Source organism: Ascidiella aspersa, chromosome 6 (genome assembly GCF_963924565.1).
Source record: "Ascidiella aspersa chromosome 6, kaAscAspe10.2, whole genome shotgun sequence".
NCBI classification, from domain to species: domain Eukaryota; kingdom Metazoa; phylum Chordata; class Ascidiacea; order Phlebobranchia; family Ascidiidae; genus Ascidiella; species Ascidiella aspersa.
Window position 1 is genome coordinate 13,549,802 of NC_139452.1, and position 144,179 is coordinate 13,693,980.

At 37.0% G+C, this 144,179-nt stretch overlaps 5 protein-coding genes across 6 annotated transcripts in view; 1 reads left to right on the top strand and 4 right to left on the bottom strand.

Moving 5' to 3' along the window:
* Positions 1-10,786: 10,786 nt before the first annotated feature.
* Positions 10,787-16,420, bottom strand: LOC146139989 (lactosylceramide 1,3-N-acetyl-beta-D-glucosaminyltransferase-like). The gene is made up of 3 exons (XM_083392584.1): positions 16,327-16,420; positions 12,691-12,916; positions 10,787-11,406 (listed from the first exon to the last, which is right to left on the bottom strand). The coding sequence occupies exons 1-3, from the start codon at positions 16,418-16,420 to the stop codon at positions 10,827-10,829; spliced, it is 900 nt and encodes a 299-aa protein (XP_083248710.1). The 3' UTR covers positions 10,787-10,826.
* A 25,037-nt stretch (positions 16,421-41,457) lies between these two features.
* Positions 41,458-51,962, bottom strand: LOC146139990 (beta-1,4-mannosylglycolipid beta-1,3-N-acetylglucosaminyltransferase brn-like). The gene is made up of 4 exons (XM_083391899.1): positions 51,463-51,962; positions 45,766-45,890; positions 43,396-43,621; positions 41,458-42,995 (listed from the first exon to the last, which is right to left on the bottom strand). The coding sequence occupies exons 1-4, from the start codon at positions 51,585-51,587 to the stop codon at positions 42,425-42,427; spliced, it is 1,047 nt and encodes a 348-aa protein (XP_083248025.1). The 5' UTR covers positions 51,588-51,962; the 3' UTR covers positions 41,458-42,424.
* A 5,935-nt stretch (positions 51,963-57,897) lies between these two features.
* Positions 57,898-77,471, bottom strand: LOC146139991 (uncharacterized). Of its 2 annotated transcripts, XM_083391679.1 has the most exons (25): positions 77,344-77,471; positions 74,486-74,572; positions 74,036-74,175; positions 73,732-73,827; positions 73,311-73,409; positions 72,413-72,526; positions 71,796-71,918; positions 71,309-71,428; positions 70,381-70,503; positions 69,912-70,031; positions 69,263-69,388; positions 68,718-68,837; positions 67,793-67,888; positions 67,389-67,476; positions 66,492-66,619; positions 65,813-65,932; positions 65,369-65,536; positions 64,814-64,909; positions 63,536-63,626; positions 62,942-63,075; positions 62,306-62,428; positions 61,813-61,980; positions 61,163-61,357; positions 60,551-60,703; positions 57,898-58,252 (listed from the first exon to the last, which is right to left on the bottom strand). In XM_083391679.1, the coding sequence occupies exons 1-25, from the start codon at positions 77,409-77,411 to the stop codon at positions 58,206-58,208; spliced, it is 2,943 nt and encodes a 980-aa protein (XP_083247805.1). In that variant the 5' UTR covers positions 77,412-77,471; the 3' UTR covers positions 57,898-58,205. The 2 variants fall into 2 exon arrangements, with proteins under 2 accessions (XP_083247805.1, XP_083247806.1); XM_083391680.1 differs by lacking the exon at positions 65,369-65,536.
* Positions 77,472-88,618: 11,147 nt separating this feature from the next.
* On the bottom strand, positions 88,619-112,243 carry LOC146139992 (uncharacterized). Its single transcript, XM_083392585.1, has 28 exons — positions 112,116-112,243; positions 109,239-109,325; positions 108,789-108,928; positions 108,485-108,580; positions 108,064-108,162; positions 107,166-107,279; positions 106,549-106,671; positions 106,062-106,181; positions 105,137-105,259; positions 104,661-104,780; positions 104,019-104,144; positions 103,446-103,565; positions 99,934-100,029; positions 99,662-99,749; positions 99,110-99,237; positions 98,915-99,031; positions 98,362-98,481; positions 97,724-97,819; positions 96,910-96,997; positions 95,479-95,609; positions 94,697-94,813; positions 93,715-93,831; positions 93,295-93,414; positions 92,823-92,945; positions 92,334-92,501; positions 91,688-91,882; positions 91,052-91,204; positions 88,619-88,759 (listed from the first exon to the last, which is right to left on the bottom strand). Exons 1-28 carry the CDS (start codon positions 112,181-112,183, stop codon positions 88,713-88,715), a joined length of 3,240 nt encoding a protein of 1,079 aa, XP_083248711.1. The 5' UTR covers positions 112,184-112,243; the 3' UTR covers positions 88,619-88,712.
* Positions 112,244-142,839: 30,596 nt separating this feature from the next.
* LOC146139993 (uncharacterized) overlaps positions 142,840-144,179 on the top strand; it is a 3,760-nt gene continuing 2,420 nt past the window's right edge. Inside the window, exons 1-3 of the mRNA XM_083392905.1 lie at positions 142,840-143,004; positions 143,437-143,491; positions 143,758-143,826. Of these exons, the coding sequence (XP_083249031.1) occupies positions 142,852-143,004; positions 143,437-143,491; positions 143,758-143,826 (277 nt within the window). The 5' untranslated portion in view covers positions 142,840-142,851. The remainder of the gene's footprint in view (positions 143,005-143,436; positions 143,492-143,757; positions 143,827-144,179) is intronic.

Here is a 144,179-nt window from a genome sequence, read left to right on the forward strand (position 1 = left end):
TCGTTTATTGAAAGAAAACCCCGTGTTTGTTATTCCCGGGTTAAAAGGTCTGATTTGTTATAGGCTCCGCGCTACCGCCTTATAAGCATAGATGTGTACAAACAAATGCAAAATAAAACACATTCGATTTAGACATTTCACATAATGTTGCTATTCGCGGTTGCGACAATGCAACCAATAATGTGAAACTGTGCTGATCCAACTTGTTATCACTGTAGTAGAAGGTTAGGCGTAAATCTACTTAATACTGGTGGATCATTGCAATATCGATATTTTCACGAGGGCGCAACCCCGATTAGATGTTAAAAACTAGGGGTGGCTAAGTGCATTTAAGCTCGGTTAACTGAAAACACCGGTAAATCCCGTCCGTTGACTTTTTTTCTCTGGGGCTCAAATATCGAATTAAAATTTTCCTCCAACTTACAGGACTTGTGCGACAATCACTGATTGTTAGCTAAAATACTCTCCGTGAGGGTTTATGTTGGTAAAAAATTAGCGGGTTGATAGCATTCTAACATATAAGATTTCAAGCTTTTTAGCTGAAGTTACTCACAAAACCTTGCACAATAAGTAAAGGTTTACTTATACAAAAAGGTTCGACTGCAGACGTTGGATTGCTAGTCGGGCATATTGGGTGATAACAACAAATACATTTGCCAAATATGGTGCACAGACATTTCCTCGAATATTGGTTATTTTTGGACAGTTTCCGACAAGAGTCGTCCTTAATTACTCCCCAACGCCCAATCGCTGTCACGACAAATTACCAGCCGCGTCGACGTTCTCTGCAAGCGCCATTGAAAAAAAGAGCAGTGATATAGAGCTGCACGTGATCTAAGTTGGAATGACAATCCATAATATTGGCTGAGATTTGAAGATTGGACAATGGCGTATTTGCCTGGTCGTGAAAAAGGCAACGGGTTGTGCAGAAATACACGTAGTATGCTAAACGTTGTTGGAACATCGCTGTGACACTATAGCCATTTCCCCCACCGATTAAGCTCCCTAACAGGCACACGCATTAAGAGATTGTTACTAATTCAGATGGAGAAGTTATATAAGCGTGTGACTGTTTGTTTTTCAGTGACAAAAAAGAAACAAAAGACAGCATTTACTCGCGCCTGCAATATGCTTTGCTTCATATTTTCCTAGAAACTGAAGTCTTAATTTCTCGACTGACACTATTTCAACTAAAAGCCAAAACTATAAAAGGGTATTTACTAAACCATATTCGCGTCTGAATTGTTAGTGGAACTCACCCTACAAAATCAAGTAAACTTTTTTGCTGGAGTTTATACACTTTAATAAAAACAAAAAACTAAATATAGACGAATCTATCACTATATATAGAAATATAGTATTAAAATACCGGATGCACCCCCAAGGATTTGTTTGTACACGGCGTACTTGTGCAAGCGATGGATGGTTGTTGAAGTTATTTTTAAACCCTGCAGTGAACACAGCCATTTATATATGGTTTTACTAAAGTGGAATCGGTGCAGTAAAACTCTGACATCTTGTGTTTTACAGCCACACCCCCGTTTCGGTTGCATAACTGTACTACAGTTTCAATCCAAACCTTTGAGCTTGGATCGTAATATAAACTATATTGCTGGTAACCAGAAATAAAAGGTTACTGTGCATTCTGGGGTGATTCGAAATTTTACAGTAGCTATAGTTTGCACGGATTTTATTGATGTACTCTCAACCCCGTCATCAAAATATTTGAATGTTAGGTGTCTAGTCTAGACAATTGTGCGAATATTTCAGCCAATCTGATCTACAGCAGTGAAACAACACAAGCGGTAAAACAAGTCGTAGGACATATTGTGCGCAGAAGTAAATTAGCTTCAACCATATACAATGCGGGCTATGTTTCGAGCATTGTTTGGACTTTCAACTTAGCAAATCGATTAATACAACTCTAAAAATTGCAATGCGTTAAAATCGGTACAACAGGAAAGCTTTCCCGCAAAACAATCAATAGACTTTTCTTTCTTGATTCGAAAGGACATTCCACGGAAATCGCACTGACCAATCCATCCTAAACCATATCCAGATAGGTTTAATTAAAAAAGGAGTACAAAACGAATAATTACGTTATTAAAATATGAACAAATGACAAAACAAATTTGGCAGTCAATCTGTTATTGACCTAAACAAAATGATGCATTACAGCGCTGTTTCGTAATCCAAATCAAATCACTCGATTGCGTGAGCTTTGCTTTTCCAATCGACTGCGATCGGCGACATCCGGCCTTAAAACAACTTCTCGGGATTTTCCGCGCTGTGACGAAACGACACGATGACATCATCAACTCGAGTATTCGCGTCAATGTTTGGACACAAACATTGTTTCGGTTTTGAAATTGCTCGCAGAAAAAGATTCCCGATGCGGGACAACGGCGGGTGCATTCATTGTTCGACATGAAACCACTCGGAAGTGATGGGTCGTTGAGCAAACGTATTTGACCGCTCGGTGATTTCATTCGTCCTTAAAAGCGTCGATAAACAGCGAGGGCAGCTAGGCCACGTGATTCGCTGCACGGCCCGCCAGCGATCCCGTCGTCCCTACACGTGACTTGCTTTTCTCCTCTGAACTAAATGGCGGAATGGCGCTTGGATACACCGCGTGTTGATAACGTAGCCGTGGCTACTGCGGCATGTTAAGTGAGTCGATGCGTCGACATTGTTAAGAGCCTGGTATGTGATTCATCATTCGTAGCGTAGCAGGTTAATGCCAGATCTTTGCCAAGAGCCCCTGGTTCTCTTCCGCAACGGCCGCTGTCAGTTTGCGAAAAAGCCTGTTTAGATGGCTGTGTTTGTTTTGCGGGCCCGTACGTAGTGCAACGGGAAAAATGCATAAACACATGTAGCGTGACCAATGACACCCCAACATACCTTTGACGTCAGAACGCGGATGCACCTGAAAGCACAAAAACAACAAGCAAACAGGTGCTAACAAGAAACGGCAACGGCAAATGTTGCGTCACCTTGCATTAAACCCTTTAATTAGCACTTAAAACCGTTATAGCAATTAGCACTTAGCAGTTCCTAAGCATTTTTAAAGAACTCGATCGAAGACCCCCTGTAGCCATTCCTTTTTTTGTGATTTAACGGACCCATTATGACGTTCAATAAGATGGATTCACTTTGCTCTCGCTTTAGCTTATTTTTTACTTTTGGGTTTAGTTTGTAGAACAAAAATACATATATTTTGGCAGACTTGGGGAAAATTCTTTGCTGACAGCACTTCCACTGATCCAGAGAATAATAAACCGTCATTCTGGACTCGTAAGCTCCGTTAACTTGCCAATCCGTTACTGGGTACTATATTTACGACACTAACACAACTTGTGTCACATGTTGGTGACACACTTACATATCGGATATCGGTATTATACATATCGGATATCGGTGTTACTTTCCCATGAAAATGGACCGAAATTCCGATAATATCCAGGATTTCGCACGGCCGTGTGATTCCGGGAGGCCACGTGTTTTCTTGTTTCGTAAACAGGGACCTGATATTTTTATTTTGCGTTTTCGCGCCTCTTTGACACTGCGCATAAAGCGCGAACTCGTACAGGAGGGCTATTAGTCATAATATCGGGTTGCCGAATATCACCTGAAATAGGACAAGAAACGACAAAACGTTCGTGAACTATCACGACTTGACCTGCAAAGTTTTTTAGCTCGAAAGCGCGGTATTATTTTTTTTTTAAGTCTTGTTCGTAGAATTATTTATTGCGCAATCGCGTACATTTATCTCATAAGAACAGTTACTGTTGATTAAAGGCTTTGTAGCCAAGCATGGTGGTGCGTCCCTGACAATCGACGTGGTTAGGTTTTTACCCAGATTTTAAGAATTTGTGCGATCGAAAACTGGCATTTGATGTAAGGTTTATTATAGCAGAATATATTTTCTTATGTTCATAAACTTTATGATTTACAGAAAAACATCGTTAGATTTTAGCAGTAAAACAACTGAATATACATTTTTGCCAAACATACCCCTAAAACCGAGTATTGCTCATCCAACAGTTGTATTATAAACAATCGACGTTTCGACGTTCATTATTATGTTTTAGGGCGTATTTACCTAAAACATAATCATTAAAAAATATCACTCTTATACATTTTTTACATCCCAAAACCAGACATTTTAGGCAAACCGTGGTTGTTACCATTAACGTGATTAGCCTATTGGTTTGACTATAAAGCTCAGTGATATTTTCCATTTTTATGCAAAAAATCAGAAGAATTGAAGAATTAGTTATCATGGATTAATTATTGTTATTGGTTCAACATTGATTTTACAATATCTTTGGTTTTCAAATATGTACTTTTTTCTAGTAAAAACTCCGTTTCGATGTCTCATCGATAAATCATCCTGAACACTTAAGTATTTAAAAAATCGTAGAAATACATTCAAAAGTTTTAGGTGAAAATCAATTAGTTTTTTTTCTTTTCTATAATTTTTTCTGCATTTCTAAAAGAATTGTGTTGATTCCTCAGCTATCCGAGTAACACAGGTGACGTAAGTTTTAAATATATATAAAAATTTAGGTCAAAATATAGCGTGGGAATTTTAGCCTCAGGCAATCTTCACGTCCATTATCATGTTTTGGCTGGACTTTTTGTGTGCACGAACAAATCGAAACTTTTTATTTTTTATACGAGATATAAATACCTAAGAGCAGTCACGTTAGAAAAGCGTTAAGAAGTGTTACATTTTTCAAAAGTCTTTGAGGTTAAAAATAGTACGCTTTTACCTATAGTGTGCCTAAAGAGTAATTTTTTATGCTTCTTCAAAAAGGTCTCGACCAGGTCTTAATCTAATGTTAACATTCCTCTGTAAACATAACTGTAACGTAGATAGAACTTCCTTTAAACACAACAAGTAGCCCAAAGTCAGGGATAATTTTTTTACTAGAAATATATTTATGTACTGGAAAATCGCTCAACTAGTCCAATTTGATTACGGTCTTTTGGTAAAAAAAAATTTAGTATCAGATTTTTCAAAAATATCCCCTTCAAATATTGTAAAAAATGAAAGTGTCCAATGCCTTAATGTATTTAAACTTAATTTGTCTTAAAAACTAGTCAAGAGGTGACCCATTCGTTTGGTTAAATCGTATTTAGTAAAACATTTTTTCACTTTTCTATTTGTAAAGTGCCTTACTAGAACTAATTTAAAACTTTGTTCAAACATATAATTACATTAAAGTCAAAATAAAGAGTTGACCTGGTTTATATGGGTCGTTTAAAAAAAACTTATTTATCCAAGGCGTTTTGCTATAATTGGTTACCTAAACTTCGGTCTATCAACAAAAGGGCACGTTTCATAAATAATATAAGAAAAATGATTTGATAAACCACAGGCTAAAAATTTTACCAGCTTTGACTGCACGCAAAAATTCATAAAACTATTTATCGGTATTTTGCCGGAGGGTTTAAATCTTAGCAGGCACCAAAATTCTCATTGGCTCTTGGCAACAATGTTGGTCAGTAAACAATCCGGCAACAATAGCATGTTGTGCGCAAAACATCTTTAGCTATTTTCATGACGACTATAAGCATTGTAACTTTCCCACAACGGCAGTTTTCTTACATGATTTAAAATCTAAATCAATCGTCCGAAAATCAAAAATCCCAATCGACCGTATCTAGCAGCGATGTCAACAAAAAAAAATGATGCATTTTGAGAAAAAGATTTTAGATTCGCTGAACCAATAAATTTTGTTAATCGTTAAAACAAGTTTGAACATTGCCAACATTGAGTTTTATAGTTTGTGATTAAAACATCTTCGCTAATTGTCCAATTTTAAAAGCGACAAGTCGATGACCTTTGAGAAAGAAATTCACTTTCCCTCTTAGACTTAAAAAATATTTTTACTCAATTTGGGATTTGTTTTGCTGTGATGGCAATAAATGAAAAAAATATACTTTTAAGTGCTAAATAAATCAATACCATTGCTTGGTTGCTTTATCACTTGTTAGTCAGCACGGCGTTTATTTTGTGTTAACAACGATGGAAATACACCGTCTCCACCACTGTTGTCTTAGGAAATATGTGCCCTATGCTAACAACTGGTTCACTCACTTATCCATTGTTGGCGGTTAACTTATTGTTAATACGGGTATAATTAGATCTACACTAGGCAAGTTAGCCAGGAACCTGTTCTGCATTTTTTAGGAAGAGGTTCGCGCTAATCGGTTCGAACCAGTTTAAACCGATTGAATCCCATCATTTGTGGTGACCCCTTATTAACGGTTAGATTTTAACTTTTCTTCGCTGCCAAACAGTTAGGAGTCTAAAGTACAGTGCCCAATTTAATTTGCACTTTTTCAATTCTTATATTTAAATGCAAATCAAGATGTGTCAAAATTAAATTTACGCCCGACCGATAGACTTGCATGATGTTTTCAAACGATTCTAATGTAGGCTACATAAACCGGTTTACCGTTAAGGCTGTTTACTGGAAACACCTTTCGAACAGAATTTTACCGCGTTTACTTATGCGCTAAACCGACCGGAAAGTAAACACGAGATGATTCAAACCGTCCAAAGTCACTGTTTATTTAAATTAAAATACTGTGTGTTGCTGTTGCGGCAATTTCCCTGGATACTGGGAATTGGTCAAAGAGGCCACAGAAAATTTCCACCAATGGCACTTGGATTTGTATTTCGAGGAAATACCTTGCTAAAGGAAAAACAACTCCTAAATTACATTTGTGAAAGGAAAACAACAGCAAACGAAAGGTATTGGTCAGCAGATGATGGGAATATGTGTTTTGCGATCTTGAGCAGACTCCCGCCCCTAAAACGTGGTCTAGTTTTAACGTTGCGTTTCGGTCTGCTGTGAATAAATTTGCATTTAAATTGTCCTCGTTTGTAGTTTTTGTCGGTTTTAGGCATTTCTCGACCAAATTTGGAATGTTTTAGCGGAAACGGAACGTAATACAAACAACATAACGTTTTACTTAAATTGACAATAAGGGACCGAAAAAAGGAGATATTAAACGTCATTTGTTAACAAGTAACGCTTTAAGGGAAAAAGTCTTTGAAAGGACCGCAGTTCCTGTCAAACTCACATGCGTTATTAAAAAAATTCTTGAACATTCGAAAAAAACGTTTTCTAAGACGTTTCCGAAACGCGATTGACGTTAACCGCCAGCCAGTGTTTACTCCGACTATATACGCCCTGTCCAAGAAACAGAAAGCACATTTCGGGTTACCTGTGCGTCAATGTATTAGAAATATTGATCTTGGTATGTTTGCTGAATACACAGCGTTAGTGACAAGACGAGAGAGTTTATCACAACCTTGATAGCCGAACACCGGTGGAAACCGAATACTGATTACGTGCGCCAACGCCTGACGTGTGTTACGACAAAGCGCGTGAAACAACGCGACGTGATAAAAAGCGGCGCATCGATTAAATTGATAGCTTTGTTTCGTTTACCTTATGCCAAACGGAATGCAATATACAACACTGTCCACTTCGTAAGCATTTCACTTACTTCCTAATTTCGTCAAATGTCATTTCGCATTGTTTTTTTTTTTAATTTATCTTGATTTTACAGAAATTTAGTGTGAGACACACGTTTAAAATGGATGAAAAATTAACATTTGGAATTAGTCAATTCGGAACGTTTTTCAAACCAAACTTTAACACTCTAATTCTGTTCATAGATGTTTTGTAAAGTTTGTTTCCCGCTTTGTTCTTTATCAGGTTGTTTAGGGTAACCGTTAAAGTATATCGTAGCAAAGTTGAAACACGACATGTACAAAATAAAAATCCCAGTCGTGATTTGATGGGTACAGTCAGGGTTACCATCTGTTTAGAACAAAAAACAAGCTCGCTGATCGGTGATTACGTAGCATAGTTTGCCTCCAGTAATTATTATTAAATGCAAGCTTTTACGTAATTTTTGTGAGCGAGATTCTTCGGTAAAAACTTTTAAACTGTCCAAGTTGTGCTCAGTAATTATATTATCAAGATAAATAGTTAAAAACACTCTGATAGAAATAAAATTAAGATATATTAAGCTCAAAACCCCAAAATAAACTTGATTGTCAGAAGCACCGTAGCCGTAGTATTATCTAAGATGTTGCACTAAAACACAATTCTGGAAAATACCGTTAGTACAGAATTGGTATTCGTGGGTATAATAATGTTTATCAATATATACGAAATATATGCAAAGCTACAGAGCCTTACATTTTGCATTGTATTTTTATCTTAACGGCAATGTTACGTGGCTAATAAGTTGTATATACTGCGTTTTACTTTTGGACCTACAATTGCATAACGCAGTGCTTTTCAAACTTTAAAATTTCCATCCGCACTTTTTTATTTCGGAAATTTGCATTCGCACGAAACAAGCATAAGAAGTTTGCAACCTTTAGTTTTAATTGTGAAATACCAATGAAAGGGTTTGTGTATCAAAACCGTGTGTCTAATAAGCCTTGACCGATATAAAATAGATAGCTTAAGCTGCAATGAACCACAACGAGACCATATTACTGTACCTGTAACGCATAAATGGCCGCACCAGCTTATTTGATTACTGTATAACACATAATACACATTTATCCGCACGACGTTAGTCGTCCGCATTACAATTTTTTTATCCGCACAAGTGCGTATTCATCCAACGGGTTGAAAAGCACTGACATAACGTATTAATAATATTAGTATATGTCAAGTTTAGGGTTGTATTTGGATTCAAACAGTTGTAACATGGGTTTATTTCGCAAGGCGGGTTTATTCGTTAAGTAAACGCGTATATATTACTAAAAGTATCGTGGATTTACTGCGGGCACATAATTAACCGGAGCTATTTTTATTTTAATGTGAAACGTGGACTTAACATGCTACTAACAATAGCCGTTCGGTTTTAATTCAGGATTTCGAAATATTTGTTTCGGCAGTGTACTGAGAACAAACGTATTAAAATAGGTGGATAATATAGGACGCAGCTCTGGGTATTTCTCATGGTATGAATAATATGTCATGCAAAAGCCGTTTGCTATATACGTGAGTGTCAGCGTACTTTCCAAGTGTCGATAATAATTGACCGAAACATATCGATCCGTTCGACATATCTCTTTATAATCACACCAGAAAAGAACTCATAAGAACAATACGTGTTAATCACGACGCAATTCCTCCAACAAAACAACGTTATTCATTAACGAGGCAAAGATCTGCGGCCAAGGCGACGAAAACAAAATGGCAGAGTGGTCTAACAGCGCCAGGTGATATAAGCTGGTAAATTTATCTCCCGAAGCATTGAAATAGTGGCGCTGCGTTATAGCGTGCTTATTTAAAAAATTTACCGCCGCGGGAAACAGAATGAATCAATCGGTGAAGTTCAAAAACTTATTTCCAGCGTAAAAAGGCAACCACGAAAAACGATTTAATCACCGGTACGCGCAAGAGTTTGCGGTTTCTGTTTGGCACGAACGAAACCTTTAACTGCACTTCATAATCTGCAGGCAGCCAGGAAACACAACGTTGCACACAATTCTTCCCCGATGAAATCTCTTTGTAGTTATTAGGCATGTGTCGCTGCAAAATATAGGCGTGGAGTGTTCCCAGATAATATAAACTAAACTAACCGGGTTAAGACAAGAACTATAGGCGAAGAAATGCGAATCACACATTTAACTTAATTATGTGTTTTGGTATACTTACTTACAGGTCCCTCGGTCGTCCATGTTGGTTATATTTTTTTGTTGGCAATTTATGTCGGAAAATTATTTCAACAGAATTGAATAATTTTTTATGGTTGAAATATGCTGCGAAGAATCATGAATTTAATTGTCGCAACTTTACTGGTCTGAACTTTATGATATACAGCTGACCATCACCACCACGCGACCAAAAAAAAGTATCGACTCTCTTACAAAAAGGGGAACGTTACTAGAAAAAACGTTTAGGATATTTGAAGCATGTTATATTTAATGTTTCCTTGTTTCTTGGTCACATACTTAAATCTAGAAAATCTTTTTCAAGCAGTTTGAGAAAGATGCCTTGTTCACAAATGGCGAACCACGCTAAAAAAAAATAACACAGCTAAAATTTATTTCAAAATTCTAGTTTCGGAAAAATAAAAACTTTTTATTTTCAAATGCTTTATGTACAGCCAAGATGTGGAGTCGGTTTAAAACAAACCGTGTCGGACACCGGTCATTAGAAGATGAATCCCACTCCCAGCGATTCGTGGCCCACCACTTTATCTAAATTTGGACACAAACATTTTCTATGAAAATTGAACCTAAAAACAGCATCTCCAACACAGCAGCTAAAACCCATTGTTAGGAGACAATGACCTTTCTTGTTAAATAATTATTGTTTTTCAAAACAAAGCGCATAATATTTACACTATTACATGGATGGCCCACAGTTTGGGAACCACTGACCTAAACTAAGGCACATTAGCTGAATCCGTCATGTCCAGACTCGACTCCTCATCCCTGCTCTACAAATATTGTGCACTCCGATAATAAAATACGGCGGCGAAAAATATATAAAACATTTTTCGTAAAACGTGTTGTTATAGCTTTTTTAACTAGGTTTTCGCTGTCCTTTGTTTGTCTTTAAAATAATACTGTAAATTATTTTTTTTAATTGGAATTTAAACTTTTAAACGTTGAAGGTTTGCTTAATAAGTGTCTGCATTGATTGGATATATATGTATTTATTTTATTTTATTAAAGGTGTTTACTCAATTAAATTATAGTAATCACTTATTGTAGTCATTTTGTACTTTTAGCAAACCAGCGGTACAAATTTTGCTAGATACACGTAGGTTTATTCCGGACGCTTTTGTGACCAGAAACACGTCGTTTTGTTCGTCAGTTCTTTCAGCATCGTTGTAACTTCGTCGGACATGAAGTCTCGAATGTTCTTCGACTTCTTGCCAGAGTAACCGCTCGTGTGCGTCGCCACATGGCCTTCGGGCTTGATAACCATTTGGGCTGGCATTCCCATGTGCTCGCGCAGCACTCCGGTAACCCAGACGTCGTCCATCGGCAACGGTTTGTACCCTTTGGAAATGACCCACAACTGGTTGATGACGCTAACCGACGTGGTGTACATGGCCCCTAGGCACGAGCGCGGCCACACTTGCCACCGGTAGTCTTTTTCCGACACGAAGTACTTGCTGTTTACGTTTCTTTCCGGCGTGAATGGTTGCACGATTCTGTACATGCACAGAAGCGGGAACTCGGGCCACTTCTTCTCGGCGGCGGCCTTTAGAAAGTACGTCAAAATCTTGTGCATTTCAGCCAGGTTGATGAGCACATCGTCGTCGGCCGTCGTGTAGAAGTCGTCGGGTAACAGGTTTTCAGCCGCCCACTGCATTCCCGCCAATGTCTTGGAGACAATGTTCCTGCACACGGCGAATCAATGTTCACACAGTATTCTCAAAACAATGGAAAAGAGATTTACCTAACTAAAATCGAGCAAAGCCCCCCTCACTTACTTGCATTGGTTATATTTTCCCCAAGCCAAATCAGAAAACATTGTAGAAAAGTCTAAAAATATTAGATCCGGATGTATCGGCGGTGATCCGATATTAAATTTGTGCCATCTCAGTCATAGTATAGGAATAAAAAAGAACGATGTTTCGTTGGAAGTAAATTTATCAACCAAACACTCAGTTAACGATTGAGACCAAAATTTTTTTTAGCTTAATCTGTAAAAAAGCCATTTTACCAATTATTCAAAATATCGGACGTTTCTACCCACGTGTTCGCAAGAAATGGTTGCAAAAATAGTTCAAGAAGCTGCAACAAAGGTATTGAGAAGGAGACAAATACATTTTCTTTCAATTTTAAATAGATAGCAGTTGCATTAGGACTCCAGCCATAAGACCGAAAAAAGAACAACATCGACGTCGGAAATAAAACACAATTCGGAATTATACCAAAATAGAACTAATACCTATAATAGTCTTAAACCGTCTAAATCGGTTCTAAACCCGTTGGAATAAGACATAAATGGCCACTTAGGTTTTTTTACCTAACCCCAAACCCCAACATCACCAAGTCCCCTAATAGTTTCAACCCATTTTCTAATCCCTCCCATTACCCACCAACAGCCCAAACAGGGCCAAAAATCCGGTGACAAAACAATCTAGGGAGTCCAATTGCGTCGACACCAAAACGGCCGATGCCAATGGCCCCGATCGTCCCATACCCCCTCCGGTCCTCCCTACACTTTTAGGCGCCATTTAGGATTTATTCCGATTGAGACGGTTAAGTTCTTATTCTGTCGTGGATATAATTGGACATTTGACTTCATTGTTTCGTTGTTCTTAATACTATGGTTTTATAATTTTTTTGCTTCAGGAATATAGTGATGCTTTTTAGGTCTTATTGTGTGTTCACATATAAAAGTTTTGCATCACTTTTAATAAGCACATGAAAGACAAAACATTTATTAGAAAAAAAGATATAATTATCCTGTAACAATTAAAGCGTGAAACTTTAGTTTCCTCTTTTATACAGTTTTAGTATCGTGTGCCTTATTTACATTGATGATGGAGGTGTGGGTAACTGCCACAACTTTCAAAAGGGAAAATAAATTAATGACATAACTTAGATGTAAAACGTTTGTGTGACTTATCATAACTTTGTTTTCTATAGAAGAAATGTGGAATCAACATTACCACCTGTAAGTATCCGGTCCATCGTATTGTAAAATATCTTCATATCTTCGTGTTTCCTCGGCCAGAAGCATTCCGTTTTTTGCACTATTCGGCTTTCCAACGACGAACAACGTCTTAAGGAGGCCGTCTTCTAAGTAGCTCAGAGACCCCCACGCCCGGCGAATAAACTCTCGCCTGTGAAAGTTGCCGACGCTGGATTTCACGAAAATCACCATTCGCCATTTGATGTCTGCAGGCGGAAGTATTTATTTAAAAATTGATATATGAATGAAAGGGCCTGTGTTGTCAAAGATTCTAGGTCAGGGGCCGGCAACCTACGGCCCGCGTGTGAAAATCATCCGGCCGAGAGCTCATTTTCAAAGGATACACGGTCATGCGTCATATTTTTTTAAATATTTTAACCTTACGAATAATTTGGTGTCAATTTTTCTTTTGAAGGAATCTTCTCATACCAAAGGGCATTGCGCATAAAAAAACTGGTGGAAGCTATTCCTAGAATGGAACTCTCTAAAATGAAAGTTTTTTTTACAACCTAATCTGTATACTCTTTTCTCGGATGAATAACTAATATGTACATATTTAGTTTTGTGAGTGCGCAATGCGTTTCACAATTTAAACCAAACAAACGCATTTTTTTTCGCGCTTCGAGAGTTGCTACCTTTTTGTTTTAAATTAGACTTATTTTAATTGCATAAACATTTAGGTCCGAACCTTATTACGAGCGCTTAATAGCCACATGTTTCTATAACAAAATTGTTAGTGGAAATTTAATACGGCCCGCCAAAAACTTGCTATGTTTGGTTTGGCTAGGTTAAACTAACCCTAATGACAGTATTCTATTTGAATAAGGAACTGACGATATAGGCGAAATATATAATCCTTTAAAAAATGTCTGTTCCTATTTTTACTCACCTTTTTAATTTTTTGCTAAAAATGCATTCACACAACTATACAGTTGGTAAATAACATAGTCTCCAACTTTAGAAATTAAAACCAAACTTTATAGCTGATCGTTAACAATGTATTGAGAACCAGCGAATAATAACCACTGTTTTAAGTCAAATATTATAAATTTTCGAGAGTAAAACAAGTTATGTTTTAGCTTTATAAAGGTGTACGTCTACTGAGAAAGATATATCTGTACCTTTGTTAGTTAAACAAGATGCGTTCCCAATTTTATCAAACCCTAGCGACGGCTCAATAAGATATACCGCAATGTTTGACGTCGGGCTGGTGGCTTTCACATTTATGTTTGACAAACCCGTCGTTGTGAACATTGCTGCCTGACACAGCGGGGACTTCCAAACCTGTCTCACCCTTGATGAATTTCTGTAAACAAAGGGATAATATATGCGTTGCGTTAGCCACGATGCTTAGGTAACTCGAAAAGTGTGCTTTATGGCCTGGTAAGGTGACCAATATACGCCTAAAAACAGTATTGTAAAGAAGTCCTCAAAAATAAAAAGCTTTAGCCCCAGACAAGTCTTTTGTGAAATAACTGACGTCTAAGTACAGTTTTTCAAACAAATAACCAGTCATGTCCCAGTTTAAGTCATCAGTTGCCCAAGCCAAGTTTTAGTCAGTCATCACTGGTCAACACAAAATTGCCGGCTATGACTTAAAAAACTGATTGAGAGTAACTTTGGGGCGCTGATGTCAAATATGTAATTATTTTTTGTCTATCACGTCAGGATTTTAAAATAAGTCACATCCTCTAAAAAGAAAAATTAAACTTTTTGGTCTAAAAATGTAAACACATTTTCCATCCTACTAGACAACTATACCTATAGTTGATGACATATCTGTAAGTTGATGAGCGAATAGGTCTATTCACAAATACAATGTATGTATTTAAGTTAAAATAACACTCAAATGAAAGACGGAAACACTAAATCAGTCACAAAAATTCACAGACGAACAAAATTTATTTTCAATGATTTTTTGTTGTTTATGATGCTTTTTAAATATATCTTTTCAAACTCCAGCAATAGTCTGCCATCATGTGACAAGCCTGCTACCCTTGGTAGCGCTCTTCCATTGTTTTTAAATGTCCCGGTGACAACTTTTTTCCTGCTCCTCGACAACGCTGCCAAAGTTTTCGGGAAGTAATGCTCACATTGCAGCCAATAGCTTAAAAGCTGGAGAGAAACTCTTGTAACAGATCTTTGTAATGGTCAGTTTTCTTGTATCCAATAAGTTTGTAATAACTTTAACAAAAGCTTTCGAAACTCTAGCTTCCTTTGAAGACATAGATGACACTAAATTTAAGTCTTTTAGTAAATGTCGAATTTGAGGCCAATTGAATATTCCAGCTTTTAGTTTTTCTTAAGTTGACCCATGAACCTTTAAGCAGACACATTTAAAGCATTCGCGATGAAAATTGAGCTTTAACATATTTCTTCATGATCCCAAGTTTGTTATGCCAAGGCGGAAAAATAATCTTTTCTGCTGTCACCAGTAGTTCATGGATGATATGCGGTAAAACTATTTGTGTCAAGTGCAATGTTGCTGCTTGAATCCCAGTAGCAAAAGAAAATCCAAGTAGCAAAAAAAGCAGGAATACTTCGTGTATCCAGATTGTTGCCGAAGTAAAAATGTCACCATTTTCAAGTCGACACAGATTTGCCAACCATATTGCTCATATTTTATTTTGTTCAAAGTATGCTTAATGTTTTCAATTTTTATTTTTTATTTTAGACTTAGAGTAACTGAGTGCCCAATAGGAAGGGAGCCAAATCGGTTGCCATTTTGAAGTAACGCATACTGCGTTTTTGAGCTGTCTATGAAACTGTGCTTTTAGCTGTCGATAAAAGCCTCAATTCCTCAGAATGGTATCATTGCAATAAACCAATACATCGTATGAAATAAAGTATCATAAAAGCGTTTATTCTTTCTTTCTGTAAAATGTTACGCTGGCCTCAAGACGTTTTTCTGGTAAGCAACAATTCTGCAGACAGTTGAGAGAAATCCCGATCTCATGATACGAGCTGAATAAACAACCAAGTTGCCTGAAGCTTGAAAGTCTACATTTTCGTGTTCGTCTTGTGATAAATCTGACTAGGAGGTTGTGAATCAATTTGTGGCAGATGGATAAAAATAGGAAATGAAACTTGGTCACTATGAGCAATAGGTAAGGTAGCCTACCATAGGTATTTTGAATAGTAGCTGCGTCCTTTCCCTTCGATCCAACATCTTCAATTCGAATGCAAGAAACCGTGTGACCTTATGCCAGTAAAATGCTAACTTAGTTGGAATGAATGGTAGGCTACGCACGTGCGAAAATCTGTCAAGATTGCATTACAATTTGAAGTTGAACAGTTCCAAAGTGTGTCCTGTTTTCCAAATTGTTTAGGGAGTCTCTTTTTCGGCTTTGGTATGAAAACTGAAAACCATTGGTTTGAAAACTCTAAACCCTAATAGTTGACTTTGTTAAAACTTCATTCTTGAAAATGACTTTTGGTATTTGGACGTAACATTCTTTTAAAACAGTTCAAAATAGCAAGCAAATATCTTAAATTTTCACCTGGATAATTGCCTTTGGCCAAAATACCTGCCTTGGTGTACAATCTTTTGTGTTAATTCTACTTATTAAACATTTCTTAAATATACTAAAAAAAATCTGGTAACACCGCGTCAAACCTGACATTGCATTCTGGTTGCGGAGCATAGCGCTGATGCGCTTTTCTTTCTTGTTGTTAAATGTGAAAGTGTAATTGGTCAAGGGGTACTTCATTAAGAACGCAATTAAAAACTAGCCTGGATCAATTGAATAAAAGACGCATCCGTACACCAGAATTATTTTGAACCGTTGTCTTTTGTACATTTGCAAACCATAAAAACAGCGAATTTTGTTTTTCGATTTCTTGTATATATTATTGTTATTCGGTCCACGTATAAAAAACGTTAGGATTCGCTATATAGCGTCCCCAACTAAAATACGTTTGATATGCATATGTCAAGGTCACGGTCAAACTGTGTTGAACACACAACATTTAAACTGTTTTATCATTTTTACACAGAATTGTTAAACTTACCGAGAGCGTTAGCTCTGTAAAGCAAAATTTTTTAACAAGTGTAGGCTGAAAAAAGTCGGTTATTCACTTTACTGCACCGGTATAATACATGATTGAACATTTTCTTGTTTAATGTAAACAAACGAAACGTTTGCTTACTTGTTAGCATGGAGTATCCATCCGATGGTAAAAAGCATTGACATAACCGCCGTGAAAGCGATAAGCATTTTTTTGGGCCTATACATGGTTATTCAGATCCAAATTTAACTTGGCGTTATAAACAACATTCCTATAATTTCCATGTTCTGCAAAAAAATACCAACATGCAGAAGGTTTAACTCAGGGTTTCTCAACCGTGGCCCACGGCCCCCCTGGGGGGCCACGGAGCGGTCATTGGGGGGCCACAGGCATAACTCTCTAGCTAAACATTACGAAAACCAAAGTGTCACTATTTTTAAAATCTACCAGAACTTGATTTTGTGTTTTTTATTATGACTGTAAACCTTTCTTGTAACGTTTTGTAACACGTGCTTTGACCTGTCAGTTTCGGGATGTTTAAAAGTGGAATATTAGATCATTTTTAATCGTTTTATCGCGGAAAGTTACGCCTAATTGGTCGTTCGCGTGTGGCAAGTTTGGTTAAAGGCCTGTCGCAGTGGCGAAACAATTACTGTGCTGCTTTATACATAGCCATGCAGTGCGGCGTCAGCGTTTTTTCAGGCCGGCAATTATTACTTACCGTCTGCCGATACCCTTTTGCCTAATCATCAAGTGTCCGATAAATGCTGTTAGGCGTGCAAGTAGTGTGCAATGCCAGGTGCAACGGTTTCGCAATTTCTTTTAAGAGCGTTCAGTTGCAAAAGAAACATTCCATCGTAAAACGCCTAAAGTACGCTACAGGGTTATTCAAATATTCAAGGTCATTTTTAGGCCAACATTAAAATAGGCTAATAGTAACGCGTTAATCAAAGGAAAATCGAGAAATCTTCTCGACGAATGAAGTGACATCGCTTGGCTCACTACAAAACAGAGCCGAATATAAAAAATAACCAGGTAGCGTCGAAGAACAAGATTTGTAATGACTAACTAATTTAATTTAAATTAAAATTGTACAATTTTTAAAAGTAATTGCATTTACTCGTTGATTAATGGCTGTATTTGTTATTAACGTGTAGAAGTAAAACAATAAATACGTTCAATACAATGCTTGGTATTTTTAAGCAGGGGGGCACGAGGGTCGAGATCCTTTCAAATGGGGCCACGAAGCTTAAAAGGTTGAGAACCACTGGTTTAGGTGATAAACGTATGAAGCGCATCTTCGTGATCAGGTATATTATTGCTAACCAACTGGATAACGATTGTCTGCTAACTTCAACTGCTAAATTCAAGATTCTGAGTTTAGAAGGGTGACATATTGAAACTTTTTAGCTGCTTGCCTCCTTTGACATGTAAAATAATCCTTCTACGAGAGAATCTAACGAAGCTGATTTACAAACTGACTTTGGTTGTTTATTTTAGGTCGCATAATAAAAAAATACGTTTAAATGTACATTTCATCCGCACATATAGAAAGTCTGTTCGCTGCTTATAGATATTTGTCTAATATAAATCTGCTCGTAAATGACGAAGAATGCATTGCACAAAGCGGTCACGCAATTTCCTGGACTCAAGGAAATGCACCACAGATGGCAACATTTCAAACCGCTAGTTAATGCAAGTTGTGAGCACAGTTCTACTAAGGCTAGTTAAATAAAATACACTTTGCATAATTCTATAACGGAAGCCGTGCTTCGATTGGCTCATCAGCCTTTCAACCGCGTCACAGTGCGACGATGGTGCAGTAAGAGAAATTGCACTTTTGCTGAATAAATTTCTTTACAATGTTCTTCCATAATCACACCAAAGAAAGTGCTTTATGTTGCCACTGTTCTTGAAATGCATAAAAGCTGATAAAATCAGCAGGGTATAGTCGTTTACACTTTTCTTTTACAAATTTAACTCCAATGGTGAAGGCCGCTAAATCTATACCTGTCTTTTTTACTTCTTTAACTCTCGACTGAGTCACCTCGCTCAATTGATGTTTTTTGCTGAGTATACGGAATATTGACAGTTTAATCTCAATTCAGTCGATAACGTAATGCGTTGATTCGAACTGCTACATTAATGCCAAGCACAGTAAAATAGCATAAAGTACAATAATTTGCAAATCACGGAGACCGTTAGCTTTTGGTATTTGTCACACATCAGTGGACACCGGTCATGATGTGCATCAGGACGTCATATAATCAACGCTGTGTAGTGTAGTGCTACCTTTTGTGGTGCTACCTCAGTCCTTCACTTGTTTGCATTAAACGCATTTGTTTGCTTCTGAATTAAAATACTGTAATTAACAGAAGCAAATGATTAAATGGTACAAATATATCCTATGAAAATGCATCGTCGTTTATATACAAAAAACTCGTTTAAACTGATATTGATGGCGATAATCAACCGTTGTTATTTTTGTGAAAATAGTATGGAAATTAAAGTTCACTAACCAGCCAGCCTTGTTTTTTAATTATGTAATAAGGACACTTCAGTTAATATACAAGAGCTTATAGCAGGAACCTGTTTGGATATAAAGAAATTTCCTCAAGGGAGCTTACAGTCCCGAAAATATAAAAACGATTCGCGCGAAGCGCCAACAAATTTGCTATTACGTGTTTTATAAACGGAAAAAAATAGAGTTAGGAAAGCAGCCGCGGCTGCGTGCAGAATTTCCATTCAAATCATGCTAAGACATGATAGTTTGGATATATTTGCAAGAAAGATTCTTTGATAAAAAGAGCCACATGGTGTTACTAAAAGTACTATTGGTTCCTGACCAAACAACAACAGCAACAAAACACGCTAATACCGACAAATCGAAAATGACGTAACAGTACCAAATCGATGCGTCCAGCGACATTCGCTGAACAAATTAAGTGATTTATATAATTAATCAATTATTGATTTATAATAATTACCCTGAATAATGTGTTTATTTTATATGATAGCCTGATTGATTGACCACATCATACTTGGTGGTATTGCTACTATCTGGCGACGTTTGCTGTGCAATTTTTAAATCTCTACTTCAAATTCTTCCTCCTAATCCCAACCCTTTCACTAACCATTCCTCCGACTTTTTCAGCAAGACTGACTCCCGATCTTTCTCCAAAATAGAGCTCTAATCCCTAATAAGCATGTCAATACGGAGGTAGGTATCATTTTAAAAGTTTCGAATAACTCTTTACTAATTTTCCAACATGATGAGTATCGGTAAATATATAATCTCGAAACATTTCTTATTAATCTCCATCATGTGGAAAGCTTACTACAACGTCTACAATAAGACATTTTAAACTGTGCGCACATTTTTGCGCACAGTGTGCAAAACAACTCCACGTCCCCTAGCTGTTAAAATAGCGGTACAGCAACGGAGCCGTTCAAACTAGGGCGTTCAAACGCTTTTTTTTTCTAGACACTTTTTCTATACACTAAAACTTTATGACGTCATAGTTGTTCTTAGTAAATCGGTTGAAACGAATGTAGGTCCAAAACGTTATATTTAAAATAAATAAGCAACTTTTTTCCAGACTATTAAAGTTCAACACCTGTTTCGTCAAATCTGTACTTTTTAGTGTTGTTAATTACATTTGGTTTGTATGTTGTATTTAACAACGTTTTAACAAATTATTTAACCACGCTATTGATATTGGTGCAACGCAGGGGGCATACAAGGGGCAGTGGCCATGTTTAATATATAGCTCGTTCACGAAAAATAAAAACAGCTTTTCTTGCTTTCAGTCATTATGGTTGGTTTATGAAATTCATTAAAAAAAAACAGTATTGTTTTATTCATAACAACCAAACCTATCAATGTTTGACATTTTAGTGACCATGGTTTTAAAAACTTGCTGTGTTGTGGCCTGCGACCGAATAATTCGCGTACCTGGCCGTATGCAAGCAAGTAAGCACAAAATAAAACTAACAAACCGAAAAATTAAAAACTTTGCAGGCCGTATGTTGTGCAGGCCCACTGCAGACATCAGAAATTCCAAATGTTTTGCAATACACTGCTTTTCTGTTCTAGGAACCTTTTTATTTTCTGATGTCATGTCGCCGTGTCTAACCACTTCATAATGTAACGGAGACACTTTTGCAAATGAACGTCCGATCTAAATATTAAGTTATGACTTCTAGCCCGTGGCATATTTTTTTAATGAAGCAAAAATACGGTAGTTAATGAACAAAGTGTTTGTCAAATGCAAAAATATAAAACTTGATTTTTCCAAATTTATTATACATTCATAAGTTTACCCTTAAAAACAGCTAAACAAAAGAATAATATCCGTCCCGTGATCGTAAATCCTTATAGAAAACCCTTTTCTAGGCTAAGATTCTGCTCAGTAATGTGCAAGTCAATTTAAAAAAAAAATCTTCTGATTAAAAGCGCCAAACCAGAAAGACCCTGCTTGAACACAATAGGCCCTATTAGGTTTTAGAAGCGTTTTTACGATAACTGTAATCATGGATCCTTTATTATGCCAACTTACATTAAGGTTAAAGTTTAACCTTAAACCAACATCACAATATGTATGTTTAACAGTGAAACTCTAGCTATAAGGCAGAAATAAGAACAACATGAACGTCGGAATAAAACACAGTGCGGAATAAGACAAAAATAGTACTAACTAGACGGGGTTGCGGTTGTTGTATATTTTGATAGGGTATTTTTCAGGGTCTTATTTTCATGGGTGGAATAATTTTGTCATTATAAATAGGTTCTTTTACCAGGTTAAGTAATATTATATATTACACTTTGGTTTATTCGTTTAGCGGTTTATATTTTCAAGAATGTAAATGAACACCAAAAATCAAACTTAAATAAAGGAAGTTTACTTTTCATGTTTACAGTGTAGCTTGAAAACAATGTGAACAATATTTTTGTTAAATTATAATTTCCGTTAAAAAATCCTCTTGATGCAGTAAAGATATCTTGCAAATCTTAAGAGCAGGGTAATTTTATCTGTGGATGAGTGTTTTCAATTTGATTCTGCATTGACAATTTTAAACTATTCAAATGTTGGAATATGTCATTTAAATTTTTACCTTTGAATTCCAGAATTGACCAACGCCATAATAAAACCCAATACATTTTCGGTATAAGATCCAAGTGGCCTAAATAACATCCTCATCCGCAAGAAATGGATATAAAACGCCGCCTTATAAGGGCCATGTTTTTTTATACCGCTGTGTTTGTAGACGCTGTTTTGAAACCGGACTGTTGGTCCGATAGGGGCTTGGGTATGTTATCTATAGGTCCTTTATCGATCTTATTGCGAACTGTGCTTTATTCCGATGTTGATGTTATTCTAATTTTGGTCTTATTGCTGGAATCCACTTTTAGTCGCAAATTCTAAAATAATACAGAATTTTTGTAACATTTTTTCCCATTGTCTCGCGGCGCACCTGGCAACCTTCCGCGGCGCATCGGTTGAGAAACGCTGCGTTAATGAAAGGAAAATCGAGAAATCACCTCGACGAATGAAGTGACATCGCTTGGCTCACTACAACACAGAGCCGAATATAAAACATAACCAGGTATAGCGTCGAAGAACAAGATTTGTAATGACTAACTAATTTAATTTAAATTAAAATGCCTTATTTGTACAATTTTTAAAACTAAGTCCATTTACTCGTTGATTAATGGCTGTATTTGTTATTAACGTGTAGAAGTAAAACAATAAATACGTTAAACACAATGCTTGATATTTTTTAAGCAGGGGGCCGCGAGGGTCAAGATCCTTTCAAATAGGGCCACGAAGCTTAAAAGGTTGATAACCACTGGTTTAGGTGATAAACGTATGGAACGCATCTTCGTGATCAGGTATATTATTGCTAACCAACTGGATAACGATTGTTTGCTAACTCCAGCTGCCAAATTCAAGATTCTGAGTTTTGAAGGGTGACATATTGAAACTTTTTAGCTGCTTGCGTCCTTTGACATGTGAAATAATCCTTCAACGAGAGAATCTAACGAAGCTGATTTACCAACTGACTTTGGTTGTTTATTTTACGTCGCATAATAAAAAAATACGTTTAAATGTACATTTCATCCGCACATATAGAACGTCTGTTCGCTGCTTATAAATATTTGTCTAATATAAATCTGCTCGGAAATGACGAAGAATGCATTGCACAAAGCGGTCATCTAATTTCCTAGACTCAAGAAAAATGCACCACAGATAACAACATTTCAAACCGCTAGTTAATGCAAGTTGTGAGCACAATTCTAATTAAGGCTAGCTAAATAAAATACACTTTGCATAATTCTATAACGTAAGCCGTGCTTCGATTGGCTCATCAGCCTTTCAACCGCGTCACAGGGCGACGATGGTGCAGTAAGAGTAGTTGCACTTTTGCTGAATAAATTTCTTTACAATGTCCTTCCATAATAACACCAAAGAAAGGGCTTTATGTTGCCACTGTTCTTAAAATGCATAAAAGCTGATAAAATAAGCAGGGTATAGAAATTTAACTCCAATGGTGAAGGCCGCTAAACCTATACCTGTCCTTATTACTTCTTTAACTCTCGACTGAGTCACCTCGCTCAATTGATGTTTTTTGCTGAGTATACGGAATATTGACAGTTTAATCTCAATACAGCCGATAACTTAATGCGTTGATTCGAACCGCTATGATAATGCCAAGCACAGTAAAATAGCATAAAGTACAATAATTTGCAAATCACGGAGACCGTTAGCTTTTGGTATTTGTCACACATCAGTGGACACCGGTCATGATGTGCATCAGGACGTCATACTATAATCAACGCTGTGTAGTGTAGTGCTACCTTTTGTGGTGCTACCTCAGTCCTTCACTTGTTTGCATTAAACGCATTTGTTTGCTTCTGAATTAAAATACTGTAATTAACAGAAGCAAATGATTAAATGGTACAAATATATCCTATGAAAATGCATCGTCGTTTATATACCAAAAACTCGTTTAAACTGATATTGATGGCGATAATCAACCGTTGTTATTTTTGTGAAAATAGTATGGAAATTAAAGTTCACTAACCAGCCAGCCTTGTTTTTTAATTATGTAATAAGGACACTTCAGTTAATATACAAGAGCTTATAGCAGGAACCTGTTTGGATATAAAGAAATTTCCTCAAGGGAGCTTACAGTCCCGAAAATATAAAAACGATTCGCGCGAAGCGCCAACAAATTTGCTATTACGTGTTTTATAAACGGAAAAAAATAGAGTTAGGAAAGCAGCCGCGGCCGCGTGCAGAATTTCCATTCAAATCATGCTAAGACATGATAGTTTGGATATATTTGCAAGAAAGATTCTTTGATAAAAAGAGCCACATGGTGTTACTAAAAGTACTATTGGTTCCTGACCAAACAACAACAGCAACAAAACACGCTAATACTGACAAATCGAAAATGACGTAACAGTACCAAATCGATGCGTCCAGCGACATTCGCTGAACAAATTAAGTGATTTATATAATTAATCAAATAGCGACTTATTATTATTGATTTATAATAATTACCCTGAATAATGTGTTTATTTTATATGATAGCCTGATTGATTGACCACATCATACTTGGTATTGCTACTATCTGGCGACGTTTGCTGTGCAATTTTTAAATCTCTACTTCAAATTCTTCCTCCTAATCCCAACCCTTTCACCAACCATTCCTCCGACTTTTTCAGCAAGACTGACTCCCGATCTTTCTCCAAAATAGAGCTCTAATCCCTAATAAGCATGTCAATACGGAGGTAGGTATCATTTTAAAAGTTTCGAATAACTCTTTACTAATTTTCCAACATGATGAGTATCGGTAAATATATAATCTCGAAACATTTCTTATTAATCTCCATCATGTGGAAAGCTTACTACAACGTCTACAATAAGACATTTTATACTGTGCGCACATTTTTGCGCACAGTGTGCAAAACAACTCCACGTCCCCTAGCTGTTAAAATAGCGGTACAGCAACGGAGCCGTTCAAACTAGGGCGTTCAAACGCTTTTTTTTTCTAGACACTTTTTCTATACACTAAAACTTTATGACGTCATAGTTGTTCTTAGTAAATCGGTTGCAACGAATGTAGGTCCAAAACGTTATATTTAAAATAAATAAGCAACTATTTTCCAGACTATTAAAGTTCAACACCTGTTTCGTCAAATCTGTACTTTTTAGTGTTGTTAATTACATTAGGTTTGTATGTTGTATTTAACAACGTTTTAAGAAATTATTTAACCACGCTATTGATATTGGTGCAACGCAGGGGGCATACAAGGGGCCGTGGCCATGTTTAATATATAGCTCGTTCACGAAAAATAAAAACAGCTTTTCTTGCTTTCAGTCATTATGGTTGGTTTATGAAATTCATTAAAAAAAACAGTATTGTTTTATTCATAACAACCAAACCTATCAATGTTTGACATTTTAGTGACCATGGTTTTAAAAACTTGCTGTGTTGTGGCCTGCGACCGAATAATTCGCGTACCTGGCCGTATGCAAGCAAGTAAGCACAAAATAAAACTAACAAACCGAAAAATTAAAAACTTTGCAGGCCGTATGTTGTGCAGGCCCACTGCAGACATCAGAAATTCCAAATGTTTTGCAATACACTGCTTTTCTGTTCTAGGAACCTTTTTATTTTCTGATGTCATGTCGCCGTGTCTAACCACTTCATAATGTAACGGAGACACTTTTGCAAATGAACGTCCGATCTAAATATTAAGTTATGACTTCTAGCCCGTGGCATATTTTCTTAATGAAGCAAAAATACGGCAGTTAATGAACAAAGTGTTTGTCAAATGCAAAAATATAAAACTTGATTTTTCCAAATTTATTATACATTCATAAGTTTACCCTTAAAAACAGCTAAACAAAAGAATAATATCCGTCCCGTGATCGTAAATCCTTATAGAAAACCCTTTTCTAGGCTAAGATTCTGCTCAGTAATGTGCAAGTCAATTTAAAAAAAAATCTTCTGATTAAAAGCGCCAAACCAGAAAGACCCTGCTTGAACACAATAGGCCCTATTAGGTTTTTAGAAGCGTTTTTACGATAACTGTAATCATGGATCCTTTATTATGCCAACTTACATTAAGGTTAAACTTTAACCTTAAACCAACATCACAATATGTATGTTTAACAGTGAAACTCTAGCTATAAGGCAGAAATAAGAACAACATGAACGTCGGAATAAAACACAGTGCGGAATAAGACAAAAATAGTACTAACTAGACGGGGTTGCGGTTGTTGTATATTTTGATAGGGTATTTTTCAGGGTCTTATTTTCATGGGTGGAATAATTTTGTCATTATAAATAGGTTCTTTTACCAGGTTAAGTAATATTATATATTACACTTTGGTTTATTCGTTTAGCGGTTTATATTTTCAAGAATGTAAATGAACACAAAAAATCAAACTTAAATAAAGGAAGTTTACTTTTCATGTTTACAGTGTAGCTTGAAAACAATGTGAACAATATTTTTGTTAAATTATAATTTCCGTTAAAAAATCCTCTTGATGCAGTAAAGATATCTTGCAAATCTTAAGAGCAGGGTAATTTTATCTGTGGATGAGTGTTTTCAATTTGATTCTGCATTGACAATTTTAAACTATTCAAATGTTGGAATATGTCATTTAAATTTTTACCTTTGAATTCCAGAATTGACCAACGCCATAATAAAACCCAATACATTTTCGGTATAAGATCCAAGTGGCCTAAATAACATCCTCATCCGCAAGAAATGGATATAAAACGCCGCCTTATAAGGGCCATGTTTTTTTATACCGCTGTGTTTGTAGACGCTGTTTTGAAACTGGACTGTTGGTCCGATAGGGACTTGGGTATGTTATCTATAGGTCCTTTATCGATCTTATTGCGAACTGTGCTTTATTCCGATGTTGATGTTATTCTAATTTTGGTCTTATTGCTGGAATCCACTTTTAGTCGCAAATTCTAAAATAATACAGAATTTTTGTAACATTTTTTCCCATTGTCTCGCGGCGCACCTGGCAACCTTCCGCGGCGCATCGGTTGAGAAACGCTGCGTTAATGAAAGGAAAATCGAGAAATCACCTCGACGAATGAAGTGACATCGCTTGGCTCACTACAACACAGAGCCGAATATAAAACATAACCAGGTATAGCGTAGAAGAACAAGATTTGTAATGACTAACTAATTTAATTTAAATTAAAATGCCTTATTTGTACAATTTTTAAAACTAAGTCCATTTACTCGTTGATTAATGGCTGTATTTGTTATTAACGTGTAGAAGTAAAACAATAAATACGTTAAACACAATGCTTGATATTTTTAAGCAGGGGGCCGCGAAGGTCAAGATCCTTTCAAATAGGGCCACGAAGCTTAAAAGGTTGATAACCACTGGTTTAGGTGATAAACGTATGGAACGCATCTTCGTGATCAGGTATATTATTGCTAACCAACTGGATAACGATTGTTTGCTAACTCCAGCTGCCAAATTCAAGATTCTGAGTTTTGAAGGGTGACATATTGAAACTTTTTAGCTGCTTGCGTCCTTTGACATGTGAAATAATCCTTCAACGAGAGAATCTAACGAAGCTGATTTACCAACTGACTTTGGTTGTTTATTTTACGTCGCATAATAAAAAAATACGTTTAAATGTACATTTCATCCGCACATATAGAACGTCTGTTCGCTGCTTATAAATATTTGTCTAACATAAATCTGCTCGGAAATGACGAAGAATGCATTGCACAAAGCGGTCATCTAATTTCCTAGACTCAAGAAAAATGCACCACAGATAACAACATTTCAAACCGCTAGTTAATGCAAGTTGTGAGCACAATTCTAATTAAGGCTAGCTAAATAAAATACACTTTGCATAATTCTATAACGTAAGCCGTGCTTCGATTGGCTCATCAGCCTTTCAACCGCGTCACAGTGCGACGATGGTGCAGTAAGAGTAGTTGCACTTTTGCTGAATAAATTTCTTTACAATGTCCTTCCATAATAACACCAAAGAACGGGCTTTGTGTTGCCACTGTTCTTAAAATGCATAAAAGCTGATAAAATAAGCAGGGTATAGAAATTTAACTCCAATGGTGAAGGCCGCTAAACCTATACCTGTCCTTATTACTTCTTTAACTCTCGACTGAGTCACCTCGCTCAATTGATGTTTTTTGCTGAGTATACGGAATATTGACAGTTTAATCTCAATACAGCCGATAACTTAATGCGTTGATTCGAACCGCTACATTAATGCCAAGCACAGTAAAATAGCATAAAGTACAATAATTTGCAAATCACGGAGACCGTTAGCTTTTGGTATTTGTCACACATCAGTGGACACCGGTCATGATGTGCATCAGGACGTCATACTATAATCAACGCTGTGTAGTGTAGTGCTACCTTTTGTGGTGCTACCTCAGTCCTTCACTTGTTTGCATTAAACGCATTTGTTTGCTTCTGAATTAAAATACTGTAATTAACAGAAGCAAATGATTAAATGGTACAAATATATCCTATGAAAATGCATCGTCGTTTATATACCAAAAACTCGTTTAAACTGATCTTGATGGCGACAATCAACCGTTGTTATTTTTGTGAAAATAGTACGGAAATTAAAGTTCACTAACCAGCCAGCCTTGTTTTTTAATTATGTAATAAGGACACTTCAGTTAATATACAAGAGCTTATAGCAGGACTCGGAACCTGTTTAGCTAAGGGAGCCATAAAAGCCAAATATGCTTGGACCTTGTATTTCCATGAAAGCCATATAATATTTTTTAACATCTAGTTACAGGTTGGCAAAAATTGTAATTTGAAAAGGGTCGTTTAGTTTGTTCTGATTTAAAGACAGTACATACTAAGCGCGACCAAAATCAATTACCTAAGTCTACTAAGCTTTGATTACGGAGATCCATTGGACGAACAGGGCCTTTTGGATATAAAGAGATTCCCTCAAGCGAGCTAACAGTCCCGAAAATATAAAAACGATTCGCGCGAAGCGCCAACAAATTTGCTATTACGTGTTTTATAAACGGAAAAAATAGAGTTAGGAAAGCAGCCGTGGCCGCGTGCAGTATTTCTATTCAAATCATGCTAAGACCTGATAGTTTAGACAGGGGTTCTTAACCTTTTTTGTTTGTTTTACCCTTTTAACAAAGATGAATATCAGATTTGCCCCCCAATATATAACGTAGTGCTCATCTAAAAAACGAAATTAACACATTTTATTAGGTATAATCATTGCGACGGCCACCCTTTCTTTTTAGAACGAGTTTCGTTTTAGAACGAGAACATTCCAGTTTGGTCTAGGTTTTTTCATTTCAGACTGGACAGTTTTGACTCAAAAAACGCCAGTTTTTGTTCATAATAATTGGATGAGGATTTGTTAGGTGTTGTTTTAAAGGAGCAGGTTTCATTGGTACTGTTTAAAAATGTTTCCATGCTCAAAACACACTGAGGGACTTAAAAAACATTATACGATATGTAAATCCAAAATTCAAATATTTCTTCTGGTACTTTCCTTTCTTTTGGAACATGCCATTTTTAAGTTTAAATTATTTGTTACTTTTACACAATAATCAAAGTATTCTTTCGAATAGCAAAATCTGCCTGAATCCGAATAGTGAAAACAAACGATTCTGGTTGCACATCAATTGTAAAAATTAAACTAAGTACAAAACTTAGTAAATCGAAAATCGGTTTGTTTGTATGTTATAAAAAGATAAATATATTTCGCTATAAAGCATCATCAGTATCTTAATTCGAATGAATTCACAAAAAAACAAAAAACTTTTTTCGGTTTACTAAGTTTTGTACTTAGTTTAATCTTTTACACAATATATATTAATCAGTCAATGAGTTATTTTACCACTGAAACGCCTTAATCATTTGGCTAAAAAGATCAACAATAAACTAACTTGGCCAGTTAAGTCGTACCCAGTGAGAAAAAATAGGCAATCACATCCATAACCAGAACTGAAATTTCAAAAGCTGTACTAAACCTTACAGTTATCGCTACTAAATTAATAAAGCACTTGAAACCCTTAATAAAACACTGCACAAAAATTAAACTTAGTTCACACGTCTGCTCGCAGACACGTTACCACAATCCATGCCGTGACTGCCGAATAAGCTGATGAATTCAAACAGCAAATGACGTAACCATAAAGTAACTAAGAGATAAGGATATTGCCAATTAAAAAATCATTAATAATAATTAGCGAAGTACAACGTTACCGGCTCTAGACGACAAAAAATGAATAGGCAATACTAGGCTAGTTTTGAATTAGCAGTTAATCTGAACTAGGAAAAAAGTTACCAATACTTACAGCTGGCAAAATTTTTCTGTCCCGTCAGATGTTGTGGATATTATGAATGATAGTTAATTTACTCCCTAAAATGAAGAAATTTACCCCCAGGGGTAGAGTTACCACAGGTTAAGAAAGGTTGGTTTAGATATATTTGCAAGAAAGATACTTCGATCAAATGAGCCACATGGTGTCACCAAAAGTACTATTGGTTCCTGACCCCTTCCTTACAGTATAAACGAATAGCAAAATAATATAAAATCCATGAGAATCCCCAAACAATAATAAATATAAGGTTCTGGATTTAGTTTAGTTCCTGTTGATCTACATCAGTGCTCAGCGAACTGTGGGCCGCAGAGCCATTTTTAGTGGGCCGCGAGTTACTTTTGAATAGCTTAGTGTTAGCATGTACATTAGTTAATGGCTGAGTCATTGCCGTACATTCATTGCACTTTATTATAAAAGTTGGTGTGGCATAGAATTTCTAAATTGGCTTAGCTTGGAATGGCCCACGCACCAAATGAGGTCCTAAGAGCCTATCGAACTATATTTTTTGCCAAGTTTAACTACTGTATATGCAAACGAAAAATTGTTCGCGATTCGCGCGTATATTCTTCGTTTTATAGTATGTTTTACATACATTAAGATATGGCTGTGTTTTGGGCATCAAGGCGCCGTGTAATATGGTTTTGCGTCGTGGGCCTTCAATAGCTCTGGAAAACCTAAAGCTAACCAGCACACAAGGACAAAAATTTAACGACGAATTAAACATATTTATTCTAACTTTTTAGAAAAAAATTTTACCACAACAATACGAATAGTCATTATTTACAAAATTAAAAAAATATTGATATTCAATATAAATATTCGCCATAAAAAAATCATTTACACACAGAGAGACCTAAAAATTCGTAAAGCGCTTGGTCATACCTTTCCAACGATGCTACACATGACCTGGTGAAATTTGAGGATAACGGCTTTTATCGTCGATAACCGATACTTATATTCATAAACAATCGCAGTCATTTTTAAACGCCTATCACTTGCCCAATTCAATTCGCAATCGAGAGAAATTTTACCAAGACACTTCTGCAAACCTTATAATGCCATAGAAAGAAAAAAATATCAAATTTGAAAATATTTCATATTCAACATTTAATACGCGTATTGTCGCGAATTTTCATCCCACCAACATCCCACCAAAATAGAGTACTTTATGCCGCGACATAACAAGTTTGCCGACCAGTGATCTACATGATGGGTGCTATACTTAATAGACAACAACAACAGCAACAAAACACACTAATACTGACAAATCGAAAATGACGTAACGGTGCCAATGCGTTCAGCGTCGTTCGCTCAACAAATTAAACGATTTATATAATCAATCAAATTAAGCGACTTACAATTGATTTATAATAATTATCCTGATTAATTTGTTTATTTTATATGATAGCCTGATTGATTGACCATATGTAGCTAAAGCAACACGCCGTATCTTGATTTTGAGTCCTATGTTGTTTTTTGAGCTTTCAGACAAACCTATTTGAAAACGCTCTGATTTGTGGCCAGATATAATATCCTTGCAAAAAACTAATACGTGTGATATGGTTTTTCATCAAAATTTAAAAAAAAAACGAAATACACAGAATCAACATGTTTTGCATATTTGATGTTCCCAGGAGGCAGCGAAAGACCGTTAGCCTACCGTTCATCGAGTCAGTTGTCTCCTGATTAGTTTGCTACTTATAGTTTGTTACTTCTTGTTGCACGGGCATATCCAGGAAGCACAAGGCCATGACACATAAACTATAATGTTTGTCAGATTTTACTCAGTTATATTGTTACTTATCTTATTGCCATATTTTGATAGACTGTTATTCTGTTTTATGCCAAGAAAGCGCAAGAGCGACCCCGATCTTTGTTGTCCCTGCCTGGGGACAAGGGGGCCGTGGCCATGTTTAATATATAGCTCGTTCACGAACAATAAAAACAGCTTTCATTGCTTTCAGTCTTTATGGTTGGTTTATGAAATTCATTCAAAAAACAGTATTGTTTTATTCATAGAACCCAAACCTATCAATGTTGGCATTTTGGTGACAGTGGTTTTAAAAACTTGCTGTGTTGTGGCCTACGACCGAATAATCCGCGTACCTGGCCGTATGCAAGCAAGTAAGCACAAAATATAACTAATAAACCGCAAAATTAAAAACTTTGCGGGCCGTATGTTGTGCAGGCCCACTGCAGACATACGTAATTCCAAATGTTTTGTTTACACTGCTTTTCTGTTCTGGGTACCTTTTTTGGGTACATTTTTTTTTCTGATTTCCTGTCGCCATGTCTAACCACTTCATAATGTAACGGAGACACTTATGCAAATGAACGTCCGATCTAATTCTTAAGTTATGACTTCTAGCCCATGGCATATTTTCTTAATGAAGCAAAAATACGGCAGTTAATGAACAAAGTGTTTGTCAAATTCAAAAATAAAACTTGATTTTTCCAAGTTGAATATACATTCATAAGTTTACCCTTAAAAAACAGCTAAACAAAAGAATCATATCCGTCTCGTGATCGTAAATCCTGATAGACCACATTTTTCTAGGCTAAGATTCTGTTCTGTAATGTGCAAGTCAATTTAAAAAAATCTTCTGAATAGAATTGCCAAACCAGAATTACCCTGCTTAAACACAATTTGCTAGAACGTAAAATTACAATGTGCACCCTATGTCATATTACTTAATACAGCGTTCAATGTCAAATATGATTCCACGTCACACACTACGGAATCTGTGGATATTTTCTACTGGTATAGGTTGTAAGCCTTCTTTGTTTAAACACGTAATCGAGTAGGTATTCGGTTTTCAAAAACATTTTTACGACACTATAATAATGGATCCTTTATTATACCAACTTACGTTAAGGTTAAAGTTTAACCTTAAACCAACATCACAATACAATAGAGTTAGCTCCACCAGGCAACATATCAATAGATAGAAATCGCTCTTCTGGTGTAAACGAAGTATAAACCGACGTTTCGGCAGCATATACCAGCTGACCTCATCAGGGTTAATAATTAAAACGAGAGTACGTTAGCCATCTTATACTGCAGAAGTAAAAAATTAAAAAAACTGTGGATAAATTTTTTTTAGTAGTCATCCGGTGCAGGACTACGCCGTCGCACAACGAGCGATTATCAGCTATTGCGTTATAGCTAAAACGACGAATAGATTGCCGGATACCATGAATCCTTTTTGTTCATGGTTATAAAATTACCTGTGGAGGTTGTTCAGCAACATACATAGGGGAAACTAAACGTTCCTTTTATACCAGGAAACTGGAACATATGCGTGATGTCCGCCACGAAAGGGCATCCCGGTCAGCTTTGGCAGAGCATGCGGTTGAACTTCAACACGGAATTGATTGGGATAATTGTAAAATTCTAGACTGGGAACCACACTATTACAAAAGGCGGTTCATTGAATCATTCCTGATTGACAAATGCCCTAACACCATGAACAAAAAGGATTCATGGTATCCGGCAATCTATTCGTCGTTGTAGCTATAACGCAATAGCTGATAATCGCTCGTTGTCCGACGGCGCAGTCCTGCACCGGATGACTCCGGCGCGTCATAGCTTATCGCATACTTCAGCGACGTCTAAAATTATTTAAAAAAAATTATCCACAGATTTTTCAATGTTTTACTTCTGCAGTATAAGATGGCTAACACACTCTCGTTTTAATTATTAACCCTGATGAGGTCTGCTGGTATCTGCTGTCGAAACGTCGGTTTATACTTCGTTTACACCAGAAGAGCGATTTCTATCTATCACAATACAATGTTCAACAGTCGGACTCTAGCCTTAAGGCAGAAATAAGAACAACATCAACGTCGGAATAATACACAGTGCGGGATAAGACGAAAATAGTACAAACTAGACGGGTTTGCGGTTGTTGTATATTTTGTCAGGGGTATTTTTCAGGACCTTATTTTCATGAGTGGTTAAATAATTTTGTCATTATAAATAGGGTTTTTTACCAGGTTAAGTAATATTATATATTACACTTTGGTTTATTCGTTCAACGGTTTATATTAAGTTGTACTTTCTCTTGACTTGTTTCTGCAAGCAAAAACAGATATGGGTCGAAACATTTCTTGACTTCACCTTTGACTTTACAGATGCAAGAAAACGTTTGGTGGACATATCCCAAAACCTTTCTCTTGACTTGTTTCGGCAAGCAAAAACAGATATGGGCCGAAAATGTTTGCCTTCACTTCAAACGTAGATGCAATTATTTTTTTCCACAAAAAAATGCTTATTGTTTTAAACCCCTCTCTCCCCTCCCACTCAAACTTCCTCCCCCTTGTTAATAAAAAAACAATTTATTTTACCCCTATTATTAAAAAACCCACAAACAATTAAAAAAATATGTTTGGTGTGACCGAAACCATACAAACGATAAACAAACAAAAAACATTCTCAACCAGGGAGTAAATATTTCACAAAACAATATTTTTAAAATTTATTTGTTTAAACCCCCTTCAAAAAAATGCACCCCCAACCATTGGAACCAAAACACTAAAATCTACAACCTTCTTGATCATTTTTTTTATCTAAATTCGAATTAAGCACAACCAACCAGCAGTTTTCTTATAAATCAGCTTTTTGTATTAATTTGTCATAAAACCACCCGATTGCTGGGTTGTTCACCCCTGAAAAACAAACAGGGGATACGTATCATTCTTATGGTTTACTAGCAATTTGATTTACATAAATAGCATATTGGCGAACACTACATAAGGGAGATATATTGCTAGATACTATTGTCGCTAGGTGGGCGTAGAGAGCTTCAAAAAACCTAACGTCACACTATTTTATAGCGAAAAAATAGGACCTTGACATAATTTTAAACCTATAAACCAAATTAACATAATAAAAAAAGATTTTAAAGATGGGAGACGAATATGTTAAGTTTTAAAGCTTAACTTTATGAGTACAACACTATAGAAGTATAGATCCTCAAAACTGTTTGAGGCGCAATTAACAAGATCCTTTTTATATACGAACAATGAACATGATATAAAAACAATTAAAAACCACTTTGGCGCTTTGCGCAAAAACGCTTAACTTAAGCTGCTTGTTTGCGCAATGTTTCGCGTGACAACAGCAAGTTTCTTAAAAATTCAAAAACGTTGTGTTTCGGGCCTTTTTATGCCCCTTAAATCATCATATTGTTTATCAAAGATTATGTAAAAAATATGGCAACTCTAGTAAATAGTATTCCACGACAGGTTTTGTTTGGTTTACTTGTGGATATAAAATCATTTTATCATCATCATTATAATAATATAGATAATTGCTTTAACCATTATATTCAAAATATTTGGCGGAGTTTCAATAATCACATTTCCTTCTTAAAACTGGGAGATTTAAGTCTAGAATTCATTAGACTGTTTCTTATCGTATTCCGTATTTGTTTATTCAGATAAAAAATTAGATTGCGCACACAATTTCAAGATGACGTTATACATTTCGATGAACTGGTTATACTGCGAAATCTAGAGGCTTATGGAAACATATTAAACAGTTTTCATAGTTGAATATAACATCCGATGGCAAGGGAGACGTCTAGGTTTGTTTGTATTTGTTTGGCATACTGGCTTGGGGTTTTAAAACAATATACAACGCTTTGACGTAATCTGTTTTGTTTTCGCTGCAAGTGCCCCTTTGTCACTTATAAGCGCAAGACAGCCTCCACAATGTTTTTCCTTTTAACTTATAATGACTATCGAAATTATAGTCCAAAAATCTGTACACAATGTTAATATTGTACTATACACACTTATAATTGATATTGTCCAATATTCAACTTTTGACATAACTTATGTCAAGCTTTTGGGTTTTAAAGTGTTAATCCTGGTAATGGATATTGTCATGTTTCTTTAAAGTTTGTGTTTGGGCTAAAAGTGAAACTAGTTTGCTCTCTACATTTATAAAACATTTAGTGCATATTGCGGCAAACTCGTTTAGTTCTTTAAAAACAAGAGCACAGGCTTAACCCGTTAGATAGGTTCTGTTGCGTTAGGACTTGTCTATTACAGGGGCTGATATCCACCAGATTTCGTCGTTAAACCTGTTGTTGCTTAATGAAATTTCCAAGACCACAAAAAAGTGGCACAGTTTTTGTGTAATTCAATTTTCCAGGTGAAATTCAAAATTTTAGTATTTCATAATTCTTGCGAATAATTATATTTTCATGGTAATGTAACAATAAATAAACGTTGTTGTGTAATCGCAAGCGCGTAATAGGTTTCGCTTCCGATTAAGCTTAGCCCAATTCCTTTCGTTTAGTATTTTTCACTACTCATTACGTATTTTCGTTCCCCTGTGAGGTCACTAGAATCACATCACTGCAGTTTGTACGCGACAATAAACAAAAATCAGATTGCGTTACGCGGTGTCTGTTTGGGCGCCCTGGCATAAGTTTCAAGAAAATGCAGCCAAACAAAGATCATTTCATTTCGCAACAGAGCAGTAGAAACTACCCCAGACTGCAGCTGCGGTATAGACGTCAAACGGTTGTGACAATGGATGAACATTGCTGATCAATTGTACATTAAAATATTTTTCTACCTATTGCCATAATTAAACATTTCCAGTGGCGTATCCAGGGGGGTCGGCGTTCGGACCCCCCCTTTTTTTAAGTGACATTAGGATTTTTGTCAGGGTTTAACTCACCGTCCATAGCGGCAATGTTTTTATTGTAATGGAGTCACTCGTCTCGAGCTATTGCGAAACCAAAATTAAACGCTTAAAAACGTTTTTGTCTCTCGTTTGATCGACCGTAATCGCAAGATAGTTTTTCTCTTTTGCATTTCGTTATTCGTTTAGGTTGGCTGATTAGCAAGGGTATATTCGACCAACGACAACTCTAGCCATAGAAAATTGTCTACTGCGCAAATATTTTTTGTAGTGCGCAAGAATATTTTCAGGCTGCGCTGGCAGGGGCCGCGCCAAATCATTGTTTTTTGTATTGGGGCGAGGCGTGAAAATTTTTAAGATGACGTCACAAAGCGTGACGTTATGAAACATATTTTCAACAAACTTGCACTGCAACTGCAATCGAGTTAAATGTGTGCAAGGATATGCAACAAAGCGGTCGCGCGAAAAAATATACGAATATTTGTGTTAAATTGACAAAGTGTTTAATTTTCAAAAATAGGATGCGTGCTGCCTTTAGCGCACAATTAAGAATTACGAACTTTTGCTCATTTGCATTCATCAAGATGACTTTGTCAATTTTTGAGGTCCATTATTGAGCCCACTGCGATATTTTTAGGAAATCGTGTAAAAACTGCAATTGTGTTAAAGCTAAACATTTTCGTCCTAAAAGATGCACTTCGGTTTCATGATCCCGAATTATTTGTCAACCACTCCACTGCTGTGTTTGGCACTGTTCTAAATTTATTTTTTCTTTAATTTCCTGAGTAGACATTTAATTCGACGTGAGAAAAAAAAACATACACAGCCGATTAGACAAAGTAATTTATTACGTCACTATCGTCAATGCGGATTTGATTTGTTTACTTGCTTTTAGCTACAAATATCAACGAAAAAATGACCAATGCGAAATGCTCAAACTGTTGTGGCAAAAAAGTAAAGATATTTTAGTTTTAATTTGAGAATGATGTAAGTTCGCAAAAGCAAATTTTACTGCGCAATTTGTCTGGTTTGGCTGCGCAATTGCGCAGTTGCGCACCTTAGAGGGAACACTGACTCTAGCCTTCTAACTTTTTGATCGTGCTAAAAACGTCGAGTGAGTCTATAACTCTAATGTTTCTCGCTGTTCGCTGTCGCCGTTATAATATCCGATGTTGGTGTAACAACGGCATTTTCTTAACTTTGACTGTTTTAAAGTCGCATTTTTTATGTAATAATAGTTATCGCAAAATTATTCTCTATAAGCATAAAAGAGCACGTATTTAGTGTGCAATCGATTCTACCAAAATCAATCACACATGCTTCACCGTCTTGGTTTAGTTTTCCACCTGGTGTTAACGATCGCACACTGAGCAGTTTCGACGCACGTGTTTGCTTTTGCGTTTGACGTAAATTGCGTGCGTCTGATTATTTTTTTTATGACGTCATTATGCATTAACGTCAGATGGAAAGTAGGGGAATTCCCTAAGTTGAAAAGTCGGGACCCCCTTTTTGATATTCTGGATACGCCCCTCATTTAAACCAGAATGGGCAAGTTTGTTACAAAGGGCCGCATCAGATACAATGTTGAATTTTGTAAATCGTATAGAATTGCGCAACGGTTCCCTTAAAACGAGCTTAATCATAGGGCTACAAGGTTATATAATGTTATAGTGTAGAATACATAACATACCGTAGACGCTACATACCGTAGTACATGTTTTTCAGAGTGACGTGATACATAAAGAATTAATTATATTATGGTTTGCCTAATGCATTAATGATAAAAATAAAAATACACAATTCTAAAGGCCTATAAAGCATAATGGACCGTTTTTATAATTGCATATATCAGCCTAAGGCAGGGAAGATGTTTAGGTTTCGGCTGTATGTATATTACATACTTGTGTCTGGCGAAGTAGAATGTACTCCTTTGGCGGAATCTGTTTCGCTGCTTCAACAGTGCCCCTTCGTCGCGTATCGCGAAACAGTCTGTATAACCCAGCGGTTCTCAACCAGTGGGCCATGGCTCACTGGTGGGCCATAAGAACATTTTGAGGTGGGGCACAGACCAATTTAAAAAAGCTAGATTTAGTTTCATTTGTGTCACTATATGTAATTGTACAGGAATAATGGCTTGGGATAAATTAAAATATGTTCTGCTGTGTTTGGTTCTAAATCTTTTTTACAAATTTTTCTTTAATAAAAATTTCTTGGGCAACAGATTTTTTTGAAACGTGTATAGGCCACGAAAGAAAAAGGTTGAGAACCACTGGTATAACCGGTGTCGTTTTAACAATATCCTTTTTAGGAAATATTACTACCGCTAGGTAGGAGTACAGAGCCGAAATGAATTTGGCAATGACGTCATATTTTGTTTGCAATTTGTACCACCAGCTGAAGGCTCCCAGGTAAATACACTTCAAAACCCTTAAAACGTCATCTACATATAAGCCTCCATCGTGTCTGGATATTTAAAGTCTCTCCGAATAATAGTTTTACTAAAAAACTCCGGACAAAAAACGGTCTGGAACAAACCCCCAAAAAAACCATAAATAATTCGGGCTAAAACGAAATATTTCCGAACAAATATTTCGGCGCATATAATTCGAGCAAAAACGAGTTATGTCCACAAAATAAATTTTCGACCCATATAATACCATATAATAGTAGTCGTAATAACGTCCGAATCGGAAAGTCATAAACCCGTAAAAATAACACCTAAATGGTCAGAATCAGTCCTTATACATCCCTTTACCTAACCCTAAAACCCGAACCCTCAAGTACATTATCAACTCCCACAATAATAAGTGTTATACCATTTTCTAACTCCACCCATTAACCACCAATAACCCCAATACGAGCAAAATAATCCGGTTCTTAAACATTCCAACTAGGGCAGCAAACATCGAAATTATAACGGCCCATGCTAGACCTGTGACCCGCTATCGTCCCAAATCCTCTCTCTACAGCAGGGGTTCCCAACCTGTGTCCACTAGTGGTACGCGAGTAGCTTTCGTTTTTTTTCACAAAAAATGGATTCACAACTTTATACTTTGTCAACTGGTTTTGTTTACAAAAAAATAATGCCGAAGCCTATTCTAATTGTTACGTAACTATTTTTGTTGTTTCGTAACAATACGATCTTCAAAAAACAGGTCATATCAATTGGGCACAGTTGCTTTGAAACCCGTACAACGCTTTTTCCCAAGAGTTTAGGACTTATTTCGACAGGTTTATATCTTATTCAGACCATTCAGTTCTTATTCTGTTGTGGATAATAAGGCGTTTTTGGATCTTGTAGGTCTTAGTTTTATAGATTTTCCTGCTTGTTTTTTTTTTTATTTCTTTTTAGGTTTTATTGGGTGTTTCCTAACAGTCGATGTGTCAAACATTCAAAACCGTTATAGGTTTACAACATTTAACATTATTTACAGCGAATATATGCAGTATTAAAACTGTAGGGCAAATTAATGTTTTATATACTAATTTGCGATGTATAGCACTATAGGATATAAAATATATATGTGTGGTTGGTTCCTAAAACTTTAAAGCGTTTTCCGGTAAAATTCGGATGATCCTCCCCAAAAATTTCGCCTTATGCTAGTTAAAGTAGAACAATTATATTCAAGGTCTAGCTACGATCATTTATATAAATAAATATAATAGCACCTTTGTTTAAATTTGCAATATTTTTTCAGTCCTGATGGTATTTCGGGTTTAACGGATAATCGAATACTGGTTAAAAGTCCAAGTCGCATGGTTATAACATGATCACCTGAACTATGTTAATGAAATTCCTTCTGTTTAACTAAGACATCGACAAAAGGTGTCCAATTCATTAGGTGCATTGAAGATAACAACATTAGAAATTAATCCAACGCGAAATAACACAAGAGACTAGCAGGTAATCATGCTGGAAGAATGAGAAGTAACAGCTTTAAAATAAAACAAATCGCTGTTCTGCATTCTGTATAAAACAATACAGCGCGTTACCCTTCAAATTTAAACATGGTAAGGGAAAATGTATAGAAAACGTCCATTTATGTGAGCACTGCGAAAGCGAATTTCTGGCAAAAGATATGTATGGCAAGCACACTTTTGGTGAAGTAAATTAAAATTAATAAAAGTGAGATATTCCGTTAAAATACATTTCCGTAAAGAAGGAATAATATCAGCTCCTAACAGTAGTAACGCCGCATAAAAAAAATCAATTTTTCATACACGATCAAAGTACGAAAATACAACTCCGCATCTGGCGATACACCAAACAACAATCTAGAAGTGTTAGGTTGCCTCAAATGTGTAAATTCGTAATAGTGGCGATCAGGAATACCAGGTCTAACTGGAACAACTGGTTCCTCGTGGGCCTCGAACAAACATACGCTGTAACGTTCATTGGAACCTGGGCTGCGGAGTCGGGTAAAAACAATCCGAGTCCGACTCCGGCCAAATGTAAGATTTTGTCGAGTCTCGAGTCCAGCCATGACTCCATAGCCTGTATTTTACCCATTTACGGAACTAAATTAAGGTGCATTTTCTGTAATCCACTCATATTGGTGTCACAATTGAGCAACCCGCATTACATGGTTTAAAAATATTTCACATATGCTATTACACTTTTACAACTTACATTTTGCCGCCTTGACAGTTAAAAAATTTGATACTGCGCATGCGCACGTCGGACTCGGGACTCGGGTAGTTTTACGCGGTCTTACTCGAGTCCCGAGTCCGACTCCGGCAAAACAAACCGACTCCGTCGAGTCCCGAGTCCCAAGTCCGACTCCGACTCCGCAGCCCTGACTGATTGCAACCACGATAAATTCGAATAAGAGGTGTCGATGTTAAGTTAAGAAAAATGAAACCAACTGGCTAAAGGTCACTTTTAGTGAATAGATTTCGGGACACATGTTATTCAGGCCTGAGGCAGAAAACACCTCACGGGAAATACGAATGTAGGCTCTGCCGAAACACGAGATTTCAGATGAATTAAAAGCTATTTTTTAATGTTTGATTACCGATGGCAGTTAAAGCTCTTTGGAGTGTGTAGAGCACCAAAAACGGAATACATTTCATTTTCATGGTTAAAGCGCTTTGCGAAAAACGATGGCCGTAAAAAAATACGTGCAGTAAAGCACGACAGTCGAAAATAAATAACATGCGACATTAGAATAAAACCCTATTTTGTTCCAGAAAGCAAAAAGTTCTTCAATACAGGAATTGCAATATAAATGTAAAAAACACATCTTATGTATCATCACAGCCAGAGCGCAAAACGCTGATAAAATATATTGTTGAGGGACGATAAAAATAGATTTGATTTCGCTTTCTTGATCCAGAAAACCGAACTTTAACTATATCCGTTTGCGATGTAAAGGTAATTGACACATAGTTTATGGCAAGTCACGCGACAAAACGGATTTTCAGTTTCAGTCAAAAAAGGGTTAGGTAATAAGATTGTAACTTTCGACCATTTGGGGAAGGGGCAAATATGATTTGAAGACTTGCCACGAAACGGAAATGCAGCCATATTCTGGGGCTTTTTAAGGTGGCGATGTTCGAGCCATGAGGGACCACCTGCCTTACTAACCGCCGTTTGGTTTTCCTTCCACTTGGAAAGCAATTCTTTTCCGCTGATGCTGCATCCGCAGCCGGGGGGCATCACTTGCAAGTACACAGGGTCTTGTTCTCGGCGAGGCGCAGCGTATTGTTCCATTCTTTGGCCATCATAACGCCGGGAGACTCGTTCATGGTCTTGGGCGGAAAGCCTAAGTAGTGGGTGGCGATTGGCGGCTCAGGCAGGATAATCACCATGTGTGGCGGGATACCAAGCTTCTCTCGCAGAATGCCGGTTATCCACACGTCGTCCACACGCATCGGCCGGTGCGCCTTTGAGATCTCCCAGAGGCGGCGCATAACGCGCATAGAGGTCAAGTACATACCGCCCATGCAGAACTTTGGGTAAACCTCGCCGGGGTACTCGCTAAGCGTCACATACCACTTGCTGATGCGCTCGCGAAACGGTTTCGCGCCCTCGCGTCCGTCGAACAGACAAAGGATCGGGTAGTGCCCGGTGCCGTTCTTTACCGCCCACTCGCGGTGATAGTCGACGGTCTCTTGCAGCCGCGCGAGGTCGACGAGGAAGTCGTCGTCGCCGGTGGCGTAGAAGTAGTCGTCGGGCAGGTTCTCGTCAGCCCACTTCATACCTGTAAGCGTCTTGAACGCTACGTTCCTGCGAACGCACAATAACTTTGAATTAAAGTCGGCTATATATGTGCCTTCAACAAAAACATTGGTATAATGTGCCGGCGAATTGTAGCACACGGATATCAACTGACGATATACAGATAACAGACATACATACATCAATTAGATAAATTTAGATTAACAAAAATCAAAACGTGCGCCAATCTTGCTATGCAAAGGTCGTCAGTTATAAATCTCATTCTTACAAACTAATGACAAATCGTTAATGATTGATCAAATTTAATTAATAGCCGTTGCGTTGTTGTTGTAAAAAAAATTTGGCGTTTAGTGGTCTAAAAAATATGAATGGAAAGATATCCAGATACACTTTCAAGGGACAGTCTCTTCTATTCTCCTATACTTGTTGTTATAGTGTTCCTACTCACTTATAATCATCCGGACCGTCGTAGTGCAAAATGTCGTTATATCTGTTTTTCTCCTCTTCCAAAAGGGCATTGGCGGTCTGGCTTTGTGCCTTGCCAATAACGAAAACGGTCGTGAACCGTCCGCCGTCCACATAGCCCCATAGCGCCCACGTGCGGCGAAGGATTTCTCGATGTCGGGCGTTGCTGACGCTCGACTTGATAAAGACGACCAGGTTCCAAGTCACGTCTAAATAAGTGGTTGGTTACAAATCAACTTCCCAATTGAAGTATAGCTTTGTTTTTTCTCGATGAACCTTATTGAGGTTAGCCGTGAAAATCGAACTTGACTATATGGATTTGATATGGTTTAATAACAAATTTCGTGATATCAAAAGATTCCAACATGTTTATAATTTTATTTTATCCAGGAGCTAGAGTTATAGGCTTTTGTTTGACGTTAATTAATATCTCAAGCAATCACATGTAATACACAGGTCGAATATGTGTGTATTTAATTAAAACCACAAATTGTGAAACAGGTTTTTATCTTATGCTACATATTGAACCTCCTTAAACGTGATTCGATTTGAATGTCGGTACACAAATATTAAACTAATGCCACTTGGTTCCGATATTGCGCACCTTGTTTAGACATTTGAAGGGCTACTAGGTTTCCTGACAGTTGTGTAGGGCTAGGGATAAACGAATTATTACGATTTTCCCGAATTACTCGCTACCGTAGTTTTAAAGCGCGTCAGTAGTGGATTACGATATATAATGAACTTTTGGTCTAAATCATTTGATCTCAACCTTTCATGGGTTGTGATCTCCCATTTCTATTGGCTGAACATCTTGGGACGCCACTTTCGCGTTTCAGAAAAATTGCCATTTAAAGTCGCAAGGGAGGTCACCAGGATCGTAGCATGGGGGTGTTTGAAGTTTTGACGACACCCTTGAAATCCCAATAAATGATTATCACAAAAACCGTGATTGTTGCGATGTTGAACCGCGAACAGTTATGCCTGGCATTAAAAACCTGCCTGGCCTTATTGCCACATAATTACAGCACTTTGTGGCTGTGTTTCTTAGCACGTGACAGCAAACCACGTAATATTAAACAGGCCTGATTACAAAAGAAACATTATTGGTAAAACGACCGGTTAATAACATAGAAAACCAGCATGTAACACTTTTACAAAATTTATGTGTTTCTTTTTTTCAATAGCGCCAAGACGGCCAAGCGCTCTACATCGCAGGTGGCTATCTTAAACGTTTAAATTACCCTTATTCTCGAAAAGAAACGCTCGGCCTTCGCGGTTGTAACAGATGGTATCATTGCATTTACAACAAAACATTATTTAGCAGAACGTGGTAAGTTTTGAAACGATGGTATAAAGCAAATACATTGAAATTTACAGTGTTGCATGCGCAATTGAAATTTACGTGACAATCTGACGTTAATGCGCGTAAACGAACTGAAATGCTGTATTTTTTCGCGTCAAACAGACGATTTGCAAAGTCAAATTTAGGCGTTCTTAGCGTCAATAGTCCACGAAACTTGCAGATAAATTAGAACGATTTAGAAACGCTGCATGCTAAAGACTATATGTTAAACATAAGCCCTTTCACATAGCCTGATTTGCCAGATCGATGTGAAAACATTTACATAACCGAAAAAATTTAACTGGTTCAAAAAATGACTGGTTCAAAACATCAATTTACGTTGCTTTAAACAACTACAAAATGCAACTCGTAAATCTTCACCTGTGGGTCCACCTTTGTCGTGAAAAACGGTTTACAATCAACAGACCTGTACGCCGCATTTCAATAAAATGAGGATTTCCGAACGAACTTCATGGTAAGGTTTACGTGCTGAATTAAATTCGTTTGAACTCACGGGTGAACTCACAGTGGGAAGGAAACTATACAAAAATCCGCTTAAAGTTATCATGTAAAAAGGCGGTTGACGAAGAGACATTTCAAAGTGTGATATTATCACAACATGGTTGTTCGACTCGAAATAGGCGATGGTAAATTCACAACGTTTACCAATATTACACATTTGTTCTAATGGTAATTGGATATATAATGTTCATAGCAGTGGACAGAACAGGCCGCAAGGAATCATATTTAACAACGTGCTGTACATGAGTGTATTCTATGTATTGTTAAAAATAAAATATCGGGGTTTTCAAGATTTTAATTAGGCTATTTTAGAGCGCTTGTCTGTGTATGTGTTTTAACGGTAGAAAAACACGACGGTCCAGGACCTCTTCAGGAAACATTAAAATACGGGGAATCGTTACAAAGTCATAAACTGGAGAAAACAAACGCCAAGAGGATCTGTTCTGCGTTGGCGTGCTCGATTTACTTCAATATTTTGCCTCTTACTTTTTCCCTGCTCACAGGACTCGGACCAGCAGTTCCTGGTTAAGTTGACGTTGGGTTCGGTGATGTAGCTGATGTCCGTGGCGTTGATGTTTGCCAAACTTCGCGACTTGATCTCGGCGTCTTTTCTGGGTCAAGAGAATAAAAATAGGCTGTGGAAGAGTGGTTGCCAAACGGGGTGATGTTTGTACTAAAAGGTGACGAGAAATATTTTGGATTTTGTAACATAATTGTTGCTCGATTTGTCGCACATTGTTTCAGTTGGAAGAAACTGTAATTAGTTAAGATGTAATTTCCTACATTGATGACAGCTGAGGTGTGTTCTTTCGATTTCTTTTATTGTGATATACAGAACAATTACTTGGGGAAAACATAGTTGGGGTGCCTCAATCTATTAAGTTTTTGTGTAGTGTGCCATGAGCCGAAATGGACGAAAACTAATTAAATTATAAACTATAACCCATCTTGTTTTTTTTTTATCATAAAATTAGGTATTGCTCCTAACCGCAAAAACAATCATGGCTAAGCAAATTATTTGCAGGCCTTATTTTCAGGCAACACGCCCCACTATTAGTACCACTGCCTCAGATAGCCGTGTCGTGTGTAGGCGAAAGCCATAACCAGCGTACGTAAACGAGAACGCGTAACACCAGGCCTTTGTGACGTGCAAGAAATATATCGTTTTTATGTTGGGCTTCCTCTGCCCACGCGAGTCGCTGTCACTGAGGTTTGCCGAAATAGGAAGGGAGTGAAAAACAAGCGCTGGTTTCGTGCTGCAGATTGAAAAAAGGGCCTCGATTGCATGCGCGCAATTCATTGCGATACAAATGGGCCTGTCGGCATTTCCCTTGCTTGAATGCGTGCATATTCGTAAACGCTCTCACGTTTTAGTTTGCAATCGTTATCTATATAGCGACATTGCCGGGAAACTGTTCGTTTGCAGAAATTAAGAGAAATAAATCCTTCCTGCGCATGCTAGTTTTGCTTTTTCATTTCTATTTAATCCGTCAAACAATATTCTATCACAGTTTCGCAACTTTTGCGCGTGCTTTTCCGGTTTGGGAAATGTCATGCAGTGGTGGTATTACCATGTTTTGCATCTCGAAAGCACGTTTAAAACTATCTCCTGGGGCTGCGACCGATGCATTTTTGAATTTTAGTTATATATAATCATGTACGAAAGTGTACATGTTACCTTGGACTCTTTGTAGATTGAAAACCACAAATGATTTTACCCTCGATGAAAAGACTTCCCAGTTATAGCAGACTCCTATTACTCACGATACCCGTAAAAGTCATATGTCGATCACCGCCTGTTACCAATGGCCTCATTGACGCCGGTCGGTCGAAGCCCGGCCTACATAAAAGTCTAATTACTTCAGTTGGGCATCAAGTGTTCACCAAAAGAGAAAAATAACAAACAAGCGGCAACCGACTAAAGGAAAAATACCATAGTTTTAAAGAAAGTACCCGTTCGTAAACGTTACGTAAAACGCGGCTCGATAACCTATTTGCGGAATGTGCGTCCAAATATTAACACGAAGAAACTAACTCCGCCTCAAAACAAAAAAATATATATATAACGTCTGTTCTAAAAGCTAAAACACTTGTATGGAGAATCTAAAATAAACGTAAAAAAAGAGTGTTTTATGCAAAATACTTATACAAAGCATAGATTATTTCTTTATATTAACTAAACGTTCTTAAAAGGTATAGTCTTTATTTTTCCTTAACATAACCTATATAGCTGAGGGGTAAGGGTTCACAAGTTGGTAATGCACCACATTAAATTCCACATCGGATTTGCCAACTCTTGCTATAAAAAACACCGTGTCAGAACTAGAAGTGAACTACGTTTAACGACAGCCGAGTTTTTAACATGGAGAATTTTCCTATATTTTCGTCTTACGTTAATGAATAATGACGTCACAAAATAGTGATCGTATTTCTAATGAAATCATAAAAACTAATCAGAAACAGCCAATTAACGTCCAGGAAAAGCGAACCTAAGGCGCACAGCGAAAACATGCGACGTGCGTAGTCAACACTCCTGCCAGGCGCCAGCTGTGAAACCGCTTAGTTGGAGGACATTCGATAACTTCAGGCGAAAAACTAAACCAAGACGGTGAGAAATATGTGTGAGTGGCGTTTGTAGAATGTTAAATCGACTTTCAGCAGCGCAGTTTCCTAAGTTCCATTTAGGGGTCTAGTCTAAATTACAAGCACGCCTTTTGCCACCTGCAATATTGAACAAATATATTTTTTCTGGGTGTTATTACGCCACGATTGGCGCAATATCTGCGCCGAGCTGTGCGCCAAGTCAGCTGAAACACAAGATGCGGTTGAGAGAAAATAAGTTGTGTCAATTCAATTGGACACTCAACACGTGGTCTTAGGATATGCTTACAGAGAATAATTTTGCGTTAACTATCAAACTAAAAAATGGCGACTTTAAAACGTGCATGACAGTCACCATTAAACCACGGTTAAAGAATCTGCTTTAGTTAAAAAAACGCCATTGTTACACCAACACAGCGAATAGCAAGGAACATTTGCTGCGGCCATCTCGACGTTTTTTGCGAGAAAAAAGGAATAAGGTTTGACTTAGCCTTGTCATTCGTGGAATACACATTTGCTAATCAACCAACCTGAACGAATAACGAAAGAGAATATATATCTTGCGTTTACGGTCGACCAAACAAAATACGAAAAGCATAGTTTTGCGTTTAATCTCGGTTTCGCAACAGCAAACAGCGCACATGAAAACAAGTTATGAGGCAGTGACTGGATTTTATTGATTGATTAAGGCGTAGAAAGGCCTACTGCGTAGGGATTGCACGATCGAAAAAGCATGAAGGTTTTAAGAACAATTGGCTTTAAATATTTTATGACGTGGATGTTTGATAGAGGTTCTGTACAAACCCATACAAACTATATTTTGCAAACGCATTACTGAAGCAGTATTTTTTTTAAAGTTCAAACAGATTCAACAACATTTTTTGAAGATTTCCACTTTCGTTCTAAACTAAATTAAACACCTATTTATATCGCACACAACTGACAAATATCAGTGAGCCATTGTTTTCAATAGATGTTTTAAATACCTTATAATAAAATCTCCCAACACCGTATATACACAGTTTGTTTGGTGTGCATCGATTCCAGACTCACACCATTAAAATTACGAAAATACAACCTTGAAATAAAACTTTCTCGCATGAATTGACTCGAATTACAAGTAACGCGCTCATTGTCCTTGGCGCTAAGAAAAGCACACACAAACAAATCATGCTTGTTTGAGGTCCGTGAGAACCAGAGCTAAAAGCAATTCGACGTTTTTAACAGAAACTTTACCTGAAAGTACACTTAACAAGCGAAACAAAGAATATGCAACCTGGGACTTTTTTAATATGAAGAGATATCCTAAAATGATACAAAGTGACAATATTGATATATTAAAAGTTAGAAGACGGTTAAAGACCGAACAAACAGTATAGTGACGCTCACACACAAAAAGACTGACCTTAGAACTAAACCGGTGGTGAAAGCAAGCCAAATGTTCTTTTTTACGAGGCAATACCGCCACCCCCTTCAATGTATTTAAACTAAGCTTTAAGTTGCATATTTGTCCACGATTATGAACGATAATTAATTAATTGTTTCGTAAATTACTTGTTTCAGTCGTCCCGTTGTAACGTCAATTTGCAACATCATTAAAAAATTAGATACCCTTGGAAGACAATTCTTCTACTTTTCCAACATTGTTGGTAATAATCGCTCTACCCTTTCCAACGTGTTTCTAGCCCGGCACTTTTAAACATCCGGGTTCGTGGTAAGTTTAGTAAAACGGCCAATCGATATTATCAGTTATTGTTATACAGTAGGTTGCAGTTCGTTTTTAGAGACAATTTAATGCGTCTGTGATGTAACAGAAACATAAGACTATGTTATTTTAACTTGGTAAAAAACTATTACGAGTTCCTGAGGGAAAGACTTGCGGGTAATTCAAAGGAAGTCATTCATAAAATGACCGATCGGGGAGATTTTTTCGCTTTTCAATTTGGTGCCAGCATCGCCTTTTGTATGCAAAATAACATGTTGTACTATTTGGTGTTCTTCCTGTTGGATATTAAATTTCTTTCATAAAATATAGATTCGGCTCCCTGCTGCATACGGTGCTTGGATAATTACCAAAGAATGCTACATAAATGTTGCAACTTGCACTTTTGAATTTCGCAGAAAGAGTAGCTTATGCTTTACAATGCTTTTCAACCGTTATCAAAGTTTTAAACAAACCAAATTAAAAAACACCCAGTAGGGTATTTCTTTTTTCTTGGTAACCCACCGAGCGCAGGTCGTCGCGCTTCACAACAGTAATTTAAAAATATATATAAACAGCAGGTAAAACATGTATTGCATTTCAACCAAAGTCTAACTCTGTTTTTTAGGTTAGAACATTTGTTTTTTTATTTATGGGTATACTTCAGTAGAATGACAGACTAATGCAAAAATACTTAGATAAACTGTCTATTTATGTCGCAATTACCCACCCTACAAGGCACCATGAAAATTTCAGGTCACTTAAGAGTGAAGGAAAAAAACGAAAACGCCGGGTAAGAGAGGCGTGAATATACAATGCGTCTCCTTTCCATAGCAGCCTGTCACGAAAACGTTGTTTAGGGTTGGGCTAAGCTTGAGGGTTTAGCCACACTTTCGTGACTTGTGGGAGACGCCGTGTGCTACGCTCGGTTAATAAAACCAGCGAATTTTTATGCCTTTTCTTAGTTAGGTCCTGGCGGTGATAGACTAAACTTGGCAGTTCTATAATCGTTATAAAATTTGACCTAAGAATTTTGAGTTAATTCTCAAATTGTACCGAATTTGCGCAGAGCATTGCTGGAAAATGCAATCTCTCATGTTTGTAAAGGTCAGTATTATACTTAATGGTTCAAGTTGATGGATGGCAAAAATAAAATAAGAGATTCTGAGTGATAACAACAGGTGGACTGTGAATCATTGGCACTCGACACGAAACGTTACACGTCACTTCTGACATCACACGCGTCACAACATGCAGCCTACTGTTTGTATGCATAGGGTAGGTCATGCTACAACATGAAACCATTGCGAAAAACTGCACTGTGTACCAAATGCGCAACAACTAAAAAGGTTGTAAATCAGGGGTGTCCAACAAGCGGCACGCGACCTAATAAAAAATGGCACACAAGCCCCCCCAAAAAAATTGTTATTTAGCCAATTGTAAAAAAGCTCAATTTGTTATTCAGCGAATTGTCAAAGAATGTCCAATTTGTTATTCAGCCAATTGTCAAGAAATACTAAATTTGTTACAGAGCCAATTGTCATTGTTTGTTCACAATATAAAAGAATCATCACGAGTGGAGGCTAGCATTCACAGGCTAGCAGCTTGGTGTGAAGAAGCAAAAGTCTGCTCACCGACGGACACTTAATCGCAATAAAACGAATTCCTCCTAGTTTTCCATGTGTAAATAAATAAACGTTTTTATTATTGGTTAAAAATCGCTTTTAAGATTAAAAAGAATTAGTTACAAAACTTTGGCACGGGAAGAAGTTATAAGATAAAAATTGGCACGCCGGCATGTTTGAGTTGGACACCCCTGTTGTAAATAAACAATAATCTATTTTGTGTGTTAAACTATAGCATTCATATCATATATTTACCTTGCCTTGATGATCAATGAAATGAGAGACCAACTAAAGAATAATGAAGTTCCAGCCAATATCAGGTAAACTTTAAAGACTTGGCAATCAGACGGGTGGACCCTACGTCTGCGCACAGTACGCATCCCTAAGCTAAGTCATGAATTAAGATAAAATAAAATTTCTGACAAAAATAGTCGCGACTGTATTACAAAATGTGGGAATAAGTCTCATACACGCGAAAATGGCAAACCATAAACAAAGTTCGTCAAAGTGTGTGCTTTGTGCATGTACCACCCGATGTTACTTGGATTTAGGCGTTTATCATGTGTTTAAACATAGGTGAATAACACGTGTGCTGATTCCTCGCCCGCTCGTTGCGTGTGAACCCGTTAGATTTGTGCGGAAGAGTTATTGTTCAGGCACTACTAGGAAAGAAATAACGACCAATTTACGGCACTTCCCTGGCGATTTGTATAAATATTTATAATTTTAGAGCATGACATTCGTCATTAAGACACACATAAAACAAGCAGCAAAAATATTTGTGGTAATAAGAAACCTTCATAAAAACACTCCTAAAAAGTGCTTACAACGTTTACGTCTGGGCAGTGCACCAAAAACAGCAAATACAGTCATCGAACAGTGGCCGGCGTCTTATTGGACGCTGGAAACGACAATACTTCAGGGTTAAAGCAAGAATCCGGGGGCTTTTAACGAACACGAAAGCTGAACAATCAAACAAACATAATACGCTTGAAAATTACATAACAAAGGGAACATAAAGGGAAGCAATTGCCGCGTCAGGTGCGGTTAGTGCTAACACTGCGCCTTGAATGGTACTCCCTGTCGCCCCACAATCGGAGGAAAATCAATACCAGGGCGATTCCTGGCCTGGAATCTGCATATTGATTAATGGAACAGTGTTAACCGATTTCTCAAAGGCAACACTTGATTATAAAATCAGGTAGTGATGGCGGTAGTGAGGCTCACCAGAACCTTACATGGGCTTATCCTATTGGACGGTCATTGAAGTGCAAAACTAGCTAATCGTCATATATATAGAAATCGGTAAGGGAATGGCATCGATCTGGTCTTCTAAGACTGCTACTTTACCATTCTGCTTTGAGACGAAACAAATATATCCAGTCTTATTCCAATTACCCCGATATTTGATCATAAGAGTTATTTAACATGGCTTGGCTAAAAAAGTTTGTCTTTCGGTGAAACAATTTGGTGTATTAAATTAAGAATTATCAATTTTTTTGTAAAATTATACATAATATTTTTATTAACTTTGGGTAAATTAATCAACGAACCGCATTATGACAATACAAGGTCGTTCCAAGCAACAATAAATAATACAGCGGTAAATATAACCAAATGTTGCATCCAGTGTAAGTACCACCCACCAAAAAGCCTAAAAGTTCAAATCTGCGGTAGCTTAATTCTTTGTACCACTACGTTCACGAGACAAATAGCTGACAAAACATTGAATTTTATAATAAACCTACGTTGTTGGTCTAAAGTCAAACTTACAGCGACAACCAGAAACCAACAGATACGGACGAGCTAATCAGAGGGGTGTCATTATCTAACACCAACCCTACGTATCACCGTAGTTGGTCCTCAAAAAATCTATGTATTTAACCACTATGCATTCTGTATTTCAGTTAAGTGTCATGCTCGAAATTACTGTTTACACTAAAACTGGCCTGGCGGATGTACGTTTGAATCACACTTCCGAACTTAGTTATAGTATTTGGTTTAAAATGACGTTATATTCTACTATTGTCACCCTGCCACCGTACTACCAAGTATCAATGTTAACTGTTTTGGAACTGCATTCCGCCTTGCCTACGCAAACCTTGACATAAAACCAATGGCCTGTAACATGTAACTTGCCTTAAGAAAGCTCATACTGTGCGCAATACTCGAATTTCCTGTGACGCAATACGACGACGTCGATAAACAAAACGAGTTGGTTTTACAAATTGCAGTGTGTGCCTTTATATTATTAAAAGCGGACTATGTGTAATTTGCAAACGAATAGCATTAAAAAGCGAAAATTTACTGCATATAGGCGCTACAACAAACTTGACTACCATATTAAGTAACAATTTGCAAAGCTTTACTCTTTCTCGATGCTTTTAAAACAAAATGATCAAACGACAATGGTGTAGGACAGTATTGTTTTGGGCATCAGGTTTAATTTTTTGTATGTACAAGACCAACATCAGTGTTCACTCCACTAAGCCTACCTTAGTTTTCCCTAGTCTGCGTATTAAAACATACCCTGTTGAGCCATATAACACTTTAGGGCGTAACAAATATGCCAAACCATAAAGCTACACTAATTTAAGCTTAGTTTAGTTTGGCGGCACCTCTGCTTATCGCGAACTTGGCAGTCAAGCCTCAAGTGTGTATTGACAATGCGTCGCGAACAATGTTGACTCCCCCTGTTGGGGTGTTATAATTACACAGTTATGCCTTTCACAAATAAGCACGTCCAGCAGTTTCCGTTAGCTATTTGTAAAAAACAGATGGCTTTGTGGAAGTCTTTTTTCCAGAAAACAAACTTAGTCGGAAACAACAGCAACGCAATCTTTAACTAGTGTTTGTACCATATATAAAACGGTAATATGCTGATGTAGGTTACAAGACGCAACTATCCTGTACAAAATTAGTTTTTTAAATAGCCATCTGTATTATTGGCCGTAATGGTCACTGAGCACATGAGCTATCGCTGTATATAACCTAGCTTTCACGAGACACGTCCTGACAGGCAATATTAAAAAGTCTTATTGTTACCTCCTGATTTACCTCACCCTACAGCACGATTTTGCTATCTAATGTTGATGGAACCTTTCGCTCTGCTGCCTGAGCGTATTCCCCAACTGAAAATTCATCGCCACGCTCAGTTGCCTTTCGTTGAGCTGCTGCAGGGCGCGCGTAAACAGAAACAATACATGCTGGTGGTTTTGCCTGCTTTCAGCGTACAGTCAAGTATCGCGTTACCCCCTTCCCGGTTTCTCCCCGCCTCGCTAAATGGCTGATTAGTTCAATTCAGCTACAAGCCGCCTACTTTTGAACAATCAAAGCACTCGTGTGCCATGTGGCGATGATAATTAATAGAACCCAAATCGTGCACGATTTTAAACAAGTTGGACATGTGGGGCTGTGCGTTAATCACACGGCATTTATTAACGGTGACAGCATCCTCATAGCTTTTGTTGGTGACACGACATGTAAAGCGTAACAGGCCTACGTATTAACTGTACCTTACACCCACTACATTACTTCTGTTTTCTCATTCCCGCTATCATTGTTTTGTTGATTGAATACACCACAGTTAAGTGGAAAAAATAGTTACTATTGGTCACCGGAGCCTTGCGCAAAGTCCGTGTTTTTCAAATCTTTATTTCTTTCTTTGTTGTAGTGAAACAATGTATTGCAGGGTCACCTTTCAGTTACTCGGACAGCGTATTCAAAAATTATTTAAGCTATCGATTTTGGAAAGACGAAACTGTTCTCAAGGGTGACAATGACAGTACAGTAATCGAGTTTCATAGTCGAAACCAGTTCACAGGGGAATAGAGAGTGTTCGGCTAGAATGTCGCAGGTAGTCTGTATATTACAATACAAAAAAGGTTCAATTAAATATACCTGTTTGGATGAGCTTTGAATCACAACGAAATAGTAAAATGATACTCTGTTCTTCTTGAGTTAATACAGACTCTCTTATTTTGAAAAGACACATAACTGATCACAAGCCTATAGCAACAGTAACGATATTGTGACATCATTTCAACCGATAATAAAATAGACCAGCAAATTAGTAACACTACAATTAAAAGTATCAATCAACCTACTCTAAAACGACCTGTGGATCACATCCACGTACTTTATTTTTAACCGAAATAGGTTATCGTAATGCTGTTGCCGTCCTTAGAATTGAGTCATTTTCTTGGCTTCTAACAAAGCAAAAACACCTAATCTGTCTGTAAAAGAGGAATAACTTATTGTAATAACAGATAGCAGAAGATTGCAAGGCAAGCAGTTAATAGATCCGAAAATCAAGAATGTGCAGCATGAAGTAGTTCGTTAAGAACAAATCTGAAACGCGTTCAAAACACAGTTCTAAACAAGCTGTCTGGCTGACCAGCACAATGCTTACTGACTCCAGTAGTACTTCCGCACAGTTACTGAACCAGCAATCCAGCATGCTGCTTTAAGCGGGGGATTTTTCAGCCCGCGGGAATGCCTTGCTCACTCAAATCGCCACTTTGCATTCTTAGTTAATGTAGCATAATAATAAGGAAATGTTCTGCATTACGTGCAGGTGCACGTTTGCGAAAAATATTTAACTTAACAAAAAAAAAAGCATATTATCGAACTGTTCTAAAAGAGCTTTAGTGTTTGCAATTCTATAAAGCTCTGTGCTAATTTTATAATAACTGCAGTCGGTCAAACTATAGTTTAACCAAAATGATATGAAATCACTGTATAATTAGGTTTGTAGTTTCAATGACATCATGCACAAACCGTTTTTTATTTCGAGCTCCGCGTGAATTTTTATGTCGATTTGTAAGTTGACACAAATAGAGAAAATCTTGTCAGCCCATAAGCGCTTTTCGTAACTCTATAATATTTTTCACTTTCGCTAGAATCATGTTGTTGTATAGTAATTAACACCTCAACAACCTAAAAGTTAAAAAGATTGGGTATTATGCTTTTTGCCCTTGCAAACTTATACTATGTTTTTTCTGGAACCAGACAGCATTTACAATGACTTTACTTAAGTCACTGTTTTCAAATGACTTAATTTAACTTAGGTCATAGGGCAAAATGACGTTGCGTTTTTCTTATATTTTAGTTCAGTTATTGTTCACAATCGTACAAGTTTTAAAATTCTAATAGTTTAACATTTTATTTTTTGACAAGGACATGACTTGAAGTTAACTTGCTCTAATTATGACTTTACTGGGACTTGACTTGCGCAACTGATAAAGTTGTTTTACAAATGACTTGACTGGGAATTAAGTCATTTTAAAACGACTTGTTTACAACACTGGTACATAGCTCACAACTTATTTGTTATATGATAAGTATTGGTTTTCTGAATAAAAAGTCAAGTTAAGCCTAATGAGGTCTTTAGCGCGCAGGAGTTTGACCTAGAACAGCAGTTTCCTAAGGTTATACCTATTTTATGGTGTCACGTTATGCCGGTATTTCTGATGTCATCTTTTAATGTTTTTCTCGCCTTGAGCGATTCTATTTGTGACGTATAAGAAGTTATTAATAATTTGTTAAATTTATACAAAACCGAAAAATGTCGAAGTGATTTATTGATCCTTAACACTCTTGGCCTAAGTATTTTGCTAAGTTGACATCCAAGCTTGAACTATATTGATATGATCAATATGTCGCCAACAACGTTGTAAAACTCCATGTATAGGCCGTGTTTTAATCGCTGTTAAACAGAAGTGCATTCAGGAATTTTGTTTTGAAAAAGATGACAGACATGAAAACAGGCCATAAGAAACTTGATGTTCTCGGTTAAGCGAAAATGTGCAAACGAAATACAGTCTTACTAATCATCAACAATTAACCTTGTTTTATTGAAGAGGTGGTAACCACTGAACCATGTCAACGTTTTATTTATATTTGCGTTAACTTGATTTGACAGTTTGTGTTCTCGCGGCCCTAACTATATATACACATGGAAACATTTTATGATTCAAAAACCTTATAGGAAACGCCATACCTTTTATCGATTTAGTTGAAAAAAAAGAAGAATACGTTTAGATCTTTAAACTTAAATGGTATTCAAATAAACTAAGGTTGAAGAATACGTCAGTATGACATGTTGTATTTATGACCTCAGTAAAGCGATGTCTACTAACCCTGTGGTAACGGCAGTATGCTAAAGGTTGTGCAAAGTTTTACGATTTATTTCAAGGGAACACACCATAAGTCCTTTACAGCAACAATACTTTCAGGGTAAGACCTCAACCTGTCGGATTAAGTCCTCAAAATACCTAAATAACAAGTAAACCTGTAGGAGGTTGGTATTCAATGATTGGACCGTTTTGTTATTGCTGTTTGGGACTATTTGTCCTTATTTCTCTCACCTAAGTTAAAATGAACACTGTATTCATTTTGTTTACCTGCAAAGTTATTTGTTACCACCGGTAACTTGACTTTAAGATTAGCCTTTTTGATTGGACTTTGGTCTGAAGTGTTCAACACATTTTTGTCTACTCATGCGCCGAACAGTCAGTAGACGGAACTAAGTAACTCATTGTCGACATCTAGCGGAACTAGGCACTAAAATGGCATTGAAATATTTTTAAGGTCGTTAAAGAGTTAAACTTGAGTATTGCGTTGCGCGCATAAGCGCAATTTTACTTTGGTATTATATTGTAACAACTGCGACATTAAAACAGACGTACATATCTAGTTTTATTTTATTGGTAGCAATATTTCACACAATTCAGACCATGACCAAACTTACTAAATTATATTAATTATTCGTGGTATTGTTATTATTAATTAACGAAATAAAAATGCCTTGGTTATCCAACAAAAAGGTGTGTCATAAATTTTAAAAACCTACAGAGTACAATAAGTGCAATCTATGAGTATAACATTTACTGCTACGTTTGATTATATAGGAATTGGTACACTGGACTACATTCTACGAATCTACTGTTGAAATCGGTGCATCTACAGTACTACAGATCCATGTTGGCACATCACACTTAGGGCGAAGCAAACAGAAGCTCCTCTGGGTACTGGTCAACCAGGGCTGAAGAAAATGGAAAAAAAATGTTATGCTAGGCTGCTACAAAACACTAAACAACCATATAACTAAACGACATGTCGACATTGTTCTAAAAAAGTCCCTTGTGTGAGGAAAAAATAAATTGGGAAAAAGTTTTGCATATTTTTAGTCGTTTGCCTAAGATGTTCATGTTCTTCTAAAACAGTGCTTCTTAAACTTTTTTAGTTTCGTTTACCCCTAACATCTATCTTCCTATTTTATTCACCCTTGTTTTATGGTAAGATAAAACTGACTTGCGCCCCTACGAATAGCAATTCGGAATTTTTAATTAAATATCACTGAGACAATTTGAAAATAGAGAAGTTGGTTGTTGGTCGCGCGAAGCGCGAAAAAAATTGGGTTTACATGGTTGAATTGGCGTTAAACTGTAAAAGCAGGAGGCTTTCAGCAAAACATTCCGTCCCCCTGATGCTAGCCTCTTATCAATTATATAAAATATGGATAAAAAATAGATCGAACAAGGATGACTTTTATCGTTTATGTATAAGTTAGAAAAATTATAATTAAATAGGGTCGTTATATACCTTAGATGATATGAAAACATGCAATGGCACTCAAAGAGAATTTGTCCAATTTTTTTTGGCAGTTTTAATGTTAAAGTTGGCAAAAACAGAGTTTGTACAGCGCTGTAGGAGTGCTGTACAACCAAAACGAAACCATTAGAATCATAGCAAAAAATTTAAATATTAACTAAGAGCTTGCCACCCCCCTACGAATTGCTTGGAGCCCCCCTAGAACCTTTTTTAAACCAGCAATTCAGCATCTTTCATGGCTTAAGTATTTTTCGGAAATAAATGCAACGCCTTGCCTGAAAGTCTTGCTAAAAGTATTAGCAAATAACTCGAAGTGCGAAAAAAGAGGACATTTGGACATTTTTGAGCGTTCTCGGAGGACCATTCAGTTTTTTTAAAAAAAAAGGAACAAGTCCTCCTGAAATAAGACATATAGTAGGCCTAACTTATACACTCAGTGCAAACCAACTTAACTATTACAATAAGCAAAAAAAACACCAAAAAACAACAGTTCAGTATTCGATTTACTTCAGAAAGTGGTTTACTAGTGACTGTAGGATTCTCCTGAACTTTCGTTCACCCTTATTCACCCCTGTTGGTTGTTTCACCCCTGCAAAAATGTTATTCACCTTGGGGTGAACCATTCACCACTTTAAGAAACACTTTTCTAAAAAACACACTTAAAAATACTGTTAAAAATTGTTTTTTTAAATTGGAATAAAATCAGTAATCCCGGGATCAGACTTGGCCACCAAATTTATTTTAGATGTTTAAATCTTTGACTTGAACTATATACAGTTCCATTCAAAAAAATCAAATTAATTGAAAACGCAATTTATTCTATTTGTGTGCTAATTTTATAGGTCTAAGCATAGCCCGTGCTTTTCAAACAGTAAATTTCACCTTCGAGTCGTTACGACCAAAGAGTATTAATTCAAATTATTTGTTCTGACTCAAATGCTAAAAATGCCCTTGGACAAAGTAGCATTTTTGGCAAAATCCGAATCAAATTAGAACTAGGAGCAGAGCACACAAACAATTCAGTAGTTAAATAAAAATTAGCCGCATTTTGCTGTTATTCTTTAAATTAAGTATGGCCAATGTATTTTTTAGTCCAAAAGTGGAGCTGTTTTTTATATTGTGGCTATTTGCCCAATAAACTAGAAAAGAAAGAAATTAATCTCTTAAGTAGAAACTGTAATTGCCCGAAAGCGGACTTTGAAACGTCGTGTCATTACTTCAAAAGCCGGCGAATTTTTTTACAAAGTGAATGCTTTTTTGCAGAAATACTACTGATGCTCCGGATATGTCCCGATTGCATACCTTGCTTTTCCATTATATTTCATGCTATGTGCATAACCGACCAAAGTAGTGTTGTGTGAAACCTGGATTTTAGTTAAAGACCGCCTTGTTACGGCAGGGGTCGTATTTTTGAGCAGGGTGCACAACACCTAGTAAAACTAAAGAAATGACTGACACAAAGAAACAATTACGTTTTGTGCGACAGGGGTGGGGAACCGATGGACAGTTTATTGTATAACAAGCATCACTATTTTATATCAAAAAGTGTTTTGTTATAAACTATAAAAAGTAAAATCGAAAGTCAAAAATGCAAACTAAATTTAACAAATTAAAAAAATTAACAAAATAAAATCGTAAAATTAAAAAAAAAAGAAAATAATTTTTCCGTAATGCTGTATAATAACTGTAACTTTAAAAATGTTTCTGCTTTACGATCCTAGCTACTTACTGCAAGCTTCACCGCACTGTGTGCAGGTGTTTTTCTGACTAGAGGGGCAATGACATCCTCCCTCGACGCAGCAAGCGCACGTCATGCTGTCGTCATCGCGGCACTTGCACCCGGTTCTGCTCACAGTCCAGCCGTTGATGTTGTACAGAGGCTCTTTGATAACATAATAAAATTATGTAGATCACCTAATTTGTCAAAATACGCTGTACACATTGCAATGCGTTAATGCCCGTTTACACTACAGCTTCGCTGAGCTGAGCCGTAACTTGCCTTTAATTTCTATTGTGGCAAGAGTTTCACGCTTTGCTGAACTCAAGCCACTGTCATCGAGGCTTGAAAAGTGATTTAGCCTTGTTAATTGCAAAAACGCAACTTCACGCCAAGCTCGCAGCTGTAGTGTAAACGGGCCTTTAACGCTAGAATTTATCATTCCGATAAATGTAAACATAAAATGAGACAGTTCTGTTAACGACCGACTCGTATAACTTTCACGAGACTTTTTCCTATAAAAGGACTTGTTGTTTAAAACTTAATATTCTTTAATTTGAAAACACATAATATTCTTTAATTTGAAAACACAAGTAAAACAAAATCTCTTCTGCAGAAACTTACTGCAGACAAGGGAGTCCATGTCGGAAGACATTGTTTCCAGCATCTTCTCTCCTCGCGCGTTGACGCAGAAGCAATTGCCCGACTCGCATCTCTTGTTCCTGAATCTTCCTCTCACGTCGCACAAATCCTCCATCTTCTCCATCTGGAAGTCGTGCTTTCCCATGAAGAACTTGTGGAAGCAGGGAGCGGCCTCCTCTGCGTTATCGAGAAGAAACAGAACATGTGTGTTTACAATTGTGAATGTAGCAAGCTAACAAATAGAATATAGCAAGCATTGGCGTATGTTTCTTTCTCGAGTCGCTCCTCTCTGAGCCTGAGTAGCTCAGTTCGTAGAGCGACGGCCCCAGTATGACCGGAGGTCGTGAGTCCGAACCGAACTGCAGGCTGGTTGTTTTTCTAGCCTGTCTTGCTTGCCTCATTGATCGACAGATTTGGTGAGTCTGGAATGGCCTTCGGTGTGATAGAACTTATTTTAATTTACAAACACTTTCTTTATGTGAAATCACGTCGAAACAAACGTCACTGCTGCTTTGCACGCCGGCCCCTATAGGACCATGGATTGATTTTTAACCTTTGGTTGAATTTCATCCTTTTACACAGTGGTTAAATACATATATTTTACTAAACTGTTATCAATACGCAAAACTTACCAAACATCGTGCTTTTGCAACGCTTGCCGTATCCGCACTGAACGCACTTGTCCATGTACTTTTCCTCACACTGGCATCCTCCCTCAATACAGCAGGGGCAGTCGAAACGAGTCTCATCGAAGTAGCACTGGCAGCCACTCCTTTTGGTCGTCCACTCGTTAAGAATTTCTGTAGAGTAGTCATAAACCAGTTGTAAATTTTAGTGCCGATAAGTTGATCAGCTAGCGTGTAAATACAGTTATTTATAGGTTAAAATTCGATCGAAATTACTAATAGCAAACGCTTTAATTTTCTTATATAAGCGTTTCTCCGTTTTTGTGAAACCTCAATATTCCTGCCAGATAAAAAATGACACATTGCATTATCCCTACATTACAGCGCGCGGGTTTTAGCACCAATCTTAAATGTTTTTAAATACGGCATTTATTATGCAAAAGCAGTTGCGTGCATTACAAGTTGGAAGAGGCAAAATTATCCTTGAATCTAATTCTACCTCCACAAGTCTTTCCGTCCACTTTGAGATAGAATCCCTCGTTGCACTCGCATCCGTAAGCGCCCTCAGTGTTGGCGCATTCGTGATGGCAGCCGTGGTAGTCGCCTTCGCACTCGTTTATATCTGTTTAACACAGGAGAATGTCCATCACTCATTTGGTTGTATTTTCCGTAAACAAGAACCACATTGTCAAAGAGACAATGAGAAACCGGAGGTGGTTGACAGTTTTCCAAATTAAAATGACAAAAGTTTGGAGACGTTTAATTTTGCATAAATATAACTTGATAGGATAAGTTTTGCGGTGTTTCAACGGGATTATCCATATCAATAGGCGTGTCGTTATTTCCGTGTCAATGGTTGTTGTATTCAACCTTCTTGATGGGCCTGGGTAACTTCAGCGAAAGGCTATCATTGACATCACAGTGTTTTGGTGGGAACTAATGATACCGAACTTGATATTCCTAACTTTTTGGGCTAATGTTGGAGCCAAAAAAGTATAAAGTTTATTTGTTGTTTTATCAATTTCACGAAAACAGAGCAATCAACAACAAAAAGTTTACCAGCATAGTTCAGTTTTCCATTTTTTTTTCCTGACTCCGCCTAAAGCAACTCCTGTGCTAACTTTTAAACCCTTACCCGAGCAGCGGCTCCCATCTTCCCCGAGGGTGTATCCATCGTTGCACGCGCAGGTGAAGCTTCCTAGGCTGTTGTTACACTGGTGATCACACGGGCTCACGAACTGACTGCACTCGTCAAAGTCTTCGTCACAACTGAAAGCAAACAGGAATTTAATGATTACGTATAACTCAATTCAGTTTCAACCTTGACGAATGATTTTACAATTAAATCTACCTTTAAAATGCTGTTGCACAGTAAAGCAATTTATAAAATTTTATAAAAGCATGGCCAATGATTAAAAAAGATAAATATTTCACCCCCAAACAACTGGCCACGGTCCTCGCAAGCCTAAGTAGGCGACAGAAATATAATAATTTAGAAGAAGTATATTTGAAGTGATGATTGCTTAAAGGAGTATTTAAATTATTTCGACTCAATAATACTTTAAAAATAAATACAATTATTGCGGATATTACATACTAAATGATTCTTTGTTTAATATTATAGCTTGATATTGTTACAACGGAAGCGGCCCGGCCACGAAAACGGTTAGACACTTGAATCAAAGGTGTAATATTTTTGTCTTTAAGTTAGAAATATCCTAGGACTCACTTGTCGCCTTGGTATCCAGGGTCACACACGCACATGTTGTGATCAGTCATGGCCATGCACTCTCCATTGAGACATCCACCAACGCAGACAGCTGCAAACAAAACAATACGAATGTTTTGGTTTACCAATATGATTTGTTAGCAAAGTTTTGCTAAAAATAACATACGACATTGGAAAGAAATTCGTGGTCAGAAGACATGTTATGCGACGCAAATCAAGTGGTGAAAATTGATTTAACCTAATACTGGTCAATATGATTATAGAATCGAGCGGCGGCGGGCAAGTGGGCATGTGGTAGATTTAGGCTACATATCAGCAGCGGTTGCATTTAAGTAAATATTAGGAACAGAAGTCGTTCTTATTATATTTTCGCGACTTTCATATTTTCAGTGAACTATCTCTTTTTTGATGAATACTTCCTTGACGTATGAAAAAATGATTTTAATTAGACATTCTTTATGTGCCTTTTAATTATGCTGTATACCATAAGGTGTATTTCCTATATATTTGGGGCTGTTAAAACCAGGGCTGGGGAGCCGGAGCCGGAGCCGGAGCCGGAGCCGGAGCCCGGAGCCCGTAGCTAAGCATTTTCTCTGGAGCCAGAGCCGGAGCCGGAGCCATTGTTATTATTTTTGTGGAGCTGGAGCCGGAGCCGGAGCCATTTATATTATTTTTGTGGAGCTGGAGCCGGAGCCCTTTTTATTATTTTTGTGGAGCTGGAGCCATTTTTCAATTTGTGGTGCTAAAGCTAAGAAATTATATTTTGTTCCATCTCCAACGTTAGTTAGCCAAAAGCAATTTTTGAAACTTGCCATTGAATAAGTGACTGGTGGCACCGGAGCTGGAGCCGGAGTCATTGGGTGTGTGTTTGATGGCTCCGGAGCTGGAGCTGGAGCCAAAGGATATGAGTTTTACTACTCCGGAGCTGGAGCCGGAGCCAAAGGATTGAGTTTTACGACTCCGGAGCTGGAGCCGGAGCCATTTAATAATTGCCTGATGGCTCCGGAGCTGGAGCCGGAGCTAATGCTATTTTACGGAGGCTCCCCAGCCCTGGTTAAAACGACCTAATTGAAAATAATTACGAAACTGTCCTAAGCATATTTTGACTAATGCGCAATTTCTGTACAAATAGAACCTTATTCGTGAAACCTTTAGTTTCAAATAAAATTAAGGAAAGTCTCAAACCAAGGGTAAAATTATACCATTACAGAAAATATATTTCCTGCAAAATATTTCTTTGGTGGAAAACAATCATTTTATCCTGCATATTATACTTACGAATGCTGCAAACATCTCCCTCAAAAAGTTCGGTGCAGCTGCATGTGTCCGGCTCGCTGCACACTCCCCCATTCAAACAAGGTTCAGTACAAACAGCTGAAAACGTTAAGCAATCGGCATTATTTATTTGAGAGTGGTACAACTTGAAGGCTTGGTTTTCCGTTTAGCAGGCAAATAGCAAAATCATATTAAAAAAATCAAACAGGTTTGTTCACTCAAAGGTTCGGTCGCTTAACCTGCAAGTCTCATGATAAACCGTTACCGTACCCGATGTTAATGTTAATACTTATGTATCATTTAAAATAAGTCTCACATAACGTCAATATCTATGCTTTAAACAGGTATTTTTACTTTTGTAAAGTTTTTAGAAAACTATTTTGTTTTTGTTCTTTACCTAGGAAACAATTTTTAACTGTTGGCTCAGCCCTTGAAAACCCTGTAGACGGAAGAAACGCAAAACGACTGACTTATTAGGTGAAAGGTGAAAAACTTACACCAAATCAGAAAAATAACGAAAGAACACATTTTGTTGGGAGCAATACGAAAAACACTAACCATATGTAAGGAGTTTGCAATTTTCACCGAAACCGCACTGTACGCACTTGCCCTTGTACTTTTCTTCGCATTGACACCCACCCTCGATACAACAGGAACAGTCGTAACGGTTTTCATCGAAAAAACACCGGCACCCGGTCCTATTTAGCGTCCACTCGTTCAGAATCTCTGTGGTGACCGTTGCTTATATTTATATTTCTGTTAAATTTGCGTTTCGACACTATTGTTACCAAATTTTCAAATCCGTGTTATTAGCAATTTTCAATTATTGAGCAAAATATTTAAGGAGATATCAACATTAGAAAGTGTTGCATATTTACCCCCAATCAATGCCAAGCCAGTCAGTACGTGGACAAGTTCGTTTAATGTGGTTGCGACAAATATTAGGATCAATACTATGTCAGCGTGTTCTATTAACGAACGAAATGCCTAAATCCCACTTACCCATGCAAGTATACCCGTCGCCGGTGTAGCCAGCCATACACTCGCAAATGTGGGATCCTTCAGTGTTGGTGCAAGTTGCAAATGTATCGCAAGTCTCTTGCGAGGCACACTCGTCAACATCTAGGCAAAAACACATTGTTCGTCGATTTGTAAATACTGCGAGAAAAACGTTGTGGCCCGCTTTGTCAACTTTGAAATATTTAGATTGCAACAGTAAATTCTAACTTTATTTTTTCATTTTTCACAGTAAATTCTAACTTTGGTTCTTAGTCTCGAATTCTGAACGTAAGGACACTTGTAACGCCATCGCCATAACCTCAAATGGAGAATTTGTTTGCTGAAGTTTGTGGAAACTGGTTTGCTATTAGTTGTGCTTTTCAATTTTTTTTTAATTTTTTACTCGTTTGTATATGTGAATTTGCTGAATGGCAATATGATAAAAAAATTTATTGGCAATTTTTTTCTTTCTTTGATTTTTTTAGCAATTTTTTTTCTTTCTGTGATTTTCTAGGCAATTTTTTTGTGTTAGTTTGATCTCTTCTTAACATAACATATTTCACTTGGATTTTTTTGAAAAAATAAAATCCGAAGAGTTTATAAAAGCATTTAAATTTCCAAATTTGGCTTTAAAGAATCCTAACTGGCGACCTTTTTAAACCGTTTTGGTCGGACGACTTACCAACACACTCGTGCAGGGAATCGAGAAGCACGAATCCGTCGGGACACGAGCAGATGAAGCTTCCGTCTGTGTTCTCGCAGTTGTGGCTGCAGGCCGCCTGACTACATTCGTCAATGTCCTGGTCGCAACTGTTAAAATAAAATGTTTGTCTTTCCGACACGAAGACGATAATCTGTTTGTGTACGGGTACGCAAGCAATAGAATTGACTAAGTGAATGATCTAAATCGGTGTTTGATATAGCATATTGTGACATAAAAGAGACAGCATTTTAATGTTGATAATAAACAGTTTAAGTATGATGCGTCTGATTAAAACCTAATCGAAAGTATTTAACTAAAACTAGCCAAAGTGACACAAAGCTTATTTAGATCTGTTGACGACTCCTTGAAACCAATATAAAACATAGGCCTATATATGAACTACGGATGTCCGATGCTTCAAATTTTGTACCGATAACGATACCCGATATGTGGAAAAAACGATATTTGGCAAAAATACGGTCATTTTGGGGAAATACGGCCGTCCGATCAGATGCAAAGTATTCATTGTTTATTGACAATTAATTTCAATTTTGATAAAATCTAAATTTGCAAACGTAAACTTTGGTAGGATAAAACTTTCATTTAGTACTATCGTAAATTAGTTAACCATAATTGTAAAAGAAATTGAAAACAAGGAATTAGTTTGTTATCGTAATGGCACCTACATCACCCTGCGGTATCGGACGAATTCCGATACTACTTCGGATATCGCATGCGATCCGATATTATCGGACATCGATACAAATGGAAGTATAAACAAAAAGCGTTATACAGATTGAATAAAAATGAAATTGTTGGTTTAAACGAATTTACTATTTAGCTGTTTATGTTAAGAATATGTTCGAAAGTTCTTACGCTTCTCCCTGGTATCCGACAACGCAAGAGCAGATATTTTCGTTGATTTCGGCGACGCACTGTCCATGCACACAGCTGGCACAGAAAGCTGTAAAAGTAAAAACAAACAGCTTTCATCTGTAAATAGAGCATATAATTTAAAAACATTACATTTTTTGTATTTTAAAAGTATAGAATGACAGTACAATAAACGTAATCGAATCTAAGCCTTCATCTCAATTAAGAATGAAATTTATTTGTGCGCGTTACAATTTTTCCGTGGGTTAATTTAAAAAAAGAACATTTTTTTTTTAAATTGCTTTGTAATTCCGTCACATCTATTTAGAGCTTTCAGGTAAGCGGTTAGATGTTGTTAATAGTTCTCAAAAACTTTACTCTGTAAATTTAAACAAAATCAAGCTTACGCGTGAGACAGGTGGCTCCTCTAAAGAGAGAAGTACACGTGCAGGTGTTGGGTGCCGTGCAAGACCCTCCGTTCAAACAAGGCGAATCGCAAATGGCTGAAAAAACAATCAAAGCGCGTCAGATTTAATAAAAATTAAAATTTTGCAAAATGACCCGCACCCGGGATAATTTTGTGGCAGCGAATTTGGGGACGATTCGTCTGCTTATGTTCAGTGATTTAGCAGTCCGTCAAACCTTATGGCATATTTTTAGGGATAAGAAGGTTGTACCAATTCTAATGGTGTACACTGTACACAAGTAATTTTGAAATCGTAAGTCCAAGGCAAGTAATTGCACAATAACTTTCAAGTTTTCGCTTTATCAAGTCCAGAACCCAGTCCAGGTTATACTGTAGCAAATCAGTCACAAGTCAAGTTATTGGCGTTCTGCAACAATTTAAATTGCATAAATGATGATTTCGTTCCGTTTCTAGCACTATTACACGTGAAGCACCAACACAAAAAAATACCAAGACAACTGCTTCACCTAAAAAAGTGAAGTATATACTCCACTTTACCAAAATTGTTTTAAATCAAGCATTTTATTTAACTCTATTTTAGCAAACTGACTCCAGTCCAAGTCAAGACATTAGGACCAAAGATCTACGTCACGTCAAGTAATTTTACCTGCAGTATACCTAAATCAGGTTAAGTCATTTCAAAACAATAAATAAAATGCACACAAGTTAAAAGTCATTCATAAAAGTCACTGACCGATTAAAAGATTCGAAATAACCAAATTAGAATTTTCCACAAAAACAGTTTGAAGTCAAATTAATAGCTTGCCGGGTTATTCGAAACATTCTCTGGCAAAAAGTATTCAAAGGTAAAATGGATCGGCCAGCGCTAAAACAGCGCGTGATGTGAGCCGCCACATTGAACCTACGGAAGCAGGTTTGTCCGTTTCCAGTGTATCCGGACTGGCAGGAGCACGAGTAGGAGCCGGGCAGATTAGTACAATCGGCGTTGACGTCGCAGGTTCCCGAGTTTGCGCACTCATTCACGTCTAAAGAAACACAAGAAGTTGTTCGTCAAAGAAGGCGCTCAGCCATGTGGCGAAAAAAAACAGACCGAGTGCCGACCGTTTAAAATAAAAGGGGCTGCCAACACGCGGTATTATTTCTAATGCCAAACTAATGTTCAACAAAATGACCATGAGACCCTTGTTTTAATCTTTCGTCGTTTGCGTTATATGACTTTCTGCAAACTGTGCTTTACTTTTTAACACTTGGTTTGTGAAATATTTACGAAATATGGCGTTTATTCTTAGGGGGAAATCAACTTTTTGTATTATTGGGGTGAAATCAACGCCGATCCTTCGAACATTCGCATTTCTTTCTTCTCGCGAAATTAAAGAAAGGTTTGTGGTATTGTTAATAACATCCACAAGTATAATACCTTCTTTAAAAAAACAGAATGTGTCTAATTTACCGTCGCAGGATTTTCCATTGTCGTTCAGAAGGTATCCTTCGTTGCACATACAGTCAAAAGATCCAGCCGTGTTGACGCAAGTGTGGTCACATTGGTTCGTGTCCAGCACCAAACACTCGTCGAAATCTGCCAAGAAGGAGCTTGAAATTAATATTGCGCTTACGTCCGATTAGCTAAGCGAGAAGAACGGATGTGTGTTTGCCACCTTTTTCTAGACGCATTACTTCCGGTGGTCGTTTATCTGTGTGAATTTGACTATAGAGCAGGGGTTCTTAACCAGGGGTACGTGTACCCCTTGGTGCTACGAAGCACCAAAGCAAGGGGTACGACATGCAGGATGAAGTTATGCGCTATAATTCGGCATCATATTTGTGAAGAATGCATAATATACGAAAAGCAACAACAAAAAAACCATTAGTAAATTAACTGTTTTATTGTGTGTTGTAATTATCGTTGAACCTACAAGACTGTATTTAATGCATGCATTCAACACGTGAGTTATAAATACACTGAGTTTAATTCCTATTATTTAAATTTTATATACTTCCGTCGGCAATTTTAGACAGGGGGTACGATAAAATTTCATAAAAGCTCAAAGGGTACGAGCGCTAAAAGGGTTAAGAAACAGTGCTATAAAGTGTGAACCTACCGTGACATGCGAGCCCGTTGGTGGACTGCTGGTAGCCAGTGTTGCACACGCACTCGTAGCTTCCGTCTAGGTTATTGCAGGAGTGGATTCCGCAAGGCGAGTCCAAGCACTCATTGTCGTCTGTTTGCCAAAGTATGAGTCGGATATTCAAGTTAAAGTGTAAAGGACATATTTTACCCTGTTATCCGCTTTAAAATCAACGAGGTGACGTTTTAGTGTGAAGATTTCGATGCAAGCTCGGGGTTTTTTAATGTCCTTTTTTTCCAAATAATATTTTTAAAGCGAACTATTTTAAAAGTATAGGTCTTTCCGTTTTCACCGAATGACGTCAAAGGGACAGAACAGAAAGTCAAATCGCATTAAACAAATGAGCAATGTTTCTCAAGAAACGAGTTCACAAACGTTTCATTAATTGTATTTACAATAAACCTATTAAAAAAGATTAATTTCCCTTTGCATATAACTATACCTTGGCAAGACAGTTGGTCGGTTTGAAGCGTGTATCCGGCACGGCAGGAGCAGCTGTAGGTTCCCAACTGATTCTGGCAATTGTGATCGCAACTGTGTGATCCAGTCGAGCACTCGTCTTTATCTGGTTTGTGATAAAAAACGGGTGCATTTTATGTGCTGGTCTTTATTCCGTAAATGTTTCACTGACATGCGTTTAAGGACTGGAAACCTGCAGTCATAAAAAGATATGCCCACTTATTTCTTTTGTGAGGTTTTCAACCTGCTTTAGAGTCATAATGTGCCTATTTTGATATATTATAAATAAACTAAAGCTGATTACAATTCTAAGTTGTTACCGACCGGTTAGCATGTTTGAATTTCTTAAAAAAAAAATTATTTTCGTTATGCCTTTGTCTTAATTGCATGAAAAAACAAATATATATTTTTTTGTGTTCGATTGTCCATTTGGAACTAAATTAATTCGAATTGTTTCAATGTTACTATGTGAACGTGTATTGTACGCAACTAATCGACTTCCTGGTAATTCACATTATTGTTTATTTTCTGTTTGTCTTTGCTGGCAACATTTCCCAAAGCCCAGCGTCTTAACAATTTCTTAATTGATTAATATGCTAATCGTTAACATATTGTGGCGTGCTGGTTTCACTTAATATTAAATATATATTGAAGATCTATAGCGTTGAAAATTGTATCAGGACCAATCATAGTTTTTTTGCTTAACGCTGGTTTTCTTTTGTCTCTTTGTGTGGAATTTATTTGTAAAAAAACTGGCGCTACACACAAGGTTACAAAGCGTTTGCTTGACCAAGGCGTATAAAATGTGCACAATGCCTGGTAAAAAATAAGTGGCGTAGGGCAGATGGAACTTGGCAACCGCAGAACCTAATAGCCTATACCAAATCCCAAATAAGCATCTGAAATCTCACCCGAGCATTTCGATCCGTCGACCAAGTCGTATCCAGCGTTGCAGGCGCACCGGAACGAACCAACCGTGTTGATGCAGCTGTGGTCGCAATCGTCTGTTTGCCCAGCGCACTCGTCCATGTCTTGAATGCAATTGCACATGGGAACACAAGTTTGCCTTAGTGTTTCGGTTAAATAAAAAACAAAAATCATCGGAAATTTCGCTTGGCTGTTTTTCCACCATTTTCGCACCGTTTGGCGAACGCTGCTGTTAAATTCCAGCTTTTGCTATATATTTGTTTTTTTGTTTATTTTGAAGAGGCTTTCCCTATGTACAGAAAATTGTGTTAAAAATAATGTCGTATGGCTTGTGAAGCAACTACCAACCGAGAAATCCTATAGCCATATTTTTTAAACAGAGCAAAAGAGGTTTCGCCATTTCTTTAATTTCCTTTTTGCAATATACGATTTAAACTGATTTAATTATTTGTTCCGCTAATTTATTCTTACCGTTACAAGTAACCCCGTTGTTTACAGTGGAATATCCGGTATTACATCCACAGGTAAAAGACGGAGTCGCATCGTAACAATTTTGGTCGCAGTTGTGCGTCCCCAAGCTACACTCGTCAACATCTGGAATGGAAAACACTCTTATTACGCCGTTTCATTTTATTACGCAGCGTTTTGGATTTGTAGTGATCTACTGAATCTTTCGACCCTTGCAAGCAGTTCGAGAAATAGACTATAGTATATATACAACATAAAAGGAAATACTACAGGTCATAGTGTTAAGCATATTATATCCTATTACACAACAGAACCGGAAAATATCTTCCTTTTATTTAAGATCATACCGTTTTTATCGACTAAAGAAATAAATCGGTAGTATGACATACACCTCCAAAATATTTGCAAAACACATGGGCAATAAAATACACATACAATGCAGTCTAGGTCAATTTATAGGTAGTTATTTCAAAATAGTCTAACGAACATATACAATTTAAACGAGCTACCGACGCGACATCCATTACTTCTATACAAGACAAGTGGTTAAAAACAATTACCAAAATCAAATGCTATTTCTTTTTATCACAAACCACGTATCTGTACTTGAATATACTCACTGGTGCATACGCCGCCCACCATGGAATAACCAGCAAAACAGCTGCAAGTGTATGAACCGACCGTGTTGGTGCACACTTGTCCGCAATCGTTGGTGCCAAGACACTCATTGATGTCTGCGCACAAATAAACAAAAGTGTAGGGCAGTGGTTCCCAAACTTTTTTTGCTCGCGACATATTAAAAAAATCCTATGTATTTCGCGGCACACTTTTACCAGAACAACAATAGAGTAATTTTACAATCGCCCTTAAAACACTACAAACAATATGAGAATGTCTCAAAATTATTAATTTGTAATGAATAGTGCGTATTTAAGTCTAAAATGCATGCGTGTATGGTATGCCTATTGGAAATACAAATACTCTCGTTCCCGAAACTACAAAAAGTTTCGCGGCACACTCTAGAGCTCTCGAGGCACACAGTTTGAGAATCACTGGTTTAGGGAAATAAAAACAAAATTTAATTTGTTTGCCATCACAGTTGCAAGTTTAGGACAACTCTAGAGCACCATGATTTCATCATACCTATACTTTATACATTTCAAAAGCAAACAGCTATAAATTAGTTTGCCTACACGAGTTACGATTTAGTGGTGTTTTCAGAAGCATTTCAGGAAATTTTAATCTAACTAAGCGTTTTCCAATGAAAGTGTAAATCTACATTTTAGTTTTTCAAACAAAATAATAACATCAGTGGAGGAAACCTTATTTTCCAATGTTTAAGCTCATTTTAGCTTTACCAAATCTGGACACCTTGGCACATTTTAATTAATACTAGTTCATCTTTATATATCATATTAATAACGTTATTTTGGTACGGGATCTTTTCTTTTTTTATAAACATTAAATTATCGGCATAGAAAGTTTCGGACCTCCCTCCTGTATTCTTAATGGTGTTACCTGCACAGCCAGTTCCACCGTAGCCTGAATAGCATGAACACGAGTTGGGCGCGGTGCATGTTCCGGTGGTTCCACAATTGTAAATACCCCAGCATACAGCTGAAACACGATCGTGAAAATATCATGTAACGACAACCAATAATTATAATTACCAATGTCCAGTTGACAATTAAAAGACAGCATATAGTGTTGAAATAACGGACTTCTGGTTGTTTTAAAACATAATTATACGACGTGTGTTTCCTCTGCTCATCCGTTGAGCAGCTACATAAATGTAAAACGAATTTCCGACGAAATAAAGTGACCCGTTTAGAGTATATATGTGATATACGCTTAATGTATTGATAACCAATTCAAAACACGAAAATCACAGGCGACCGTTTCTAAAATACCGATAAACCGGATATAGTTACATACTTACGGGTTGTGCAGTCAGCGCCAGTATATCCAGAGTGGCACGAACAAGAGTTTGGGCTTGTGCAGTCTCCGTTAACACAGTTGATTGACGGGCATTGGGCTAAAATCGTCCAATGGATTAGTAAAACAGTAACACAGACTCGTCGAATTGGGTTAAATTAATAAAGAAAAATTACTGCAGTGTACAAAACGCTGCATATACAGTTTACAAAACTCTGCATATTCTGTATAATGTTATATGACTGGGTTATCATTGAGACCAGAAAGGCAATTTGTGTGCATTTTAAGTATAACCGTCAGCCACTTACGAACATCACAGTCGTGGTGATCTGGGTCGGATCTCACCCAGTTGGCGCAGCAATAAAACAGGTTCACCTTGCCACCGAAGTTCAAAACATTCTTATTTACCCTGGTGTGAGTGAACTCATCGTTCCCGCAGTTGTTAGTGCTGAAATTTGCACGTCAAAAGAAAGATTGCTTTTTCGGCATAGAAAATGGAAAAATCGGTTCGTTTCGTGGCGGAGGTATGAGCTCAGTTGAAAAAAGTCCAACCGCGTATATAAATGATTGATGTATAGTATCACTATCCGCGTATTATTTGTGACATTTGGCCTTTTTCGATATATGCAAAACTTCGAAGACGGTGGAGGACGCAACAAATATGCGCAAATGCATAAAAAGCAAAAATCGGCAAGCTGCCTAAAACGCGTCAGCGACAAAAACACAATACAGTCTCGAGATATATGAAATCCACTTACCCCCTTGTTGCACCGGGCAGAAGATTAACTGCATCTGCAACGTGGCTGACAGTGTCTGTAAAAACTTTTGCTATCCGTCCCCAAAAGCTGTTGTGAAAAGATATTACGCGTTAAACACGCTATTATAAATAATTTTTATTACTGTTTGGTTCCCTAAAAGAGGCTGTGCTTCTGAGTAGAGAATGTCACCACTGCCACTTTCGTCGCAGATTTGGCTTCTACAGATATAGGTATCGATTAAGTTGTTTTTTCTTTTTTTGAGTAGGTCAGAGGTTCTCAAACTGTTTGTCGCGACGCCCTGGTGCGTCGTTTCAACTTTTCAAAAATTTCGCACAATAATCCTATTTCGTATCTAGATTGCAAAAATAAAATGCTTCACAATGTTTAAATCTAATCATCTTACAATTCTGTGCATTTGAATTCAGTGTTTCGAAAAACTGAAACGATTGTTTTTTTTTATTACAAAAATGAAGAACAACTAGCAATATTCTTTTTGGGGGAGGTCGACCAAAAAGACTTATGTCAAGAGCTGTTAATGGCCCAATACCGATTCCACTGCGAAACAAGGAACGTTCCAGGATTTTTGTTTGGGTCGGACTCGAAGGCATGGAAATTTTTAGAATAACGTCACATGGTTACATCATAAAACAATAATCTTAACAAAATCTGTTGAAATATGCAGATTAAATACAGTTGAATCTCGCGTAGCGCAAAAAAGTTGGATTTAAATTGGTTTAAAAATATAATAAAGAAATGCAATAAAAAAAAATATTACATGACGAAAGGGGCACATAAAAGACATTCGAATATTGATATAGAAATAATAGTATTTATATTCTAATTTAACAGAAATTGGCCTGTCGAGTTCATGGGACAAGCGACTCGAAATGCCATAGACAGCATTTTGGGGATGAATAAATTTAAGTAAAACAGATTAACGTTCGTAAAACCGATTTAATGATAAAATTTATGTTGGCTAAGTAGAGCGGCTGGCATAGCCTGGAGGCCCTTTGGTGCAACAATGTGCAAAGAAAACTTCCTATCACACCAACAAATACAGAACTAATGTACGGCTATTAAGCGGTCAACAACTACAGGAAAAAACGAAATATTACAAATCGCTCACGGCCCACTAAAAATGGCCAAAAGACGTCGTCATTCGTATTACTAGTGAAAAATGTAACAAAAGTACTTTGAAGAAACGCGATAACTTCATTTGCTAACTTTAGAAGTGTGGGATGAGCTTGCGAACGAAGCGAGTGCGATTTTTAGGGGGGTTTTAAATTTCTTGCAAGTTTTTTTTGAACTGCCAAAACTAATAAAAAATTAGAAAAGAAATATATATATATATATATTTTGAATACGTTTTCCGTTTGTCGTAACACACTTGTCATCTTTCCACGCCGCAACGGTAAATAAGCACTGAACTATTTAAAAAGACATCATCAAAGCGTAAATTTACCGGATGTCTAAAAATCATTTGCGCCAAGCGCGAAAATTTTTCGCACTTACGTAGTCAAAGACTGTGTGACATGCGCTCGCGTCTAGTTTGTCGAATAATAGGCGGCGGGCCGGACGAATTACTTTGGCGGGCCGTAGGTTGCCGACCCCTGTTCTAATGCTACATCTTTGGTATATATTGTTTGTCTTACTTTAATTTTTCGTACTCGCGCGAACTTGTACGCAAAATGCAGCCAAAAAGCAGCCCAAACGAAGGGAAAGGCAAAAAATGCGTATATATTTGGTAGAAATTTTAAGGTAAAGAGATCCGTAATGGAATTTGTAGTCCAATTAAATGCAATGTAATATGTAGTCTAATTAACAGAAAATGTCATTTCTTCAGTTAAGGAGTACAAACGGCGCACCATGATTTAGTACGCGTGGTTTCGCATACACTGCCTAAAACGGACAAAAAAACATTACATTTACGAAGTATAAAGTACCAGAGGACCGGTTTTTGATTTATTTTACGAAGTATAAGTTGGCATAAAATGGTTAAAAAAAACAAAAAAAAACACTGATCTAGATGATCAAAACACACTTATCAAATTCGATCCACCCGAAAGTCGGAGTAGACGATAGAACCTGTGTTGCCCAATCGATCAGTTACTTATTCCATCAGTTATAATCTTATGGTAGGATAGATAGCATAATATTGATTAAGTAAATCAAAAACAACTTATAACTAAAGAATAATTAAGCTCTGGAAATTTTTTGCTCTAAGCCATGCTTACCAAAGTATCCTTTAATAAATTTGACATCAATCCACATAAATGATTTTGTTGAATGTAATTACATTTTATTTAGACATTATCATAAATCAACTCGACTGTACTTAAATTGCTTTTCCAATTGTAATTTTTAGTTATACACATGTTGTGTCATTTGTAAGACCATATACGGTTGTTGGGTCCATACTGGTTGACCCAATAACTCTTGTGATTTGGTAAAATCGTCTTGTTGAAACACAATATCGTTTGTTGTGTGCTTAAGGCTTGACGCCTCGTTATAAATTGCAAGTTCGTTAATTAAATCAAATCAACGCACTTTTGTGGCGAAATTTAAGCTTTTTAGGTTAGGTATTTAGCATAAGTTTGGCCCGACCACAAAGACACTCCTAAGGGTTCTTGCTTAATGACATATTATGACGTAATTGTGTGACATCATCTTTAAAAATATTTATGTCGACCCTAAAAAAACTGCTAGATCTGACCCAGAAGGTTTACTGGTTTTGTCAGACAGCTTTCAGCCAATTTATCAAAGCAGGGTAAAGGTTTACTGGCGCACTATAACATACTTGGAAACTGTACCCAATATGTGTAATGGCACACGAAAGAAAGCAATCTAAATTGACTTACGCGTCGGCTCCCTGAGCATTAACGGCCAAGAGCACCACGACAACTGAGAATGCGAAACCGATCTTCATCTTCTACCTCTTCCCTGTGAAACAGCAAAAAATAGAACAGGCAACTTTGACGATACCTGCTACTTGTGAGGTATAAACGCACCGGGGTGGTGTATTTATGCCGGTGCTGAGGGGTGGGGTGAGGGGGTGCGTTTGACGTCGTCACGTTTCGTTTCAGGACAAAGCAAGGGCAGATTGACTTTGTCCGTTCACGCCCTTTTTGTTCGCCCTTAAACATTTAAACCTAATTAGCGCAATCAATGTTTTTATTGAGGCAAAACAAAACCATTTCGGGCGATCAAGGCTGTCGAACAAAGCGTTGGAGAACTGCCTATGTATATATATATATATCGGGGTTATTGGGAAATTCCAAAAAAATCGGAAATTCGATTTGTTAGCACGCCGCACTGGATACCAATCAAATTTAACTCAAGCTTTTGTTTCCCAGAAGTTTTTACAGCTGTAACCACTTAAAATAAAACACAAATAATATTAAACGGTTGCTATAGACTAAGTTATCGTAATTCAGTTTTGTATATTTTGCCATGGATTTCTATATTGTTGCATTAATGTATTCAAATCGGTATGACTTGAAGGTAAACTTTTAACATGCTCAACGAAAAAAAATGATAAAACCACCCATATTATAATACACAAAACCTATTTAGGAAATATTTATTAAGAGGGCGAAACATCATCAATATTTCACAAAAGCTTAGGGAATGCTAGGTTCGATGTACGCGCCAAGTTGCGAAGGAATTTCTAAAAAAACGTTGGATAAAACGTATTCGACAGCGACTGTAACGATGTAACACATATTCGACGCGATCAAACAGGTGAAATGTGGCGAGCGACGCGTTGGCTATACACCTATAGCTGCAGTATAGCCACAGAATATATAGGTTTTCCGAGTGAAGTTTCAGAATGTTTCTGTACCAACAACACTAACTTAAAAATATTTGACAGTTTAGTCAGAGAAATGAAGGAAGGCCTATAGCTGTTAATAAAATCAACTTTGGCAAATAAGGTTTTACTACGAAATCAAGTTATTATGAAAAAATCTGGTTACAGGGCATTTTGAGGTCAGTTTTTATGTAGATTATCATTACTATCTGTGTTTAATATTACAAAACTTATTTCAGTATTAACGCCTTTCTTAAATACAAAACTACGTTGCAAATTTCGAAAAAACATAACCCAAGCGATTTGACCGTTGAGAACGGACACGACAAACATGATAAAACTCTCAGGCATCGCTAGCTTCCAACGGAAGCATTAATTTAATAGAAGCACTTCCAGTTTAGTTTTGGACGCCGCGGCGGCATTTTTTTGATGCCCAGCGTTTTAGCGCCCAGGTTGTTTCTTTTTCATGGCCATTTCGGCCACCGCCCTTTCTTTCTCCGCCTGCTCCGCTTCAGCCCGGGCCTGCCAATAACTCCCAAATTCCTCCGACGCTGCCAATTTTACAAGGCGCTATAATTCGCTTGTTGGTTTTCCTTTCAATACCATCGCAACGAATTACATAAAAATGAATAAAGGTAAAATATTCAAATGTAAGATTTACACTAAAACCTCGATGCATTATGCTACAATAATAAATGTTAAAGAATTTAGGTTACCTTGAGATGCTGCGATAATAGACTCAACTTCTTTCGATTTTCTCCTCCTAAAACAAAAAACTATATGTGCAACAAACATAAAAAATCGCAAACACAGATCATTGTCAACCAATAATTTAAGCCTATAGGGTGTAGTTGACTTGGAACTTGTAAATTTATGCAGGACTACTGTTAAACTATAAGTTGACCGAGAATAACATATTAGCATTGCAAACACCGCTCAAGATTACAGCACCTATAACAATATACTTACTTTTTGCACCAAACCACGACAAAAACAATTGCTGTTATTAGTAGCAGCCAACCGCCTGATCCACCGCCGATGAGGTAGAAAAAGTAATCTTCAATGAAGGCTAGAGTATAAAGAAAACACTCTGTTTACACCAATCGTGTATAATTATTTATGTCATTTTTAAGCCCATATAAAAAAATGAAATTTAGAGTAATGTGAAATTCGCATCAACTTACAGGTAACTTGCAATTCCTTTAACAATTTAATTATTTGGCTGATGATAACACATTATCATGCCCAACTGTATGGGTGATAATCGATAGCCATCTTGACGGTTGACCAGATTATTCTGTAAACAGTGTTGCACAGGTTTAGCAAATAAGCAATCAGGTGTCTTACCTTCCAGCCAACTGGGCTCAGGGGGTTTGGTGGTGGGCGGAGGCAATGTAATGGGTATTGGCGGGCCTATGCAGTGCCCCTCGACTTTCGTTGCATTACTCTTGCCCTCACACGATGCCGCTTTGGTCTTAACACAATGTAAACATCTCGAATTGCGTTGTGTAAGTTCCGACATTCCAAGTCTGATTGCGAAATTTATTTTCGATTTTTTTGCTTATTTTATAGACCCCAGTCATGGTACACTGGCTTCAAAAAACAATGCAATGCACAAAAGTAGGCTACTGTTGTTGAAGTTGGTAACTACAGAGGAACATTGTCATTAAATTTTGTGGCATGAACGAACTATTTGTAAATTAAGATGTAAAATGGATGGTAAATTCATTTAAAAGCACTATATCATTTAAGATAAAGACGCTTACTAACTTTAGAAATACGATAAAATTGTTGGATAACTTACAATTAGTGTGTCTTGCTACCATTGCGTCACGTCATACATAAGGGCGTACGTCATACAACATGTTACACGTCATGCATCAAAAATGATAGTGGCGTTGTGTTCATACTTTCCAGTGTTAAACTGGAAACTCTGTTGTTTGGCATTGAAGTCCTGCGTTACCTCATCCCCGTTGCTTATGGTTTTAATCTGAATAATTCATAGCCTATTAATCCGACTCAAGGAGTTAATGTATATTACATTTACTCTGAAAAGCCATGGAACTGTAATTTTTTTTCCCGATACTGTATGTTTGGTTGGAAAAATTATCTTAATGTTGTGATTTAAACCCGGCTATTTAAACGTAAAAAAATACCCCTAATCCAGAGAAATTAATCAAAAATGTATAACTATATTTCTCATAATTAACTGACCACAAATGCTAAATTGTTTGCTAAGCATTTTGACTCAAATAAAACTTGGTGGTCAACGAAAAGAACCTGGCCAAAAGAAGAATCCTGTGCAAGGCGAGTTTCCCTGATGCAACGACAGTGATATCGCAAGTGCCGGGCTCGTTGCTTTTGACATAGGCACGTTTCAACTATTTTGTTCGCCCTCAAACATTTAAACCTAATTAGAGCAATCAATGTTTTTATTGAGGCCAAACAAAACCATTTCGGCGCGATCAAGGCTGTCGAACAAAGCGTTGGAGGACTGCCTATGTATATATATATATATCGGGGGTATTGGGAAATTTGATTTGTTACCACGCCGCACTGGATGCCAATCATATTTAACTCACGCTTTTGGTTCCCAGAGGTTTTTACAGCTGTGGCGCCGGTTTGGATTGCGGCGGCGGCGCGCAAACCACCTAAAATGAAGCACAAATAATATTAAACGGTTGCTAGACTAAGTTATCGTAATTCAGTTTTGTATATTTTGCCATGGATTTCTATTAATTTTTGCATTAATGTTATTAAACCGTTATGACTTAAAGATAAAATTTGAACACGCTTTGAAACGGACTACAGGAATCCGATAAAACCACGCATATTATAATACACAAAACCTTTCTAGGACATATTTATTAAGAGGGCGAAACATCATCAATATTTCACAAAAGCTTAGGGAATGCTAGGTTCGATGTACGCGCCAAGTTGCGAAGGAAGTTCTAAAAAAACGTTGGAAAAAACGTGTGCGATAGCTGCTGTAATAACGTAACACATACTCGACGCGATTAAACAGGTGAAATGTGGCGATCGACGTGTGCAGTACACCCACAAAATATTTAGGTTTTGGGAGTAAAGTTTCGAGGGTTAACAGAGTACAGAAGGAAGGCCTTAGCTATTAATAAAACCTAATTTGACTCTGAGAAATCAATTTGGTTATGAGAAAGATCTGATGACACGGCATTTTTTCAGAATAGTTTTTATTTGGATTGTCATTACTATCTGTGTTACTATTAGAAAAGATTATTTCAGTATTACTATTAGAAAGTGTATTTCAGTATCATCGCTTTCTTAAATACCAAAAAAATGACTACCTTGCGAAACTTCATAACAAAAACATCACCCAAGCGATTTGACCGCTGGGAACGAACACAACAAACGTGTTAAACTTTCTGGTATAGCTAACTTCCAATGGAAGAATTAATTTAATAGAAGCACTTCCAGTTTGGTCTTGGACGCCGCGGCGGCATTTTTTTGATGCCCAACGTTTTGGCGCCCAGGTTGTTCCTTTTCATGGCCATTTCGGCCACCGCCCTTTCCTTCTCCGCCTGCTCCGCTTCAGCCCGGGCCTGCCAATAACTCCCAAATTCCTCCGACGCTGCCAATTTTACAAGGCGCTATAATTCGCTTGTTGGTTTTCCTTTCAATACCATCGCAACGAATTACATAAAAATAGATAAAGGTATAATATTCAAATGTAAGATTTACACTAAAACCTCGATGCATTATGCTACAATAATAAATGTTAAAGAATTTAGGTTACCTTGAGATGCTGCGATAATAGACTCAACTTCTTTCGATTTTCTCCTCCTAAAACAAAAAACTATATGTGCAACAAACATAAAAAATCGCAAACACAGATCATTGTCAACCAATAATTTAAGCCTATAGGGTGTAGTTGACTTGGAACTTGTAAATTTATGCAGGACTATTGTTAAACTATAAGTTGACCGAGAATAACATATTAGCATTGCAAACACCGCTCAAGATTACAGCACCTATAACAATATACTTACTTTTTGCACCAAACCACGACAAAAACAATTGCTGTTATTAGTAGCAGCCAACCGCCTGATCCACCGCCGATGAGGTAGAAAAAGTAATCTTCAATGAAGGCTAGAGTATAAAGAAAACACTCTGTTTACACCAATCGTGTATAATTATTTATGTCATTTTTAAGCCCATATAAAAAAATGAAATTTAGAGTAATGTGAAATTCGCATCAACTTACAGGTAACTTGCAATTCCTTTAACAATTTAATTATTTGGCTGATGATAACACATTATCATGCCCAACTGTATGGGTGATAATCGATAGCCATCTTGACGGTTGACCAGATTATTCTGTAAACAGTGTTGCACAGGTTTAGCAAATAAGCAATCAGGTGTCTTACCTTCCAGCCAACTGGGCTCAGGGGGTTTGGTGGTGGGCGGAGGCAATGTAATGGGTATTGGCGGGCCTATGCAGCGCCCCTCGACTTTCGTTGCATTACTCTTGCCCTCACACGATGCCGCTTTGGTCTTAACACAATGTAAACATCTCGAATTGCGTTGTGTAAGTTCCGACATTCCAAGTCTGATTGCGAAATTTATTTTCGATTTTTTTGCTTATTTTATAGACCCCAGTCATGGTACACTGGCTTCAAAAAACATTGCAATGCACAAAAGTAGGCTACTGTTGTTGAAGTTGGTAACTACAGAGGGAACATTGTCATTAAATTTTGTGGCATGAACGAACTATTTGTAAATTAAGATGTAAAATGGATGGTAAATTCATTTAAAAGCACTATATCATTTAAGATAAAGACGCTTACTAACTTTAGAAATACGATAAAATTGTTGGATAACTTACAATTAGTGTGTCTTGCTACCATTGCGTCACGTCATACATAAGGGCGTACGTCATACAACATGTTACACGTCATGCATCAAAAATGATAGTGGCGTTGTGTTCATACTTTCCAGTGTTAAACTGGAAACTCTGTTGTTTGGCATTGAAGTCCTGCGTTACCTCATCCCCGTTGCTTATGGTTTTAATCTGAATAATTCATAGCCTATTAATCCGACTCAAGGAGTTAATGTATATTACATTTACTCTGAAAAGCCATGGAACTGTAATTTTTTTTCCCGATACTGTATGTTTGGTTGGAAAAATTATCTTAATGTTGTGATTTAAACCCGGCTATTTAAACGTAAAAAAATACCCCTAATCCAGAGAAATTAATCAAAAATGTATAACTATATTTCTCATAATTAACTGACCACAAATGCTAAATTGTTTGCTAAGCATTTTGACTCAAATAAAACTTGGTGGTCAACGAAAAGAACCTGGCCAAAAGAAGAATCCTGTGCAAGGCGAGTTTCCCTGATGCAACGACAGTGATATCGCAAGTGCCGGGCTCGTTGCTTTTGACATAGGCACGTTTCAACTATTTTGTTCGCCCTCAAACATTTAAACCTAATTAGAGCAATCAATGTTTTTATTGAGGCCAAACAAAACCATTTCGGCGCGATCAAGGCTGTCGAACAAAGCGTTGGAGGACTGCCTATGTATATATATATATATCGGGGGTATTGGGAAATCCCCCAAAAATAGGAAATTTGATTTGTTTCCACGCCGCACTGGATGCCAATCATATTTAACTCACGCTTTTGGTTCCCAGAGGTTTTTACAGCTGTGGCGCCGGTTTGGATTGCGGCGGCGGCGCGCAAACCACCTAAAATGAAGCACAAATAATATTAAACGGTTGCTAGACTAAGTTATCGTAATTCAGTTTTGTATATTTTGCCATGGATTTCCATATTGTTGAATTAATGTAATCAAACCGTTATGACTTGAAGATAAATTTTGAACACCATTTGAAACGGACTACAGGAATCCGATAAAACCACGCATATTATAATACACAAAACCTTTCTAGGAAATATTTATTAAGAGGGCGAAACATCATCAATATTTCACAAAAGCTTAGGGAATGCTAGGTTCGATGTACGCGCCAAGTTGCGAAGGAAGTTCTAAAAAAACGTTGGAAAAAACGTGTGCGATAGCTGCTGTAATAACGTAATACATACTCGACGCGATCAAACAGGTGAAATGTGGCTATCGACGTGTGCAGTACACCCACAAAATATTTAGGTTTTTGGAGTGAAGTTTCGAGGGTTAACAGAGTACAGAAGGAAGGCCTTAGCTATTAATAAAACCTAATTTGGCTCTGAGAAATCAATTTGATTATGAGAAAGATCTGATGACACGGCATTTTTTCAGAATAGTTTTTATTTGGATTATCATTACTATCTGTGTTACTATTAGAAAAGATTATTTCAGTATTACTATTAGAAAGTTTATTTCAGTATCAACGCTTTCTTAAATACCAAAAAAATGACTACCTTGCGAAACTTCATAACAAAAACATCACCCAAGCGATTTGACTGCTGGGAACGAACACAACAAACGTGTTAAACTTTCTGGTATAGCTAACTTCCAATGGAAGAATTAATTTAATAGAAGCACTTCCAGTTTGGTCTTGGACGCCGCGGCGGCATTTTTTTGATGCCCAACGTTTTGGCGCCCAGGTTGTGGGTGGTTTTGCCTGCTTTCAGCGTACAGTCAAGTATCGCGTTACCCCCTTCCCGGTTTCTCCCCGCCTCGCTAAATGGCTGATTAGTTCAATTCAGCTACAAGCCGCCTAATTTTGAACAATCAAAGTATTCGTGTGCCATGTGGCGATGATAATTAATAGAACCCAAATCGTGCACGATTTTAAACAAGTTAGACATGTGGGGCTGTGCGTTAATCACACGGCATTTATTAACGGTGACAGCATCCTCATAGCTTTTGTTGGTGACACGACATGTAAAGCGTAACAGGCCTACGTATTAACTGTACCTTATACCCACTACATTACTTCTGTTTTCTCATTCCCGCTATCATTGTTTTGTTGATTGAATACACCACAGTTAAGTGGAAAAAATAGTTACTATTGGTCACCGGAGCCTTGCGCAAAGTCCGTGTTTTTCAAATCTTTATTTCTTTCTTTGTTGTAGTGAAACAATGTATTGCAGGGTCACCTTTCAGTTACTCGGACGGCGTATTCAAAAATTATTTAAGGTATCGATTTTGGAAAGACGAAACTGTTCTCAAGGGTGACAATGACAGTACAGTAATCTAGTTTCATAGTCGAAACCAGTTCACAGGGGAATAGAGAGTGTTCGGCTAGAATATCGCAGGTAGTCTGTATATTACAATACAAAACAAGGTTCAATTAAATATACCTGTTTGGATGAGCTTTGAATCACAACGAAATAGTAAAATGATACTCTGTTCTTCTGGAGTTAATACAGACTCTCTTATTTTGAAAAGACACATAACTGATCACAAGCCTATAGCAACAGTAACGATATTGTGACATCATTTCAACCGATAATAAAATAGACCAGCAAATTAGTAACACTACAATTAAAAGTATCAATCAACCTACTCTAAAACGACCTGTGGATCACATCCACGTACTTTATTTTTAACCGAAATAGGTTATCATAATGCTGTTGCCGTCCTTAGAATTGAGTCATTTTCTTGGCTTCTAATAAAGCAAAAATACCTAATCTGTCTGTAAAAGAGAGAATAACTTATTGTAATAACAGGTAGCAGAAGATTGCAAGGCAAGCAGTTAATAGATCCGAAAATCAAGAATGTGCAGCATGAAGTAGTTCGTTAAGAACAAATCTGAAACGCGCTCAAAACACAATTCTAAACAAGCTGTCTGGCTGACCAGCACAATGCTTACTGACTCCAGCAGTACTTCCGCACAGTTACTGAACCGATTTTTCAGCCCGCGGGAATGCCTTGCTCACTCAAATCGCCACTTTGCATTCTTAGTTAATGTAGCATAATAATAAGGAAATGTTCTGCATTACGTGCAATAGAAGGTGCACGTTTGCGAAAAATATTTAACTTAAAAACAAAAAGCATATTATCGAACTGTTCTAGAAGAGCTTTAGTGTTTGCAATTCTATAAAGCTCTGTGCTAATTTTATAATAACTGCAGTCGGTCAAACTATAGTTTAACCAAAATGATATGAAATCACTGTATAGTTAGGTTTGTAGTTTGAATGACATCATGCACAAACCGTTTTTTATTTCGAGCTCCGCGTGAATTTTTATGTCGATTTGTAAGTTGACACAATAGAGAAAATCTTGTCAGCCCATAAGCGCTTTTCGTAACTCTATAATATTTTTCGCTTTCGCTAGAATCAAGTTGTTGTATAGTAATTAACACCTCAACAACCTAAAAGTTAAAAAGATTGGGTATTATGCTTTTTGCCCTTGCAAACTTATACTATGTTTTTTCTGGAAACAGACAGCATTTACAACGACTTTACTTAAGTCACTGTTTTCAAATGACTTAATTTAACTTAGGTCATAGGGCAAAATGACGTTGCGTTTTTCTTATATTTTAGTTCAGTTATTGTTCACAATCGTACAAGTTTAAAAATTCTAATAGTTTAACATTTTATTTTTTGACAAGGACATGACTTGAAGTTAACTTGCTCTAATTATGACTTTACTGGGACTTGACTTGCGCAACTGATGACTTGGACTGGGACTTGACTTGTTATGTATTCAAAAAGACGTGACTTAGACTTAAGTTGTTTTACAAATGACTTGACTGGGAATTAAGTCATTTTAAAACGACTTGTTTACAACACTGGTACATAGCTCACAACTTATTTGTTATATGATAAGTATTGGTTTTCTGAATAAAAAGTCAAGTTAAGCCTAATAAGGTCTTTAGCGCGCATGAGTTTGACCTAGAACAGCAGTTTCCTAAGGTTATACCTATTTTATGGTGTCACGTTATGCCGGTATTTCTGATGTCATCTTTTAATGTTTTTCTCGCCTTGTGCGATTCTATTTGTGACGTATAAGAAGTTATTAATAATTTGTTAAATTTATACAAAACCGAAAAATGTCGAAGATAACCGTGATTTATTGATCCTTAACACTCTTGGCCTAAGTATTTTTCTAAGTTGACATCCAAGCCTGAACTATATTGATATGATCAATATGTCGCCAACAACGTTGTAAAACTCCATGTATAGGCCGTGTTTTAATCGCTGTTAAACAGAAGTGCATTCAGGATTTTTGTTTTGAAAACGATGACAGACATGAAAAACAGGCCATAAGAAACTTGATGTTCTCGGTTAAGCGAAAATGTGCAAACGAAATACAGTCTTACTAATCATCAACGTTTAACCTTGTTTTATTGAAGAGGTGGTAACTACTGAACCATGTCAACGTTTTTATTTATATTTGCGTTAACTTGATTTGACAATTTGTGTTCTCGTGGCCCTAACTATATATACACATAGAAACATTTTATGATTCAAACACCTTATAGGAAACGCCATTCCTTTTATCGATTTAGTTGAAAAAAAAAGAAGAATACGTTTAGATCTTTAAACTTAAATGGTATTCAAATAAACTAAGGTTGAAGAATACGTCAGTATGACATGTTGTATTTATGACCTCAGTAAAGCGATGTCTACTAACCCTGTGGTAACGGCAGTATGCTAAAGGCTGTGCAAAGTTTTACGATTTGTTTCCATGGAACACACCATAAGCCCTATACAGCAACAATACTTTCAGGGTAAGACCTCAACCTGTCGGATTAAGTCCTAAAAATACCTAAATAACAAGTAAACCTGTAGGAGGTTGGTATTGAATGATTGGACCGTTTTGTTATCGCTGTTTGGGACTATTTATCCTTATTTCTCTCACCTAAGTTAAAATGAACACTGTATTCATTTTGTTTACCTGCAAAGTTATTTATTACCACCGGTAACTTGACTTTAAGATTAGCCTTTTTGATTGAACTTTGGTCTGAAGTGTTCAACACATTTTTGTCTACTCATGCGCCGAACAGTCAGTAGACGGAACTAAGTAACTCATTGTCGACATCTAGCGGAACTAGGCACTAAAATGGCATTAAAATATTTTTAAGGTCGTTAAAAAGTTAAACTTGAGTATTGCGTTGCGCGCATAAGCGCAATTTTACTTTGGTATTATATTGTAACAACTGAGACATTAAAACAGACGTACATATCTAGTTTTATTTTATTGGTAGCAATATTTCACACAATTCAGACCATGACCAAACTTACTAAATTATATTAATTATTCGTGGTATTGTTATTATTAATTAACGAAATAAAAATGCCTTGGTTATCCAACAAAAAGGTGTGTCATAAACTTTAAAAAACCTACAGAGTACAATAAGTGCAATCTATGAGGTAAAACATTTACTATTACGTTTGATTATATAGGAATTGGTACACTGGACTACATTCTACGAATCTGCTGTTGAAATCGGTGCATCTACAGTACTACAGATCCATGTTGGCACATCACACTTAGGGCGAAGCAAACAGAAGCTCCTCTGGGTACTGGTCAACCAGGGCTGAAGAAAATGGAAAAAAAATGTTATGCTACGCTGCTACAAAACACTAAACAACCATATAACTAAACGACATGTCGACATTGTTCTAAAAAAGTCCCTTGTGTGAGGAAAAAATAAATTGGGAAAAAGTTTTGCATATTTTTAGTCGTTTGCCTAAGATGTTCATGTTCTTCTAAAACAGTGCTTCTTAAACATTTTTAGTTACGTTTACCCCTAGCATCTATCTTGAGATTTCATTCACCCTTGTTTTATGGTAAGATAAAACTGACTTCCACCCCTACGAAAAGCAATTCGGAATTTTTAATTAAATATCACTGAGACAACTTGAAAATAGAGAAGTTGGTTGTTGGTCGCGCGAAGCGCGAAAAAAATTGGATTTAATTGGTTGAATTGGCGTTAAACTGTAAAACCAGGAGGCTTTTAGCAAAACATTTCGTCCCCCTCATGCTAGCCTCTTATCAATTATATAAAATATGGATAAAAAATAGATCGAAGGATGACAATTTGTAGGGGGGGCGGCAAAAACAGAGTTTGTACAGCGCTGTAGGAGTGGTGTACAACCAAAACGAAACCATTAGAATCATAGCAAAAAATTTAAATATTAACTAAGAGCTTGCCTCCCCCCTACAAATTGCTTGGAGCCCCCCTAGAACCTTTTTTGAAACCAGCAATTCAGCATCTTTCATGGCTTAAGTATTTTTTGGAAATAAATGCAACGCCTTGCCTGAAAGTCTTGCTAAAAGTATTAGCAAATAACTCGAAATGCGAAAAAAGAGGACATTTGGATATTTTTGAGCGTTCTCGGAGGACCATTAAGTTTTTTGTTAAAAAAGGGAACAAATCCTCCTGAAATAAGACATATTGTAGGTCTAACTTATACACTCAGTGCAAACCAACTTAACTATTACAATAACCAAAAAAACACCAAAAAACAACAGTTCAGTATTCCATTTACTTCAGAAAGTGGTTTACTAGTGACTACAGGATTCTCCTGAACTTTCGTTCACCCTTATTCACCCCTTTTGGTTGGTTCACCCCTGCAAAAATTGTATTCACCTTGGGGTGAACCATTCACCACTTTAAGAAACACTTTTCTGAAAAACACACTTAAAAATACTGTTAAAGATTGCTTTTTGAAATTGGAATAAAATCAGTAATCCCGGAATCAGACTTGGCCACCAAATTTATTTTAGATGTTTAAATCAGACTTGAATTAAAATTAGAGCATTTTGTTTTTTCCAAATAAGTTTAGAATTAGAATATATCATTTTAGTATTTTCAACATAGAATTACTCAATTATTGAAAACAAGAATTTAAACTAAAACTGGAACTATACAGTTCCATTCAATTTAAAATCAAATTAATTGAAAACGCAATTTATTCCATTTGTGTGCTAATTTTATAGGTCTAAGCATAGCCCGTGCTTTTCAAACAGTAAATTTCACCTTCGAGTCGTTACGACCAAAGAGTATTAATTCAAATTATTTGTTCTGACTCAAATGCTAAAAATGCCCTTGGACAAAGTAGCATTTTTGGCAAAATCCGAATCAAATTAGAACTAGGAGCAGAGCACACAAACAATTCAGTAATTAGATAAAAATTAGCCGCATTTTGCTGTTATTCTTTAAATTAAATAGGGCCAATGTATTTTTTAGTCCAAAAGTGGAGCTGTTTTTTATATTGTAGCTATTTGCCCAATAAACTAGAAAAGAAAAGAAATTAATCTTAAGTAGAAACTGTAATTGCCCGAAAGCGGACTTTGAAACGTAGTGTCATTACTTCAAAAGCCGGCGAATTTTTTTACGCAGTGAATGCTTTTTTTGCAGAAGTACTACTGATGCTCCGGATATGTCTCGATTGTATACTTTGCTTTTCCATTATATTTGATGCTATGTGCATAACCGACCAAAGTAGTGTTGTGTGAAACCTGGATTTTAGGTAAAGACCGCCTTGTTACGGGAGGGGTCGTATTTTTGAGCAGGGTGCACAACACCTAGTAAAATTAAAGAAATGACTGACACAAAGAAACGATTGCGTTTTGTGCGACAGGGGTGGGGAACCGATGGACAGTTGATTGTACAACAAGCATCACTATTTTATATCAAAAAGTGTTTTGTTATAAACTATAAAAAGTAAAATCGAAAGTCAAAAATGCAAACTAAATTTAACAAATTAAAAAAATTAACAAAATAAAATCGTAAAATTAAAAAAAAAGAAAATAATTTTTCCGTAATGCTGTCTAATAACTGTAACTTTAAAAATGTTTCTGCTTTACGATCCTAGCTACTTACTGCAAGCTTCACCGCACTGTGTGCAGGTGTTTTTCTGACTAGAGGGGCAGTGACATCCTCCCTCGACGCAGCAAGCGCACGTCATGCTGTCGTCATCGCGGCACTTGCACCCGGTTCTGCTCACAGTCCAGCCGTTGATGTTGTACAGAGGCTCTTTGATAACATAATAAATTTATGTGGATCACCTAATTTGTCAAAATACCCACATTGCAATGCGGTTAATGCCCGTATACACTACAGCTTCGCTGAGCTGAGCCGAAACTTGCCTTAAATTTCTATTGTGGCAAGAGTTTCACGCTTTGCTAAACTCAAGCCACTGTCATCGAGGCTTGAAAAGTGATTTAGCCTTGTTAATTGTAAAAACGCAACTTCACGCCCAGCTCAACACAGCTGTAGTGTAAACGGGCCTTTAACGCTAGAATTTATCATTCCGAAAAATGTAAACATAAAATGAGACAGTTCTGTTAACGACCGACTCGTATAACTTTCACGAGACTTTTTCCCTTAACAAGACTTGTTGTTTAAAACTTAATATTCTTTAATTTGAAAACACATAATATTCTTTAATTTGGAAACACATAATATTCTTTAATTTGAAAACACAAGTAAAACAAAATCTCTTCTGCAGAAACTTACTGCAGACAAGGGAGTCCATGTCGGAAGACATTGTTTCCAGCATCTTCTCTCCTCTCGCGTTGACGCAGAAGCAATTGCCCGACTCGCATCTCTTGTTCCTGAATCTTCCTCTCACGTCGCACAAATCCTCCATCTTCTCCATCTGGAAGTCGTGCTTTCCCATGAAGAACTTGTGGAAGCAGGGAGCGGCCTCCTCTGCGTTATCGAGAAGAAACAGAACATGTGTGTTTACAATTGTGAATGTAGCAAGCTAACAAATAGAATATAGCAAGCATTGGCGTATGTTTCTTTCTCGAATCGCTCCTCTCTGAGCCTGAGTAGCTCAGTTCGTAGAGCGACGGCCCCGGTATGACCGGAGATCGTGAGTCCGAACCGAACTGCAGGCTAGTTGTTTTTCTAGCTTGCTTGCCTCATTGATCGACAGATTCGGTGAGTCTGGAATGGCCTTCGGTGTGACAGAACTTATTTTAATTTACAAACTTTCTTTATGTGAAATCACGTCGAAACAAACGTTGACGATGCTGCTTTGCACGCCGGCCCCTATAGGACCATGGATTGATTTTTAACCTTTGGTTGAATTTCATCCTTTTACACAGTGGTTAAATACATATATTTTACTAAACTGTTATCAATACGTAAAACTTACCAAACATCGTGCTTTTGCAACGCTCGCCGTATCCGCACTGAACGCACTTGTCCATGTACTTTTCCTCACACTGGCATCCTCCCTCAATACAGCAGGGGCAGTCGAAACGAGTCTCATCGAAGTAGCACTGGCAGCCACTCCTTTTGGTCGTCCACTCGTTAAGAATTGCTGTAGAGTAGTCATAAACCAGTTGTAAATTTTAGTGCCGATAAGTTGATCAGCTAGCGTGTAAATACAGTTATTTATAGGTTAAAATTCGATCGAAATTACTAATAGCAAACGCTTAATTTTCTTATAGCGTTTCTCCGTTTTTGTGAAACCTCAATATTCCTGCCAGATAAAAAATGACACATTGCATTATCCCTACATTACAGCGCGCGGGTTTTAGCACCAATATTAAATGTTTTTAAATACGGCATTTATTATGCAAAAGCAGTTGCGTGCATTACAAGTTAGAAGAGGCAAAATTATCCTTGAATCTAATTCTACCTCCACAAGTCTTTCCGTCCACTTTGAGATAGAATCCCTCGTTGCACTCGCATCCGTAAGCGCCCTCAGTGTTGGCGCATTCGTGATGGCAGCCGTGGTAGTCGCCTTCGCACTCGTTTATATCTGTTTAACACAGGAGAATGTCCATCACTCATTTGGCACCCGGTCCTATTTAGCGTCCACTCGTTCAGAATCTCTGTGGTGACCGTTGCTTATATTTATATTTCTGTTAAATTTGCGTTTCGACACTATTGTTACCAAATTTTCAAATCCGTGTTATTAGCAATTTTCAATTATTGAGCAAAATATTTAAGGAGATATCAACATTAGAAAGTGTTGCATATGTACCCCCAATCAATGCCAAGCCAGTCAGTACGTGGACAAGTTCGTTTAATGTGGTTGCGACAAATATTAGGATCGATACTATGTCAGCGTGTTCTATTAACGAACGAAATGCCTAAATCCCACTTACCCATGCAAGTATACCCGTCGCCGGTGTAGCCAGCCATACACTCGCAAATGTGGGATCCTTCAGTGTTGGTGCAAGTTGCAAATGTATCGCAAGTCTCTTCCGAGGCACACTCGTCAACATCTAGTTAAAAACACATTATTCGTCGATTTGTAAATACTGCGAGAAAAACGATGTGGCCCGCTTTGTCAACTTTGAAATATTTAGGTTGTATAAAAATTTAGCAATACTACTAAAATGCAAATAGTAATAACAAGGTCGATATTTGATTAAAATAAAGTATTTTCCAAAGAAAGCACCAAAGTCTATCTTGAGTATAGAAATGTTTAATAAACCAAAGTCGATATATTTAATTGTAAAAATTCTCAGAAATTAAAAAAAAAATCCGTTGTGTTTTTGTTGGCGAAATCACCAGATACTCACCCACGCAGTTGATACCCTCAGTGTCAAGTTTTCGTCCCAGAGGACAACTGCAAACGAAGCTTCCGTTGGTGTTTTGGCACATATGAGAACAAACTCCCTGGGAGCATTCGTTAATGTCTGCATAACAGGTAATACATGAACTAATGAAGAAAAGGGAAGCTAATATATAAATGTATATAGGCGTGTTACCGTAAAAGAAGTGGTTTTAGAAATATGATTAATTGTCAATAAGGCGTTAAATCTTGTAATTTTGGAATCGACTGTTTTATAACAGTAACAAAAATGTGGATGTTTTGCTTTTTAACATTATAACACTAAATTCGTTGTACAAATGTAACAAAGTTTTGAAGGTACTGATAGAAATAGACTTCTTAATAACTTTCAACCTATACATTTTCATTTCCTTAACCCAGGGATTTCCAACTTTTTTTACTCCGTGGCCCACTTAATCTATGGCCTATTTTAAAATCTAAATTAATAAAACAAAAAAGAAAAACAAAGAAGGTAAACTCAAGATCAAGAAGTGTCTTATTCCTGTACTAGTAATTCTATTATAATTAAATTTATTTATTTTGTTATAGTGAAGTAGACTCAGAGATGATAAATTAAAAGGGGGGACATGGCCCCCAGGTTAGGAACCCTGCCTTAATCGATACCTGAATTTCCATGTTTTACTAGGCTTACCCATGCAATTTAAGCCGAATTGGCCGAGTAGGAAGCCTGTTGGACACTGACACTCGAAACTTCCCTCCTGATTGACACACGTGTCTGAGCATGGCGAATATACAACACATTCGTCGACATCTAAATAAAAAGGCTAATAATTACTTGTAGGAAAATGTGTAAAGACTGTCGCTAATTTTGGGTCAGATAGACAAATTGGGGTAACACAAGAAAGAAAACAAAAGCTATTTTACGAAGGGTAAGATCAGTAACCGTGAGATTTAAAGTATAGCTTGTATAGCCAGTCACCGGGACGTACCAATGCAATTGAGTTGGGTCAAGTCCAACTCGAATCCTTCATCGCATTTGCAGATAAAACTGCCTTCAGTGTTTTCGCACTCGCCAGAGCAAGGGTTGTTCGCACACTCGTTCACATCTGTCGCGTACGGAATAAAAATTGCAAATTTAAGTATCAGAAAATAATGTATCGCTACTAAAAAGTGTGCACTTGTTTGCAATTAAGCGATCAAAGATTAAACTAGTTAATTCAAACTAGCAAATGCATTAACTGGTAAATAAACAGTATAGCCTACTTACCTTAATGTTACGCCTTCGAAACAACAACGTAAAATAGAAATCACAAACAAAAATACTAAACCACTTACGATTTTATTGATTGGTAATGTAAATATAAGTAACGCTCAAACATTCACGATTTTTAACCGGTAAAATGCTGTCAAGAATGGTATTTAATTTAAAATATTTCAAATTGGCGTTCTTGATCCATTAACTGTTTCAACCGAATTTTTATAAATTATACCTCACAATGCGCACACGGAAACCCTAATAAATCAATTTGAAAGGGGTTGGGCAAAATATTTGTGAAATCCCTTAAGTAAATTGCATATACTACCGCATACAATGTCGAGAAAAATGAAACCAAATGCTTTAATAGATCCAGCAAAATGTATTACTTAATCTATCAGAAGGGCTAGACTCCAGTTGTTAACACACATATGTGTGTACATATGTTTTATTGAATGGATCTATTAAAGCATTTTTTTTACTTTACGTAAAAGTTTACATAGAACATCAACTGACCGAGGCACTGGACTCCAACCGTATCAAGGGCAAGTCCATCAGGGCAAGAACAGGTGAAACTTCCTTCGGTGTTCTGGCATACGTGAGAGCAAGGTTGTGACTCAACGCACTCATCCTTGTCTTCTGCACAGCTGAAATATCAAATAACTAGGGCGATTATTTTTGACCTAAAAATTAGGAAATTTTGATCTAAAAATAATATATTTTGACAAAATTTTGACCTGTTAGAAATACATTGATTTAAAAAACTTAGGCGTCGTATTTCACACGTTTTTTATACTGTATATTGCTCTAATGAAGATATAATACGGTTTAAATGGCTTTGAATATAAATCAAATATAATTTTTTTTTTTTATAAAATTGAACGATAAATTAAAAAAAAAACAGAATGAGCAATTTCAAAGGCTGACTATAGTTTTATTTTATTTTTGTTGACGATTTATTTGCTTTTTTATTCGATTTTGACTTCAAAAAACTTTGACAAATTTTGACAACATTTTGACTTTTTTTTTAGTCAAAAAAATAATCGCCCTATAAATAACAATTACGAAATGTTTTATAACTGAGTGAGCAAACAGATTCTACAGATATCAATAATAAGTAGCCATCGCTTAGTCGGGATCTAGGGGACACCAAATTATAAACGGTAGGTCACATCTGGACCACCGGTTTATTTCTTCCTGCCTGCGACATATTTCCAAAATGATCCCAACATATGGTTAGTATAATGCTTTCCTAATGGAAAAGTTTGCCTGATTTTAAACTATGCAAAAACAAACTGAAAACTGACTAACTTTTAAACTTGGATGAATATTTATTCTATCTTTCCTTCGTTTTATAGTAATTTAGTAAAATAAGGTGAACACAAAATTGTTTATCCGGCCCGCGAACTTAAATCCATTACTTATTCGGCACGCGACTGTTCGTGCTTTACTGTTACACAGCTCTTTAGGAAAGCAAGTTTGGTAATCCCCGATTTAGATTATTCAACAACAGTTTACTACAATATAATATTTTATTACCATTAAGTACTTTTGTTTTTGCATTTTGGCATTCATATAATAATAATTAGGGTAAAAAGACAACTTTCCTAAGATATTGGGTTGAATGTCGTAACTTGTTGGTTTTAAGATAGAAGGACATGGCGGTTTAGTTGTATTACACTTTTCGTAAAATGGCTTGGTAAAGGGACCTTGCTGTATTCTATCTATGCAATAAGGATAAATGATAATAGTTGCGAAAATTTGTATCTAAGACATTAGCTATAATGAATGTGCTTTTCTGATTAAAGAGTTTAAAGTCTTGACTCGGACAGAATTTGATATATAGTGAAACGACTTGGAAGCGTTTTTGGTGATCTTAATTTTAAGCACTTTTGTTACAGACCGGATCGTCATTATTTTAAAGGTAATGTTAAATCACACATATACCTCACTCCCTTGTAGCCAGCACTGCACTTGCAAGTGTTTTCTTCAGCACCAGCCTCGCACACTCCGTTCACACAGGCGTCGCACAGCGCTAGTGGAAAAGTACAAGTTAAGTCATGTCGAAAAGTTCATGAACTCAACTTGTTTATCGCTGTCGAACAGGCCGTATAAAGATTTTCCTATCAAGTTCACGCGTTACTGCTTTATTTTTTTAATATCTAAAAATAAAACAGTACCGAGCGAAAAGCAGTGCGTCTGAAAGCAACAGCCTACAAAACATCGAGGTTGACTAAAAACACAAACCTGCACTAATATTTAAATCCTTGGAAAACAACTAACAATAGATTGAACTCAATAAGCCACCAATCGATTTTAATTAGCCCAAATCTACAGCTGTATCAACAAACCCGGCGTCAAAACAAGCTCGGCACTAAAGCTTAATTGGATACCAATCTAATTAAGAGCGTTGAAGGTAATATTGGCCAGTGATTAAAAACAGTTTGCGCGCAAAGGACAATACTTTTCTGCTTTTCAAATAAAATTTCCACACGAACACGAACAAAAACCGTTATGCCGTTCACAGCCAATGTGCGTAAGACTTGAATTATTTACTTTTTTTTTTGTTAGCTATATAAGAATAAGCTAAATAGAAGTCAAAAATGTAAATTAGCGTTAATTAAATTAACGGTAATTTAATTGAGCACCGGGTCGCAAGCACGAGCGACAAATAAAAGGTCGCAATGCGGTAAACAAAACAATGCATGTTTTGCCAGCTGCGTTCAAAATTAGAGTGTAAAATATGCCAGAATATGCTCACGTGTTGTACAGTCGTCGCCCCCGAATCGAATGGTACAAGTGCAGGTGTTCGGCTCGCTGCAAACGCCATCGTTCTGGCAAGGCGTGTCGCAAACGGCTGTAAAGCAGAGAACATAGATTAAATAATAATAAAAAAAAAATATATATAATTGTCAACGTGACAAGGTGATAAAGAGGCATGTGCCAGTTAGGCTTAGTTAAAGCCAAATTAATTTGAAAATGTAAAATGTATTTTTTCAAGAAAAGTCCAAATGAAATTTGTCTTTTTTAGGCTTTTTCGTTTTATTCAAAATCAAATAAGTACCAGCATGACCATTTATTGCCATTTTTATTTTTTGAGAAGAAAGGCTGGTTGGAGTTGATATTAGCCTTGGCTTATTTTGGCTTTTTCGGTAAGTTTTGGCTTTATTATTATGGCCAACTGGTTGAGCCGCGCAACTGAATAAAATAATCAATTACGCAACGCTTATACGTTAACATCCGTACAACAGAGCGGTGTCATTTACTAAAGTGCTTTTATCGCTCGTATGACAAAACATTTCAAAGCAAAGTATATAAAATTATTCCTTTTTTGAAAGGTTTCTATAAACGCGTATAAGAGTGTGGTGTCCTGCATAAGTTGTATAGGTAAAAACTTACGAACGCAGTCGGTGCCGTCGCCGATGTAGCCGGTTAGGCACTCGCACACGTGGGATCCGATCGTGTTGCTGCAGCTGGCGAACTCGTGGCAAGTGTCGTCATTCGTGCACTCGTTCACGTCTGGAAACACGAAACGCTTTTGGGTTAAGTTGAACTTTTTAAGAGTAGGTTTTTTGCTGCGCTTCGTTTGATTTCGCGATGCTACTAAGCCGACAAGGGGTCGCCGATGCTCGATAATATTAAATCATCCTATATTTCGCGATGCTACTAAGCCGACAAGGGGTCGCCGATGCTCGATAATATGAAATCATCCTATAGTTTTACCTATGGCGGTTGCACGTTATAAGGCGTCTGAATTACATGTTAACACTATTAGATATTAGAAATACTGCTTCCTTCACACATCCTTCCAAACTAAGTTTCCTTTCAATTACACCCATAATAATTAAATCGTTTCTTTAAAAACGCTCAGCGCAACCAGTCAAGTAATTCGCGACTTGCGCGTTTGACAACAAAGCCAATGAAGCCCTTGGCCAGCAATTATTAAACTTACCGACGCAGATGAGTCCAGTTGTGTTCAGGACAAGGCCGGTTGGACAGGAACAGGTGAAACTGCCGTCGGTGTTAAGGCAGCTGTGAGAACAAGGTTGGTCCAGGCACTCGTCAACGTCTGATTAAGGAAATGCTTGTTGTCAGTATCAAACGTCCCTTACGAAGTAACGACTCTAAAAACTGCAATGAAGCTTACCCAGACAGATCCTGCCTTCATCGTCCAGTACGCGACCGTTGGGGCACGAGCACTGGAAGCTTCCGACGGTGTTGAGGCATGTGTGAGAGCAAGGACTGGCAGCACACTCATCAATGTCCCCAGAACAGCTGTAAGAGAAAGAACGCTTTCCAGTTCGAAGGCAGTTTTTATTTTAAATAACGTAAAAATACGCAAAATGCTTAATCGCTTTGGCGGTGAAATATTATTCCTGTTGAACAAAGTGGCTGAAACACTAAGTTATAAACAGTGTGGCTCTACTTACGTCAAAATATTACTTCACAATACAAAAATATTCGTAAAGAAATAAGGGTGTTCTTCAACAGGAAACAAATAATGCTTTATGATTTTAACACTATATAACTTCTAGATGTGTGTTTGCCAAGTTCTGAAAATATGAATTTTGTTTAGAGCAATTTAAAGGTCAAGTAGCTTGATGACAGTTTTTAATCAAATATATTGTTCAAAAAGAAATCTAAACCTTGCTATACAAGTGCTATAGACTTGCACATTAGATTGGCAAACATAACTTACCTTGAACCTGCATATCCTTCATCGCAGTCACAATAGTTGTTGGAATCTCCAGCCTTGCATACACCGTTCACACAAGACACGCAAATGGCTAAATAAAAAGTATAGTTTTTTTTTCATATACTGGCTATTAAGGACTAGCATTGGTCCATGCCGTTCTCCGCCCAGCATAAATTTTAACGCAGTTACAGTGCAATAATTCCGCTTTGGGTCAAATCTAGCTCCAGACCAATTATTAAATCCACATTCTTGGGAATGGCTTTAAAAGAACTTACGGTTGGTACAATCATTTCCATTGAATCGCTCCGTGCAAGCGCAAGTGTCCGGGGAAATGCAAGTCCCGCCGTTCAGGCATGGCGTTGTACAAATGGCTACAAGGATGCAAAAACAAAGGTTATACTTTTATTTTATTGGAATTATACTGTTCAAACTCGTGCCTGATTATAATTGTTTAGAATCATTACAAGGGGTGTGCATTCAAAAAGCATTGTTTATTAATAAAGAAAACAAATCGAATTATGAGTATGAGTTTACAGCTAAACTGTTAAGTTCACTTTTTCTTGCTGTTGACCTATGGTTTCAGCTTTGCCCATTTATTCGAATTGACTTAGATACAAGCAGCAAACTAATACTTGCATTAACTTACGCAAACAATACAGTCCATCGCCTTCGTACCCTTCGTTACAAGTGCACTCGAATGATCCTTCTGAGTTCGAACACTCGCTGTTCAAATCGCACGGATCATAGTCGCATTCATTGATATCTGGAAAAAAAAATCAGGTTTTCAATAGAAGGTCATAAAACAATATCCCAAATACGATTTTGTTTTGATTACTACGTACGATTCTGGTTACGAGATTATATCGTTTAATTGCAACAGTAAATTCGAACTTTATTTTTTCATTTTTCGCAATCGCCGCAATCGCCATAACCTCAAATGGAGAATTTGTTTGCTGAAGTTTGTGGAAACTGGTTTGCTATTAGTTGTGGTTTTAATTTTTTTTTAATTTTTTACTCGTTTGTATATGTGAATTTGCTGAATGGCAATATGGGGCTATTTAGCGTACAACTGCTGATATGACTTTAGAAAAATAAAATTGAAAGGCCCTTAGATATAATAGTACTGCAGCGCTACGTGGTTGGTCATGTGCACTGTGTCAGGGTTGCCAGATGGCCAAAATAAAAAAAGCCAAACTTACCTAAAGGAGGCTAAAAAGGCCAAATATAGTACAAACTCTAACAAGCCTATGTTGTTCTCGAAATAAATAAAAAATGGAATAAATGGTTATGCTGGTACATTGAATTTCTCCTTTTGTGGTATTTTTCTCGATTTTTCTTTTTTTTTAAATTTATTGGCAATTTTTTTTTTTCTTCTTTCTGTGATTTTTTTAGCAATTTTTTTTCTTTCTGTGATTTTCTAGGCAATTTTTTTGTGTTAGTTTGATCTCTTCTTAACATAACATATTTCACTTGGATTTTTTTGAAAAAATAAAATCCGAAGAGTTTATAAAAGCATTTAAATTTCCAAATTTGGCTTTAAAAAATCCTAACTGGCGACCTTTTTAAACCGTTTTGGTCGGACGACTTACCAACACACTCGTGCAGGGAATCGAGAAGCACGAATCCGTCGGGACACGAGCAGATGAAGCTGCCGTCTGTGTTCTCGCAGTTGTGGCTGCAGGCCGCCTGACTACACTCGTCAATGTCCTGGTCGCAACTGTTAAAATAAAATGTTTGTCTTTCCGACACGAAAAAGATAATCTGTTTGTGTACGGGTACGCAAGCAAAATAATTGACTAAGTGAATGATCTAAATCGGTGTTTGTTATAGCATATTGTGACATAAAAGAGACAGCATTTTAATGTTGATAATAAACAGTTTAAGTATGATGCGTCTGATTAAAACCTAATCGAAAGTATTTAACTAAAACTAGCCAAAGTGACACAAAGCTTATTTAGATCTGTTGACGACTCCTTGAAACCAATATAAAACATAGGCCTATATATGAACTACGGATGTCCGATGCTTCAAATTTTGTACCGATAACGATACCCGATATGTGGAAAAAACGATATTTGGCAAAAATACGGTCATTTTGGGGAAATACGGCCGTCCGATCAGATGCAAAGTATCCATTGTTTATTGACAATTAATTTCAATTTTGATAAAATCTAAATTTGCAAACGTAAACTTTGGTAGGATAAAACTTTCATTTAGTACTATCGTAAATTAGTTAACCATAATTGTAAAAGAAATTGAAAACAAGGAATTAGTTTGTTAGTATCGGACAAATTCCAATACTACTTCGGATATCGCATGCGATCCGATATTATCGGACATCGATACAAATGGAAGTATAAACAAAAAGCGTTATTCAGATTGAATAAAAATGAAATTGTTGGTTTAAACGAATCTACTATTTAGCTGTTTATGTTAAGAATATGTTCGAAAGTTCTTACGCTTCTCCCTGGTATCCGACAACGCAAGAGCAGATATTTTCGTTGATTTCGGCGACGCACTGTCCATGCACACAGCTGGCACAGAAAGCTGTAAAAGTAAAAACAAACAGTTTTCATCTGTAAATAGAGCATATCATTTAAAAACACAACATTTTTTGTATTTTAAAAGTATAGAATGACAGTAAAATAAACGTAATCGAATCTAAGCCTTCATCTCAATTAAGAATGAAATTTATTTGTGCGCGTTACAATTTTTCCGTGGGTTAATTTAAAAAAAGAACATTTTTTTTTAAATTGCTTTGTAATTCCGTCACATCTATTTAGAGCTTTCAGGTAAGCGGTTAAATGTTGTTAATAGTTCTCAAAAACTTTACTCTGTAAATTTAAACAAAATCAAGCTTACGCGTGAGACAGGTGGCTCCTCTAAAGAGAGAAGTACACGTGCAGGTGTTGGGTGCCGTGCAAGACCCTCCGTTCAAACAAGGCGAATCGCAAATGGCTGAAAAAACAATCAAAGCGCGTCAGATTTAATAAAAATTAAAATTTTGCAAAATGACCCGCACCCGGAATAATTTTGTGGCAGCGAATTTGGGGACGATTCGTCTGCTTATGTTCAGTGATTTAGCAGTCCGTCAAACCTTATGGCATATTTTTAGGGATAAGAAGGTTGTACCAATTCTAATGGTGTACACTGTACACAAGTAATTTTGAAATCGTAAGTCCAAGGCAAGTAATTGCACAATAACTTTAAAGTTTTCGCTTTATCAAGTCCAGAACCCAGTCCAGGTTATACTGTAGCAAATCAGTCACAAGTCAAGTTATTGGCGTTCTGCAACAATTTAAATTGCATAAATGATGATTTCGTTCCGTTTCTAGCACTATTACACGTGAAGCACCAACACAAAAAAATACCAAGAAAACTGCTTCACCTAAAAAAGTGAAGTATATACTCCACTTTACCAAAATTGTTTTAAATCAGGCATTTTATTTAACTCTATTTTAGCAAACTGACTCCAGTCCAAGTCAAGACATTAGGACCAAAGATCTACGTCACGTCAAGTAATTTTACCTGCAGTATACCTAAATCAGGTTAAGTCATTTCAAAACAATAAATAAAATGCACACAAGTTAAAAGTCATTCATAAAAGTCACTGACCGATTAAAAGGTTCGAAATAACTAAATTAGAATTTTCCACATATACAGTTTGAAGTCAAATTAATAGCTTGTCGGGTTATTCGAAACATTCTCTGGCAAAAAGTATTCAAAGGTAAAATGGATCGGCCAGCGCTAAAACAGCGCGTGGTGTGAGCCGCCACATTGAACCTACGGAAGCAGGTTTGTCCGTTTCCAGTGTATCCGGACTGGCAGGAGCACGAGTAGGAGCCGGGCAGATTAGTACAATCGGCGTTGACGTCGCAGGTTCCCGAGTTTGCGCACTCGTTCACGTCTAAAGAAACACGAGAAGTTGTTCGTCAAAGAAAGGGCTCAGCCATGTGGCGAAAAAAATAGACCGAGTGCCGATCGTTTAAAATAAAAAGGGCTGCCAACACGCGGTAATATTTTTAATGCCAAACTAATGTTCAACAAAATGACCACGAGACCCTTGTTTTAATCTTTCGTCGTTTGCGTTATATAACTTTCTGCAAACTGTGCTTTACTTTTTTAACACTTGGTTTGTGAAATATTTACGAAATATGGCGTTTATTCTTGGGGGGAAATCAACTTTTTTCATTCTTGGGGGGAAATCAACTTTTTTTATTATTGGGGGTGAAATCAACGCCGATCCTCCAAACATTCGCATTTCCAACTTCTCGCGAAATTAAAGAAAGGTTTGTGGTATTGTTAATAACATTCACAAGTATAATACCTTCTTTAAAAAACCAGAATGTGTCTAATTTACCGTCGCAGGATTTTCCATTGTCGTTCAGAAGGTATCCTTCGTTGCACATACAGTCAAAAGATCCAGCCGTGTTGACGCAAGTGTGGTCACATTGGTTCGTGTCCAGCACCAAACACTCGTCGAAATCTGCCAAGAAGGAGCTTGAAATTAATATTGCGCTTACGTCCGATTAGCTAAGCGAGAAGAACGGATGTGTGTTTGCCACCTTTTTCTAGACGCATTACTTCCGGTGGTCGTTTATCTGTGTGAATTTGGCTATAGAGCAGGGGTTCTTAACCAGGGGTACGTGTACCCCTTGGTGCTACGAAGCACCAAAGCAAGGGGTACGACATGCAGGATGAAGTTATGCGCTATAATTCGGCATCATATTTGTGAAGAATGCATAATATACGAAAAGCAACAACAAAAAAATTAGTAAATTAACTGTTTTATTGTGTGTTGTAATTATCGTTGAACCTACAAGACTGTATTTAATGCATGCATTCAACACGTGAGTTATAAATACACTGAGTTTAATTCCTATTATTTAAATTTTATGTACTTCCGTGGCCATTTTAGACAGGGGGTACGAGAAAATTTCATAAAAGCTCAACGAGTAGGAGCGCTAAAAGGGTGAAACAGTGCTATAAAGTGTGAACCTACCGTGACATGCGAGCCCGTTGGTGGACTGCTGGTAGCCAGTGTTGCAGACGCACTCGTAGCTTCCGTCTAGGTTATTGCAGGAGTGGATTCCGCAAGGCGAGTCCAAGCACTCATTGTCGTCTGTTTGCCAAAGTATAAATCGGATATTCAAGTTAAAGTGTAAACTGTAAAGGACATATTTTACCCTGTTATCCGCTTTAAAAACAACGAGGTGACGTTTTAGTGTGAAGATTTCGATGCAAGCTCGGGTTTTTTTAATGTCATTCTTTTCCAAATAATATTTTTAAAGCGAACTATTTTAAAAGTATAGGTCTTTCCGTTTTCACCGAATGACGTCAAAGGGACAGAACAGAAAGTCAAATCGCATTAAACAAATGAGCAATGTTTCTCAAGAAACGAGTTCACAAACGTTTCAATAATTGTATTTACAATAAACCTATTAAAAAAGATTAATTTGCCTTTGCATATAACTATACCTTGGCAAGACAGTTGGTCGGTTTGAAGCGTGTATCCGGCACGGCAGGAGCAGCTGTAGGTTCCCAACTGATTCTGGCAATTGTGATCGCAACTGTGTGATCCAGTCGAGCACTCGTCTTTATCTGGTTTGTGATAAAAAACGGGTGCATTTTATGTGCTGGTCTTTATTCCGTAAATGTTTCACTGACATGCGTTTAAGGACTGGAAACCTGCAGTCATAAAAAGATATGCCCAGTTATTTCTTTTGTGAGGTTTTCAACCTGCTTTAGAGTCATAATGTGCCTATTTTAATATATTATAAATAAACTAAAGCTGGTTACAATTCTAAGTTGTTGCCGACCGGTTAGCATGTTTGAATTTCTTAAAAAAAAAATTATTTTCTTTATGCCTTTGTCTTAATTGCCTGAAAAAACAATATATATTTTTTGTGTTCGATTGTCCATTTGGAACTAAATTAATTCGAATTGTTTCAATGTTACTATGTGAACGTGTATTGTACGCAACAAATCGACTTCCTGGTAATTCACATTATTGTTTATTTTCTGTTTGTCTTTGCTGGCAACATTTCCCAAAGCCCAGCGTCTTAACAATTTCTTAATTGATTAATATGCTAATCGTTAACATATTGTGGCGTGCTGGTTTCACTTAACATTAAATATATATTGAAGATCTATAGCGTTGAAAATTGTATCAGGACCAATCATAGTTTTTTTGCTTAACGCTGGTTTTCTTTTGTCTCTTTGTGTGGAATTTATTTGTAAAAAAACTGGCGCTACACACAAGGTTACAAAGCGGTTGCTTGACCAGGCGTATAAAATGTGCACAATGCCTGGTAAAAAATAAGTGGCGTAGGGCAGATGGAACTTGGCAACCGCAGAACCTAATAGCCTATACCAAATCCCAAATAAGCATCTGAAATCTCACCCGAGCATTTCGATCCGTCGACCAAGTCGTATCCAGCGTTGCAGGCGCACCGGAACGAACCAACCGTGTTGATGCAGCTGTGGTCGCAATCGTCTGTTTGCCCAGCGCACTCGTCCATGTCTTGAATGCAATTGCACATGGGATCACAAGTTTGCCTTAGTGTTTCGGTTAAATAAAAAACAAAAATCATCGGAAATTTCGCTTGGCTGTTTTTCCACCATTTTCGCACCGTTTGGCGAACGCTGCTGTTAAATTCCAGCTTTTGCTATATATTTGTTTTTTTGTTTATTTTGAAGAGGCTTTCCCTATGTACAGAAAATTGTGTTAAAAATAATGTCGTATGGCTTGTGAAGCAACTACCAACCGAGAAATCCTATAGCCATATTTTTTAAACAGAGCAAAAGAGGTTTCGCCATTTCTTTAATTTCCTTTTTGCAATATACGATTTAAACTGATTTAATTATTTGTTCCGCTAATTTATTCTTACCGTTACAAGTAACCCCGTTGTTTACAGTGGAATATCCGGTATTACATCCACAGGTAAAAGACGGAGTCGCATCGTAACAATTTTGGTCGCAGTTGTGCGTCCCCAAGCTACACTCGTCAACATCTGGAATGGAAAACACTCTTATTACGCCGTTTCATTTTATTACGCAGCGTTTTGGATTTGTAGTGATCTACTGAATCTTTCGACCCTTGCAAGCAGTTCGAGAAATAGACTATAGTATATATACAACATAAAAGGAAATACTACAGGTCATAGTGTTAAGCATATTATATCCTATTACACAACAGAACCGGAAAATATCTTCCTTTTATTTAAGATCATACCGTTTTTATCGACTAAAGAAATAAATCGGTAGTATGACATACACCTCCAAAATATTTGCAAAACACATGGGCAATAAAATACACATACAATGCAGTCTAGGTCAATTTATAGGTAGTTATTTCAAAATAGTCTAACGAACATTTACAATTTAAACGAGCTACCGACGCGACATCCATTACTTCTATACAAGACAAGTGGTTAAAAACAATTACCAAAATCAAATGCTATTTCTTTTTATCACAAACCACGTATCTGTACTTGAATATACTCACTGGTGCATACGCCGCCCACCATGGAATAACCAGCAAAACAGCTGCAAGTGTATGAACCGACCGTGTTGGTGCACACTTGTCCGCAATCGTTGGTGCCAAGACACTCATTGATGTCTGCGCACAAATAAACAAAAGTGTAGGGCAGTGGTTCCCAAACTTTTTTTGCTCGCGACATATTAAAAAAATCCTATGTATTTCGCGGCACACTTTTACCAGAACAACAATAGAGTAATTTTACAATCGCCCTTAAAACACTACAAACAATATGAGAATGTCTCAAAATTATTAATTTGTAATGAATAGTGCGTATTTAAGTCTAAAATGCATGCGTGTATGGTATGCCTATTGGAAATACAAATACTCTCGTTCCCGAAACTACAAAAAGTTTCGCGGCACACTCTAGAGCTCTCGAGGCACACAGTTTGAGAATCACTGGTTTAGGGAAATAAAAACAAAATTTAATTTGTTTGCCATCACAGTTGCAAGTTTAGGACAACTCTAGAGCACCATGATTTCATCATACCTATACTTTATACATTTCAAAAGCAAACAGCTATAAATTAGTTTGCCTACACGAGTTACGATTTAGTGGTATTTTCAGAAGCATTTCAGGAAATTTTAATCTAACTAAGCGTTTTCCAATGAAAGTGTAAATCTACATTTTAGTTTTTCAAACAAAATAATAACATCAGTGGAGGAAACCTTATTTTCCAATGTTTAAGCTCATTTTAGCTTTACCAAATCTGGACACCTTGGCACATTTTAATTAATACTAGTTCATCTTTATATATCATATTAATAACGTTATTTTGGTACGGGATCTTTTCTTTTTTTATAAACATTAAATTATCGGCATAGAAAGTTTCGGACCTCCCTCCTGTATTCTTAATGGTGTTACCTGCACAGCCAGTTCCACCGTAGCCTGAATAGCATGAACACGAGTTGGGCGCGGTGCATGTTCCGGTGGTTCCACAATTGTAAATACCCCAGCATACAGCTGAAACACGATCGTGAAAATATCATGTAACGACAACCAATAATTATAATTACCAATGTCCAGTTGACAATTAAAAGACAGCATATAGTGTTGAAATAACGGACTTCTGGTTGTTTTAAAACATAATTATACGACGTGTGTTTCCTCTGCTCATCCGTTGAGCAGCTACATAAATGTAAAACGAATTTCCGACGAAATAAAGTGACCCGTTTAGAGTATATATGTGATATACGCTTAATGTATTGATAACCAATTCAAAACACGAAAATCACAGGCGACCGTTTCTAAAATACCGATAAACCGGATATAGTTATATACTTACGGGTTGTGCAGTCAGCGCCAGTATATCCAGAGTGGCACGAACAAGAGTTTGGGCTTGTGCAGTCTCCGTTAACACAGTTGATTGACGGGCATTGGGCTAAAATCGTCCAATGGATTAGTAAAACAGTAACACAGACTCGTCGAATTGGGTTAAATTAATAAAGAAAAATTACTGCAGTGTACAAAACGCTGCATATACAGTTTACAAAACTCTGCATATTCTGTATAATGTTATATGACTGGGTTATCATTGAGACCAGAAAGGCAATTTGTGTGCATTTTAAGTATAACCGTCAGCCACTTACGAACATCACAGTCGTGGTGATCTGGGTCGGATCTCACCCAGTTGGCGCAGCAATAAAACAGGTTCACCTTGCCACCGAAGTTCAAAACATTCTTATTTACCCTGGTGTGAGTGAACTCATCGTTCCCGCAGTTGTTAGTGCTGAAATTTGCACGTCAAAAGAAAGATTGCTTTTTCGGCATAGAAAATGGAAAAATCGGTTCGTTTCGTGGCGGAGGTATGAGCTCAGTTGAAAAAAGTCCAACCGCGTATATAAATGATTGATGTATAGTATCACTATCCGCGTATTATTTGTGACATTTGGCCTTTTTCGATATATGCAAAACTTCGAAGACGGTGGAGGACGCAACAAATATGCGCAAATGCATAAAAAGCAAAAATCGGCAAGCTGCCTAAAACGCGTCAGCGACAAAAACAAAATACAGTCTCGAGATATATGAAATCCACTTACCCCCTTGTTGCACCGGGCAGAAGATTAACTGCATCTGCAACGTGGCTGACAGTGTCTGTAAAAACTTTTGCTATCCGTCCCCAAAAGCTGTTGTGAAAAGATATTACGCGTTAAACACGCTATTATAAATAATTTTTATTACTGTTTGGTTCCCTAAAAGAGGCTGTGCTTCTGAGTAGCGAATGTCACCACTGCCACTTTCGTCGCAGATTTGGGTTCTACAGATATAGGTATCGATTAAGTTGTTTTTTCTTTTTTTGAGTAGGTCAGAGGTTCTCAAACTGTTTGTCGCGACGCCCTGGTGCGTCGTTTCAACTTTTCAAAAATTTCGCACAATAATCCTATTTCGTATCTAGATTGCAAAAATAAAATGCTTCACAATGTTTAAATCTAATCATCTTACAATTCTGTGCATTTGAATTCAGTGTTTCGAAAAACTGAAACGATTGTTTTTTTTTATTACAAAAATGAAGAACAACTAGCAATATTCTTTTTGGGGGAGGTCGACCAAAAAGACTTGTGTCAAGAGCTGTTAATGGCCCAATACCGATTCCACTGCGAAACAAGGAACGTTCCAGGATTTTTGTTTGGGTCGGACTCGAAGGCATGGAAATTTTTAGAATGACGTCACATGGTTACATCATAAAACAATAATCTTAACAAAATCTGTTGAAATATGCAGATTAAATACAGTTGAATCTCGCGTAGCGCAAAAAAGTTGGATTTAAATTGGTTTAAAAATATAATAAAGAAATGCAATAAAAAAAAATATTACATGACGAAAGGGGCACATAAAAGACATTCGAATATTGATATAGAAATAATAGTATTTATATTCTAATTTAACAGAAATTGGCCTGTCGAGTTCATGGGACAAGCGACTCGAAATGCCATAGAAAGCATTTTGGGGATGAATAAATTTAAGTAAAACAGATTAACGTTCGTAAAACCGATTTAATGATAAAATTTATGTTGGCTAAGTAGAGCGGCTGGCATAGCCTGGAGGCCCTTTGGTGCAACAATGTGCAAAGAAAACTTCCTATCACACCAACAAATACAGAACTAATGTACGGCTATTAAGCGGTCAACAACTACAGGAAAAAACGAAATATTACAAATCGCTCACGGCCCACTAAAAATGGCCAAAAGACGTCGTCATTCGTATTACTAGTGAAAAATGTAATAAAAGTACTTTGAAGAAACGCGATAACTTTATTTGCTAACTTTAGAAGTGTGGGAAGAGCTTGCGAACGAAGCGAGTGCGATTTTTAGGGGGGTTTTAAATTTCTTGCAAGTTTTTTTTGAACTGCCAAAACTAATAAAAAATTAGAAAAGAAATATATATATATATATATTTTGAATACGTTTTCCGTTTGTCGTAACACACTTGTCATCTTTCCACGCCGCAACGGTAAATAAGCACTGAACTATTTAAAAAGACATCATCAAAGCGTAAATTTACCGGATGTCTAAAAATCATTTGCGCCAAGCGCGAAAATTTTTCGCACTTACGTAGTCAAAGACTGTGTGACATGCGCTCGCGTCTAGTTTGTCGAATAATAGGCGGCGGGCCGGACGAATTACTTTGGCGGGCCGTAGGTTGCCGACCCCTGTTCTAATGCTACATCTTTGGTATATATTGTTTGTCTTACTTTAATTTTTCGTACTCGCGCGAACTTGTACGCAAAATGCAGCCAAAAAGCAGCCCAAACGAAGGGAAAGGCAAAAAATGCGTATATATTTGGTAGAAATTTGGCAAAATGTTTAATTTAAAGGTAAAGAGATCCGTAATGGAATTTGTAGTCCAATTAAATGCAATGTAATATGTAGTCTAATTAACAGAAAATGTCATTTATTCAGTTAAGGAGTACAAACGGCGCACCATGATTTAGTACGCGTGGTTTCGCATACACTGCCTAAAACGGACAAAAAAACATTACATTTACGAAGTATAAAGTACCAGAGGACCGGTTTTTGATTTATTTTACGAAGTATAAGTTGGCATAAAATGGTTAAAAAAAACAAAAAAAAACACTGATCTAGATGATCAAAACACACTTATCAAATTCGATCCACCCGAAAGTCGGAGTAGACGATAGAACCTGTGTTGCCCAATCGATCAGTTACTTATTCCATCAGTTATAATCTTATGGTAGGATAGATAGCATAATATTGATTAAGTAAATCAAAAACAACTTATAACTAAAGAATAATTAAGCTCTGGAAATTTTTTGCTCTAAGCCATGCTTACCAAAGTATCCTTTAATAAATTTGACATCAATCCACATAAATGATTTTGTTGAATGTAATTACATTTTATTTAGACATTATCATAAATCAACTCGACTGTACTTAAATTGCTTTTCCAATTGTAATTTTTAGTTATACACATGTTGTGTCATTTGTAAGACCATATACGGTTGTTGGGACAAAATTCTGGTTGACCCAATAACTCTTGTGATTTGGTAAAATCGTCTTGTTGAAACACAATATCGTTTGTTGTGTGCTTAAGGCTTGACGCCTCGTTATAAATTGCAAGTTCGTTAATTAAATCAAATCAACGCACTTTTGTGGCGAAATTTAAGCTTTTTAGGTTAGGTATTTAGCATAAGTTTGGCCCGACCACAAAGACACTCCTAAGGGTTCTTGCTTAATGACATATTATGACGTAATTGTGTGACATCATCTTTAAAAATATTTATGTCGACCCTAAAAAAACTGCTAGATCTGACCCAGAAGGTTTACTGGTTTTGTCAGACAGCTTTCAGCCAATTTATCAAAGCAGGGTAAAGGTTTACTGGCGCACTATAACATACTTGGAAACTGTACCCAATATGTGTAATGGCACACGAAAGAAAGCAATCTAAATTGACTTACGCGTCGGCTCCCTGAGCATTAACGGCCAAGAGCACCACGACAACTGAGAATGCGAAACCGATCTTCATCTTCTACCTCTTCCCTGTGAAACAGCAAAAAATAGAACAGGCAACTTTGACGATACCTGCTACTTGTGAGGTATAAACGCACCGGGGTGGTGTATTTATGCCGGTGCTGAGGGGTGGGGTGAGGGGGTGCGTTTGACGTCGTCACGTTTCGTTTCAGGACAAAGCAAGGGCAGATTGACTTTGTCCGTTCACGCCCTTTTTGTTCGCCCTTAAACATTTAAACCTAATTAGCGCAATCAATGTTTTTATTGAGGCAAAACAAAACCATTTCGGGCGATCAAGGCTGTCGAACAAAGCGTTGGAGAACTGCCTATGTATATATATATATATCGGGGTTATTGGGAAATTCCAAAAAAATCGGAAATTCGATTTGTTAGCACGCCGCACTGGATACCAATCAAATTTAACTCAAGCTTTTGTTTCCCAGAAGTTTTTACAGCTGTAACCACTTAAAATAAAACACAAATAATATTAAACGGTTGCTAGACTAAGTTATCGTAATTCAGTTTTGTATATTTTGCCATGGATTTCTATATTGTTGCATTAATGTATTCAAATCGGTATGACTTGAAGGTAAACTTTTAACATGCTCAACGAAAAAAAATGATAAAACCACCCATATTATAATACACAAAACCTATTTAGGAAATATTTATTAAGAGGGCGAAACATCATCAATATTTCACAAAAGCTTAGGGAATGCTAGGTTCGATGTACGCGCCAAGTTGCGAAGGAATTTCTAAAAAAACGTTGGATAAAACGTATTCGACAGCGACTGTAACGATGTAACACATATTCGACGCGATCAAACAGGTGAAATGTGGCGAGCGACGCGTTGGCTATACACCTATAGCTGCAGTATAGCCACAGAATATATAGGTTTTCCGAGTGAAGTTTCAGAATGTTTCTGTACCAACAACACTAACTTAAAAATATTTGACAGTTTAGTCAGAGAAATGAAGGAAGGCCTATAGCTGTTAATAAAATCAACTTTGGCAAATAAGGTTTTACTACGAAATCAAGTTATTATGAAAAAATCTGGTTACAGGGCATTTTGAGGTCAGTTTTTATGTAGATTATCATTACTATCTGTGTTTAATATTACAAAACTTAGTTCAGTATTAACGCCTTTCTTAAATACAAAACTACGTTGCAAATTTCGAAAAAACATAACCCAAGCGATTTGACCGTTGAGAACGGACACGACAAACATGGTAAAACTCTCAGGCATCGCTAGCTTCCAACGGAAGCATTAATTTAATAGAAGCACTTCCAGTTTGGTTTTGGACGCCGCGGCGGCATTTTTTTGATGCCCAGCGTTTTAGCGCCCAGGTTTTTCTTTTTCATGGCCATTTCGGCCACCGCCCTTTCTTTCTCCGCCTGCTCCGCTTCAGCCCGGGCCTGCCAATAACTCCCAAATTCCTCCGACGCTGCCAATTTTACAAGGCGCTATAATTCGCTTGTTGGTTTTCCTTTCAATACCATCGCAACGAATTACATAAAAATGAATAAAGGTATAATATTCAAATGTAAGATTTACACTAAAACCTCGATTCATTATGCTACAATAATAAATGTTAAAGAATTTAGGTTACCTTGAGATGCTGCGATAATAGACTCAACTTCTTTCGATTTTCTCCTCCTAAAACAAAAAACTATATGTGCAACAAACATAAAAAATCGCAAACACAGATCATTGTCAACCAATAATTTAAGCCTATAGGGTGTAGTTGACTTGAAACTTGTAAATTTATGCAGGACTACTGTTAAACTATAAGTTGACCGAGAATAACATATTAGCATTGCAAACACCGCTCAAGATTACAGCACCTATAACAATATACTTACTTTTTGCACCAAACCACGACAAAAACAATTGCTGTTATTAGTAGCAGCAAACCGCCTGATCCACCGCCGATGAGGTAGAAAAAGTAATCTTCAATGAAGGCTAGAGTACAAAGAAAACACTCTGTTTACACCAATCGTGTATAATTATTTATGTCATTTTTAAGCCCATATAAAAAAATGAAATTTAGAGTAATGTGAAATTCGCATCAACTTACAGGTAACTTGCAATTCCTTTAACAATTTAATTATTTGGCTGATGATAACACATTATCATGCCCAACTGTATGGGTGATAATCGATAGCCATCTTGACGGTTGACCAGATTATTCTGTAAACAGTGTTGCACAGGTTTAGCAAATAAGCAATCAGGTGTCTTACCTTCCAGCCAACTGGGCTCAGGGGGTTTGGTGGTGGGCGGAGGCAATGTAATGGGTATTGGCGGGCCTATGCAGCGCCCCTCGACTTTCGTTGCATTACTCTTGCCCTCACACGATGCCGCTTTGGTCTTAACACAATGTAAACATCTCGAATTGCGTTGTGTAAGTTCCGACATTCCAAGTCTGATTGCGAAATTTATTTTCGATTTTTTTGCTTATTTTATAGACCCCAGTCATGGTACACTGGCTTCAAAAAACATTGCAATGCACAAAAGTAGGCTACTGTTGTTGAAGTTGGTAACTACAGAGGGAACATTGTCATTAAATTTTGTGGCATGAACGAACTATTTGTAAATTAAGATGTAAAAAGGATGGTAAATTCATTTAAAAGCACTATATCATTTAAGATAAAGACGCTTACTAACTTTAGAAATACGATAAAATTGTTGGATAACTTACAATTAGTGTGTCTTGCTACCATTGCGTCACGTCATACATAAGGGCGTACGTCATACAACATGTTACACGTCATGCATCAAAAATGATAGTGGCGTTGTGTTCATACTTTCCAGTGTTAAACTGGAAACTCTGTTGTTTGGCATTGAAGTCCTGCGTTACCTCATCCCCGTTGCTTATGGTTTTAATCTGAATAATTCATAGCCTATTAATCCGACTCAAGGAGTTAATGTATATTACATTTACTCTGAAAAGCCATGGAACTGTAATTTTTTTTCCCGATATTGTATGTTTGGTTGGAAAAATTATCTTAATGTTGTGATTTAAACCCGGCTATTTAAACGTAAAAAATACCCCTAATCCAGAGAAATTAATCAAAAATGTATAACTATATTTCTCATAATTAACTGACCACAAATGCTAAATTGTTTGCTAAGCATTTTGACTCAAATAAAACTTGGTGGTCAACGAAAAGAACCTGGCCAAAAGAAGAATCCTGTGCAAGGCGAGTTTCCCTGATGCAACGACAGTGATATCGCAAGTGCCGGGCTCGTTGCTTTTGACATAGGCACGTTTCAACTATTTTGTTCGCCCTCAAACATTTAATCCTAATTAGAGCAATCAATGTTTTTATTGAGGCCAAACAAAACCATTTCGGCGCGATCAAGGCTGTCGAACAAAGCGTTGGAGGACTGCCTATGTATATATATATATATCGGGGGTATTGGGAAATTTGATTTGTTACCACGCCGCACTGGATGCCAATCATATTTTACTCACGCTTTTGGTTCCCAGAGGTTTTTACAGCTGTGGCGCCGGTTTGGATTGCGGCGGCGGCGCGCAAACCACCTAAAATGAAGCACAAATAATATTAAACGGTTGCTAGACTAAGTTATCGTAATTCAGTTTTGTATATTTTGCCATGGATTTCTATTAATTTTTGCATTAATGTTATTAAACCGTTATGACTTAAAGATAAAATTTGAACACGCTTTGAAACGGACTACAGGAATCCGATAAAACCACGCATATTATAATACACAAAACCTTTCTAGGACATATTTATTAAGAGGGCGAAACATCATCAATATTTCACAAAAGCTTAGGGAATGCTAGGTTCGATGTACGCGCCAAGTTGCGAAGGAAGTTCTAAAAAAACGTTGGAAAAAAACGTGTGCGATAGCTGCTGTAATAACGTAACACATACTCGACGCGATTAAACAGGTGAAATGTGGCGATCGACGTGTGCAGTACACCCACAAAATATTTAGGTTTTGGGAGTAAAGTTTCGAGGGTTAACAGAGTACAGAAGGAAGGCCTTAGCTATTAATAAAACCTAATTTGACTCTGAGAAATCAATTTGGTTATGAGAAAGATCTGATGACACGGCATTTTTTCAGAATAGTTTTATTTGGATTATCATTACTATCTGTGTTACTATTAGAAAAGATTATTTCAGTATTACTATTAGAAAGTGTATTTCAGTATCATCGCTTTCTTAAATACCAAAAAAATGACTACCTTGCGAAACTTCATAACAAAAACATCACCCAAGCGATTTGACCGCTGGGAACGAACACAACAAACGTGTTAAACTTTCTGGTATAGCTAACTTCCAATGGAAGAATTAATTTAATAGAAGCACTTCCAGTTTGGACTTGGACGCCGCGGCGGCATTTTTTTTATGCCCAACGTTTTGGCGCCCAGGTTGTTCCTTTTCATGGCCATTTCGGCCACCGCCCTTTCCTTCTCCGCCTGCTCCGCTTCAGCCCGGGCCTGCCAATAACTCCCAAATTCCTCCGACGCTGCCAATTTTACAAGGCGCTATAATTCGCTTGTTGGTTTTCCTTTCAATACCATCGCAACGAATTACATAAAAATAGATAAAGGTATAATATTCAAATGTAAGATTTACACTAAAACCTCGATTCATTATGCTACAATAATAAATGTTAAATAATTTAGGTTACCTTGAGATGCTGCGATAATAGACTCAACTTCTTTCGATTTTCTCCTCCTAAAACAAAAAACTATATGTGCAACAAACATAAAAAATCGCAAACACAGATCATTGTCAACCAATAATTTAAGCCTATAGGGTGTAGTTGACTTGGAACTTGTAAATTTATGCAGGACTACTGTTAAACTATAAGTTGACCGAGAATAACATATTAGCATTGCAAACACCGCTCAAGATTACAGCACCTATAACAATATACTTACTTTTTGCACCAAACCACGACAAAAACAATTGCTGTTATTAGTAGCAGCAAACCGCCTGATCCACCGCCGATGAGGTAGAAAAAGTAATCTTCAATGAAGGCTAGAGTATAAAGAAAACACTCTGTTTACACCAATCGTGTATAATTATTTATGTCATTTTTAAGCCCATATAAAAAAATGAAATTTAGAGTAATGTGAAATTCGCATCAACTTACAGGTAACTTGCAATTCCTTTAACAATTTAATTATTTGGCTGATGATAACACATTATCATGCCCAACTGTATGGGTGATAATCGATAGCCATCTTGACGGTTGACCAGATTATTCTGTAAACAGTGTTGCACAGGTTTAGCAAATAAGCAATCAGGTGTCTTACCTTCCAGCCAACTGGGCTCAGGGGGTTTGGTGGTGGGCGGAGGCAATGTAATGGGTATTGGCGGGCCTATGCAGCGCCCCTCGACTTTCGTTGCATTACTCTTGCCCTCACACGATGCCGCTTTGGTCTTAACACAATGTAAACATCTCGAATTGCGTTGTGTAAGTTCCGACATTCCAAGTCTGATTGCGAAATTTATTTTCGATTTTTTTGCTTATTTTATAGACCCCAGTCATGGTACACTGGCTTCAAAAAACATTGCAATGCACAAAAGTAGGCTACTGTTGTTGAAGTTGGTAACTACAGAGGGAACATTGTCATTAAATTTTGTGGCATGAACGAACTATTTGTAAATTAAGATGTAAAATGGATGGTAAATTCATTTAAAAGCACTATATCATTTAAGATAAAGACGCTTACTAACTTTAGAAATACGATAAAATTGTTGGATAACTTACAATTAGTGTTTCTTGCTACCATTGCGTCACGTCATACATAAGGGCGTACGTCATACAACATGTTACACGTCATGCATCAAAAATGATAGTGGCGTTGTGTTCATACTTTCCAGTGTTAAACTGGAAACTCTGTTGTTTGGCATTGAAGTCCTGCGTTACCTCATCCCCGTTGCTTATGGTTTTAATCTGAATAATTCATAGCCTATTAATCCGACTCAAGGAGTTAATGTATATTACATTTACTCTGAAAAGCCATGGAACTGTAATTTTTTTTCCCGATACTGTATGTTTGGTTGGAAAAATTATCTTAATGTTGTGATTTAAACCCGGCTATTTAAACGTAAAAAAATACCCCTAATCCAGAGAAATTAATCAAAAATGTATAACTATATTTCTCATAATTAACTGACCACAAATGCTAAATTGTTTGCTAAGCATTTTGACTCAAATAAAACTTGGTGGTCAACGAAAAGAACCTGGCCAAAAGAAGAATCCTGTGCAAGGCGAGTTTCCCTGATGCAACGACAGTGATATCGCAAGTGCCGGGCTCGTTGCTTTTGACATAGGCACGTTTCAACTATTTTGTTCGCCCTCAAACATTTAATCCTAATTAGAGCAATCAATGTTTTTATTGAGGCCAAACAAAACCATTTCGGCGCGATCAAGGCTGTCGAACAAAGCGTTGGAGGACTGCCTATGTATATATATATATATCGGGGGTATTGGGAAATTTGATTTGTTACCACGCCGCACTGGATGCCAATCATATTTAACTCACGCTTTTGGTTCCCAGAGGTTTTTACAGCTGTGGCGCCGGTTTGGATTGCGGCGGCGGCGCGCAAACCACCTAAAATGAAGCACAAATAATATTAAACGGTTGCTAGACTAAGTTATCGTAATTCAGTTTTGTATATTTTGCCATGGATTTCTATTAATTTTTGCATTAATGTTATTAAACCGTTATGACTTAAAGATAAAATTTGAACACGCTTTGAAACGGACTACAGGAATCCGATAAAACCACGCATATTATAATACACAAAACCTTTCTAGGACATATTTATTAAGAGGGCGAAACATCATCAATATTTCACAAAAGCTTAGGGAATGCTAGGTTCGATGTACGCGCCAAGTTGCGAAGGAAGTTCTAAAAAAACGTTGGAAAAAACGTGTGCGATAGCTGCTGTAATAACGTAACACATACTCGACGCGATTAAACAGGTGAAATGTGGCGATCGACGTGTGCAGTACACCCACAAAATATTTAGGTTTTGGGAGTAAAGTTTCGAGGGTTAACAGAGTACAGAAGGAAGGCCTTAGCTATTAATAAAACCTAATTTGACTCTGAGAAATCAATTTGGTTATGAGAAAGATCTGATGACACGGCATTTTTTCAGAATAGTTTTTATTTGGATTATCATTACTATCTGTGTTACTATTAGAAAAGATTATTTCAGTATTACTATTAGAAAGTGTATTTCAGTATCATCGCTTTCTTAAATACCAAAAAAATGACTACCTTGCGAAACTTCATAACAAAAACATCACCCAAGCGATTTGACCGCTGGGAACGAACACAACAAACGTGTTAAACTTTCTGGTATAGCTAACTTCCAATGGAAGAATTAATTTAATAGAAGCACTTCCAGTTTGGTCTTGGACGCCGCGGCGGCATTTTTTTGATGCCCAACGTTTTGGCGCCCAGGTTGTTCCTTTTCATGGCCATTTCGGCCACCGCCCTTTCCTTCTCCGCCTGCTCCGCTTCAGCCCGGGCCTGCCAATAACTCCCAAATTCCTCCGACGCTGCCAATTTTACAAGGCGCTATAATTCGCTTGTTGGTTTTCCTTTCAATACCATCGCAACGAATTACATAAAAATAGATAAAGGTATAATATTCAAATGTAAGATTTACACTAAAACCTCGATGCATTATGCTACAATAATAAATGTTAAAGAATTTAGGTTACCTTGAGATGCTGCGATAATAGACTCAACTTCTTTCGATTTTCTCCTCCTAAAACAAAAAACTATATGTGCAACAAACATAAAAAATCGCAAACACAGATCATTGTCAACCAATAATTTAAGCCTATAGGGTGTAGTTGACTTGGAACTTGTAAATTTATGCAGGACTACTGTTAAACTATAAGTTGACCGAGAATAACATATTAGCATTGCAAACACCGCTCAAGATTACAGCACCTATAACAATATACTTACTTTTTGCACCAAACCACGACAAAAACAATTGCTGTTATTAGTAGCAGCCAACCGCCTGATCCACCGCCGATGAGGTAGAAAAAGTAATCTTCAATGAAGGCTAGAGTACAAAGAAAACACTCTGTTTACACCAATCGTGTATAATTATTTATGTCATTTTTAAGCCCATATAAAAAAATGAAATTTAGAGTAATGTGAAATTCGCATCAACTTACAGGTAACTTGCAATTCCTTTAACAATTTAATTATTTGGCTGATGATAACACATTATCATGCCCAACTGTATGGGTGATAATCGATAGCCATCTTGACGGTTGACCAGATTATTCTGTAAACAGTGTTGCACAGGTTTAGCAAATAAGCAATCAGGTGTCTTACCTTCCAGCCAACTGGGCTCAGGGGGTTTGGTGGTGGGCGAAGGCAATGTAATGGGTATTGGCGGGCCTACACTGTTAAAAAAATTCTGTAAAAATTACACGATTTTCCTGTGCAGCAGTTTTACATGGAAACACTGTAAAAATTTTACTGTTGAATAACTGGTAAAAATTACTGACTAATTTTTGTAAATATGGATTTCTGCCTGTAAAATTTACTGCGTAATAATGTAATTTTCACACCATTTTTGCAGGTAATTATTACTAGATTTTGAGGTAAAACTGCTGCACGGGAAATTCGTGTAATTTTTACAGAATTTATAGTCTGGAAAATTTTAAGGATTTTTTCTGTAATTCTAATAACACTAAATTTCATTTTTTTAGTACCCCACTTTCCTTTTTTTTTATTTAAATAGGCAAGCAAACACGATACTGAACACTGTGTTTGACGTTTATTGGTTGGAATTGGATTTAGGTTCCTTTTGCAATCAAATTGCAAAGGCGTAAAACCCTTGGGTGGACATCCTTCCGCTTCCGCTTTATACCTCTTCTATCTAATGCCGCAAAGTATCTGAAAATAACAAAAAGCCAAAGTGATTGTATCTCAAACAATAAAATACCGCTACAGATTGTATTTTTTTTCTGTTTAAAATTTAATAATGTAACATGACTGCAGGTTAAACGGTAGGCTATACAAAGGATGGTTACCACTAACAACCCCTAACCAAAACTATGACGATTATTAACCTAATACATTTACACATGTGCATTTATGGTAACTTATTACTCACTGGCGTCATCTATTGAATTCGTAAATTGGCTTAGTATATTTAAAATTAAAATTTAATCAATATGATAACGATGAAGCAAAGTAAAAAAACCTACAGGCAAAAAGTCTAAGATATAGTCAAGTTATTTCTGTTAAACTTCCCAAGGCGAAAATATGTGTAACTTTTACTATTATCATCCAGTGGAAGCACTGTTTTAAATATTAAATTAAAAAATGATAAATTACAAAGTAAAACCATACCTTTGCACAAACTCCAGCAATATTTCACAGCTTTTTGGATATACCATGTTGAAAACATAAAATGAGCAAAATTGGTAGACAAATGCTTGAAAAAAGTCACTGAATGTGCAGGCCAAATTTTTTTCTACCAAGACAACAAATTTTGTGGCATCAACAGGAGTCATACCTATTCAACATAACAAACAATAGCATAACTTAACTGACAAAAGTAATATGCTAAAACCCATCAACCTATCTTTATTCAACAACCATTATCAAAAAAGGCAAAGATTAAAGTTAGGCTTTAACAGCATTGTAGCCTGCCTTGGTAATACAGTTGCACTGCACAAGCAACTTGTTTGGTTTTATGGTTTCAGGTTTCAAGTTGAGAAAACATACATGCTCATAAAATGATCGCATAGCGCAACCAATATATATATATATATATATATATATAGTAATTAGTTATGTTTACTAAGTGATTTTGTAACAACATTATTACTAGCAAAAACTTTACCTAGCACTACAATAAAAGGTGTCGCTGGTGCATCTTCAACTATATTTTCAAAAAGAGTGTCGCTCTGCAAAATAAAACTTATGTAATAAATTACATCAAATATCTGACCCTAAGAATGTACAATTATTATTCTTAAAAACTTTTATCCAACCTTACATAACTATTAAATTTCCTTTAAATTCAAACTATAGCAATTGATCTGGTTTAAATGGTTGGCATTTAGATGTCATAAAATTAACAAATCAGATAGACTTACCGAATAGCATTTGTATAAATCGGACACCTCTTCTTTAAAAAAACTTGACAGAATATCAAACAAACTATATGATTTGGCCAACTCTGTGTTTGGTTTTAATTTCAGTTTTTCTTTTATTTCTTTAATGTTCAACTCAGCAAAAAATGTATCGCATTTCGCAAATTATGTATAGTCTATATCTATGAAGTCTAAGCTTAAACATCGATCGCACGATATTTTGATAAATGTTAAAAGAGCTTAATTTTGTGCTTGGAGCTCAATAGTTTGAAATCAACGCGTTAAACTTGTGAATCATGATTTAATTTTGTTGTGCACGAAATAATTTTGTGTTAAATTTCCGAATTCTTTTAAACATTTGGTACGTTTTTGGGTTTTAGTTTAGGGAACTCTCGTCATACGCAGCCGCGTTTAGTTAGGTAGTTAAAAAACAAACACGAGTCTAAATACCTCGAAGAAAAGCATAATGATTTTTCCACACGCGAAATATATGCTTCAAAATCGTGTAAGTCTATAAACACGAATTAGGGATAAGCCCATTACCTGCCTTTGTTAAAATTAATAGTGAAAAAGCAGCAATTTCAAAGCGTATTTTCTTGTGATGCGTCGTTATTTTAAAACTTACATTGAACAAATTGTGCAAACTAAAAAAAAAAATGCAAATTTTTAAGGAAATGTTGCTCAATGTTAAAAATCAATAGAATTTAAAAATGGTATTGAATTGCAAAAGATGTGTAACGTGAGTAAATATATATTCCAGTAATTAATTGTCTCAAACTTTAAGTGTAACCTGTCGCGCCTATATATATATATAAGTATAGAAAATATGTGTGTCTATAACCAAAATATAAATAACTTGAATACTGAGTGTTGCTACAGATAATTTCGAACACACATCTGCCGGAAAAATATTTTGAAATTTCAGAAAACAAACACAACAAGCGTTGGACAAAGCGATAGATCGAGATGCAACGCGCAAAACAACGGCTTCCTGGTGACGTCAGAATTGCAACGCACCGCGCAGGGATTTTCACCTGCAAGCCGCACAGATTTCCTGAAAAGCAAAAAAAGCCACAGCAAACTGCTCTGGCGTGTCGATGAAACACATTTCAAGCAACCAGCGAACGCTGACATCAAAATCCTCCTTGCCAGTTCAGGCACAAACGAAAATTTTCTCGAGGAATCAGGAATCGAACCAAAAACAATTGCGCAAATGCGTTAAATGATCGGACAATTTCGCGTCCAATGCTCCATAAGCATTTCACAACAGCTGAAACACAACACACGAAAACAATTGGAAAATAATGTCATTCCTATATATTCGAAATGACTGCAAAACCTTTGCAAAGGGAGTATTTGTCGCAACACGTCAGCACATCAAATTAATTCTTTGTTTTATCGCCTTAATGTTGCGTCATGAAAGTTTTTGTTTAAATTCGATTGCCGATATATCTTGCTAGAGTTTGCAACGAATGCCTTGTTACACCAATTTTTATGCGTCAGAGCTGTATGTGATGTTACGTATATCCGTTTAATGTGAGCGCTTTGTTTTGAAATTCGCCTTATTGTCAACAATCCATTATTTTAGAATCGAACGCCAGTTACGTCGCAATGTAGAGCGAAGCGCTTTTGTTCAAGCCATATTTGGACAAAAATATTATTTCCGTCTATAAGAGTCGAGAGAAAAAGGTTTAGACCACGCCTTGTTATCACGTGATATTTTGTTAAGTATTATAAGAATTAATGACGTAAATCTTTCTTTATCGCAGAAATTTTCTTAACTGATTCTCGTCTATAAATAGCGTGTTCAATCAATATAAACAAGAGAAAGGGGGAGAGATAGAGGCTTTTATAGCTTCTACTCAGACAGCAAACTTGAGTGCTTTTGTGACTGAACCAGAGAGAGGCTTTTACAGCTTTGACTGAAGACAGCAAAAATTGACTGTTCATGTATCTGAACTAAAGGAAAGAATTGGACCTGAATGGCCTCACGAAGACAGGCCATCTCAAATCTTGTAGGAGTGTGGTCGATTCATCTTGGCAATTATATAAATGAAGACTCATTAATCCTGACACGAACACCCCCACACACTAAGGAAAAATGTCATCTTTACACTAAACTATCGTTATAACAGGTTGGTGAAATTTTGATAGTCACAGGCCCAAAAAAAAAACACTCAAAAGGTTTTGGCAGGCAAGATAAATTCTAAGTGATAATTTTGTTGTTATAACCTGAAGTTCTTAAAACATTTACAACTGAACTTAGGTCTAATTACATTTAAGAGGGTGGTAATGCATTGGCACAAAAAATGTGTAAAATTTGAGTGCACATGGCGTCATCCATAATCACAAGTAAAATGTGAAATAAAACAATTATCAAATGGACATTTTACCTCATAACCAGTCCGGATGTGCAGTTTTAGGTGCCTAAGCAAAGACTTGGAATCACATAAGGTTTTTTGACATATTTGTAAATTGCACTTAAGATTCATTTTAAACTTTCGAATTACGAAATGAGCAGCAAGTAACCTACAATATAAATACATGAATTTACATATTTGACTGAACAACCACAACCTAAAAAGCATCAAATAGAATTGATTATCTTCTCTTGATTATCTGACAGCTCAAAAAATGTGTTGGGCGCTGGTCTAGAATCCTACCACAACGTTAAATTAATTATTAAGCAATGCACAATACGTGGGTTAGGGTGTCGGTTAGTGTTTGGTCGTGGGTAGGTCAAGTAATATTGTTTAACACTATTACTGGACTCACCCAAACCCAAACGCTAACCAGCACCCTAACCCTAATAATGTTCGTTGTGGTAGGATTCTAGACGAGCGCCATGTGTTGCACTAACCCTGACTATACACAAACATTTCTTCTCTTATTACTAAACTCAAATATTTCAGTTCGGCACATGTTATAGGTTTAATCAAATCAATATACCTCGATGCAGGACTGCTAACTTAACACTGATATTTTTTTATAAAAATTATGAACTCATTAAAATAAACCAAACCAGAGTCTATTTTGCTATCCTTAAGTTACAAACATATTAACTAATTAAATTATTTTCTTAACGTTTCGTAAGAATTTAACAACCAACAAAATATTTTACTTTTCCGGTTCTACTAACCACGTTTTTTTTGGATGCTCAAAGAAATATTTCCATTTCACTGTTACGTCACCGACTTTTTTCTTTCGTTTGAGACGAGCGATTTGATTGGTCGGCCTAAAGTTCCCGCCAAACATATTAAACATTTTTACACTATTTTAGAGTAAAACGCTTTACAATCACCAATGTAAAATATTTACCGTTGTTCTAACGGTAAAATTTACAAATTTTTTTAACAGTATATGCAGCGCCCCTCGACTTTCGTTGCATTACTCTTGCCCTCACACGATGCCGCTTTGGTCTTAACACAATGTAAACATCTCGAATTGCGTTGTGTAAGTTCCGACATTCCAAGTCTGATTGCGAAATTTATTTTCGATTTTTTTGCTTATTTTATAGACCCCAGTCATGGTACACTGGCTTCAAAAAACATTGCAATGCACAAAAGTAGGCTACTGTTGTTGAAGTTGGTAACTATACAGTGGGAACATTGTCATTAAATTTTGTGGCATGAACGAACTATTTGTAAATTAAGATGTAAAATGGATGGTAAATTCATTTAAAAGCACTATATCATTTAAGATAAAGACGCTTACTAACTTTAGAAATACGATAAAATTGTTGGATAACTTACAATTAGTGTGTCTTGCTACCATTGCGTCACGTCATACATAAGGGCGTACGTCATACAACATGTTACACGTCATGCATCAAAAATGATAGTGGCGTTGTGTTCATACTTTCCAGTGTTAAACTGGAAACTCTGTTGTTTGGCATTGAAGTCCTGCGTTACCCCATCCCCGTTGCTTATGGTTTTAATCTGAATAATTCATAGCCTATTAATCCGACTCAAGGAGTTAATGTATATTACATTTACTCTGAAAAGCCATGGAACTGTAATTTTTTTTCCCGATACTGTATGTTTGGTTGGAAAAATTATCTTAATGTTGTGATTTAAACCCGGCTATTTAAACGTAAAAAAATACCCCTAATCCAGAGAAATTAATCAAAAATGTATAACTATATTTCTCATAATTAACTGACCACAAATGCTAAATTGTTTGCTAAGCATTTTGACTCAAATAAAACTTGGTGGTCAACGAAAAGAACCTGGCCAAAAGAAGAATCCTGTGCAAGGCGAGTTTCCCTGATGCAACGACAGTGATATCGCAAGTGCCGGGCTCGTTGCTTTTGACATAGGCACGTTTCAACTATTTTGTTCGCCCTCAAACATTTAAACCTAATTAGAGCAATCAATGTTTTTATTGAGGCCAAACAAAACCATTTCGGCGCGATCAAGGCTGTCGAACAAAGCGTTGGAGGACTGCCTATGTATATATATATATATCGGGGGTATTGGGAAATCCCCCAAAAATAGGAAATTTGATTTGTTTCCACGCCGCACTGGATGCCAATCATATTTAACTCACGCTTTTGGTTCCCAGAGGTTTTTACAGCTGTGGCGCCGGTTTGGATTGCGGCGGCGGCGCGCAAACCACCTAAAATGAAGCACAAATAATATTAAACGGTTGCTAGACTAAGTTATCGTAATTCAGTTTTGTATATTTTGCCATGGATTTACATATTGTTGAATTAATGTAATCAAACCGTTATGACTTGAAGATAAATTTTGAACACCATTTGAAACGGACTACAGGAATCCGATAAAACCACGCATATTATAATACACAAAACCTTTCTAGGAAATATTTATTAAGAGGGCGAAACATCATCAATATTTCACAAAAGCTTAGGGAATGCTAGGTTCGATGTACGCGCCAAGTTGCGAAGGAAGTTCTAAAAAAACGTTGGAAAAAACGTGTGCGATAGCTGCTGTAATAACGTAACACATACTCGACGCGATTAAACAGGTGAAATGTGGCGATCGACGTGTGCAGTACACCCACAAAATATTTAGGTTTTGGGAGTAAAGTTTCGAGGGTTAACAAAGTACAGAAGGAAGGCCTTAGCTATTAATAAAACCTAATTTGACTCTGAGAAATCAATTTGGTTATGAGAAAGATCTGATGACACGGCATTTTTTCAGAATAGTTTTTATTTGGATTATCATTACTATCTGTGTTACTATTAGAAAAGATTATTTCAGTATTACTATTAGAAAGTGTATTTCAGTATCATCGCTTTCTTAAATACCAAAAAAATGACTACCTTGCGAAACTTCATAACAAAAACATCACCCAAGCGATTTGACCGCTGGGAACGAACACAACAAACGTGTTAAACTTTCTGGTATAGCTAACTTCCAATGGAAGAATTAATTTAATAGAAGCACTTCCAGTTTGGTCTTGGACGCCGCGGCGGCATTTTTTTGATGCCCAACGTTTTGGCGCCCAGGTTGTTCCTTTTCATGGCCATTTCGGCCACCGCCCTTTCCTTCTCCGCCTGCTCCGCTTCAGCCCGGGCCTGCCAATAACTCCCAAATTCCTCCGACGCTGTCAATTTTACAAGGCGCTATAATTCGCTTGTTGGTTTTCCTTTCAATACCATCGCAACGAATTACATAATAATAGATAAAGGTATAATATTCAAATGTAAGATTTACACTAAAACCTCGATTCATTATGCTACAATAATAAATGTTAAATAATTTAGGTTACCTTGAGATGCTGCGATAATAGACTCAACTTCTTTCGATTTTCTCCTCCTAAAACAAAAAACTATATGTGCAACAAACATAAAAAATCGCAAACACAGATCATTGTCAACCAATAATTTAAGCCTATAGGGTGTAGTTGACTTGGAACTTGTAAATTTATGCAGGACTATTGTTAAACTATAAGTTGACCTAGAATAACATATTAGCATTGCAAACACCGCTCAAGATTACAGCACCTATAACAATATACTTACTTTTTGCACCAAACCACGACAAAAACAATTGCTGTTATTAGTAGCAGCAAACCGCCTGATCCACCGCCGATGAGGTAGAAAAAGTAATCTTCAATGAAGGCTAGAGTATAAAGAAAACACTCTGTTTACACCAATCGTGTATAATTATTTATGTCATTTTTAAGCCCATATAAAAAAATGAAATTTAGAGTAATGTGAAATTCGCATCAACTTACAGGTAACTTGCAATTCCTTTAACAATTTAATTATTTGGCTGATGATAACACATTATCATGCCCAACTGTATGGGTGATAATCGATAGCCATCTTGACGGTTGACCAGATTATTCTGTAAACAGTGTTGCACAGGTTTAGCAAATAAGCAATCAGGTGTCTTACCTTCCAGCCAACTGGGCTCAGGGGGTTTGGTGGTGGGCGGAGGCAATGTAATAGGTATTGGCGGGCCTATGCAGCGCCCCTCGACTTTCGTTGCATTACTCTTGCCCTCACACGATGCCGCTTTGGTCTTAACACAATGTAAACATCTCGAATTGCGTTGTGTAAGTTCCGACATTCCAAGTCTGATTGCGAAATTTATTTTCGATTTTTTTTCTTATTTTATAGACCCCAGTCATGGTACACTGGCTTCAAAAAACATTGCAATGCACAAAAGTAGGCTACTGTTGTTGAAGTTGGTAACTACAGAGGGAACATTGTCATTAAATTTTGTGGCATGAACGAACTATTTGTAAATTAAGATGTAAAATGGATGGTAAATTCATTTAAAAGCACTATATCATTTAAGATAAAGACGCTTACTAACTTTAGAAATACGATAAAATTGTTGGATAACTTACAATTAGTGTGTCTTGCTACCATTGCGTCACGTCATACATAAGGGCGTACGTCATACAACATGTTACACGTCATGCATCAAAAATGATAGTGGCGTTGTGTTCATACTTTCCAGTGTTAAACTGGAAACTCTGTTGTTTGGCATTGAAGTCCTGCGTTACCTCATCCCCGTTGCTTATGGTTTTAATCTGAATAATTCATAGCCTATTAATCCGACTCAAGGAGTTAATGTATATTACATTTACTCTGAAAAGCCATGGAACTGTAATTTTTTTTCCCGATACTGTATGTTTGGTTGGAAAAATTATCTTAATGTTGTGATTTAAACCCGGCTATTTAAACGTAAAAAAATACCCCTAATCCAGAGAAATTAATCAAAAATGTATAACTATATTTCTCATAATTAACTGACCACAAATGCTAGATTGTTTGCTAAGCATTTTGACTCAAATAAAACTTGGTGGTCAACGAAAAGAACCTGGCCAAAAGAAGAATCCTGTGCAAGGCGAGTTTCCCTGATGCAACGACAGTGATATCGCAAGTGCCGGGCTCGTTGCTTTTGACATAGGCACGTTTCAACTATTTTGTTCGCACTCAAACATTTAAACCTAATTAGAGCAATCAATGTTTTTATTGAGGCCAAACAAAACCATTTCGGCGCGATCAAGGCTGTCGAACAAAGCGTTGGAGGACTGCCTATGTATATATATATATAACGGGGGTATTGGGAAATCCCCCAAAAATAGGAAATTTGATTTGTTTCCACGCCGCACTGGATGCCAATCATATTTAACTCACGCTTTTGGTTCCCAGAGGTTTTTACAGCTGTGGCGCCGGTTTGGATTGCGGCGGCGGCGCGCAAACCACCTAAAATGAAGCACAAATAATATTAAACGGTTGCTAGACTAAGTTATCGTAATTCAGTTTTGTATATTTTGCCATGGATTTCCATATTGTTGAATTAATGTAATCAAACCGTTATGACTTGAAGATAAATTTTGAACACCATTTGAAACGGACTACAGGAATCCGATAAAACCACGCATATTATAATACACAAAACCTTTCTAGGAAATATTTATTAAGAGGGCGAAACATCATCAATATTTCACAAAAGCTTAGGGAATGCTAGGTTCGATGTACGCGCCAAGTTGCGAAGGAAGTTCTAAAAAAACGTTGGAAAAAACGTGTGCGATAGCTGCTGTAATAACGTAACACATACTCGACGCGATCAAACAGGTGAAATGTGGCGATCGACGTGTGCAGTACACCCACAAAATATTTAGGTTTTGGGAGTGAAGTTTCGAGGGTTAACAGAGTACAGAAGGAAGGCCTTAGCTATTAATAAAACCTAATTTGGCTCTGAGAAATCAATTTGGTTATGAGAAAGATCTGATGACACGGCATTTTTTCAGAATAGTTTTTATTTGGATTATCATTACTATCTGTGTTACTATTAGAAAAGATTATTTCAGTATTACTATTAGAAAGATTATTTCAGTATCATCGCTTTCTTAAATACCAAAAAAATGACTACCTTGCGAAACTTCATAACAAAAACATTACCCAAGCGATTTGACCGCTGGGAACGAACACAACAAACGTGTTAAACTATCAGGCATAGCTAACTTCCAATGGAAGCATTAATTTAATAGAAGCACTTCCAGTTTGGTCTTGGACGCCGCGGCGGCATTTTTTTGATGCCCAACGTTTTGGCGCCCAGGTTGTTTCTTTTCATGGCCATTTCGGCCACCGCCCTTTCCTTCTCCGCCTGCTCCGCTTCGGCCCGGGCCTGCCAACTCCCAAATTCCTCCGACGCTGCCAATTTTACAAGGCGCTATAATTCGCTTGTTGGTTTTCCTTTCAATACCATCGCAACGAATTACATAAAAATAGATAAAGGTATAATATTCAAATGTAAGATTTACACTAAAACCTCGATTCATTATGCTACAATAATAAATGTTAAATAATTTAGGTTACCTTGAGATGCTGCGATAATAGACTCAACTTCTTTAGATTTTCTCCTCCTAAAACAAAAAGCTATATGTGCAACAACAAAAAAAAAAACACAGATCATTGTCAACCATTAACTTAAGCCTAGGGTGTAGTTGACTAGAAACTTGTAAATTTATGCAGGACTACTGTTAAACTATAAGTTGACCGAGAATAACATATTAGCATTGCAAACACCGCTAAAGATTACAGCACCTATATAATAACTACTTACTTTTTGCACCAAACCACGATAAAAACAATTGCTGTTATCAGAAGCAGCAAACCGCCTGATCCACCGCCGATGAGGTAGAAAAAGTAATCTTCAGTAAAGGCTAGAGCAATAAAGCAAACACTCTGTTCACACCAATCGTATATATAATTATTCATTTCAATTTTAAGTCCAAATAGAAAAAAAAAAATTATCTTAATACGAAATTCGCGTAGACTTATAGGCAACTTGCAGTCCTTTAATAATTAATTTAATTATGTGACAGATGATAACACAATATTATGCCCCAACTGCATGGATGAGAATAGATAACCATCTTGGCGGTTGACTAAACTATTCTGTCAACTGTATCGCACCGGTTTAACAAATAAGAAAGCAGGTATCTTACCTTCCAGCCAACTGGGCTCAGGAGGCTTGGTGGTGGGTGGAGGCAATGTAGTGGGTATTGGCGGGCCTTTGCAGTGCCCCTCGACTTTCTTTGCTGTACTTTTGCCCGCACACGATACCGCTTTGATCTTAACGCAATATAAATATCTCGTTCGTAAGTTCCGACATATTTTGTCTGATTGCGAAATTTATTTTCGATTTTTTTGCTTATTTTATCGATTGCGGTCCCGGTACACTGCCTTCAAAACTTATTGCAATTCACATATGTACTGTTTTTGCAGTTGGTAACTAGGTGGAACAATGTCAATAAATTTTGTGGCACAAACGAATCATTTGTAAACTGAGATGAGAAATGAATGGTAAATTCATCTATACGCAGTATATTATTTAAGATAAAGTCGTTTACTAATTTTAGTGTTGAGATAAAATTGTTGGATAACTACAACGAGTGTGTCTTACCATTGCGTCAAGTCATAGGACGTACGTCATACATCATGTGAAACATCATACCTCAAACATGATAGTGGCGTTGTGGTCATAATTCCTAATGTTAAACTTGAAACTCTGTTGTTTGGCATTGAAGTCCTGCGTTACCTCATCCCCGTTGCTTGTTGCTTTAACCTGAATGATTCGTAACTTATTTAACCGACCAAAAATGTAAATAGCGTTTTCCCTGAAAAGCAATAGAATTGTGACTTTTCCCGATATTTTATGTTTTGGCAAAATTCTTTAACTGTAAATCTTGTGTTTAACACCCGGCTGATTAAGCGTTAAAGAAGTACTCTAAACCCAGGAAAAAGAATCAAAAATGTATAATTATTTCTCATAATTAACTGACCATAAATGCTAAATACGTTTTTGTTAGGCATTTCAACTCAAATAAAACTTGGTGGTCAACAAAAAGAACCTGGCCAAAAGAAGAATGCTGTGCAAAACGAGTTTCCCTTACTTGGTAAGACGAGACATGGGGGTCCCGACTCGAAGCAACGACAGTGATATCGCAAGTGCCGGGCTCGTTGCTTTCTACATAGGCACGTTCCACTGGGCCCGGGATGCCGAAAGCAGTCGTCACACTGGTTTGAGTCGCCACCACTAGTTTCTGACATTCTGGAAACCAGGCCCTGGCCTACCATAAGCAAATTGCATTATCAGGCACGGCGTTGACATGAGACAATAACTAAGCTGATCTACATCCCGACATTATAGTGCCTGTATACCTCACTGCTGTTTCTTTGATCACAAATATGTTTTACATTCAAGTCAATCTTAACATTTTTCTTGCAGTTCACTCTTAAAATGTGTTAGATATGATTTTGGTGTTAGCAAAAATTGCCACTAAATCGCGTATTTGCATGGCTTCAATACAACCTGGAAACCATTTAGGTTTTCGGCAACAAAGGGGCAACGGTCTCTTTGGGCACTGTGCGGATCAACATACTTTATACTTTAAGCGTAAGTCGCCGCGAGTCATGCTTTACTGGATCCACTCCCTTCAGTGGACAACTTTACCTAAGCTACACCATTTTAGCCCGAAAGTCATCGCAGACTCACCGAATCTGTCGATTAATGATGCAAGCAGGGCAGGCTAGAAACACAACTAGCCTGTAGTGAGGTTCGAACTTACGAGCTCCGGTCATACCGGGAGAGTCGCTCTACTAAATGAGCTAAACAGGCTCAGAGAGGAGCGAGTCGAGGAACAGCCATACGCCAATGCTTGCTACATTCTTTTAGTAGGCCTACAAGCAACTTCATATTGAAGGGGGTTTACAGTTACATATCATTATTCAATGAAACATGCACACACATATGTGCACTCTACACCATTTTATTTATTATTTATTTATATTTGAGTCTTTTATCCTGTAAGACAGGGGTCGGCAACCTTTTTTGCACTGCGGACCGGTTTAAAACTAACATTTTGTCGCGGACCGGCCTTGAAAAAAAAACAACAACATTTTAATCTTACAACCCTGCTACGGACCGGTACCGGTCCGCGGACAGGCGTTTGCCGACCACGGCTGTAAGAAACATCAGTTTAACAGTTTAAAGGTACAATACAGTATTTTAAGAAATGTCGCCTAAAACAAAACTTAACGAAGACAGTGATGACTTATATTCGGTAAGTAAAGGGTTACGAGTTTCTCATTTTATCAAAAAAAATCTTACGTAGATGTCGTATCTGGTCCTTGGTTTAAGATTTTCAACAGAAATGCTCAAATCGCTGAAAGGCACAGTCTTGTTAAAAATAGCATTGGTCTGTTTTGAACCAAGGGTAACGGTTACCTAAAAAAAACAAGAACATTTAAAAACACAACATTTCTTAAAAACTCCTTCCCTACTTCTACTACTAGGTCCCAAAGAGTGAAAGAGAATATTTTTTGTAAAATTTCAGGCTATTAGTTATGAAAAAAGTTTACAACTGTACATTCATGCTTAAGTCCATTTTCAGTGATTTAGCAAGCTTCAGGACATCGTTCGACCACTCGATTAGTATGTTCCAGGACTTGCATTTAGGTGGCGATGCCGTGACTTTCACTGCAATTATAAAAAGGATGTTACTTAAATATTTTACTTTATGGCAGCGACAGAATTCTAATCACGAAGATATTGTGTTACATTTATTATAATGATTATAAAAATCGCTAAACTTTCATTCAAAGTTGTTGTTCTCAACCATTTCCTGTCGCGTATGGTCTGTAATGGATTTTTTTTACTGTGGCTGCTTATAACCTTCTTTAAACAAATTCAGTTTGATGCAATATAACAAGGCAAACAATAAATAATAAACTCAAACTTGTAGCAGCGAAAATAATATTACATCCGTGTTTATTTTTCATTAACTCTATTAAATACCTTTTAGCATACTCGTTTACTAACTAAAAGCTTCGGCATAGTACTACTTATTGGTACGTATCACTAGGTTAACTTCTTGCATAAAAACTAATTTAATCGAATCATATGTTTATCTTTTTTTTAGCTTACAACTTGCATTATTCAACGCTATTTGAAGAGTAAGCTACAAAAAAGTAGACTATATCTATCAAGGGAAATCATTTAATAATTAACGCCGACTGTCTCACAGGTTGTACGCTTTACAAAGCAACTGCGTGTGCTCCTTGTCGACAATTGACATGTCTTATATTTTGAAGATCGCATTGTTTCGGAATAACAGGAGAATAGTTACGTAACAATAAGAATGGGCTTCGGGGATTTTTTTATGTAAACAAAACCAGATAAACAAAATATAAAGCTTTTAATCCAGGTTTCGTCAAAAAATAAAACAGGATCTACTCGCGTACCACCTAGAAAACCTTCGCGTACCACAGGTTGGAACCCCTGTCCTACACCAAATAGATTTCGCGAGGTGTTGTACTTGTGTTTTTCAAGGGTACACTTGAATAATCGGTAGAGGATTGGCAGTTAGATCGCATGGAATAAAACAGGTTGATTTTCATGAACTTTTCCTCATATTTAACTTTGTTTCAAAGCCTATTTGTGTGTGCGTCATTATTTGTTTGTTTTGTCGTTTGTTCGGGCTTGCGTTATTGTTTCTTTGCTTTATCGTTGTTCTTTCCACTCTACCTTTCTCACTTACGTAAATTATATCGCTAAACGCTCTCGTTTTATTTCTTATCTTATCACGTTTTCCGTTGGCAGCTAATAATATAGTTACATTTCACACTTACATCACATTTTCCTCTCCTTGTGGTGATCCGCGTAACCGAAAACCATTGGTGACGGGTTTTGAAAGAGTTTGTGAAACATTTAGAAACCTTGGTAATTGACATTTCTGCCACCTTGTTAGGCATCGGCCTCTTTTCATTGTTTTACTTTTTTGTTTTACTTGTCGCTTATATTAATACAGTTGAAAGACACGGCGTGTAACGCTTGACATCCGACAGGCCGTAAAGCAGAGATCATGCAGTTTTGCGTAGCATATATACGCTTATTACAAGCCGGCAACACGAGACTGTGAGCATAGTAGTTAATCAAGCCACATACAAGTTCGTTACTAAACTAAATTTCTGATACTAACAAGAAGATTACGCAATTTAGGACAGTCATGTCGAAAAAAGAGTATATAACAATATTGGGAAGCTCATTACTAAATCAATTTTTAGAATTATTCCGAAAAAAACATAGATGTTACCAATTATAAGCAGCAGGTTGCTAGCCTGTGTTTTCAACGATTCTTCCTATAGTCAACCTGGCGTAAACACCCAAAGGTAGAAACGCCTTTGTCTGTCTTAGTGTAAAAATTAACGAAATAAAAGGCCCACATTTGGACCGCGGCCCACAGTTTGCCAACTCACGCCCGACTTGACACGAGTAGTACCACGGGTCGAAGCTGCAGCTTTTGCTCATCAGTGTTCCGTCGCCGTAGAACACGGCCTGGCGAAGGCACTCTGCGCGTTGTGGAACCGGAAATTGAGCATCGAAACCGTCGCTCCAGACCCACTTTTCCAATTTCACGTCAAATTTCGCGCCGACCCAAAAGTAAATGTCTGGAACTGTTTTGCACAAGGACAACTGTGAGACAGAATTGCCTTGAACAACTGATGACTTAGTCCGGTCTTTATTTTTTACAAAACACCTGGTTTGGAATTAAAGTTATTTCGCAAATGACTTAATATGTGCGAGTTTTCAGATCCACTCCTGGCATGACCGGCATAGTCGTAAGTATGCACAAAAGCAGTATTTCCAGCTTTTCCACATAGTTCTTTAAAGATAAATTATAACAATACATCTATTTACCCTAGTAAAATTTAAAATGCTAGCTCCAGTTCAATAATATAAAAGTACGCTTTCACCGAGTTTAAGATTACAAAAAATGGCAAAGCATTTTTAACATTAAATAAAACGGACTATAATTTTTAAGTGCGATGACTGAGTTTATTATTAATTTTAAAGTGTTTATGCGTATTGAAGAATGTGATTGTTCATTACAAATCTAATAAGTAGCAGGATATGTACACCGCAAGACATTTTTGCACTATCCAATGTTTGATACAACAAATTCGATAAAGCACTTTTGGAAAAGAGAAAATTACAACGTCACCTTTGGGTGAATAAAACGATGACATGTATTGGTCGAATCCGAAACCCCGGGTTTTGACATCTGTTAGGCGTGACGAAATACCGGACCCATCTTTTCCGGCTTGGAATATAAATATTTCCAGGCTGGTTTGTCGAATAGAAGTGTAAAGCTTCATATCTAAGCTCCAAGCTGCAACCAGTTGGAAAGTACGTATTGCTTTTACTGATACAACATGAGCTACAAAGAGTTATAACGAATTGAAAAAGGATAACCTATTTTGAAAACATAATGTGTTTTGTTGCTAAATCATGTCATGTTTCCTGCCAAATCCAACTCGTCAAAACTAATACGAATTCGAAAATGACGTTCATTGCTTTAAATTTGCTTTCGAAATTGTTTGTTGCTACTTTATATAAACTGCGGGAAAATACCTTCTTTGGCAAGACATTCCGTCCTCTGAATAAGCCACTTAATGCCATCGTAGTGGCAAAAGTACAGTTCAGATCGGTCTTCGCCGGGCCTGCAATTAATGTGTCATATAAAATAATAAGGTTTTACCTAAATGTGAATTCAATGCAAAATGACGGGCAGGAGTTATCGCAATCAGAAAACCAACCCTGAATGTTCTAATCTCAAGGACTATAGCTGTCGGTGTTTTATTTAAGGTCGTTGTTTTTATTTTAAGAATTAGTTTGCGTTTACTATGTTGCCTACCGATTATGGTACATTTTTCGAACCGGTAAAGTAATTCGCGGTCCAATTTGGTATTTCATGCTGATAGAGGTGCCGAAATCTTTATAATTTGCGAAAACTAAACTTATATTTAATAAACAAACAGGTATACATGTAACTCATGTTCACACTTATATAGAGCCAACATTTGTTTTAGATTGACAAAAAAAATTTCTTTAACACTTCCTTTTTCTAATTCGTAATTATACAATTTGTGCACCTAAAATGTTTGTGGATTTTTTTATTTTTCGGATGATCCCCTAAAATCCTTATGAAACGAGTTAGAATGCTATTTCTTGTATGACTAACAGCGATACGACGTTGTTTGAAAGTGCAATTGACATCAGCAAGAAAAAGTTAAGAAGCACTAACCCGCAGTTGTTAGTAGGTCTTATGTCTTGCGCTGACACATGGCTTAAAGATACAGGGTAAACATTCGAAAGCACACAAATTAAAAAATAGTAAATTTAATAAAATTTTTAACTTCATCCAAAGTCAAATGTTTTCTAAGTTCCAACAAGAGCCCTAATAAACTATGCGGATGCACAAAAAAGTAAATCAGAATTGCGTGATGTGCCAGCTTGGCGTCGGGCCCGGAACATACTTTGTGTAGAGGTCGAAATATTCCAGTTCGCTGACGGTTTCGCCTTCCTCGTCGTCTTGTGCTTGTCCCGGCGGCGGATCCCTTACATAACGGTACGTCGTTCTACCACTTATAGGGTCAGTTATTTTGCTCACGTAAATGCGCTGCAGCTCTGGAAAGGCAAAAAGAAAAGTGTCGTGCTCGTCATCGAAGGCACGGTCGCGGGTGTTTTATTCTTTTTTCGGATGCTGTTTTTAATATTTTTATTTTAAATTTACCTATTTTGAACGTTTACTTTTAAAAAGCAGTAAAAACTAGTCTATTCAAACAAGTCAACGTTTTAAAGGTTTTTTCACACAAAGGTAATGAAGATTCGACACCGCTTGTTATGTTGAAACCCCAAGTGTTTTAAACTACGAGACGCTACAAAGTTCAAAGCAAACAAAACAAAATTCTACCGCGATTGTGTTTCTGAGCGATGGAATCAACAAGTTTTTTTCTCAGGGTGTCGTTTTTGAGGACAGTTAACTTTCCGTTGAACTGCGAACATTTTTCTTCAACATCAGTCGTTTCTGCCGTGTCATCCGACAACGTGTACACGGTTTCTTCGTTTGTAAAAGCCAGCGAGCGAGGGCACTTTGACTTTGCTTCTGTAATATTGTAGACTTACTACTTTAATAACGATAAACAAAGCATCTGCAACGATTTAGTAAAAAAAAACAATCTAAAAATTTAAACAGTGTTGTAATGACTTAAGTCATTGACTTGACTTAAGTGCACTTAAGTCACTGTTTTAAATGACTTGACTTAAGACTTTTGGACAAATGATTTGACTTTGACTTAAGCCATTTAGTCAAATATCTTTGTATTAAATTAAGTGTTTTTATTAAAATGTATCTCAAGTGTTGCACATTAAACAATTGTGTTGCTGTATACTGCGTTTGTGTTATTTTTTAGTTAAATTGGTGCTCATAATCGGACATGTTTACGATTTTTAATAGTTTAACAGTTTACTTTTATGTCAGTAACATTACTTAAAATTGACTTAATCTTCTAATGACTTGATCGGGACTTGACTTAATATTTTTGCGAAAGACTTGACTTGGACTTCCGTTTAAATCAGTGGTTCTCAAACTGGGGTCCGCGAAAACTGTTCGTGATTGCTGGACTAGGTTTACCATATTTTCGTGGCCTAAAATCCGGACACTCTTTAGTCCCCACTAGCGGTTTTTAAAAGGAGGTATGAACACATTGTCTGTCAATATGACGTCACAGTAGCAATGCTTTGCCTATCCATTGTATACCGGAGCGGATTTTTGAACATAGTGTCGTGAATTCACTAGGCCAGGGGTCGGCAACCTTTCGTACGCAGTGTGCCAGTTTATGATTAATGTCAAAATATTAACAACTCGCGTGCCAAACATTTTTCTATGTTTGGTTTCGCACTGGCAATCAGGGCTGCGGAGTGGGTTGAAAACAACCCCAGTACGACTCCGGCGAAATATCAGATTTCATCACGTCCCGAGTCCGACTAAGTCTCTGTATTTCACCAATTTACGTAACTAAATTAAGGTGGATATTCCGCAACCACTCTGGATATTCCGCAACCACATGGAAAATATGCCACAACCATATGCTATTCCACCTAAACAATTTACAGTTTGCTGCCTTATCAGTTTCGAAATTTGGTACTGCTCATGCCGCACACGTCGGACTCGAGTAGTTTTAACTGGTCTTACTCGACTCCCGAGTCCGACTCAGCAGCCCTGCTGTGATCTGACATCTAATTCACGTATCTTTTTTGAAATATACTTCGATGCTTTTAAGCCGACACCTAGAAGTGTTAACTATCAGTTTCGTTTTAGTTGGTCTCCCAGTCGCACACACGTGCTTACTTTTAATGTAGAACAGTGGTTCTCAACCTTAAAGTTTAGGATTTAAACGAGTTGTAGCCTACTTTTAAATAGTTGGGCACAACAGTGGCAGCATTGTGACGTAAGATGCAGTCCAAAGTATACCGTTAACTCTATGTTACGTCACAATGCTGCAAATTACCGAACTGGCTAAGTTCTAAATTTGATGGACAAGCCACCTTCAACATCTTGCTTTTTGCAATTGAGATATAAGTTTGTAATATATTTGGCGAACCGGCAAGAAGATTTACGCGGACCGGCGGTTGAAAACCACTCTGATTTGGAATGCCCTGCTTTAACGTAGTAAAAGTGGCGCCAAAATTTGGGCATTGTGACGTAATACGAACTGTTGGTAAACAACAAGTACGTCCACAAAAAAATAATATTAAATACACCACAGTTAAGGCACTTATTTGTGACACGAACTGGCAATCTGGCAATGTGTGCAACCATTTAGTTAGCGCTAGTGTTAGTGATGTGTTAGTGATGTATTAGTAATGTTAATGATGTGGTAGTGATGTAATGGTTGCACTTTCTTAAGGTGATATAACGTGAGCGTTAAATCAATTAGCGTGCCATGCAAAATCATCTTGCGTGCCACAAGTGGCACGCGTGCCAGGGGTTGCCGACCCCTGCACTAAGCTATTGGGTCATCTCTGATTTGACCTCTGGTGATCTCTAGGCTAGGGTTACTATATTTGATACTGCACAATCCATAACAAATTTACCTCAGTTGCATGGTAAACCAACTTTAGAATATTACCCCAAGTACTTTACCGCCATTGTTTTTTTTTGTGAAAGAAGGATAAACACGAAACTATACACAAACAGAAAATAAATGCTGTATTGCAATACACGAATGCAAGTTCTCATTAAGCATTAAACAAAACGACAATTTCCATGGTATTCTCATTTGGTCTGGGACAGGCTTCTTGTTGCGCTATTCTTTTACTGCTTTATAATTTTTTTCAGCGAACATACGCTTTTATCGTTTCAGACATGTTCTAAATTTTGCAATATCGACCAAGATATAATGCCTTCAGCTACTAGCCCAGCTCCACTCATCCATGTATCCCAAATAGAGGGCTGTATTGTCGTTTTTGACGTAACAATGAAATTATTACCCGCAACGCAACAAACAATTTTAAAAAAATTTCGGACATTTAAGCATATTTTGGCATTTCCCCCCGGACGCAGTTTGAACACTAAAATTCCGGACATGTCCGGGGAAATCCGGACGTATCTAGCAGCTAGACTAAAATAAAGTGATTCGTTAATTAGAGGTTAACATAACTGATAGCAAACAAGCAAGTGCACCCGTCCCATTGATACATTTAAAAACAACGTGTTATTTTGAGTTTATTTGTGTATATTTTTAAGGAACGTGAGCAATTAAAAAATTGCTGGGGGACCGTGGCGTAATTTTTTAACAAAAGTTTGAGAACCACTGGTTTAAATGAAATAATGCTGTCAACAATAGTTTGTATTTATGCTTTTCGATTTTAGGAGGGTTACGACCGACAGCTAATGTCCTTCATCTGCGAAAAAGGACTTGGGGTTGTAAAATAATTTTGTCAGGGAATAGCATGACAAACATGTCTTGCAGCGCCGGGTTAAAAAGAGGATCTCAAGTACCGGTACGTATAATACAAAGTGCTGTAAATAGCATTTATTTGGCAAAGTTATAAGAGTTGGGAAAATCAAGATAGCCATAAGCAATAACTACTCTAAATCAAGGTAATTTAATGAACCCCTCGCCGTACTTGGTTCAAGTCTGACGTAAGATAATGAGCTACAAGAGAAAATGCAATTAAATATAAGTAACGAAAGTAAAATGTAACAATAAATCCAAACAATTTATTAAAACCTACAATAAAACTATTGATAAAACGACTTCTTTGACTAAGTCTCTCAAGCCGCCAGTAACCTACAGTTATAAAAATTAACATTATTTAAAACATAACTTACCAGCGTAAAGACTCACTGCACACAGACATAGAAACAAGGCAAGTAAAGCAAATTGGTTCATCGTGCATTTACAAACGTCACAGGCGATTTTAACGTAGTCGAGGTTTACAAACAATATTTATTAACGCGTGGGCATTAGCAACTTTATGATTGTTCAGGTTAAATAGCAGAAAGGCAAAGAGCATAGGCATTTAAATACTATTTGTGACGTCACAAAGTTAATTATTTGTCACAGTTTATGTATGTAAGAGAAGTCGTTTCCAGCAGTGGATTAATTACCTTTTTTGAAATGTTGCTCTTATCAGTGATTTGACTCTTCTACTATACTCTTAGGTTAAATATTCTGCGTACCGTGCCTCTAACGAAATCATGTTGTGAGGTTTAGCGCCAAGCTAAAATGCTTGTTTTTTTAATAGCTTGTTACTGTTAATTTTGTTGACTAACAATGCAGCTCTGCTTCAATCAATAATAGTTTTTTTGAGAACTTGTCGATCTAACTGCTTGGAATATTAGGCTACGGTTGGTTCAGTTTACTTCCATGACATAGAAGAACCTATCTAATTTTTCATTAAAACTGTTAATTCTTTAATGTATATTGCGACATTGAAAAAACTATTTGACCCCACAAAACAGACTCTATAGATACCCTTAAATTCAGCCGTAAACCAAAAAAACTATTTATTGGTATGACAACGACACAAACTAAGTTCGGCTACCCTTGATTTGTTGTGACGTCATATCACAAGAACATAACTCTCAGCAGCTTGTCTGGCTGCGACTGTACGTCAGTCACGATTTCACTTCCGGGCATACTCTTATACTTAGGAACGCTGTTGTCTCAATGGGTTTATTTTGAGTTGAAAGCTGTCACTGTCACTGAAATATGCGACGGCTGCTTTGGTTTGTGGTGTTGTGCTGTATGTTTGGTGTTTTGCAAGGTCTGCGGTGTATGTCGTCAAATAATTCCATCCAAAACATTGGAGACATTATGCTGGGGTCCGCAAGTAAACGAACTGAGGTAGAATGTCGAAACCAAGTAAGCATGTTTTGTTTCCTCTATGAGTGTAGGTACATCGGAAGCATAGACAAAACACATAACTGTAAACATGACATGACAAAATTACCCTAAAAAGTAACTGCGAAGTGTCGGTATTTAAAACTTGCAAGAAAATCTAGCATTTAGAGTTTAGTGTTTAAAAAGCTGTGTATAAAAAAGCTGTATAAATAAACAAAAGGCAGCATGAAAGGTTCACACGAGATAAATAGACTTAACTAAAAAAAATAAAAAGCTGCCATTCCGTAAAGACGTAAATCAAATAAATAAAGTTTTTATGGAGTGTCATTATTGCATGTGAGAAATACTGGCAAACCAACATAAATTTATATTGGCGCCCTTTATACTTTATTTGTAGATGATTGTCCAGGTAAATTTTGTTGTTTTTATACATATTTTGCCGTATTTTACCAGTCGTGTGTTGTCTTCTGGGTTCAATTACAACGCGAAGTGATCCTACTTGGCCAAGGTTAGTACAAATTTAACTGGAAGAATGGATAATATTTTACCAGGTTTTCTATTTAGAAACAGCTAATCTCCTTATATTTTTTATATTTAAATGGCATAAGCTCTGTAATTTATCGTATGTTTAGCCTTCTGTGCTTAATGGAATTATGCCCAACACAACATTCAAATTTTGAAAACAGTGCAGAGTTAAATAGCTTGTCTGTTTCTGTATTGTTTATTGTGGTAAAAAGTTTTGTTTTTGTTAAAAAAAAGTTTTTTTTGTAAAAGGTTGCAGCTCGATCCCAGGTGATACTCGTGAGAAAAATAATGTCCACACGCCGTCTCCATGCCCATTTGGTAAGTCTCGTCAATTTTTTTTTACGCTGCCTTAAATGAATTACTTGTTCTGCTGGTTGAGCGGTCAATAAAAAATGCAAAATTGTGTTAAAGACGCTACACCTGGCTTAGCATGTTTAAGCAGGCTCTCGCCTACACGAACAAAATAACGAAAACTAAGTAGAATAAAATTGAAAAGACTTCGAAATTAGTTCTTAAACGGAATAAAATTAAAACGGTCATAATGAGATCAAAACAATTTAAGTAAACAAAAATCAACCCCTAACTTTATCACCAATTCCACAAATATTTGTAACCCTAACTCAAAGTCGCACCCATTACCAGCCACTTTATTTTGATCGGTTTAGGACTTA

Excerpts from the sequence above, each read along its gene's own strand:
- LOC146139989 (XM_083392584.1), bottom strand. The coding sequence starts at position 16,420 with ATGAAGTACCCCTTGACCAATTACACTTTCACATTTAACAACAAGAAA. Across the intron at positions 12,917-16,326 it reads CAACCAGAATGCAATGTCAG|ACATCAAATGGCGAATGGTG; the intron begins GTTTGACGCGGT and ends TTCCGCCTGCAG. Across the intron at positions 11,407-12,690 it reads GATGGACCGGATACTTACAG|GAACATTGTCTCCAAGACAT; the intron begins GTGGTAATGTTG and ends CGCCGTGTGCAG.
- LOC146139990 (XM_083391899.1), bottom strand. The coding sequence starts at position 51,587 with ATGCGTACTGTGCGCAGACGTAGGGTCCACCCGTCTGATTGCCAAGTC. Across the intron at positions 43,622-45,765 it reads GTCCTGTGAGCAGGGAAAAA|ACGTGACTTGGAACCTGGTC; the intron begins GTAAGAGGCAAA and ends CCACTTATTTAG. Across the intron at positions 42,996-43,395 it reads GACGGTCCGGATGATTATAA|GAACGTAGCGTTCAAGACGC; the intron begins GTGAGTAGGAAC and ends GTGCGTTCGCAG.
- LOC146139991 (XM_083391679.1), bottom strand. The coding sequence starts at position 77,411 with ATGAAGATCGGTTTCGCATTCTCAGTTGTCGTGGTGCTCTTGGCCGTT. Across the intron at positions 74,176-74,485 it reads CTGCCCGGTGCAACAAGGGG|CACTAACAACTGCGGGAACG; the intron begins GTAAGTGGATTT and ends TGCAAATTTCAG. Across the intron at positions 73,410-73,731 it reads TGGCGCTGACTGCACAACCC|CTGTATGCTGGGGTATTTAC; the intron begins GTAAGTATGTAA and ends ATCGTGTTTCAG.
- LOC146139992 (XM_083392585.1), bottom strand. The coding sequence starts at position 112,183 with ATGAAGATCGGTTTCGCATTCTCAGTTGTCGTGGTGCTCTTGGCCGTT. Across the intron at positions 106,672-107,165 it reads GGTGGGCGGCGTATGCACCA|ATGTTGACGAGTGTAGCTTG; the intron begins GTGAGTATATTC and ends TTTCCATTCCAG. Across the intron at positions 91,205-91,687 it reads CATGGACTCCCTTGTCTGCA|AGCCTCTGTACAACATCAAC; the intron begins GTAAGTTTCTGC and ends ATGTTATCAAAG.